Source organism: Lemur catta, chromosome X (assembly GCF_020740605.2).
Source record: "Lemur catta isolate mLemCat1 chromosome X, mLemCat1.pri, whole genome shotgun sequence".
NCBI lineage: Eukaryota > Metazoa > Chordata > Mammalia > Primates > Lemuridae > Lemur > Lemur catta.
The window spans coordinates 8535604-8678711 of NC_059155.1; the positions used below are offsets into that span (position 1 = coordinate 8535604).

Consider the following 143108-nt stretch of genomic DNA (forward strand, 5'->3'; position numbering starts at 1 on the left):
GGAAGGAGGAGGTTTAGGATTGCATTGAAATTATAGAACAGTTAGGAGGGAATTAATGTCTTCCTAACAATGAGTCTTCCAAGCCATAACCATGGTATATATTCCATTTACACCATGGTCATACTATCCTTCAACACTTCACTTAAACCTCTCCGAGCCTCAGGTTTCTCATTCATCTAATGGGGCAAAGAATCTCTAGTTGAGGACTAGTGAGAGGATACTTGGGATACCCCACTATCCTACATAAAGCAGCCATCCTCATGTGGGGCACATGGCAGGCACTCAGTATTGATGAGGCTCCCAGAGGTCTGTAGAGCTGTGGTCCCCAACCCCTGAGCCACAGCCCAGTACTGGTCCATGGCCAGTTAGGAAACAGGCTACGTATCACTGCCTGAGCTCCACACTACCTCCCCCCGACCCTTGGTCCGTGGAAAAATTGTCTTCCATGAAACCAGTCCCTGGTGCCAAAAAGGTTGGAGGCCACTGTTCTAGAGGACAGTACTATATCCTTGTGGTTGGTCTTTGTCTCCCCATCCTGACCTACTACCCCAATGGATGTATAAGAAATCAGATTGCCTTTTTTGAGTGACCAAGATGTGAAGATCTGTCATTCCTTCAGGGTGTTTCAGGTGAAGTCAGGACTTCGGGAGTGACTTACACAAGGATACACAGTCAGTAACGATGGTTCTGCCTCTGAGGACTCAGAGAGGCCTCCTGACTCCAGTATTCTGTCCAGACAGAAGTTAAATCCACAGTGTCTAGTGTTTCTGTGTCTCATATACCTTTGCTTTCCCAAATGTTCATCTAGAAGGTAAAATCAAGAAGCAGAAGAGCAACTGATGGCGCAGTGCATTTTTTCTCCTACTCTATAATCTATTGATCTTCTGATTTCACTAAAGCTCTCATATATAGTATATATAGTATAGTTCTTACTACATTTCCAAATGATACCTCTGATAGCTATGCAAGTTTTTTTGCAAAACTATGCCTTTTACAGGAGGTTGAGGTGAAGTTCAAAGGAGCTATTTCTTGAAGGCTTACCATATGCTGAGCACTCTATATATTAATAGCTGTTTTTGTTTTTTTTTTAGAATTCATAATAATCCTATGGTGCAGGTAATGTTACTCTAATTTTCTGAAAGAGAGAACTAAGGCTTATGGAGTTTTGAGAACTTCCCCAAATTCACACAACTAGTAAGTGGCAAAGCTGGTATTTTAGCTCTTGATCTCCACTGTACATAATGAGACTGGTTTTAGTGTACATTATGTGGTGACCATGTGATGTCATGCACATAAAGGAACTCAGTAACACCTATTGATGAGGATTTTAATGAAAATGAAATCTCTTTCCTTGGGTTTAGAGGCCTGGGTTGTGGCATTCACGTGAATTGAGTTAGAGCAAAAAGTCAATGTATCGAATAGGCCAGCTTTTCAGCATTAGGTTGAAATACATCTATTAAGAGCTCATTAAAACCTAGAAATGTAGAAGAGCATTCTTGACTCTTCTTCAGATTTCTGTTTTTGGACCAGTGCCACACTATTTTGATTATTTATTATTAGAAGCTCTCATATGTTAAAGAACTAGACTCCTTTATCATTATTTTTATTAATTTCTTGCCTGTCCTTGTCCATTTCATTTTGTCAAGGGACCTTTAAAGGAAAATCCACTGAAATTCCAAATTGGGGTGTGGGGATAGAATTCACACCTTTGTAAGACTGAATCATCCCATCCAGGAATCTGGCCTCCTAATTGTCTAAATATCCAACAGGTATATTTCTTATCAAATTATCTCAAAATACAAAATTTACTTTAGATCTTCAATAATTGCTAAAAATTGATTTGAAATTAATCAGGCTAAGGACCAAGGCCCTTTTTAACCTGGCTTATGGAGTGGTTTCTGCATCAGAGGTAATTTGTTTGTGATCTTGCCTACTTAAAGGACTATAATGAAACTGAAACAGAAAAAAGTGGTGGGATGATAGGATATATAATGTTTTGGAAAGATTTATCTATCAGAGGAGAGCAAGTCTTGAGGTAGTAAAACCAGAAAGGGACCTGTCACTATAGACCAGGAGAGAGGAGTTGATGGCGTAAAAGAAGGTAGCAAGAGAGGAGATGGAAGAAAAGTGGGAAGATTCAGAGATATTTAGAAGGGGAAGGTCAAGACTACTTGGTGACAGAGAGGAAGAGGGAATCAGGGATGATTTCCATATTTCTTGCTTGGGCAACTGTGTGGATTCTGAGGCCATCTATTAAGACAAGGGAAACAAGAGGGGGCGGTTTTGTGTGTGGAGAGGAGAGAGGAAGGATGGTAAAATCATTTCGGGACATATTTGAGGCCCTTGAATATCCAAGTGGATGTGTCTCATAGTTGATTCAAATGGATCTAAATCAAGTTAATATTGAAGTTTCAAATGAAAAATAAACATGCAAGAACATACCGGAAAAAGCTGAAAAAGAAAAACTGCTGAGGGGGGACTAGCTCTACCAGATATATGAAGTTACTATGAATCCTCTATAATTTAAACTGGTATATGAATAGCAAGTAAACCAATGAAATAGAAAGCCCAGAATGCTTCCCAAGTACATATAGAAATTTAGTGTTTAATAAAGTGGCATCTCAAATTACTGGAGCAAAGATGGACTTTTTAATAAGTGATGCTGGAACAACTGAGAGGCCAATTGAAAAAAGAAAAAAAACCCACACTTAGGCCGGGCGCGGTGGCTCACGCCTGTAATCCTAGCTCTGGGAGGCCGAGGCGGGTGGATCGCTCGAGGTCAGGAGTTCGAGACCAGCCTGAGCAAGAGTGAGACCCCGTCTCTACTAAAAATAGAAAGAAATTATCTGGCCAACTAAAAAATATATATACAAAAAAATTAGCCGGGCATGGTGGCTCATGCCTGTAGTCCCAGCTACTAGGGAGGCTGAGGCAGTAGGATCGCTTAAGCCCAGGAGTTTGAGGTTGCTGTGAGCTAGGCTGATGCCATGGCACTCACTCTAGCCCGGGCAACAAAGTGACACTCTGTCTCAAAAAAAAAAAAAAAAAAACCCACACTTCATACCATACACAAGTATACTCTCAAAATATAAACAAAAGCATGTGAGTACTACAAAAAAACATGGGTGAATTCTTTGACATGTACGAAAAGATTTCTTAACTATGAATCAAAATCTAGAGGTAATAAAAATGATAAATTTAACTACATTTTTAAATGCATTTAAATGCATAGCAGAAAAATGCTATAAAAAAAGACAAAGAGCAACTGATAAACTGAAAAAAATATTTGTAACATGCAACAGATAAAGGCCTAATAGAGTTAACATATAAAGAAAACTTGAAAATTAAGGAGAGGACCAAGGACCCACTAGAAAAACGTGAAAAAGACATGAACCAGCAATTTGCAAAGGTATTTAAATTGTCCTTAAACATAAGAGAAAGGCAAAATAAAACATCACTGAGGTACTAATCAACTATCATATTAGTGAAAATAACGATATGACATACTTTAAAGTATGTATGTTATGTTCAGCCCAGGCTGAGGGAGTGTAGAGAAGGTGGCCGGGCCTGCCAGGGAATGGTGGCTCACGTGTGGGAGGAGTGGTGGGGTAAGTGACAGGCAGAAGGCACACTTGGAGGTCCGGCCAGGGTAGGGGGACCCTCACCAGGGGCAAGATGCAAGTGCTGTCTGGACCTGCTTTCCACCCCATGCCCTCAGTCTCCCATGTCTCCTCTTTCCTCCACTCCTACCCACCCAGGACAGGAGAAAGAGGGGAAATCTCAACATGGAAAAACCCTACAGTAAAAATGAAGGGAAGCCGGAAAACGAGGGAAAGCCAGAAGATGAAGTAGAGCCTCAAGATGAAGGAAAGGGTATCGAGAAACAAAACACTCCTACACTGCTGGTAGAAAAGCAAAAATGGGCCTGAGACTCGGTTGAGGGAATACCCTGGACATGTAGATTTAGGAGTCATTGGTGTTTAGAGGGAAGTGAGATCACCCAGGAAAAGAGGACATGTGCAATGAGGAGAGAGGAGTCCCAGGACAACCCCAGGAGCACCAGCACTCAAGGTGCAGCTCAGCTTCCTGGCAGGCACCGGCACCTGGGCTTGAGTCAGGCAGAGCCGGTCTTGAAAGTGGGCTTTGGGGTTCAGGAGCTGAGCGCTCTTGGCAAAGTCGGGTACCCTCTCTGATCCGCTGCCACACCTGCCGATAATGGACATCTGAGGGATGCTATGAGACACACCAGGTAAAGCACCTGGGGTTAAAAAGCCACCCGATTCTCGACGACCCTCCTTTGCTACACACACACCCCAACCCTCCCAGCTTCTGGGCCCCTTGGGGATGGAGGATGGGGGGGTGGCGAGCTCGGGTGACGCGACGCTCACGTGACCTGCCGGGCGCCGACGTGGGCACCAGCCCCCGCGCCCGCCTGCCAGCCAGCCCGCCCGCTCGCCCTGCGGTCCGGTCCCGGCGCCCGCGCGGAACCAGCTCCCTGGGCTGCACGGGTGGTGGGCCAGCGGCAAGCGGGCTTCCGCGAGCCCGAGGAGGCGCAGGCCTGTCCCGGGTGCCCGCAGGTCAGTGTGAAGGCGGGCGCTGCCGGCGCACCCGGGGCAGGGGGTGGAGTGGCTGGCAGTAGGATCCAGGAGCAGCGGGGAGGGGGCGGGGAAGGGATCTGGGGGATTAGTGAGGAGGGGGACGCGGAGCGGGCGGGAGCGGGAGAACCCCGCAGCGGCCCCAACTAGCCTTCTCATCCCCCCTCTGAGCTCTCCATCCATTTTAGATCAGGAAATTGGGGGGTGGGGACGCCCCTGCAGTGCGACAGAGAAACGCAGACGTATTCTGGAAATAACCCCCTCTCACACTCTGCGCCTGTGAAGGCATATTGACCTCCACGAAAAGGGGGTGGGATGGGGCAGGTTGCCTCCAGGAGAGGGGGACACAGAGACCCAAACGCAGTTTGGAAAGCATCCTGGTCTGGCGCCCAAAGCCTGGAAAGAAATGGCGGCTGGGGTGCGGGGGAGGTAGGGGAGGAAAACGTTGGGTGAAAAGGGCCTGGATTCAGGAAAGGGACCCGAGTCCCTGTGAGCCCCCTGAGCGCGCAGCCCCTGCCCTGTCTCCTGTCTGTCTGCAGGTCTGCGAGTCTGTTGTTCCCAGCACTCTGCGAGGCCTGAGAAGGAGGAGCAACCTGTCCAGAAGCCCCGCAGGTCCGTGAAGGGGTGGGCTGCGGGGACAGGGACCCAGAAGGGTTGAGAGTGTGGAGGGCACAGTCTCGGCAGAACTTGGGGCCCCACTGCCCAGGCTGAGGGAGTGTAGAGAAGGTGGCCGGGCCTGCCAGGGAATGGTGGCTCACGTGTGGGAGGAGTGGTGGGGTAAGTGACAGGCAGAAGGCACACTTGGAGGTCCGGCCAGGGTAGGGGGACCCTCACCAGGGGCAAGATGCAAGTGCTGTCTGGACCTGCTTTCCACCCCATGCCCTCAGTCTCCCATGTCTCCTCTTTCCTCTACTCCTACCCACCCAGGACAGGAAAAGGGGAAATCTCAACATGGAAAAACCCTACAGTAAAAATGAAGGGAAACCGGAAAACGAGGGAAAGCCAGAAGATGAAGTAGAGCCTCAAGATGAAGGAAAGTCAGACAAGGAAGAAAAGCCGGACGTGGAAGGGAAGCCAAAATATGAGGGAAAGCTAGAGGATGAGGGAAAGCCACATGATGAGGGGCAACGGGAAGATGAGGGAAAGCAAGAAAAGCAGGGCAAGTCCGAAGGTGAGGGCAAGACAGAATCCCAGGCAAAGCCAGAAAGCCAGCCGCGGGCCGCGGAAAAGCGCCCAGCTGAGGATTATGTGCCCCGGAAAGCAAAGCGAAAAACGGACAGGTGGACGACGGACGATTTCCCCAGGAATTCTCAGGAGGACTTACAGGAAAGGCATCTGAGCAGTGAGGAGATGATGAGAGAATGTGGAGATATGTCAAGGGCCCAGGAGGAGCTAAGGAGAAAGCAGAAAATGGGTGGTTTTCATTGGATGCAGAGAGATGTACAGGATCCGTTTGCAGCAAGGGGCCAACGGGGCATCAGGGGAGTGAGGGGCGGAGGTAGGGCCCAGAGGGGCTTACATGATATTCCATACATTTAACGCCTTTGGCCTTCAATTCTGACTTCTCTGATGAGAATATTGCTGGCCCTGCTTTTCCTGGTAGATATTTGCCAGGCTCTGTGCTTTAACCTTAAGCTGATAATTTGCTTTAGATGTCACTCTCGTTACCAGCAGCCTTTTGATCCAATGACAGTGTTCTTTTGGTAGAGGATTTTCACCCATGTGCATGGAAGAGATGTACATTGTAAAATAACAATAAAAAAGTTTGCAGAACCGCATATACAGTATCAGCCCATTTTTATAAAAATGAAAATGTTTGCATAATGCATTTGTGCACAGAGAAAACTCTGAAAGTATGTACATTGAAAAGTAGGCAATGGTTATTCCTGCATGGTGGCCAAGGATAGGTCTCCCTTGTACTCAAAAATGAGTCCAATCACCAGAGGAACCATGGGTAGATACCTATATGCCAATCCTCTGCTGCTGTGCCCATCCCGATGTCTTCCCGAGGTGTAACCAGGTCAGTGGGCACTGCCGTCCCCTCTGGGTCCTCCATGCTATGTAGAGGCATCCTAGGGCTCCCCTGTGTGTGATTCTTTTTCTTTTCTTTGCTCATTCATCTATACTTTTTCCTAAAGGATATGGATTATAAAAAATAAATGAAAACAATACATAATAAGCAATTGAACTGTTCAGTAAGCTTATGAGGGCAATGAAGACACTAAAATTCCTATTAGAACATAAAATAATAAGTAAAATTTACATTACCTCTGGGATTAATAACTAGAGGAATCAACCTGGCAATTATAACAGATCCACTGCTGTACAGGTCAGTCCTGTCATCTGTGAAATGGGGTAAAATACTTGCCTCACAGGACAGTTTAGTGGATCAGATGAGTTGCTAAGCATGTGAGCTGTGTTGAGCTAGCTCCCTTGAAGTAGCAGGGCCCTGTTCCCTTTCAGACACTAAAAGGAGGGCTGAAGGTAGGTTTCACTTGTGCCCAGGCACAACTACAAACAGCTAAGAAGACGGTGCCACCCTTCTCTGGATACTACCATATCTGCTGGGCACTCCTGCTGTGCCCGGTACCTGTACTATCTACTGACAGCCACTGATATAATGGAATCCTCATAGTGACAAAGCTCTTCTGATTCCCTACAGTCCTGTGAGGGCCAAAGCCCCTATTTGACCCCTATATGAGTGCAGATTAAGTCCTCCTCCCAACTGCAGGTGGTACTACCCAAGGGCTGCTTGGGCCCCACTGTATTACACAGTTCTAAGCAAAGTAGTCATTAACATTTTTAGTTCATTTTATATTTGCTTATACTTTCCTTTCTCTGCTCAAGACTCAAGACGTTTTGGGTCCACTGGGGAATGTATCCTGAGACTAATCTACTGACCAGATAATGAATTGTGATTTAAACTGAATACCCCACCCTAGTACCCCAGGGAAACCATATCTAAATTTTCATACCTTTCTAAGAATGAATTTTCTCTAAAAAGTCTCCTGGCTGGCCTACTGTACAAAATCAAGGGACTTGTCCATACATAATCACAGAAGATTACACATCTGAGTTTCAGGCTGAGAAACATCCCTTCCCATTCCAAACCAATTCCAACTGAAAAAGGTAATAGTGCTCCAAAAAATATTAAAAACTCTCAATGTTAGGCATTTTTATTTAACTCAACAGTACGTTCCCTTACCAAAACAGACTTTTTTGTATTCATCCTGATAAATCCCTTGCATTGTACTTGACACATATACTTAAAAATTGCTTACTTAATTATGATTAAGAATCTCTGAGTTTTTGGCCTAGCGTATCCTTGGGCATTAATTTAACTTGTAGAAAATATAACTTGAAGTTCAAAAATAAATACAGGAGAAGGGATATGTTCAGCTATATGAAACCATTTTAACTTGATGTAATAATGATTTTTTTCAAAATGTCTTACTTAAAAGACCACCTAGGAAGCTTGTTGAGAATGTAGCATCCTGGTTCCTACCACAGACCCAGAATTTCTACGAATATGGCTCTAGAATCTGTAATTTCCACAAACTCCCCAGGTGATTCTGATGTATACCAAATTTTATACATTTCTCAATTACATTAAATATAAACCATAAAAAACTAGGATGAAATGTAAGAAAATGTTTATCTGAATTCAGTAGGCAGAAAGCATATAGGTATAAGCATCCAAAATACCATCGAAACTATGTACAAGATTTGTACACTGACAACTAAAAACATTAATGAGAGAAATTAAGACTTAAATAAATGGAAAGATACATTGTTCATGGATTAGAAGCCTCAATAGTGTTAATATGGTAATTTTCTCCAAAATTGATCCATAAATTCAATGCTGTCCCAATTGAAATCCCAGCAAACTGACATTCTAAAAGTTATATGGGAAAGCAAAGGACATAGGATAGCCAAAATAATTTTCAAAATGAAGAACACAGTTGGAAGGCCCACACTGCCTGATTTCAAAACTAACTATAAAACTATAGTAATCAAGACTGTGTATTATCAGCATGAGGATAGACATAGAGATCAATGAAATAAAGTAGTCCAGAAATAGGCTCACACATATATGGTCAATTCATTTTTTTAAAAAACTCCTAAAGTAATTCAATGGAGAAAGGACAGACTTTTCAACAAATGCTGCTGGAATAACTGGACATCCATATGCACAAAAAGTATCTTCACCTCATACCATATATAAAACATAAATTCAAAATAGTTCATAGATCAAAATGTAAAACTTAAAATTATAAAACTTCTTTTAAACTATAAGGGAAAAATTATGGAATAGTTTGCAGTTGCAGGGTAAAATATTATTGCTTATTAACTTTGTAGTGGTCTAAAGACTTTTGAAATTATTTTTCTGCTACTATTTATTTATAAGTTTCAGAGATTTCTCCTAGTAAGCAATAGGAAAAGACAAATGCTAATGATAAAACATTTAAATGTAGACAATAAATGTAAGATAGTGTTATAAAAATAAGGGGAAAAGGGTAATCTTGGGTTAGGCAAAAATTTCATAAGAGAACATAAAAAGCACTAATAAAAAATAGATAAATTGGACCACATTAATATTATTTTAAAATTTTTCTTCAGAAACCACTGTTAAGCAAATGATTTGAGGCTGCAGTGAGCTATGATTGCACCACTGCACTCCAGCCTGGGTGACAGAATGAGACCCCGTCTCTTAAAAAAAAATTTTTTAAATTTAAAAATAAAAAAAAGAAAAGACAAAATTCTTCCCAGAAGAAGATATTTGATAAAGTACCTGTCTCCAGAATATATAAAGAACACTTACAACTCAATAAGACAAATAATACAATTTTAAAATAGGCAAAAGATTTGAATGGACACTTCACCAAAGAAGAGATGCAGATAGCAAATGAGCACATGAAAAGATGCTCAACATCATTAATTATCATGGAAATGAAAAGAATACCACAACAAAATACCACTTTATACCTACTGGAGTGGCTAAACTTATAAAGAAAAAAAAAACTGTTATTACAAAGTCCTAGCAAGAATGTGGAGTAACTGGAACTCTCACTTTTGGTGGGAATGAAAACTGGGATGGCCAATTTGGAATTCAGCAGCATACGCTTTACCATATGACCCAGCAATCCAACTCCTAGGTATTTACCCAAAAGAAATGAAAATCTTAGTAGCTTTATTCATGATACCTCCAAATAAGAAACAATCCAAATGTCTCTCCTATGGTGAATGGATAAACAAACTGTGGTACTTCCATAAGATGGAATGCAAAAAGAAAAAAACTACTGGTACATGTAAAAACATGAATGACTCAAATTCATTATGTTAAATGAAAGAATCCAGACAAAATAGTATGATCTCATATATAAGACATTCTGAAAAAAGCATAGCTATAGGGATAGAAATCAGATTGATGCTCAAATGTAATTTTGGATTTTTTTTTTTTTTTTTTTTTTTTGAGACTGAGTCTTGTTGCCCCGGCTAGAGTACAGTGGCATCATCCTAGATCACTGCTACCTCAAACTCCTGGGCTCAATCGATCCTCCTGCCTCAGCCTCCCCAGTAGCTGGGACTACAGGCATGTGCCACCATGCCCGGCTAATTTTTTCTATTTTTGGTAGAGACAGATCTGGCTCCTGCTCAGACTGGTCTCGAACTCCTGACCTCAAGTGATCCTCCTGCCTTGGCCTCCCAGAGTGCTAGGATTACAGGTGTGAGCCACCGTGCCCAGCCAGATATTCTTCACTGTTGGAACTTTAAGCCTTATCCTTGGCCTCCTCTAGCCCTACCCCATCCCAAGGCTACCCTTTTATACATTCCATTTCTGCTTAGATCAGCTAGAGTTAGTTTCTGTGGCTTGCAACTAAGTTTCCTGAGTAATACATACAGTAACATGTGTTTTCCTTGTCTGAAAACATGCAATGCCTTGCATTCCTTCAGTCAAATTTTACCCAAAATTTATCAGAAATAAATTCAAAGTTCTCTTGCTGTGCTAGGTTTACAAAATGGTTCAGCTAGCTTTGTGCCCTTATTATTTTTTAATCTTTGCTCTATGACTTTATTTTGGGGACTATTCATGTCTACTGACTATTCTTCAGGACTGTGGCATCCTGATTTTTACTCAAAGGGCTCAAATCCTGATGGCATAGGGTCAGCATTGTTCAGAGCTTAGTTCTCTGGGCTTCTCTCTATCTGTATAGAAGTGTGATTATCTCAATTACCTTTTCAAGAAGGAACTTGTCCATTCAGAGCCCTGAGAAGGAAAAGTTTCAGGTCTAGGACCTAGGAGAGAGACGGCCCTCTGCTAATAAAGTTTTTATAGACTCTTGGGAAATGATCATTTGTCAGTGGGGGCTATTCTGAAGATGGAGTATGAGAGAGATCATGGTTATCCAGTCTGCACTGTTCAGGCACCAGTTCACAGAAGGTATCTGAATGGCTGCAAAGAAACAGGAATATAGGGTTCCCTCATGGCAGATGCCCTGACCAAGGTTCTGCCTGTTTTTACCCATTGGGAGGGTCTTGAGATCTAAAGGCTACCAGGCCACATTCTCCTCTAATAGCCAGTATGTGTTTATTCAGATAGTGAGTGTACTAACTGGGGGCAACCACTGCAGAGAAACTCTCCATAATTGGGGGAAAAAATGACCATCTCTGTAGATATCATCCAGCACCCTCTTCCCCTGCCATCCCAGTGTTTGCTCAATGGGCCTATGTACAAAGTGGCCATGGAAGCAGGAATAGAGCTATGCAAAAGCTGAACAACAATATTGACTTCCCTTACCAACCTGATCTGACTACTGTCACAGCTGAGTATGAAACCTGCCAACAGCAGAGGCCATTGTTGAGTTCTTAATATGGTATCATTTCCAGCGAGGAGGTGACTACATCACTTTGTGCCCTATAAATATATACAATTATAAATTGTCAATTTATAATAAAATTTTTAAAAATGATGAGAACTAATATACAAGTACAATGTAGCAAGCTACAGTATCAATATACAAAAATCAATTGAATTTCTTTACACTAGAAATTAAAAATCTGAAATGAACTTGAGAAAATGATTCTATTGACAATGGTATCAAAAACAAAAACATACTTAGGAATAAATTTAACAAAAGAAATGCTAGACTTGTAAACTGAAAACTGTACAATGTTGTTGAAAAAACTTAAAGACCTAAATAAACAGAAATAAATTCCATGTTCATGGATTGAAAGACTTAATATTGTTCAGGGTGCTGGGCGCAGTGCCTCACGCCTGTAATCCTAGCACTATGAGAGGCCGAGGCGGGAGGATCGCTTGAGGTCAGGAGTTTGAAACCAGCCTGAGCAAGACTGAGACCCCGTCTCCACTAAAAATCGAAAAAATTGGGAACTACTAAAAATAGAAAAAATTAGCCAGGCGTGGTGGTGTTCACCTGTAGTCCCAGTTACTTGGGAGGCTGAGGCAGGAGAATCATTTGAGCCCAGGAGTTTGAGGTTGCTGTGAGCTAGGCTGATGCCATGGTACTCTAGCCTGGGCAATAGAGCAAGACTCTGTCTCAAAAAAAAAAACAAAAGACTTAATATTGTTTAGATGGCAATATTCCCTAATTGATCTACAGATATAAGGCAATCCCTATCAAAATCCCACCTGGGGCCAGGCATGGTGGCTCACGCCTGTAATCCTAGCACTCTGGGAGGCCAAGGTGGGTGGATCGTTTGAGCTCAGGAGTTCTAGACCAGCCTGAGGAAGAGCGAGACCCTGTCTCTACTAAAAAATAGAAAGAAATTATATGGACAGATATAAATATATATAGAAAAAATTAGCCGGGCATGGTGGCTCATGCCTGTAGTCCCAGCTACTCGGGAGGCTGAGGCAGGAGGATTGCTTGAGCCCAGGAGTTTGAGGTTGCTGTGAGCTGTGATGATGCCACGGCACTCTAGCCTGGGCAACAGAGCGAGACTCTGTCTCAAAAACAACAATAACAACAACAAAAAAATCCCACCTGGCTTCTTTGCAGAAAATGACAAGGTAACTCTAAATTCAAGGAACCCAGAATATACAAAACAATCTCAAAAAAGAACAATGGAATTCTTACACTTCTCAATTTCAAAAGTTACCACAGAGCTACAGTAATCAAAACAGTGTGGAACTGTCATAAGGATAGATATATAAATCAATGGAATAGAATTGAGAATCCAGAAGTAAACTCTTACTTTGATACTGGATTTTCTTTTTTTTTTTGAGACAGAGTCTCGCTCTGTTGCCCAGGCTAGAGTGAGTGCCGTGGCGTCAGCCTAGCTCACAGCAACCTCAAACTCCTGGGATTAAGCAATCCTACTGCCTCAGCCTCCCAAGTAGCTGGGACTACAGACATGCGCCACCATACCCGGCTAATTTTTTTCTACATATATTTTTTAGTTGGCCAGATAATTTCTTTCTATTTTTAGTAAAGACAGGGTCTCGCTCTTGGCTCAGGCTGGTCTCGAACTCCTGACCTCGAGCGATCCACCCGCCTCGGCCTCCCAGAGTGCTAGGATTACAGGCGTGAGCCACCGCACGCGGCCTGGATTTTCAACAAGTCTGCCAAGACAATTCAAAGGGAAAAGAATAGTTGTTAAAGTAATGGTGATGAAACAATTGGATATCCACATGCCAAAGAATGAATTTAGACCATTATATCACATCATACACCAAAATGAACTCAACATAGATCATAAATATAAATGTAAGAGCTATAAAACTCTTAGAAGAAAACATAGGGATAAATATTCATGACCTTGGGTTAGGCAAATTTTCTTAGATATGACAACAAAACCATATATGACAAAAGATAAGATACATTCAACTTCATCAAAATGAAAACTTTTTGTGCTTCCAGTGATAACATTAAGAAATTAAAAAGACAACCCACTAGATGGGAGAAAATATCTGCAAATCACATCTGATAAGGTACTAATTTCCAGAATATATAAAAAACTCTTGGGCTGGGCGTGGTGGCTCACGCCTGTAATCCTACCTAGCACTCTGGGAGGCTGAGGCGGGTGTATCGTTTGAGTTCAGGAGTTCGAGACCAGCCTGAGCAAGAGCAAGACCCCTGTCTCTTCTAAAAATAGAAAGAAATTAGCTGGACAACTAAAAATATATACAGAAAAAATTAGCCGGGCATGGTGGCACATGCCTGTAGTCCCAGCTACTCGGGAGGCTGAGGCAGTAGGATGGCTTGAGCCCAGGAGTTTGAGGTTGCTGTAAGCTAGGCTGATGCCACAGCACTCTAGCCAGGGTGACAAAGAGTGAGACTCTGTCTCAAAAAAAAAAAAAAAACCTCTTACAACTTAACCATAAAGACAAATAACCCACTTTAAAAATGGGCAAATGATTTGAATAGATATTTCTCCCAAGAAGATAGACAAATGTCCAATATGTATATGAAAAGAGACTCAACATTATTAGTCATTAGGGAAATGCAAATCAGAATCACAATGCAATACCACTTCACACAAAAGATGGCTATATGAAAGAGATGGAAAGTAAGTTTTGGTGAGGATGGAGAGAAACTGGAACCCTTATACACTGCTGATAGAGTGCACCCACTTGGAAAACAGATTGGCAGTTCTTCAAAATGTTAAACATAGAATTGTCATATGACCCTGCAATTCTACTCCTAGGTATGTACGCAAGAGAAATGAAAACCTACAGCCACCTAAAACTTGTACACAAATGGTCATATCAGCATTGTTAATAATAGCAAAAAAATAGGAAAAAACGTCATCCATCAACTGGTGAATAAATAATACGTGGCATATCATACAACAGAATGTATTTAGCAAGAAAAAGAAGTACTGATACATAGTACAACATGGATGAACCTTGAAAATATTATGCTAAGTGAAAGTAGGCAGTCACAAAAGACCACATATTTTGTTATTCAATTTATAATAAATGGCCATATTGGCAAATCTATAGAGACAGAAAGTAGTCTAGTGGTTGTATGGGGCTAGCAGAAGGGCAAGAATGGAAAATGACTGGTAATGGGGACCAGGTTTTCTTTAGGGGTAATGAAAATGTTGTAAAATTGAATAGTAGTAATGGTTGCTCAACTCTGTTAAATATACTAAAAGCCTAGCCTGAGCAACAAAGTGAGACCCCGTCTCTACAAAAAATAGAAAAATTAGCCAGGTGGGGTAGCACACACCTGTAGTCCCAGCTACGAGGGAGGCTGAGACAGGAGGATCAATTGAGCCCAGGAGTTTGAGGTTGCTGTGAGCTATGACGACACCACTACACTCTAGCCTGGGTGACAGAGTAAGACCCTGTCTCCAAAAAAAAAAAAAAAAAAAAAAACCAGCATTTAATTGTACCTTTATATGGGTGAATTATATGGCATATAAATTATATCTCAATAATGCTGGTTCAAGAGAAATAATTTATTATCTACAATAAAATAACAATATATTATATGTCTTATAACAGGCAAAAGTAAAATATACAAGAATAGAAAAAAAGGTGGGAGGGGAAATGCACCATTGTAGGGTTCTTCCCTTATGCATGAAATCATATACAGTTGACCTTGAAATACACAGGTTTGAACTGCATGGGTCCACTAATACATGGGTTTTTTTCAACCAAATGCTCATGAAAAATACAATATTCCAGACAGGTGCGGTGATTCATGCCTGTAATTCCAGTGCTTTGGGAGGCCAAGGCGGGAGGATCACTTGAGGCTAGGAGTTTGAGACCAGGATGGGCAACATAATAAGACCTCGTCTCTATAAAAATTTTTTTAAAAAATTAGCCAGGCGAGGTTGCAGTCAGCTATTACCAAGCCACTACACTCCAGCCTGGGTGACAAAGCAAGACCTTGTCTCTAAAAAATAAAATATACAGTATTCTTGGGCTGTGAAATCAGCTTACAGAGAGGGCCAACTTTTCATACAAGCAGGTTCCATAGGGCAGACTCTGGGACTTGACTATATGAGGATTTTGGTGCACAGGGGTGTAGGGGATCCTGGAACCAATTTGTTGCATATACTGAAGGACAACTGTAACATTATTTGAAGGTAGATTGTGATAAACTAAGATACATATTGCATACACCAGAGCCATGGCTCAGAGATTTTGCCTAGGGGAAGAAAGAGAAGCAGGATGTAAAACAGAGAGCTCTAAATCTTTTCCCAAAGGAAATTGCAACAGAATGGTGAAGGCGAAGCTTAAAGGAGCTCTCAAAAACAGTAGAGGTTGTGGTGTGTGGTATAACAAAAGTACAGAATATAATATATGTTTGGGCTGTGTCACCAGTTCCTGGCACAGAGCTCCTAAAACCTTTGGAATTTCCTGAATGAGACGTCTTTTGTCATTCATAATGAGCCCCTTTGAACCACACCTGAGTTGAAGTGACTCAGGAGGGGCCCCTAGATAGCTTCAGGATGGAAACTGGTCACCAGAAAGATGAAACACATGATTAGAAAGTTGGAACTTTCAGCCTCACCTCTGACCTCCAGGGATTGAGGAGGGGCTGAAGACTGAGTTCAATCACCAATGGCCAATGATTTGGTCAATTATTCCTACGTACTAAGATAAAACCTCCATTATAACCCCTAAATGATGGAGGCTCAGGAGCCTCTGGGTTGGTGAATACATTGACATGCTGGGCAGATGGAGCACCCAGAAGAGGGATAGAAGCTCTGTGCCAAATACACCCCATACTTTACCCTATTCATGTCTTCCATTAAGCTGTTCCTGAGTTGTGTCCTTTATAATAAACTGGTAATAGTAAGTAAAGCACTTTCCTAAGTTTTGTGAGCCATTCTACTAAATTATCAAACTTGAGGAGGGGATCATAAAAACCCTCAAATTTGTACTAGACCAGGAAGAAGTGTGGGTAGCCTGGGCACCCCATTTGCAGCTGGCATCTGAAGCGGGAGCAGACTTGTGACACTGAACCCTCAACCTGTGGGGTCTGTGCTGAGGAGTTATCCTCAGAATTGAATTGAATTGTAGGACACCCAGTTGGTGTCAGAGTATCAGAGAACTGGTGGGTGTCAGAAAACACCAGACATTTGGTATCAAAAGTAGTGCCAGAAAACACTACAATTGAGTGGACAATTGAGAGGACATATGTAGATTCACTGGAGAAACTGACTAAACTGTAGGCCCACCAGTTGTCTGGAGACAACCTGGGAGAGAGTTGGGAGGAGACTTTCTAGGATCAGAACAAACCTAGTCTGAGGAACAATTTATGCCCTAGGGCATTGTTGAAAGCAATAGAGCAATCTGTAGGCAATTAGTGGAGCTTAACAGCTGGGTGTGGTCGGGGAACAGACAGTCAAAGAAAGCCCTGCCAAAACTACCCTCATTCCACAATGACTGTGGGCATACCCAAAGCTGTGCCTCCTGAGGAGCAACATAAGAGGCTTTGCACTGTGGATGTGGGCATAGATTTTACTAAAATAATCCAGCTAATCACTAAACAAATAAATAGGAAAATAACAATAAAAGCCCCAGATAGAGAAGGGGGAACCAGTTGCTATAATATATTATCTAAAATACCCTGTTTCCAACAACAACAACAACAAAAAAAATGAGATTTGCAAGAAACAGGAAAGTATAACCCATACAACAGAAAAAAGCAGACAACAGAAACTGCCTGTGATGGCTGGGCGCGGTGGCTCACACCTGTAATCCCAGCGCTTTGGGAAGCGGAGGCAGGAGGATCACTTCAGTTCAGGAGGTTGAGACCAGAAACTGCCTATGAGAGTGACCAGATGTCAGGTTGAACAAAGACTTCAACGTAGCCACTATAAATATGTTCACAGAACTACAGGAAACCATGATTAAAGAAGTAAAGGAAGATATGATGATGTTACATCAAATATAAAATATTAATAAAGATAGAAGTTATTTCAAAAACAAATTAAAATTCTCGAGCTGAAAAGTACAATAACTGTAATGAAAAAATTCAATGGTACATTTGAACTGGCAAAAGAATTAGTGAACTTGAAGAGAGATTGATAGAGATCATAAGAATCTGAACAACCAAGAAAAAAAAATAAGACCTCAGAAAAATGTGGGACATTGTCAACGGAAAAAAAAGTCAAACTCTGTCAAATAATTTTAAAGAGATTTATTCTGAGCCTGCTAAGGAAAACCCCCATCTATTACTTAGCACAGCAGCCACCTGAGACCCCCCACCCCTCACGGAAGACCCGCATCAGCATAATACTAACCTAACACCTGGCCCATCAACTAACCTATTACCTGGTATATCAGCATAACACTAAACCTATTAGGTGGCACATCAGCATAACACTAAACCTATTACCTGGTGCAGCAACCACGCTATTACCTGCTGCATCAACATAATACTAACCTATTACCTGACACATCAACTAACCTATTACCTGGCGGGCATTAGTCACCTGAGACCCCACCCCTTAAATCACCCCAACTTAATGAAAGTGGGAAAAATTGGGTAGACAGGGCTCAGAATTTGGTGGCAAGACCCCTCTGAGCCCGCTGGCGAATAAACCTTGATTCTCCCACTCTCTGTGTGCCACTCGCTGTAACACTTGCTGTAACAAGCCAAATTTGAGGATCATGACCCGGAGCCACGCCCAAGAGGCCTTGAGCAAGTGGACTCGCTGTGGGTGGGTTACAGTTTGGTTTTATACATTTCAGGGAGACAGGGGTTACAGGTAAAGTCATAAATCAATACGTGGGACTCATACATTATCTTGAAGCGGGGGCTTGCAGATTATAGGTGGATTTAAAGATTCTTTGGCTTGTAATTGGTTAAAGACATGAAGCTTTGTCTAAAGGCTTTGGAATGTTTTAACATAGTTGCTGTTTATCAGAGATAAGCCACTGGACATAGATTTGTTGTGTAAATTGAGGGCCTGCAGGTTTGTCTTGCATACCCTTAGGCTTGTTAATGGGTTACAAAGGATGTCCCCAAGAAGGGAGAGGGGCGTGATGAGGCATGTCTGTCCTCCCTCCTCCTGGCAGGCAATTTAGTTTTAGAATATTCCTTTGGCCATGAGGGGATCCATTCAGTCAGCCAGTGGGGGGTGAGCCTTAAAATTTTATTTTAGTTCACACCATTAAACATTATATCAGCTAAAGAAATGATTCCTAATGGTAACTCCAATTCAGAAGAATGAAGTGAAGAGATCTAAAAATGATATTTAAGAAGGTTAATATAATAAAAGCTATGAATATATATTCATTCTCCTTTCTCAGCTTCTTTAAAATACATAAATTTATACAAAGCATAACTATAACAATGTATTGTTGGGTTTGTCAGATGTATAGGTGTAACATATATAACAATAACATCACAAAAAGGGGGGGAAGGGAATAGAACTATATAGGAGTAACATTTCTATTGTGAACTAAAATAAAATCTTAAGGCTCACCCCCCACCACCACCACTGGCTGACTAAATGGACCCCCTCATGGCCAAAGGAATATCCTAAAACTAAATTGCCTGCCAGGAGGGGGGAGGTCAGACATGCCTCATCATGCCACCCTCCCTTCTTGGGGACATCCTTTGTAACCCATTAACAGGCCTAAGGGTATGCAAGACAAACCTGCAGGTCCTCAATTTACACAAAAAATATATGTTCCGTAGCTAGTCTCTGACAAACAGCTCCTTATGTTAAAACATTCCAAGCCTTTAGACAAAGCTTCATATCTTTAACCAATTACAAGCCAAAGAATATTTAAACCCACCTATAACCTATAAGCGGCCCCACCTTCGAGATGGCCCACCTTTTTGGGCCAAACCAACATATGCCTTCCACATATTGATTTATGACTTTACCTGTAACTCCTGTCTCCCTGAAATGTATAAAACCAAACTGTAACCCAGCCACAGCGAGTCCATTTGCTCAAGGCTTGAGTGTGGCTCCGGGTCATGGTCTTCAAATTTGGCTCAGAGTAAATCTCTCTAAAATTATTTTACAGAGTTTGGCTTTTTTTTCCGTTAACAAGATATCCCACTAAAATTTAGTATAAGTCTGAAGCTGATTCTGGTAAGTTAATATGTATATGGTAAACTCTAGAGCAACCACTAAGGAAATAACTCAGAAATAGAGTTTAAAAGTCATTAAAAAAAACTAAAATGCTACATTGGGAAATACTTAATGCAAAAGAAAGTAGTGAAGGAGGAACATACGAACAAAAAAGATGAGACATATAGAATACAAAAAGTAAACTGGCAGCTATAAATCCAACTGGATCAGTAATAACATTAATTGTGAATGGATTAAATTATCCAATAAAAGTCAGAGCTATGAAAATGGATGTAAAAAAAACACAAGATAGCCAGGTGTGCTGGCTCACACCTATAATCCTAGCACTCTCGGAGGCCGAGGCGGGAGGATCGCTCGAGGTCAGGAGTTCGAGACCAGCCTGAGCAAGAGCGAGACTCCCGTCTCTACTAAAAATAGAAAGAAATTAGCTGGACAACTAAAAATATATGGAAAATATTAGCTGGGCATGGTGGCGCATGCCTGTAGTCCCAGCTACTCGGGAGGCTGAGGCAGAAGGATTGCTTGAGCCCAGGAGTTTGAGGTTGCCGTGAGCTAGGCTGACACCATGGCACTCACTCTAGCCTGGGCAACAAAGCAAGACACTGTCTCAATAAAAAATAAAAAAACACAAGATCTAACCATATGCTATCTACAGCAGACAAACTTTAGATTCAAAGATACAAATAAATTTAAGGTAAAATGATGAAAAAAGATGTATCATGCAAACAGTAAACATAAGAAAGCTAAAGTGGCTATAGTAATATCAGATAAAATAGACTTTAAAACAAAAAATGTTAGTAGAGATAAAGAGGGACATTTTATAATGATGAAAGGGTTAATCTAGCAGGGAGATGGAACAATTATAAACATATATCCACTTAATAAAAGAACACCAAAATACCTGAAGCAAAAAATGAAAGAAATGAAGGGAGAAATAGACTACTCAATAATAACAGTTAGAGACTTTCAACTTTTTTAATAATGGATAGGAAAAAAAATAATGGACAGAACAACTAGGCAGATCAACAAGGAAATAGAAGACCTGAACAACACTATAAACTGTTATGGTTCAGAAAGCGAGAAAATGACCACTTGAAAGCCGAATTGAGCCAAATTAGGAGTCTTTATTAGCTGGCCAGCGACCACCCTCTGCACGCCAAAGGTGGCGGCACAGAGAGCAGCGTTCAACCGGAAAAGAGGAAGGGTTTTTATACTATTCTACATCAGGGGTCTTACGTGACTCTTAGTACACAAGGTGGAGTCAGTTTTGCAATAAATTCCATTACCAGGGGGCCTGCGACCAGCCCCTGACCAGCTGTTTTGATTACCATCTATAAGCAAGCGGGTTCACAGAAGCAGACAGCATCGGTTAAGTCAAGGGACATTCTTCCATGAGTTAAGCAAGCACAACAATGAGTCACAAGTTAATTACTTTGTTTTCCATTTTACAGGGTATATTTTCTTTCTGTACATAGGTCACACAGCCATGAGCCTTCTACAACCACAGCCAAAATGGCTGAACTATAGCTAACTGGCCAGCTATAGGCCCTGGACTTGCTGTATAGGCCGTTACATAAACCAAGTAGACCTAACAGACATATATAGAACATATCACCCAACAAAAGAATATACACTCTTCTCAAGTGTACACGGAACATACTCCAAAACAGACTATATGCTAGGCAATAAAACAAATCACAATAAATGTTAAAGATTAGAGATAATTCTATGTATTTCCCCTAGCATAGAATGAAACTAGAAAAGAACAGAAGAAAATTTTGGAAACCCACAATTATGTGGAGTTTATACAACATACTCCTAAATCACCAACAGATCAAAGATGAAATAAAGAGAAAGATTAGAAAATGTTAAGACTAATGAAAATGAAGACACAACATACCAAAACTTACAGGATACAGCCAAACCAATGTATACATGGCCATTTGTAGCTATAAATGCCTATATTAAAAAAGAATAGGCCGGGCGAGGTGGCTCACGCCTTTAATTCTAGCACTCTGGGAGGCCGAGGCAGGAGGATTGCTTCAGGTCAGGAGTTCAAGACCAGCCTGAGCAAGAGCGAGACCCCCGTCTCTACTAAAAATAGGAAGAAATTAGTCGGACAACTAAAAATATATAGAAAATATTAGCTGGGCATGGTGGCGCGTGCCTGTAGTCCTACCTACTCGGGAGGCTGAGGCAGAAGAATTGCTTGAGCCCAGGAGTTTGAGGTTGCTGTGAGCTAGGCTGACGCCATGGCACTGTAGCCCGGACAACAAAGTGAGACTCTGTCTCAAAAAATAAAAAAATAATACATAAATAAGAAAAAAAGAATAAAGATCTTAAATCAATGACCTAATTTCTACCTTAAGACATTGAAAAAGAAGAACCAACTAAAGCTAAAGCAACCTAAAAGAAGGAAACAATAAAGATGAAAGCAGAAATTAATGAAATAGAGAATAGAAAAACAATAGAGAAAATCAATAAAACCAAAAGCTAGTTCTTGGCATAAAACAAAATGGACAAATTTTAGATTGATTAGGCAGGGAAAAAGAGAGAAGGTTCAAACTAGTAGAGTCAGAAATGAAAGAGAGTACATTACTACTGACTTTACAGTGTGATCTGAGACCAAAATAGATGCTTCTTTATCAACTAAGGTGGACCCTAAGGTTAATGAAACTACAAGTTATCTACCGGCTGAGAGCCCAGGGCTTAGATGGCATGGCAACTTCCTAAATCCCTACAGCTACAAGAAAAATCACACACTCTTGCTGAACTCCCTAATAATAGGAGCTATCAGGCAAAATATCAGACCCTTCCTAACTGATTTACCACCCAGACCAATATAACTCTGGTTGGACAGAAGACCAGCCTTACAAACATTCTTTCCTGATAAACAATGGCGAAGCTGAAGCCAGTTCTGGCCAGCTTACAAGGACTGCACACAAACTACTTATAATGCCTTACAGTTTACATTTTGATGTAAAGAGACAAATTCTAACTCATTTTAATACCAAAACCCTGCCCCAAAGTGAACATGAGATATGTTACATATATGTTTACCCATATTACATGCTATATTGAGCATATAATACGTATAGACATATCAAATACGTATAGATTTTCCCCCAAACCTGCTGAATATGTATGACTCTATTGTGTAATATAGACCTTTTGAGGCACACAAGCCAATCCCCCTCTTTCTCTTTGGATAAAGAGCACCTTTGGGCCGGTGCGGTGGCTCATGCCTATAATCTTTGCACTCTGGGAGGCTGAAGCTGGGGGAATCGTTTCAGCTCAGGAGTTCAGACCAGCCTGAGCAAGAGTGAGACCCCATCTCTGCTAAAAAAATAGAAATAAATTAGCTGGACAACTAAAAATATATAGAAAAAAATTAGCCAGGCATGGTGGTGTATGCCTGTAGTCCCAGCTACTCGGGAGGCTGAGGCAGGAGGATCGCTTAAGCCCAGGAGTTTGAGGTTGCTGTGAGCTATGCTGACGCCACAGCACTCTAGCCAGGGCAACAGAGTGAGACTCTGTCTCAAAAAAAAAAAAAAAGAGCACTTTTGGTTCATACCAGAGACTGTCTCTCCCTGCTTTGCAAACTCATAGCACCAATAAAACTCTCCTTTCTACTATTTAGCCATCCTGGTAGTCTTTTGGATGACAACAAAAATAAAAGGATTATGAAGGAATACTATGAATAATTGTATGAAAATAAATTGTATAACTTAGATGAAATAAACAAATTCCTAGAAAGACACACTACCAAAATTGACTCCAGAATAAATAGAAAAATTTGAATATACCTATAAAAAATAAACAGAGGCTGGGCGCGGTGGCTCACGCCTGTAATCCTAGTACTCTGGGAGGCCGAGGTGGGTGGATCGCTTGAGGTCAGGAGTTCGAGACCAGCCTGAGCAAGAGCAAGACCCCGTCTCTACTAAAAATAGAAAGAAATTATCTGGCCAACTAAAAACATATATATAAAAAATTAGCTGGGCATAGTGGCGCATGCCTGTAGTCCCAGCTTCTCGGGAGGCTGAGGCAGAAGGATCGCTTAAGCCCAGGAGTTTGAGGTTGCTGTGAGCTAGGCTGACGCCACGGCACTCACTCTAGCCCGGGCAACAAAGTGAGACTCTGTCTCAAAAAATAAAAAAATAAAGAGAATGAATTAGTAATCAAAAAGCTACCAACTAGGAAAGATCCAGGCCAAGATGGCTTGATTGGTGAATTCTACCAAACATGTAAAGAAGAATTAACAACAATTCTTCACAAATTTTTCCAAAAAATAGGACAGAACATTCTCCCACTCATTCTATGAGGCCAGTATTACTCTGTTACCATAACCATACAAAGACATCACATGAAAACTACAGAGCAGTATCTCTCATGAATATGGATGCAAAAATCCTCACAAAATATTTAAAAAGCAAATCCAGCATCATATAAAAAGAATTATACACCACGACCAAGTGAGATTTATTCCAGGAATGCAAGATTGATTTAACATCCAAAAATCAATCAATGTAAAGGCACTACATCGGCTGGGCACGGTGGCTTACGCCTGTAATCCTAGCACTCTGGGAGCCTGAGGCAGGATCGCTTGAGCTTAGGAGTTTAGCTTGAGCAAGAGCGAAAACCCATCTCCACAAAAAATAGAAAAATTAGCCGGGCATGGTGGTACATGCCTGTAGTCTCAGCTACTCAGGAGGCTGAGGCAAGAGGATAGCTTAAGCCCAGGAGTTTGAGGTTGCAGTGAGCTATGATAACGACACCGTACTCTACCCAGGGCGACAGAGGGAGACTCTGTCTCAAAAAAACCCACCATATCAACAGAATAAAATACAAAAACCACATGATGATCTCAGAAGATACCAAAAAAGCATTCATTCAAGGTAAAAACAACCAATTCAGAATAGAAGGAAATTTCCTCAACTGACAAAAAGTACACATTGAAAGATGGTCTTGGCTGGGCGTGGTGGCTCAGGCCTGCATCCTAGCACTCTGGGAGGCCGAGGCGGGAGGATCGCTCGAGGTCAGGAGTTTGAGACCAGCCTGAGCAAGAGCGAGACCCCATCTCTACTAAAAATAGAAAGAAATTAACCAGACAACTAAAAATATATTGAAAAAAATTAGCCGGGCATGGTGGCGCATGCCTGTAGTCCCAGCTACTCGGGAGGCTGAGGCAGAAGGATCACTTGAGCCCAGGAGTTTGAGGTTGCTGTGAGCTAGGCTGATGCCATGGCACTCTAGCCCAGGCAACAGAGTGAGACTGTGTCTCAAAAAAAGAAAAAAGAAAGATGGTCTTACTAATAAACTATCAAACAGAAAGAGAAACAAATTCACAACACAACTATCCTTTGTTAACACAACTACCCTATGTTTAATTAAAGCACGTATGGCCTAACTTGTTATCTCTGAGTTCTTTCTCAGCCTTGAAAAAGTTCCTGAGCGGACAGTGGGAGTGGGAACTTCCCCTGCCTCCTCAAGAAGAGACAGTACCAGGTGTCTCCCGCTATCAAGAAGAAAGAAGAAACTAATTTCTGCTATCAATCTGCTGTGTGAGAAACAGAAAAAGCCAACACAGTACTTTCTCAGCTGTCTTTTGCTGATTGGGCTACAGTCATAATCCCCCTACCCCTCCTCAGTCTGCCCTAATAAAGAATCAAAGTCATCTGGCCTCAGGGCCAGTACCTCTCTTTAATTGTGGCTCTGTGCCCTCTCTCTTTGGAGAGAGAGTAAATAAAACTTTGCACTTCTATCTATCCTAAAATTTGCCTGAGAAATCTTTCTCACCTGCCTACGGACTTCACACCCTAACACATATGAAAAATACACCCTTAACAACATACTTATTGATGAAAGACTGGATGCTTTCCCCTTAAGATCAGGAACAAGACAAAGATGTCTGCTCTCTCCCCTTCTATTCAATGTTGTACTAGAGGTTCTGCCATGGAAATTAGGCAAGAATAAGAAAGAAAAGGCATCCTGATTGGAAGGCAAGAAGTAAAACTATCTCTTTCTTAGTCTGTTCAGGCTACTATAACAAAATATCATAAACTGGGTAGCTTATAAACAATAGAACTTTCTTACAATTCTGGAGGGTGGGAAGTTCAAGATCAAGGTACTGGCAGATTTGGTGTCTGGTGAGGGCTCAATCTCTGGTTCATAGATGGCACCTTCTAGCTGTGTCCTCACATGCTAGAAGGGGCAAACAAGCTCTCTTGGGCCACTTTATAAGGACACTAATCTCTTATAGTGCTCTTCCCTTCCAGAGCACTCAACAGACACCATATTTGCCAGCAATGAACAATTCAAATAATAATAAGTATTGGTGAGGATAAGGAGAAATGGAAACCCTCATATACTGCTGGTGGGAATGTAAAATAGCAGTTCCTAAAAATGTTAAACACAGAGTTACCATATGACCCAGAGAACAAACACACAAACATGTGTCCACACAAAAATTTGTACATTAATGCTTTTTTTTTTTTTTTTTTGAGACAGAGTCTTGCGTTGTTGCCCAGGCTAGAGTAAGTACCATGGCGTCAGCCTAGCTCACAGCAACCTCAAACTCCTGGGCTTAAGCGATCCTACTGCCTCAGCCTCCCGAGTAGCTGGGACTACAGGCGTGTGCCACCATGCCCAGCTAATTTTTTGTATATATATTTTTAGTTGGCAAGATAATTTCTTTCTATTTTTTTAGTAGAGACGGGAGGCGTGAGCCACTGTGCCCGGCCTGTACATTAATGTTTACAGCAGCATTATTCATAATAGCCAAAGATGAAAACGAATCCAGATGTCCATCTGTTGATGAACGGATAAACAAAATGTGGTATATCCAGAAGATGGAATCTTATTTGGACATAAAAAATGAAGTATTGATACATGCTACAACATGGATGGAACTTGAAAACATTATGCTAAGAAGCCAATCACAAAAGACCATATATTACATGATTCCATTTCCATGAAATGTAGAGAATAGGCAATTCCATAGAGACAGGAAGGAGACTGGTTGTCTAGGGTTTGAGAGGATAAGGAGTGGGAAGTCACAGTAAAAGGGTATAAGCTTTCTTTTTGAGGCTATGAAAATGTTCTAAAATTGACTATGGTGATGGTTACTCATCTGTGAATATACTAAAAGCCACTGAATTGTACATTTTCAATGCGTAAACTGTATGTTATGTAAATGATATCCTAATAAAGCTATTTTTAAAAAAAGAATGAAAAGGGGCAGTCATTACAGATCCTCCAAGCATTTAAAGGATAGTACAAGAATATCATGAACAACTCTATGCCAATAAACTTAATGACATAGATAAAATGGTCAAATTCCTTGAAAGACACAAATTATCAAGCTCATTCAAAAAATAACTAGAGAAGGCCAGGTGCAGTGGCTCACGTCTATAATCCTAGCACTCTGGGAGGCCGAGGCGGGCGGATTGCTCGAGGTCAGGAGTTCGAGACCAGCCTAAGCAAGAGCGAGATCCCGTCTCTACTAAAAATAGAAAGAAATTATCTGGACAACTAAAAATATATATATAAAAAATTAGCTGGGCATGGTGGCGCATGCCTGTAGTCCCAGCTACTGGAGAGGCTGAGGCAGGAGGATTGCTTGAGCCCAGGAGTCTGAGGTTGCTGTGAGCTAGGCTGACGCCACGGCACTCTAGCCCAGGCAACAGAGCCAGACTCTGTCTCAAAAAAAACAAAAATTAAAAAAAAAAAAAAAAAAAGATCACAGCCAAGAGAAGCCTAAGGAGACACAACAACTAAAAGTAATATAGTACTGTAGATGGGATCTTAGAATAGAAGAAGGACATTAAGTTAAAATCAAAGGAAATTTGAATAAAGTATAAACTTTAATGATCCTATATCAATATTGGCTTGTTAATTACGACAAACGCACTATACTAACGTAAGATGTTAATAATAGGAGAAAGAGGGTTTATGATATATGGGAACTCTCTGTATTATCTTCTCAAATTTTATGTAAATCTAAAACTATTCTTAAAAAAAACTCTATTTAAGAAACGAAGAAAAAACCATGACAAGTCAAAAGAAAGACCACAGAAGAAAAGCTTTATATTTTAGTACCTTAAATGGTACTTTTTTCTTGCTTTCTGAATAAGGAGATTTCCATTGTCATTTTACATTGGGCCCTACAAAGTATGCAGCCCGCCCTGCCTCTGTCACAACCTCCTTCCCAGGCCTCAGGCTGGGGTTCTTCTGGGTGTTTGTAAGAGTCCCTGAAAGGCCCAGAGTAAGCCCTAAGTGTGTTGGAACCCAGCAGGCAAGGCCAAAATAGAATGAGTTCTGTGCTCTGAGCTTGCCTGGGTTCTGGGAAAGGCAACAGCTGCCACCATTTGGAGGAGATCCCCACTCAGGCCTAATGGGCCTAATGGGCCTAAGCAAAGCCCTTCCTCAACGTGGTGGGCAGCATGGAATCGTAGAATCCTAGAGCTGGAAGGGACTTCATTCATGGTTCTACCACAGCACCTCCCTTCATCTTTTAGGGACAAAAAGGTCATAAACAGAGGCACAGAGAAGGGTGGGAGGCTCCCATGGCTGCAGAGCCCCCAGCAAGTGAGTGAGAGCATGAGTCCTGCCCAGCTCAAGCCTGGCACTGTCTCCCTTCAGCCCAGGTCTGCTCCTGCCTTCCCTGTCCCTGTGCATTTCCACCAGCCTGAGTAGCTACCCCACCTTTCCTCGCATATACGTGTGTGTGTGTGTGTGTGTGTGTGTGTGTGTGTGTGTGTCTATAGGCCCCAGTTAGGATGAGGCCAGAAGCAGAAAAGAGAAGGCTCTTGTCATTGCATTTTCCCCTTGGATATTTCCCCTGGGGCAAGGGTAGAAGAGGAGAGCATGAGAGCCACAGGCTGGACAGGGCCTGCTGCATGAGACTAGGTACTGCCATTAGTGCCATTAGGAAAGAATGCAGAGGCAGCAGCCCCAAGGGGAACCTCTGGACTGGAGAGGGCAGGACCCAAGTTCAGGCAGACAGGCCCGACAAAGTGAAACCAAGGGGACTCAGAGGCAGGGCGGGCTCTGTTCCTGCCACAGAAGTGCAGTCTCCCCAGCAACAGGAATCCCTGGACCAGAAACACTGGGCTTCCTCAGATCCCCCAGAGAAAGGCCACACTGCTGGAGACTGTTGTCATGGCAGCAGCTGCCAAGTGCTGACTGCCTTCCCCCTTTCCTGCCTGGTTGCTCTGTCTGCCTTCTGATACCTTCAGCGTGTGCTTCCTGAAAAGGTCTGTGCTGCCTACCGTGGCTGTGTATAAATGTGGCTGGAGCCTACTGCCCAGGAGCAGTTTTACCATGCGGTTAAAGGCACAGCCCCTTTGTGCCACAATGCCTAAGTTTTAAATCCCATCTCAGCTCTTTACTATCATCTGTGTTTTCATGGGAGCAATTTGTAACCTCGCAGAGATCAGTTATCTCACCTTTAAAATGGGTTCCTTAGAGTTAAACCCTCACTAGCAACAATGAACCAAGCAATGCCCTAATAAGACCCTAAATCACCAGTATCAAATCAAATTCATAGGAAGGATTGTTTCACAGCTCCAACTGCAACCCCAATCCTACACAAACAAGTAGCAGACCACCTTTCTTTGTAACAAATAGTTGTCACTATGGCAGAGCCACCTTTACCTTATTCTCTCTTGACAGTCCTTTCTCTCAAGGAAACCCCAAATCAACTACTGCTGAGCAGACTTAGAGTCCATATGGAAATCCTGTCTTCATTCTTCCTTTCCTGCTTCTATTTCCTCACACCTCCCTATCTGCCCCTCACATTTACCATATTCTCATCAAAGATTAATTATACTGGTTTTGGAGCTTTCAGGGACAATGGTGTCTTCTATCAGTGGCACTAGAAAGCAAGCAATCCTACTGTGAAAAGCTGCACTGAGAGATGGGAGGGGAACTGGGTTGGCAGGGCATACTCCTGGCTGCCACATACAACAGGAGAAGGAATTTTTTTCACTTGGACTCAGAATCCTTGGACTCTAGATCCTCCCTAGATCTTTCCTGAGCTTGCTGACTTTATCATCCTATTTAGTACTAATGGCATGCTTTAACTGAATATTTTATAGCTAATATACTGAATGCAGAATCTGGATTCAAAGAATGAGGGAGTGAATCTAACAAGACAACATTTAACCTGGAAAAATAGAAGCTTCTGTACTTGAGTTAAAATTAAAATGATTTATAGAAGTGTATTAACAGCTGGATATATGAAATAGATTTTGGGGGTCTCAGTTGACTGTAACTTAAACTGGATTCAATTGTGTGATATGGCATTCACAAAGTCTACTATGATCTTAGGATCCACCTATAGATGTATAATGCCTTTTCTAGAATGAAGCAGGTAATAAGATCATGCCATTCTACGTTGGGCAGAATATTCATTATTTTCATAGACATTTACAAATTCAGGAACATGTAGAATGGTGACTGACTTTCAAAAAATATGTCACAGCAGAAATAGCTGAAATAAGTGGGGAGGTTAAACCTTAAAAAAAGTTTTGGTGAGAACATAATTGTTTAAGGATTATGTGAGATAGCACATTGAAAACAGCTCAATGCCTGGCAAAAAGTGCTCAATTAATATTAATATCAAAAGAATGTTAAATAGTATTATTGTTAGCACTATGTCATACTATTATTACTATTCTTATATAGTTAATGTTTATAGAGCACTTTCTTTTTTTTTTTTTTGAGACAGAGTCTCGCTCTGTTGCTCTGCTAGAGTGAGTGCCGTGGCGTCAGCCTAGCTCACAGCAACCTCAAACTCCTGGGCTCAAGCGATCCTCCTGCCTCAGCCTCCCGAGTAGCTGGGATTACAGGCATGCACCACCATGCCCGGCTAATTTTTTCTATATATATTTTTAGTTGTCCAGATAATTTATTTGTGTTTTTAGTAGAGACGGGGTCTCGCTCAGGCTGGTCTCGAACTCCTGACCTCAAGCGATCCACCCGCCTCGGCCTCCCAGAGGGCTAGGATTACAGGCATGAGCCACCGCGCCCGGCCTAGAGCACTTTCTTTTTTCTTTTTTTTTTGAGACAGAGTCTCACTCTGTTGCCCGGGCTAGAGTGCCGTAGCGTCAGCCTAGCTCACAGCAACCTCAAACTCCTGGGCTCAAGAGATCCTCCTGCCTCAGCCTCCCAAGTAGCTAGGACTACAGGCATGCACCACCATGCCCGCCTAATTTTATATATATATATATATATTTTTTAGTTGTCTAGCTCATTTCTTTCTATTTTTTTAGTAGAGACAAAGTCTCGCTCTTCCTCAGTTATAGAGCACTTTCTGTGTGCTAGGCACTATTCCAAGTTCTTTACATATGTTGACTCATTTATTCCTCTCACCAATCCTATAAGGTAAGTAATACTATTGTCTCCAATTTTGTAGATGAAGAAGGTGAGTCACAGAAAGATTAAGCAGATTGCCTATTGTGTCTCACAGATGGGAAGAAGAAAGAACCAGAACAGACACCCTGGCAGTTTCAAGCTGTCAGGGTAAGGTGCTTTTGTTATGTTATACTTGTTCTGTACCACTGCAAAGGGCAGAGCCAGAACCAATGTGTGTAACTCAACAGAAACAAAAATAAATAAATTAATTTAAAAACTCTGAATGATTAGAGCTATCTGAAATTTCAATGGGATATCCTATAAGGTAGTGAGTTCTCCATTACAGGATGTAAGAAGAATAAAGACAGAAATGAAGAAATGAATGAAATGGGACTCCTCTAAGAATAGAAACTACGCAAATGAGAAATCAACTCTTGATGAAAAAATATATTGGAAAGTTATACAGTTATGGAAAAGATATAAGGACAAATTAATAATTGTCTAGCTGCTATCTCAACACAAAGTAAATTAGATGTTGGAGAAAAGCAACAAAAAGTTCTTAAAACAGGAAATCAGGAAATTTCACATATGAATTTCTGTTGGGAAATTTACTAAATAGCCCAGGTTTTAAAAAAAAACAAAAACAATTCCAGGATTCTCATAGATCTGATTGGCCACTTAACCTGAAAATGTAAAACAGAGAGAGGAGAAGTGTAAGGCTGGTGGCGGGCACCCCTCCCCTCCATAATGGAAAAAGAAGAAGCCCAGGAGACCTGCCAAGGACAATGCCTGCAAGGCCCAGCTAAGTTAAAGGACGACCACACCTGGATGGTTACCCCGATAAGAGTCTCGGTTCCTAGAGTCCACACATACCATCGGCCCCTTCTATCTCTCAATACCCGCCCTAAAACTGCAAGGGACAATTCCTTGTTCTCCCCACCATAAATCTTCCTGCCAAAGAAACCCCTGCCCCCATCCCTAAAAACATATATAAACCTACTCAGACTTCTGGGCGAGGCAACTTCCCGGGTCTCTCTCTCTTGGGGCCCGTGAACCTCACCCGGGAGCGCCCCAATAAAGCCTCGTTGCTTTACCCCTTTCAACTCTGCTCCTCTTTCTTTCTCTGGCGCCAGTCTATCCAAAAACCTTACAAGAAGTAGTCTAGTCTCTGGAGGAAAGGGCATCTGCATAAGAAAGTAGCATCCAGGCTGATGTGAGCAGGTGAGATGCAGCCAGGAGGTTGAAGATCCTAAAGCATTATTAGATAAAAAAAAAAAAAAATATGTACTTGGCCAGGCGCAGTGGCTCACACCGAGGCGGGAGGATTGCTTGACCTCAGGAGTTGGAGACCAGCCTGAGCAAGACTGAGACCTGTCTCTACTAAAAATAGAAAAAATTACCCAGGCATGGTGGCCGGGCCAGTAGTCCCAGCTACTCAGGAGGCTGAGGCAGGAGGATCGATTGAGCCCAGGAGTTTGAGGTTGCAGTGAGCTATGATCACACCACTGCACTCTACTGGGTGACAGAGCAAGGCTCTGTCTCAAAAAACAATAAAAAAAAAAAAAGTACTTGCAGTTGAATATGTTAGTGTGATTTTAATCCTGCTACTCAGTATGTAGTCAACAGAATTATTCCATAATTTAATATTGAATGTCTTCTCTGCTGCATCTATCTTTTGGGGTCCAGCAGTCCCAGAACTCAAATATTTGTTGATTTAATGAATTAATAATAAACTTTTCTCAACCAGAAGCACTAAGAGGTAGCTGGTTAAAGATTTAGAATCTCAGTAAAATCTATTTCTTCTATTATAATTATTGAATAATTTACATATGTATATAAACTATTCAGTGTATATACATTTTATATATATTCATATATGGAAAGAAAATAATGCCAGACTCCCCATGAAGAACTCTCCCATTTCAGATAATAAGTTTTCTAGATTATTTGTATTTTTTTAATCCAGTCAAATTTAGCAGTGGGGGGCTGAATACCAACTTTAGTAACACTAACATTAATACGTTCTGATAACCCACTACCATTGAACCAGCCTAGATTATTTGTATTTAAAGAAAAAATGTGTTTTGAGTTATGAAAACCAAAGTATTTGGGTTTTTTAGATATACATACTTTACAAACTTAACTCTTTCTAGAGGTCTAGAACTGAATGATTACCAATTTAGACTAGAGCTTTCTCTCCCTTTGTCCCCCCAGGCTAGAGTGCAGTGGCGTCATCATAGCTCACTGTAATCCCAAACTCCTGGGCTCAAGCGACCCTCCTGCCTCAGCTTCCCAAGTAGCTGAGACTACAGGCCCGTGCCACCACAGCTAGGCTAGCAAGACTAGAGCTTCTATTTGTGATACAGGTCTGGGGACTCAAAAAAACCAAAATAGTGATGTCAAGGAAAGACTGTCTCCCATAAAAGTGGTAAGAGATGAAAACATGCTGATAAAGCCTAAATGGACAAGATAGTTATGGATGTGGATTAAAACTCAGAGTGTTGGGATATGAGGATATGATACTGATTCATGAAGGTGAAACAGTCAAAGGTCAGTGCAGGATCTGAACTGCAGAGGAAATAAGGGGCCTTCATAGCTGAGGAGGGGGGAAAAGGGGGTGGGTGGTACTAGGGGAAGTGGCAGAGGGGAAGAGGCAGTAACACCTAGACTAGATGCTGAGTGGCTCTGGCAACCAGGAAAAGGCAAACATAAACAAAGAGAGGTGAGTGACAATGCCTGGTGTGTTTGGGGTCAGGAGATACTGGCAGGCTGTTGCAGCACGGCCTCCGGTCAAAGTGGTAACTGGGGAGCTGAGCTCGGCAGTGACGCGCGGCCCTCACGTGATCAGGAGCCTATGTCTGCCCAAGTCCCTCTCGTCCTGATCCTTTTTGCCTGCCTAGACACCGTCTCCCTGTTACCCTTTGGTCGAGAGGGAAAGCAGAAGGAAGTAAGTTCCCTCCATCCTCTTAAATCGTGAGTGTCAGCGCTGCCCAGTAACCCCTGGGATCGGATCGGGATGGAAGAGTCCAGGCCATTCCCTATGCTCCAGCCCCGCCCCCACGCCCACATTTCGGTGCAGAAAATGGTGCTCTTGAGGGCAGGGTGGGGAGGTGAGTGGGGCCCCCCTGGTAGGGAGGTACGGACACTTGGAAACAGTTTCTAAGTAATGCTTCGCTTCCGCTTTCCACCTGAAAAGAAATGACGAGCTTTGCGGGGTGGAGAGGTGGGGGCACGAAGGGCGAGGCTTGAGGTCTGAGGAGGGAGGAAAACCCAAAGAGGGCAGGCGTTGAGGCAGCGGCTGGTGTCCAGAAAGGAGGAGGGTGTCAGTCAGTCCGTCCCTCCGCCCCACTCCCCGCCCCCTACCCTGTCTTGCGTCTGTCTGCAGGTCTGCAGGTCACAGCGGGGCACCTCGAGGAGAGGACGACTAGGAGCACACGGCCCGGAGAAGTCCAGGTCGGGGAAGGGGTGGGCAGTGGACCGGGACTGGGGTGCGAGGGAGGACCCCACCGCCCCGCCCCTACCGCTGCGGGCGAGGCCTGCGGCAAGGCCTGCTGGGAAAATGGTGGGTTCTCGGGAAGGAGGGGGCGGCCGAGAAACGGCGGCGGCGGCGGCCGAGAGCCGGAGAGCCTCTCGGCAAGCGCAGGTTTGAGGACCTGGAACGCGAATCGGGAAAAGGCAGGTATTGGAACCCAGGGCCCGGGTGTTGGTCCAGCCGCTTAGTATTCTGACTGTACTCTGCCCTTCTTGTCTCCTAAGAATAACTGCGCTTGAGGAGGAAAATTCCCGACATGGAAAAATCGTGCAAAGAAAATGAAGAACAGCCACAGAGCGCGCCAAAGACCGATGAGGAGCGGCCTCCGGAGGAGCACTCGCCCGGAAAGCAGTCTCCCGAGGAGCAGTCTTCAGAAGAGCAGTCCTCGGAGGAGGAGTTCTTCCCGGAGGAGCTCCTGCCTGAGCTCCTGCCGGAGATGCTCCTTTCCGAGGAGCGCCCTCCGCAGGAGCGCCTTTCCAGGAAGGACCTGTTTGAGCAGCGCCCTCCCATGGAGCAGCCTCCCTGTGGGGTCGGGAAACATAAGCTAGAAGAAGGAAGCTTTAAGGAGAGGCTGGCTCGTTCCCGCCCACAATTTAGAGGGGACATACATGGCAGAAATTTAAGCAATGAGGAGATGATACAGGCAGCAGATGAGCTTGAGGAGATGAAAAGAGTAAGAAACAAATTGATGATAATGCATTGGAAGGCAAAACGGAGCCGTCCTTACCCTATTTAATTTGTTCGGCCTTTAATTCTGTTTTGCCTCCTAATATGGTATTGCCACCTGAACTTTCTGTTTGCGTTTGCATATATGCGTTTTCCCATCTTCTTAACTTTAACTTTTTGTATGGCCTTATTTTAGGTGTTTGGCTCGTAACTGGCATAAAATTGGGGTTTTTTTCCCCCTAAAGTCTGCAAGTCTCCCTCTTTCAATTATGCGTCCCACCCATTTGCATGGAAAGATGTACATTATATGTTATGAAGTGAAAAAAAAGCAATTTTCAAAGGGTATATATAGTATCCCGTTTTGTAAAACAAATACACATATATTTATATATTAATATGCAAAGAAAAAACAAAGTATATACTTAAAAGGCTTAACAGTGGCTATCTGTGTAACAGGGGATTTAAAAAAATTGTTGCTTTATCTGAATTTCTCATTTTTTCAAGACGAACACACTTGTGTTGTAAAAAAACCAATATAATGAAAAGATGTGAAGCAATTTTGAAAAAAACTGTCAATCAGCTTATTATAAAGACAATGTGGCACTTAATAAATACTTATCAGAACTTTAAAAAAAAGTGAATCCTGTGTTTCTTCTCTATCTCTTAGGCAGAAATATAAACCCAGTATTTATTATATTCATTTAAGGGTCCTTTTATCCCATTTAAATAGGAATAATACTGGCTTTACAATGCCGCTGTGGAACCAAATGAGAAAAAGATTATGTGAGCTGTGTCTGGTTTTATTTCCCACCTGCACATGCTGGACCCCAAGCCCTATAGCTTCCCTGCAAACACAGGAGATAGTACCCAAAGGAGGTCTCACTTGTGCACACAATTCCTGTGAGATTCCAGGTGAGTGTCACATTCTATTCCTGTCCTGCTATACCCTCAGATACTGCTATATCTGCAAGGCGCAGCTGCCCCTTCTCCTGGGTCGTGCTCCTTCCACTGGCCCCCGTTGCTGCCAAGGTGCTGGAGTTCTCAAGGGGCAAAGCCTCACTGATTGCCCTAGAGTCCATAGGTCAAACCTAAACTGTTACCTCCTCCAGATATATGGAGAATGCCCCCTTTCCGGCTTTTACGTTACCCTTAGCCAGATGGATACCATCCCAGTGCTGCTCAGACCTCAATGTCTTAAAAGAATGCTTAGCAATATAGTTCTTTCCAATTTTTCCCTTAAAGTGTCCCTTTTCTCCTCTGGACTCAAACATGAGTCCACTGGGACCTGGGATAGGAGACAAATTTGTGATCCAGACACCATGCTGTGTACACAGAATTGGAACCTCCCTCCCAAATATTCAACGATAACTATGATTTTAGTTGCCTAACTTGCCTGAGGGTGAGTTCTCTCTCAGGGGATTCTGGCAGGCTTGGCTTACCGGTTCAGCTGACTTGTTCAACTTGCATAAATTAAAAAGGAAAATAAAGCTTAGGCTCAAACTAGGACATTCCCCTTCTATACCACTCCATATTAGCAAGAAACATGCAAAAGTACTTTGTATGACATTAAAGTACTATATATGTACATGAATGTTGAGCCTAAGAAATAATGATTTATAGAAATGCCCCATATATTTTTTAATATTCATTAAATTCAGAAGTCTTGCAAGGCTTTGCCCTAAAGGAAAATGTAAACGAGTTCGCATATCAAAAGCTGCCTCAGCCGGCACAGTGGCTCACGCCTGTAATCCTAGCACTCTGGGAGACCGAGGCAGGTGGATTATTTGAGCTCAGGAGTTCGAGACCAGCCTAAGCAAGAGCGAGACCCCCGTCTCTACTAAAAATAGAAAGAAATTATCTGGCCAACTAAAATATATATATAGAAAAAATAGCCGGGCATGGTGGCGCATGCCTGTAGTCCCAGCTACTCGGGAGGCTGAGGCAGGAGGATCCCTTAAGCCGAGGAGTCTGAGGTTGCTGTGAGCTAGGCTGACGCCACAGCACTCATTCCAGCCTGGGCAACAAAGCGAGACTCTATCTCAAAAAAAAAAAAAAAGAAGTTTGCCCTAAGAAGATTTTATAACTCATTGTTCACCTAGGATCTGTTAGTTGAAGGATCTGTAGTAGCCTTTTAGAAGACTTTGACCCTAAACCAAACTACCTATTATTATGTAAATCACGTTACCCTTGGCAACCGAAAACCTGTACCTGTGCTATAAGTATCCGGGTAAAACTTCAGTCTTGGTTGCATTTCCGTGGAAAGAGTTGTAACCTTCCCGCACACTGCTATGTCTATCTTCATAAATCTTTACTTTATAAACTATATCTTTGGCTCTGTGTATTATTTTTATTTCTGTTTCCTACTATTTTCTCATCTTTTGCGATGACCCCTGTCTGAAGGACCCAAACTTTTGCGGGGAGCATAGCTAACTCCCCACACATGAATATATATCAGATATGATTTCTCTATTAAATTACCTTTATACATCCTAAGATTTTGTTTTATTGATCCTGTTAATACTAGAAATACAGATAGTGGTTAATGAATATTAAAAATTATGACCCAATCAGCCTGAGCAAGAGCAGGATCCCATCTCTACAAAAAATAGAAAAATTAGCTGGGTGTGGTGGCTCATGCCTGTATTCCCAACTACTTGGGAGGCTGAGGCAGAAGGATCACTTGAGCCCAGGAGTTTGAGGTTGCTGTGAGTTATCATGACGCCACTGCACTCTAGCCTGGACAATACAGTGAGACCCTGTCTCCAAAAAAAACACTTAGGACTCAATTATGAACTCAGAGTTTCTGTTTGATTGACTATGTAAACTTCAGTAAGTGTGTTTAGTTCTCTAGAACTATGATTTGCTATTCCAAAAGGAATACACTGGGGGAGAGATTGTTTCCTCCAATTGAACATTAAAATTATTTAAATATTTTATATATCAGTGTTTCTCTTATAAAAAATGCAGAAACCTGGGCTTTACCCCAGACCCACTAAATCTGCTTTTCTGTAAATTAGCACACTAAATTTGGAGAGCCACTGGTATATACAGTATAATCCCGATTTTAGTAAAAATAAACTATGATGTAAATAGAAAAAAACACAAATAATTGTATCACAAGTTAAAGAGTAAAAGTTTTATCCAAGCATATTTTTAGTAAGAAACTAAAGACAACCTCACCAATTCTATAACATAAAATTTGGAAGATTTCTTGCAGCAAAGCAAGACCATACAAAAAATAAAAAGCTAAGAGATGATTTAATAAGATGTATTTTCTATGACTGACATTATGTAGCACCTTGCATTCCTTTCTAACAATATGAATAAAATGTGTCAGAAATAAGTTCCAAGTTCTTCTTTATCATCTCAAAAAATGGTTGAGCCAGCCCTGTGCCCTTGACTTTCTTTTGTTTTTATGTTATCATTGTTTGATGCCCTTGGAGAAATGTTCATGTCTCCAGACCATTCAAGGTTATGGCAGCCTGATGGGTGCTGGTCAGACTAGAATTCTGGCTGGAGTGAGATAAGGTTGCAGGCTCACTGCACCAGTTGTGGAAGACAGGAGAAATCCATGACCCTGGCCCTCAGAGGGGTGACACTAAGGCACGATGTGGAAGGACTCACCCAAGCCACACTCCTCTCTAGGGTGGGTCTGACTGGTTTTCTGCTCCAGCCTGCAGCAGGCATCAGCTCCTCCTAGGGTGATGGCCAGGCTGTCCTGAGCAGACATACCTGGAGGAGATCTTGGCCTTTCCCTCCTTTTCCCTTTCTCTTTTGGGAATGTTTTGTAGGGAAAGAGATAAAGCTCCAAAGCTTCCTAACTGGAGCATTGATTGGGATAGTCTTTGAGCAAGCAGATGTTTGAACAGATCTGACCTGTTCAACCTCCATAACTTGGGTTGAAGCAGAAGGGGCTGACCCTTCTCTCAGAGTCTAGTGAAGTACCCTCCCAAATAACTGGAGGCAAAAAATGGGGTTCGACAGCACACAAAACCTCACCCGCCCCTCTTCACTCACCTTGTTCAGACTCCCAGAAGGGCCTTGGATGTGCCCTGGCCTGTTTTGGTGGTTCTGTGACGACTTCAGCTCTATGTCTGCGTAGTGCAGTGCATCTGATGTCTGAGTCAGCCCAGGCCCAGAAGTACAAGAGACCTTAGGTAAAGGGAGCTTGCAAAGACATGTGGTTATGTAACTCAGGAGAAAAAGGGTGTTACCTCCTGTCTGAACAGCCCCATGCACTGCAAGCCCAGGTCATGCCTTGGGGGCCAGGACAGTCAAGCTGTGAGTTGGTATAAAGACACTTTTTAAGGCATTGATGATAAAGGGTCAGCAGCATCCAGAGCCTGGTTCTCTGGGCCCCTGCTATGTGTCCCCCCACAATTCATATGCTGGAAACTTAATCCCCTATGCAACAGTGTTGGAAGGTGGGGGGCCTAATGGGAAATTTTTAGGTCATGAGGGCTCTGCCTTCATGAACAGATTAATGCTGTTATAAAAAGGGCTTTTGGGAGTGTGTTCTTTCTCTTCTATTCTTCTGCCATGTTAGAACACAGAGTTCCTCTCTCTTGCCCTTCTGCCTTCTACCATGTGAAAATGCGGTAAGAAGGTCCACACCAGATGCTGGCACCTTGACCTTGGACTTCACAGTGACCAGAACTGTGAGAAAATAAATCCCTGTTCTTTATAAATTATCCGGTCGTGGGTATTCTGTTACAACAGCACAAAACAGACTAAAGTAGTTCCTCACCACCTCCCTGCTTACACAGAAGGCTGGTATCTCAATCACATTGAGAGTTGGACTTGCCTGGCCAACTCCTGAGTAGAAAGCATTGAGGATCCAGGACCCTGGAAAGAGAACCCTCTCCTAACCAGGATGCCCCTGCTCTTAGAAGACAGTGCATAAGAGTGGGAACCCCTCTGATGAGGCACTGGGGTCCAAGATTCTTGCAAAAATGAGGAGAGACTCCTCCCTCCCTCATTCAGAAATACTAATCTAAACAAACGGAATTAATTTTACAAATGAGGGATGAGATTACACAGATAAATAAGAGGCAGATCCTGCATTCTAACTCAGATTTGTTTGCATCAAATTCTGTGTTCTCCTCACGGTACCACACTGCCTCCAGTTAGATGGTAGCTTTCCAGGGCTTAGGGAACCATTGATTTAGACTTGCTGAGTATGGTATCCTTGTTGGTTTGTGGATTTGGGTGGTTTTTCACATTTTTTTTATCTCTCTCCAGGTATAAATGTCCAGTGGGAAGTTAGATATTAGTGTCTGGAGTTTATAAAGAGATTGGAATGGAAATATGGATTCTGGCTTGTAGTACCTGGCACATACCAAGCACCCTATGAATATTTGTTGAATTGCATGAATGAAGAATCCAATTGTATATCCTTCTGTCCTTTCTTATGAATATGTATTTTTCAAACAGAAGTGGGATTTGATTGAATGCACTGGTTTACAACCTGTGTGTAAAAAATGCACATTTTCTTTAAACCTACCCTTTTTTTATTTTTATTTTTTTTTTTGAGACAGAGTCTTGTTCTGTTGCCTGGGCTAGGGTGTCGTGGCTTCAACCTAGCTCATAGCAACCTCAAACTCCTGGGCTCAAGCAATCCTCCTGCCTCAGCCTCCCGAGTAGCTGGGACTACAGGCATGTGCCACCATGTCCGGTCCATACAATTTCTTTCTATTTTTAGTAGAGACGGGGGGTCTTCCTCTTGCTCAGGCTGGTCTCGAACTCCTGAGCTCAAACAATCCTCCAGCCTCAGCCTCCCAGAATGCTAGGATTACAGGCATGAGCCACCACGCCAGGCCCAAACCTACTCTTTACCAATATAATACCTGTTTGGGGGAATGTTTAGAAATAGAGGTAAGTGCCACCTGGTGACCAGAGCCAGAATTGCAGGTTGAACTTAACGAAGGAGGGGAGGGAAACTATGGGGAGGATAGTGGAGAAACTTGATATTTGGGAGGGGAATGCCTCAACCTTGGCTCTTGCTGGACTGACACAAGTATCACGTGACACGAGTATCTTCTCTGGGGCTGAGATGGCACAAGAAGGAAGATATAGGTAGTTTTCCCTTGTCTCAATTCAAAATAAGTGTGTTTAAACTGAATGGTCTTATTTTTATTTATTTTATTTTATTTTTTATTTTTTGAGACAGAGTCTCACTCTGTTGCCCGGGCTAGAGTGCCGTGGCATCATCCTAGCTCACAGCAACCTCAGACTCCTGGGCTCAAGCGATCCTCCTGCCTCAGCCTCCCGAGTAGCTGGGACTACAGGCATGCGCCACTATGCCCGGCTAATTTTTTCTATATATTTTTAGCTGTCCATATAATTTCTTTCTATTTTTAGTAGAGACGGGGTCTCAGGCTGGTCTCGAACTCCTGAGCTCAAATGATCTGCCTGCCTCGGCCTCCCAGAGTGCTAGGATTACAGGTGTGAGCCACCGTGCCCAGCCAACTGAATGGTCTTATACTATTAATATTTTCGCTTTTTCTCTGATTGCCAAAGTTATATGTTTCTACTAGAAAATATCTGGAAATGCAAAAAAGTATAAAAAGAAGATATAATCACTTATACTTCCTCTACCCGCAGAAATTGAGATGCATATACTTGTATTGTGTGTGTAAATCTCCTTTTTATGCATTAAATTTACTTTGTTATATAGTATATATGTATATTATATTACATATATATTATACATTCAAATGCCTTTATGTATTCATTTATATATTTGTAGTTATAGAGCATATATTTCCTTTATTTTTATTTACATATATGCCATGACATTTATCTGTATGAGTATTCCATCAACCATGCTCCTTGATAGTGATGGCAATGATGGAAATAAAATTGTTCTCTTTAGTCTTAGAGACCTGTGTCTGAGGGGCCACATGAATGGACAGGTCCCCCCAAAAGTATAAGGTGAAGGAAAGAGCACCAGCTTTGTTTGGAGTTGAGGAAAGAAATTCAAAATGATCAAGCACCTTTGAGCCAGGTACTTCATATTTGAATTTTCTTTAATCCTTACAACTCTTTGAGGAAAGTGTTATTTATTATAGATAAGGAAGTTGAAGCCCAGAAAGTTTAGGTGACTTACACAGGGTCACACAGCCAATAAGTGGAAGAACCTGGATTTGAACTCAAACTTTTCTGAGCCAGGTATGGTGGCTCACACCTATAATCCTAGCACTTTGGAAGGCTGAGCCAGGAAGATCATTTGAGGCCTGGAGTTTGAGACCAACCTGAGCAACATAGTGAGACCCCATCTCTGCAAAAATTAAAAAATTAGTTGAGCATGGTGGCACACTCAGGAGGCTGAGGCAGGAGGATCTCCTGAGCCCAGGAGTTGGAGGCTGCAGTGAGCTATGATGGCACCACTTCACTCTAGCCCAGGCAACAGAGCTAGACCCTGTCTCAAAAAAAAAAAAAAAATTTTGTCTGACTCTTAACCATTATGCTTTGCTTGCTCCTAAAATTTCACACTTTCTCTCTTATTGCCAAGTATAGTAGCATTCATCTTTTAAATGTCAGAAAAGTTGTGAACACTCCCCCACTCCCGTGGCCCACGCTTGTAGAGTTTGAATTTTTTTGCTACAAGCATGCTTCTGCAATCAGAAAATTTAGTAAAGAATTATCTCTTGGCCAGGTACCCTGGCTCATGCCTGTAATCCTAACACCCTGGGAAGCCTAGGCAGGAGGATTTCTTGAGCTCAGGAGTTTGAGACCAGCCTGAGCAAGAGCAAGACCCCATCTCTACAAGAAATAGAAAAATTAGCCAGATTTGAGCCTGTAGTCCCAGCTACTTGGGAGGCTGAGGCAGGAGGATTGCTTGAGCCCAGGAGTTTGAGGCTGCAGTGAGCTATGATCACACCACTGCATTCTACACAGGGCAACAGAGCAAGACACTGTCTAAAAAAAAAAAAAAAAATTATCTCTTGCAAAATCTTTAAAGTAAAATATATATCTCTCTCAAAGAATATTACATGGCACATGAGAAACTGGAATGAAATATTTAAAACATACATTACACATTTAGAGATAATTTCTTTTAAAAAGCTACTTACCCAATAGAAAATGAGCAAAGTACATGGAGAAATAATTAACATGAGAAGAAACACAAATTATATATATATATACATATACATACACGTATATATGGTACATATTATATAAAACATTCATAGAAGGCATTGTGTATACATATACATATATAAATATAAATATTTATTTTCATAGGATCTAAATGATACTACATAAATGGCATCATATCCTACAGTACATTCAATAAAATGTTCTTTTTTTTCCCTCAAGAGTATGTCCTGGAAATCTACCCATGTAGTTACCTAGAGGTCTAGGTCATATGTAGCTGTTGCATATATTGTATACTCTGAACATACTGCATTTTATTCCCTGCTGATAGAGAGTTAGGTGGTCTTTAGTGCTTTGCTATTATAAACATGCAGCAATGGCCTTTCCTGTACATGCCTCCTTGTGCATATGTGCAAATATTTCCTTAGGATTTGTGACTAGAAGTGTAATTGTTGGATCATAAGGTGCATTTGGGGTACATTGCCAAACTGTTTTCTGTCATGACATTTGTCATCTGTATTTTTGCTAGACTTTGACTGGTCTGGTTCAGTCAAGCACTTGAGGCCAAGCCTCCAAGCCTCTGCTGATGCTATTATTCTGTTTAGACTACCCTCCCCTTCTCTGCTCAGCAAAATCCTATCTAATCTTTAAAACTCAACTAAAGTATCACTCAATTTGAGAGGATGTCCCTGACAGTCACCAAAGCAAGGTGAGTTAGGTGTTCTTTCCTGGTGCTCCTAAAGTACTAGGTGACTTAGACTTTATTAACATATGCTAAAACTATGCTTAGGCATCTATCTTCCTAAGATAATCTATAAGTCAATGAACTCCTCAAGGACATTTGTGTCTTATTCATCACCATATACAAGACAGAGGGCAGAACAAGCACTCATTAAATATAAGCTTGTTGAACTAAATATCCAAGATTGTGACTCTTATCTCCCCTATTCCAGCCTCTGTCACCTGAACCTTCAGACTGGGGTTCTTCTGGGCCCTTCAAAGAGTCCCTGAAATGAAGAATAAGCTGTAAGTGTGTTGGAACCCAGCAGGGAAGGCCAAAATAGAATGAGTTCTGTGCTCTGAGCTTGCCTGGGTTCTGGGAAAGGCAACAGCTGCCACCATTTGGAGGAGATCCCCACTCAGGCCTAATGGGCCTAATGGGCCTAAGCAAAGCCCTTCCTCAACGTGGTGGGCAGCATGGAATCGTAGAATCCTAGAGCTGGAAGGGACTTCATTCATGGTTCTACCACAGCACCTCCCTTCATCTTTTAGGGACAAAAAGGTCATAAACAGAGGCACAGAGAAGGGTGGGAGGCTCCCATGGCTGCAGAGCCCCCAGCAAGTGAGTGAGAGCATGAGTCCTGCCCAGCTCAAGCCTGGCACTGTCTCCCTTCAGCCCAGGTCTGCTCCTGCCTTCCCTGTCCCTGTGCATTTCCACCAGCCTGAGTAGCTACCCCACCTTTCCTCAGAGCCCCTTCCTTGTTTCTCTGGGCATATACGTGTGTGTGTGTGTGTGTGTGTGTGTGTGTGTGTGTCTCTTTAGGCTCCAGTTAGGATGAGGCCAGAAGCAGAAAAGAGAAGGCCCTTGTCATTGCATTTTCCCCTTGGATATTTCCCCTGGGGCAAGGGTAGAAGAGGAGAGCATGAGAGCCACAGGCTGGACAGGGCCTGCTGCATGAGACTAGGTACTGCCATTAGTGCCATTAGGAAAGAATGCAGAGGCAGCAGCCCCAAGGGGAACCTCTGGACTGGAGAGGGCAGGACCCAAGTTCAGGCAGACAGGCCCGACAAAGTGAAACCAAGGGGACTCAGAGGCAGGGAGGGCTCTGTTCCTGCCACAGAAGTGCAGTCTCCCCAGCAACAGGAATCCCTGGACCAGAAACACTGGGCTTCCTCAGATCCCCCAGAGAAAGGCCACACTGCTGGAGACTGTTGTCATGGCAGCAGCTGCCAAGTGCTGACTGCCTTCCCCCTTTCCTGCCTGGTTGCCCTGTCTGCCTTCTGATACCTTCAGCGTGTGCTTCCTGAAAAGGTCTGTGCTGCCTACCGTGGCTGTGTATAAATGTGGCTGGAGCCTACTGCCCAGGAGCAGTTTTACCATGCGGTTAAAGGCACAGCCCCTTGCCAAAGGAAAGATTGGATTATCTTTTTATTTTTCTCTAGGGAAAATGTTATTACAAATATGTCATATGAAGAGAGGATCAAAGAGTTTATAGCCAAAAATTATAGGGAAAATGTCACTATAGAGGTGTGACAGGCAGTTCCTAACATTAGGAAAATGTTATTTTTCTGGAAATTGGGATGTTTCTGTATATGCCAGCTGTTCAAATTTTGTAATTTATTGTGATTTCTCATTATAAATATTAACTTTTGTATGTAGTTGCCTGCATTGCCCATACTTATGTTGTTAGTTTGCTTTTTTTTTTTTTTTCTGAGATGGAGTCTTACTATGTTGCCCAGTCAGGTCTCGAATTCCTGGGCTCAAGAGGTCCTCCCACCCAGCCTTCCAAGTACCTGGGATTACAGGCACAAACCACTTTTTAATATCCTCTTTCTTTTTTTCTTTTCTTTTTTTTTTTTTTCTTTTTCTTTTCTTTGAGACAGAGTCTTACTCTGTCACCCAGGTAGAGTGCAATGGCATGATCATAGCTCACTGCAACCTCAAACTCCTGGGCTCAAGAGAGCCTCCTGCCTCAGCTGAGTAGCTGGGACTACTGACATTTGCCACCACTCCTGGCTAATTTTTCTATTTTTCATAGAGAGGGGGGTCTCGCTCTTGTTCTCAAACTCCTGACCTCAAACAATCCTCCTGCCTTGGCCTCCCAGAGTGCTAGGATTACAGGCATGAGCCACTGTGCTTGTCCTTACTATCCTTTTTCTTAAAAAGGGTCCCCCAAATTGTAAATTTCAGGCCCGATAACCTAGATATGTCCCTGAGGTGGTAAGGAGTAGGAGCTTTTTGGTTGTGATTGGAAAGGGTTCGTGGGGATGTGGACGTGCGTGGTAAAGAACAGGAAAACACAGCAATTGTGGAGGTTGAGTTATTAAAATTTTTGAAGACCAGAACATTGTGACCAGCTTTTAAAATCTGAAAATCCAAGGTGTCCATGGTACTGTGGGATTATGTGACCTCAGTGGCTGACTTCATGGAAGAGCCTCACACACACAAGGGCCCCTCACAAGGGAGCCTCCAGTTGCTCTGTACATTTCAAACATCCAAAATAGTGGCTGTCTAGAGGACCTATATTTGTATTATCACTGAGCAGAGTAAACAGGTGGCTGGGTTATTTGTTTACCCACAAGCACACTCCCATCCACCTCCTGCTTCCCAAATGAAAGTAGATAGTTCTTTTCTATTTTCTAATGATAAACAGGATGTAGGCTGATAGCAATAATAGGAATGATAATAATAATAACCCTAAGGAATAAAACATACAAACATTGAAAAGAACTAGTAAAAATTTCTCACTCTCACTCCCAGCCTTATTTCCTGAGCCTCATGTCAGTGTCTGGACAGGACCACAAGGGAAATGGTAGACCTTAGGGTTTGGGAGGAGGGGAGGCGGAGAGTCTAGGGAACAGGAGAGAAAAAAAGGAGACAGGGTCGATTAACCCCAAGCTGATCCTCCCTGGTAATCTGAGAAGGCCAAATGGAAATTCCAGGGAGATGATACACTTTCAGTGTCTCTGGCAAAGACCTAAAGAGTAACAGTATCAAGAGGGGTGAGGGGAGAGGCAACCCAGCTCCTACTGGAATGCCGTTGGGAGGATTAAGTGGGGACCTGAGCTCACTGTTAACACGGGCCCCGCTGGACAAAGGGCTGACGTGAATTTAAGTACTGTGTGGTCTGAGTCCTCTTTCAGGCCTGAACACTATCTCCCTGTTGCCTTAGAGGCAGACAGGCTCGCTTCTGGCCACTAGACAGAAAAGGAGGAGACTGCTGTCTGCTCCGGATCTGAGGAGGTTTGAATGAGCAGAGGCTATCCGAAGGCGAGGGCGAAGACAACAGTGGGTCCAGAACTGCATTGCCTAGTTTCCTTTCCTGTCCTCGCTCCATTTTAGGGGGTGGGGAAGGCTTGGGAGAGGAGTCCAGGAAAGGAGACGGCGCGTTTGGATACCAGGTCCCTACTGCATTAAAAGCAAGCTGCCTTCTGGGCCAGGGACAAAGAAGGAGGAAAACGTCCTGGCTACCCCCAAGTCTGTGTGAGGGTGGGAACCACCTGCAAACCTCTGGAATGGAAAAGCGTGGGTGAACGGACGCCGCGGCGGGTCCTGTACCGCGGTGCGCACAGCCACGCCCCCTGTCCATTTTGATTCAGAAAATGGTGGGCAGTGGGGAATGCCGGCGAAGTGGGCAGGAACCTCGCATGGGTACCAGCTTCCTATCGCGGAGGATGTGGGAGTGTTGAGCGAAAGATGGAGAAAGAGAGCTAAGCACCTCGGATCCCTGCAGGTGGGTGTGAGAGCGGTGCGGCCGGGCGCGCCGACACCGCAGCGGATCGTTCCGAGACTGCGCTCCCCACACTCCTGCCCCGCCTCCCCGTTCCTTTTGAAAAAAAAAAAAAAACCTCAGTGTCCTAACACAACAAAGGTTTATTTCTAGCTCACAATAAATGCCCAACATGTGTTGGTGAAGGTCAGGGGTGAAGGGGCTCTGCTCCCCACAGTCTCTCAGGACCTCAGGCTGACAGAGGCTCCATAACCTGGAACACTGATCACGGTGGCAGGGGGAGAGCCATAGAAATCTCCCGCCCCGCTACAGGTTAGTCTAGAATAACATGTTACTGCTGCTCACAGCTCATTGGCCAAAACTAATCATGTGGCCTCACCTCATAGCAAGGGGCTGGGTTGGGGGGTAGGGGACTAGAAAGTACAGTTTTCTGTGTAGAGTAATAAACAGTAAACTATAAAGTGAGAAGAAGAAACTGTAAGAAAATATTCATAAGAATTCAAGGAGAGAATGCCTTTCTAAAGCACTAAAACAAAACAAAAAGTTAAAAGTCCTAAAGAAAAAGTGACAAGTGTAAAAGAAGACAATTAAGCTTCTATAAAGCAAAGCAAGAATGAATGTGCCCTTTGCTTTTTTTTTTTTTTTTGACACAGAGTCTTGCTCTGTTGCCCGGGCTAGAGTGCCGTGGCCTCAGGCTAGCTCACAGCAACCTCAAACTCTTGGCCTCAGGCGATCCTCCTGCCTCAGCCTCCCGAGTAGCTGGGACTACAGGCACCCGCCACCATGCCCAGCTAATTTTTTATGTATATATGTTTAGTTATCAAGCTAATTTCTTTCTATTTTTAGTAGAGACGGGGTCTTGCTCTTGCTCAGGCTGGTCTCGAACTCCTGACCTCGAGCGCTCCACCTGCCTCGGCCTCCCAGAGTGCTAGGATTACAGGTGTGAGCTACCGCGCCCGGCCGCCCTTTGCTTTCTGTTTGCTTTCTGTGATGCCACTTTGGGAGCTCTTCATGTCTCCAGACCATTCTTCAAATTTATGGCAGCCTGATGGGTGCTCGTTAGACTGCAATTCCAGCTGGAGCTAGATAAGGTTCCAGGCTCACTGCACCAGTTGTGGAAGACAGGAGAAATCCATGACCCTGGCCCTCAGAGGGGTGACACTCAGGCAGGATGTGGAAGGACTCACCCAAGCCACACTCCTCTCTAGGCTAGTTCTGATTGGTTTCCTGCTCCAGCCTGCACCAGGCACCAGGCTCTCCTAGGCTGATGGCTGGGCTGTACTGGGCAGACATACCTGGAGGAGGACTTTGCTTTTCTCTCCTTTTCCCTTTTTCTGTTGGGGCATGTTTTGTAGGGAAGGAGATAAAGCCCTAAGGTTTCCTAACTGGAAACATTGGTTGGGATGGTCTTGGAGCAAGCAGATGTCTGAATGGGTTTGACCAGGTAACTTGGGGTTGAAGCAGAAGGGGCTGACCCTTCTCTCAGAGTCCAGAGAAATAACCCCCAAAACAACTGGGGCAAAAATGGGGTTAGATAGCACACAAAACCTCACCCATCCCTCTTCCACTCACCTTCAGACTCCCAGAAGGGCCTTGGATGTGCCCTGGCCTGTTTTGGTGGTTCTGTGACGACTTCAGCTCTGTGTCTGCGTAGTGCAGTGCATCTGATGTCTGAGTCAGCCTAGGCCCAGAAGTACAAGAGACCTTAGGTAAAGGGAGCTTGCAAAGACATGTGGTTATGTAACTCAGGAGAAAAGAGGTGTCACCTCCTGCCTGAACACCCCCATGCACTGTAGGCCCAGCTCACACTTTGGGGGCCAGGACAGTCAAGCTGGTGTAAAGATGCTTTTTAAGGCATTGATGGTGAAGGGTTGGCAGCATCCAGAGCCCAGTTCTCTAGTTCCATCACCACCTCCATGCCCACACAGAAGGCTGGTATCTCAATCACATCAAGAGTCGGACTTGCTTGGCCAACTCCAGGGCAGAAAGCACTGAGGGTCCAGGACCCTAGAGAGAGAACTCTCTGCTAACCAGGATCCTTCTGCTCTTAGGAGACAGTGCATAAGAGTGGGAGCCCCTCTGGTGAGGCAGTGTAGAAGGGATCAGGCTCAGGTTCCTTGCAAAATGTTCAGGCCCCAGTCAGCAGAAAGTGTGTGGATGACTTCAAGGAAACAGTCACTGAATCTACCCTTACATTCACGATTCATGCTAAGGCCACAGTTTCCCAAGACTGCTCCCACACCTTGACTCAGCACAGCTAGGCCACCAGAGCCAGGCATTTCTGCTTGATGGAAGACTCCTTTAATCTTTGCTTGTATTCCCCATTGGCCTGGTCCAGACTTTTTCATTAATGCACTGAAGTCTGAGGCTCTTTCTGCCTAATCCTCCTTTCTTTCCTCTCCTTTCACAGATGCAAGATGTGCATCACAGTCTGAAGGCTCTCCCTATCTTCTCTTGCTCTTTCCCCCTTTATCTATCACAGGTGTTTCCCCAGTAAAAATTTCTTTGCATCTAATCTTGTCTTGGCATCAGCTTCTAGGAGGGCCTGCATTGATATAGGGTCAGGTTGCTTTCACAGATGAGATCTCAAGTTTCACATTTCTCAATAGCAGAACTATTTTTCAGAGAAGCAGGTATAGTAGCTAAGATAGTTAAGAGTAGTTACAACTAGGCCGGGCGCGGTGGCTCACGCCTGTAATCCTAGCACTCTGGGAGGCCGAGGCGGGTGGATCGCTCGAGGTCAGGAGTTCGAGACCAGCCTGAGCAAGAGCGAGACCTCATCTCTACTAAAAATAGAAAGAAATTATCTGGCCAACTAAATATATATATATATATATATATATATATATATATATATATATATATATATATATATATATAGAAAAAATTAGCTGGGCATGGTGGCACATGCCTGTAGTCCCAGCTACTCGGGAGGCTGAGGCAGTAGGATCACTTAAGCCCAGGAGTTTGAGGTTGCTGTGAGCTAGGCTGACGCCATGGCACTGACTCTAGCCCAGGCAACAAAGCGAGACTCTGTCTCAAAAAAAAAAAAGAGTAGTTACAACTGGGCTCACATCCCAGGTCTGCCACCCTTAGCTGTGTGTCCTTGGCCTCTTTGTCCCTTATTGTAAAATGGAGATAATCATATTATTTCCTCTCAGTGTTGTTGTGAGGTTTACATAAATTATTATATAGACCACTTAGTGTCAACACATGGTAAGTAATAAATATTGCCGTTGGCCAGATGAGGTGGCTAATGCCTATAATCCTAGCACTCTGGGAGGCCGAGGCAGGAGAATTGCTTGAGCTCAGGAATTTGAGATAAGCCTGAGAAAGGGTGAGACCCCCATCTCTACTAAAAATAGAAAAATTAGTTGGGCATCATGGCACATGCCTGTAGTCCCAGCTACTCGGGAGGCTGAGGCAGGAGGATCACTTGAGCCCAGGAGTTTGAGGCTGCAATGAGCTATGATGATGCCACTGCACTCTAGCCTGGGCGACAGAGTGAGACTCTGTCTCTAAATAAATAAATTATTAGCTGTTTTTCCCATCTTTGATAGATGAAGTCAAAGGAAGGGAAAAGATCTTACCAGGTCCAGCAGCTATTCATGAGTTTGGTGCTGGAACTCTCATTCTAAAGTTCTGGAGCTCTAAGTACATATGCTTTATTGATTTTTAACGTAGAAGCTAAATTAAGGTTCAGGAAAACATATGAAACAGTTAAATAGCTTGATGATTGTTGTCCCCTACTTTCAACTCCACTGGGTGGGTAACTCCTAAAATGAAAATGGTATGATAGTAGTGTATCTTTTCCTATATGTATCCATCAGACAACTCATTCTGGAATGCAGAAATGGTACTGAAGATCATGCCTGTGTTTCCCCTTCTTGTTATTACATTTGCAAATGTTCTTTATGGTAGAGTATGTCAAAGGCATAACTTTCAAAGAAGAAGCAGAGTAGGAAGGGTTAAACTAACTTTTGTTTGAGTATCTACTAAGGACCAGATGCAGTATTTGGTGTTTTAGGTTGGTGCTCTCTTTCGTTCCCATACCACCCTGTGAGGTAGGTAACAGTGTTTCCCTTAAACATAAAAAGAAACAGAACTCAGAGGACAAGTACACATTCCAAGGCCCTAAATCTAGGAAGTTGCAAAGCTTGGATTCTAACCAAGGTTTGTCACACTCCAAAGCCCATATTCTCCCCCACCCTCCCTTTTAAATTTTTGACTGAGGGACTGGTTGGTTTAAATTTGCACGACAGGATGTTAAATTGGAAGTTTCCTCTTAGGCATCTAGATACAATGGATATGATATTAAAGCCAGGGTTTCAAAGGAAATAACCAAGGAGCTCTAAAACCCACAAGTAAGATTAAAAGAGTCAGGAGAGGAGCTAGGGAGAAATTTTTGTGAGGATTTCTTTGGAATGGGCTTCCAAGATGAAAGAGTTGGGGTGCTTCTCCCTTCACTCCATGGGTTCAACTGGACCCCTTGAAGCTTGAGATGTGTCTCCTGGAGTTTGGAGGTACAGTGGAATGTGATCTGCCTCCAGCATGAGAAATCTTATTGGCTAGAGAATGTGGCTGTGGTGATTGTGGGAACGAAGGAGTGGTGACTATATTGTGATCTGTCTGCATTTTCCAATATGTTGGGGGCAAAAGATATGTGGGTGTTTCCCATGTACCACAGGTGGGCCATGAAGGAGCATGAACAGTTTGGGGGAGCTGTAGATTCCAGCAGAGAAATTGTATGGAAGGGACAGCTGGAAAACCCAGAGCTGAAGGGGAAACAGCAATAGAATATTTCATTTTTGATAGAGGAATTGCAGTAGAGGAGCCTCTCATGAGAAAGAGTCAGTTTTACACAGCTAGATCCAGAGAGTGACGCCAACTTACTATGCAATCAATCGAGAAATTTTTGCTCCTTTCCCCCTTACACCCTCCCTTTACTTCAATCCCAGACAGGCCTGAAGTCAAAATTAGCAAGCTGGGGAAGGAGGACAGGCAAAGAAAAGGAACACGGCACATCCCTTCCCTCAAAGGTAGGAGGTCACCTCAAGTTGGTGCCAGCTGAGCAGGGTGGTTTAACTCAAAGTCAGGTTCAGAGGCCCTTGATTATTTGGGACTGGGTGTTCTAATCACTGATTTGAGGCTCAATTTGATTTAAACTGACTGTAGGGTTCTTTTGAGTGAGCAGCAAAGCCATGGAGCCTGGGAACAACTTAATTTTAAAAGTATAGTATTAGACATAAGTCAAGTTGCATTTTGATTGTATCTCACCAGTAGGTCTTGTTCAATATATTGACTACATTTGCTTGGAATGGGGTTTGTGATGTGCCATACTCCTATGGTTGAATGCTACCACAGCTTTCTTTTGCTTAGCATTTGCCTGGTATATTTTTTTCCATCCCTTCATTTTGAATTTTTCTGGGTAATTTTGAGTGCACCTTGGAGAAAAAGCATGTAACTGGAGTCTGTGCCTTGTAAAAAATCCAATCTGAGGTTTAATCCATGTATATTTATTATTGATATATTGTAGATATAGTTCTACCTTCTTGGTGTTTTTTATTTACCATGTACTTTTGTTGCATCTTCCCCTCTTTTTCTTTCCTGCCTTCTGTTGGACCAATGGAGTTTTCTCTCAAATTTTGGAATTTACACATTGCCGTGGTTTGAATGTGTCCCCCAAAGTTCATGTGCTGGAAACTTAATCCCCAATGCAACAACGTTGAGGTAGGACCTTTAAGAGGTGATTAGGTCATGAGGACTCTGCCCTTATAAATGGATGAATGCCATTATTGTGGGAGTAGATTAGTTAACTCAGTAGGTTCCTGAAAAAAGGATGAGTTTGGCTCCCCCCACCCCCCCATGTCCTCCTTCCCTCCTGCCATGCTCTTTTGCCCTTCTGCCTTCTGTCTTGGCATGAGGCAGCAGGAAGGCCCTCACCAGTTGCTAGCACCTTGATATTGGACATCCTAGCCTCCATAACCATGAGAAATAAATCTCTATTGTTTATAAATTACCCAGTCTGTGGTATTCTGTTATACAGCACCACAAAATGGACTAAGACACATGTTCCACTTTTAATCTTTTAGTGCTTAAGATTTTTCCAAATTGTTTATCTAACTTTATATTTTTTAAACAAAATTTAGAATAGCTCCAACGTCTATGCTCTTTCTTATACAGACTTTTACATTTTAGAAAAATATATATATATACTTCTGATTGGTATTTATATAAGCAAGCAAACTATTAACCATTGCTATTATTATAGTTCACAGTCAATGATGTACTTCTAAATATATCATCTCATTTGATTCTAGGAAAAGCTCACCTAAGTATTACCTCCATAATGAATTAATGAACTAGAAAGGAAAAAATGAAGAAAGAAAGACACTGGAAGAGAAAAGAAGAGAGCTCTTCAATTTTTAATGGTATCTTTAAAGACCTTTAAGAGTCTGGGTACCTCAGGCTGAGAACTATAGATCTTAGGAATATATTGTTTACCGTTTCCTTTTGGGAAAGGAGAGAGAATTATCGTTTTTCAATATTTATTCTGTGCCAAAAATTTGTCTTAGGCAAGACAAGCCTTATATTTAATGACTACCTTCTTACCTTTTTAACTGTTTTGTGAGTGTAATGCAACTTATTTCATAACATGCTTCTGTACCAATCCACCTACATTCTCCTGAATGGAAAAGAAGCTTATTTATGGTGATGATGATGACATAGATGACAATAATAAATAACAATTATAGCAGCTGTTTATTATGAACCCACCATCTTAGCTAGGCACCGAATGTGATGGGGGTAAATATGCTCTCAAAACTACCTTTCAATTTTAGAAGGGAAGCCATCTAGCCAGATAAAAGTACATCATCTATGTATTTAAAAAAAGAGAAACTTGCTAAATCATCAGAGATTCATATAAGAATTTTGGTCCACTTACTATAACTGCTTCCTTTTTAAAATCAATAGGATAGTACAGTTTAGGGCCTAATAAAGTACTTTAGGTTTTTCCTGAATATTCCTAGGATTTTTAAAAAAATGAAACAATAAGAAGAAATCAGCCAAAATAAAAGAAACTACCTATGAATTTAACTGGGAAATATTGTCAGTCATTGAAATATTAACATATATATTATATTCTTAGATGACCATGACATTTTCTTCTCCCATTTCCAGCAGACATCAAAGAGAGGGAGGTTTGTGGCAAAGCTGGAAGCAGAAGCTGCTTGAAACCAGTGTCTTTTCCTATATTTTGAAAAGATTATGTTCATTGAGGAAATCAAGCCAGATGTCCCTGGATGGGAATGGAGGGCATTTGAGGGCAGCAAGAGAAAAGAGGTCAGGGTTTATAGGTCCTTTCAGTAATAGAGACATGAGAATTTCTGCACATCAGGACTCAAGGAAGACTCTGTGATGGGCCTAAGGAAGCTGGGAACCTAGTCTTGCCAAAGATTCCCCTACTCAGAGGGTTGAATGGAAGCAGCAGGGACAAGAGCCCATGCCAGTTCAGTAAATGAACATCTCATCCCTAACCAGTATGGACAGACAGTGATGACAGTGAGGATCTCCTCAGGTTTTGGTGCTAGATAAGACCATAGGATGTTTGTACACCTAATGGAGATAGGGGATCCCCAGTAATAACTGATATGGATTTCCCACCAGCAATGCTAGGGTTGGATATCACATTTATATTCATTTAAAGGCAATTTGAAAATATGATATTGCTTATACACTCAAGCATGTGAACTAAGATCCATATTTGTTTAGTAGGCCTCCTATTCAAAGTTTCAATAACAAATCCTAATCTTCTTTTGGAGTGTTTCATGAGTATCATGAGCTATTTTGCAACTGTCCTCTTAATTGGATAGGAGTCCTTAACTTATCTAGTTGGCTAGGCCCTAGATCCCACACAGGATACAAGGATGAGGGGGTCCTATGCCTGCCCATCTGGTCACCTATCAATCACTAATGCAAAACTTGAATCATTTAAGCCATGTGACACCAGAAATGTGCTTACGTAAATGAAGTATTCATTAAAAGATAAAGTCCAAGAAGTACTGTCTTCATTGAATACACACTTATTGAGCAACGTCTATGTGCTAAGCACCAGAGTTAGAAATCTGATAATTAGATTCAGTAATCAATAGGATGCATGGGATTATCAAAATCCCTTTCTTCTTTACACTGGCCCTGCCAGTCTCCCTGTCTACTCCTTAACCGACACAGACCAGAAATTGAGGAAGAATAATTGACACATGGTAATGTCTAGCCATCACACTATGGTGTGACGGTCACAATGCAACCAGCCTAGAACCTAGCCTTATTTCTATTACTCTGACAGACACACTGACTAGACACCTAACAGCATGTTCAGGTAAATAACTTACTAGCACCCATTCCAAGGAGGCAGATGACAATAGTGGTAGGAAGTATTTCCTTATTTTAAGTATTTATGTCTAGGGGAAATGGAACTATTTTATGTTTACCTGCAATTTGCAACTTTTTCAAAAATTAGTCTATTTGTACCTTTGGCCCATTTCCCTAGTCTCTTATAACTTATTAAAAAACCTTTACATTTTAAGGACATTAACTATTTGTCTTTTACATGTTATACAGTTATATATGTTATGATTACCCTATCCTTCTGTGTTGCATGCCTTTCTTCATGTTGCTTTATTATAAAGTTATTTTAAATATTTATGCATTCAAATCTATCTAACTTTTCCTGTAGGCATCCTGCCAATTATCTAATATTTAGAAAGGTCTTCTCTGGGACAAAATTATAAAACTCTCCTTCAAGTAAATAATATATGGCTTCATTTATCAAATATAAATCTTTAATCCATTTGGAATGTACTTTGGAATAAAGTGTAGTGCAAAAAAAATCCAACACTCCCCCTAAATATTTGACTATCCCATTTTTTGACTACCTATTCTTTTACTATTAATTCAAATGTTTCCTCTAACGTATGTAATAAATTAAGTACATATACACATACACAGATATTTCCATCCAGTTCTTCTGGTGTATTTTGGTATCCCAAATAAACTTTTAAAGAGTACCTTTATAACAAACTTTACTATGTGGCAACGCCTCCTTAATTTTCTTTTTCAGAATTTTCCTATTTTCACATTTTAAGTCACTTAAAAATAAACTGGTTTTATTAGGCTTGAGTTTCTTTTGTATATCAGTTTGGGGATAAATATACTTAGAGAACCATACATATAATCTGATCCCAATTTATAAAAAAAAAAGTTGTGTGATCTTTATTCCAAATATATATACACGTGTCATTCCAAGAATATATGGCAAAGGATTAACTATGGTTATTTCAGGTATGTGTGTGCTAGATATATCCCATTTGTTTCCCCCTTGCACCCCCCATCAACTTTCCTCCCTGATTTGTCCCCCAGGCTTACCAATATAGACTACATCAAAGGTTTTCGTTGCCCTCTGGCTTCCAGTTTGGCCAAAGGGAAATACCCAGTAGGAAACAGAAGGGAAGAAAGTGAGGTCAGGTATTCATTCCCCCTCATTCCATCTTCTCTCTTTTCAGGGTCTTGCGGTGAGCTGACTGCATCCTAAAGATCACAGCTGCTGTCAGGTGGCCATTTCCCAAGAGCTGTATACCAATTCCAGTAACCCTCCCTCCCCTTCCCCACTTCCCACCCCTTTTACTCATTGAACAGGGGTAGTAACACCAAGTTATGGCCTGAATTGTGCCCCTCCCCCAAATTCATATATTGAAGTCGTAACCCTCAGTACCTCAGAATGTGACCGTATTTGGAAATAGAGTCTTTAAGTTAAAATGAGGTCATTGGTATGGGTCCTAATCCAATGATTGGTGTCCTTATAAGAAGAAATCAGGACACAGACAGGTACGGAGGAAAAGACCATGTGAAAACATAGGAGGGAGATGGCCATGTACAAGCCAAAGAGAGAGGCCTTTGGAAACCAACTCTGCCAACACCTTGATCTGACTTCTACCCTCCCGAACTGTAAGAAAATAAATTTGTTGTTTAAGCCACCCAGTCTGTGGTACTTTGTTATGGCAGCCCAAGCTGACTAACACACACCATGACCCTACCCCTCTGCTGACAACCTGGGAAAACATTCTTTAATTAAACTTCTCAAATCATCCATTTTGAGTCTCATTTATTTCTTGCTGAGACCCTGACAGATCCAATAGGATTATGTAATTCTTATTTCCATATTTGTCCTTACTATATTTTCCAAAATTTCTATACTTTTTTTTTTTGCTAAAGACACAGAAAACACTGTCATGAAAAATAACTTGGTTTAACTGGGAAATTCCCATGTAGGATGGAGTTATAAGCATTGGCATTCAACATCATCCCTCCCCCCCATGGATCCCCCTACTCCAAGATTCCCAATGTTACCTCCAAGGGATTATAAAAACAGAGAGAACATGACATCTGCTGGACCTAGGGATGTCTTCCATCCTTGGCCAAAAATGTACAAGTATTTTTGATAGATGTAATACCTAAGGTGGCTACCCATGCTTCCTCTGTTGGGAAAGAGAAAAGCTATGCATAAGTGTAAGGGATTGTTATAGTACCCACTAAAGGCCCTACTATACCAGCCAAACTCACAGGGCCCCGGAACATCAGAAGTAAAACTGGCTCTTACAAGCAGCACTAGAAAGCAATTCACCATGAGAAGCTGCACTGAGAGGGGAGAGGAGTGGAACCGGCCTGGCAGGGCATACTCCTGGCTGCCACACACAACAAGAAAAGAAATTGTTTCACTTGGAATCAGAACTCTTCTATACCACGTAGATCTTTCCCGAGTTTGCCGAGTTTGTCAGCCTCAATAACATGAAAGGCACATTACAAATTATTTGCTTTGAAATTTAGAAACAAATTTTATTTAAGATCTGAAATACAATTCCTAAAATATCAACTTTTCGAGAAAACCGTGGCTACACAATAATGCATTGCCTCTATCATGTTAGAACGTGCATTAGACTCAAATACAAAAACCATGAAACAAATCACCATCCTTCAACAATTTGAGCAAAGATAGAATGCCTAAGGAACAACATAGATGGACTTGCAGAGGATGGGCTGTTTTACTTCAAGCACCATAAAAAAAAAAAAGAGCACAAATGCATGGGTTTTCGGGTATATACATTAAGTTGAACCTTTGGCACTAGGAATCAGGGCGTTTTGTCACGTAGCATTAACACATATTAGAAAATTGTGTAGTGTCAAAGGGATAGAACCACCAGCATTCAAGCAATGTTGTCAACTAGGCAATAAAATGTTCTACTGAATGTTTTTTCTTTGTCTAATTACTGCATACACTGGTAGCAACTTTGAAATGAGAAAAGGAGCGTCACTCCTTTTATTTTCTGTCTAAAACAGAACAGAAAACAAACTGAAACATAAGCCCTGTTATACATTAACAATTTTAAAGAACATCAATTATACAAGAAAAGGACTAAGAACAAAAAGTGTTTACAGATACCAGACAGGTAACAGTGAGTGGTCAGTAGACCCTCACAGGGCTTTGCGGTGGTACTCAGCAGAAGCCACTTTGTAATCACTGGCAGTAAACAGAGACGCAGAATTCTTTGCCAGATATTTTAGGAAATCATGCAAATAACCCAACAATAATGCAAGGCTCTTCTCATCAAGGGGCGTATAGGCCAACATTGCTCCGATTCTTACGAATAATCTCAGTAGGTGTGGCGCTCCATAAACCTGGGACATCGGCGCATCAGGGTGAGCCAAGAGGATTTCAGCATACTGGGGCCTCTCAAACTTGTACAGCAGCTGGGTGCCTAACATCACGTTGAAATATTCTTTTATTCCTGCCACAACTTCGTTAACTGCATATTCCTTGTTATCGACATTGCCCTGTGACTTCTTACAATTTGCGTACTCTTCCAGAATAGCATCTACATTTTTCTTAGCAGGGAGTTGGAACAGCTGCTTCTGCCTGGTAACTAAGTCCCAGTCCTCAACAAGCCATGGTTTTAATTCTTCCGGAATCTTCACTTTAACTTCCATTCTATTCTTAAATGCCTCTTCACTTTCAACAGTGGGGTCTGCCCGGGCCCTTTTCTTCCGAGGGGGCTGAGGTGCTTCGCTGGTACTGCCACCATCTCCGTTTCCAGGAGTCTTCTGTTTGTTCTTTCTTGTCTTCCTCACGGATCCTGAAGGGGGGTTCTCTGCAGAGCGACCCCCCCATCTTCCTGGAAGAGCTGGCTCAAGACTTTTCTGCTGCGGACCAGCTGTCTTCTTTCCTGAGGATGCCCCTCTCATCTTACTTCTCTGCATGTTGCTTCTAGTTGGTTTTTTGAAGTTGTCTTCTTCTGCAGATTGTTGTCCACGAGTTTGAGAACCCTGCTTTCTGGAACTCATTCAACCCTGTTTTTATTCCAACCACTGTAATATATAAAGTATTTTACTTGGTTGTTTTTTATGGTGACCTTAAACTATGCCTCATAAAGTCCCATCAGAACACAACACACTCTAAATCTCTTGGAATTTAGATTTCAAATCCTATTTCAGGACCCTTTATAAGTGATTTTTTGCCTCCTTCCCCTCTCTGATCCTCACTACCACCCACTACTCTCACCCCACACAACCACTTATCAAACCTGCCCATAAATTAGTTTTTTGATGTCACTCAAAAGATAGGAATGTAATTTTAGAGAAAGGAATTAAATGGGGAAGAAACCATAAAAGGGAGTGCAGTTGAAATTCAAGACTCATGAGCAGGAGTGACAAAATGACACAGGGAAGATTAATTTAGTTGACTAGGGGCAAAATGAGTAATAGTAAAGGTTCTTGTGTAAGTCCAGATAGGCCTGACCTAGGGTGATGACAGTTAAAGACAAAGTGAAGAATACAGAACTTATATTGAAGAACACAGTAACTGGAGGAGACCAAGGAGTCAAAGTGGACTCTGCAATTTCAAGCTTGGGTAATTAATTAATTAATAAAAGCACTGATTTTTAAGGGTTAGTTTGGAATCTGCAATGAAATGATAGAACATAGGTAATTCATCCATTCATTAATCTATTTGGTTAGTCATTATACATCATTGCATATCTACTTCAGGACAGGTAATATGTTAGGTACTAGGGATTCAAATATCTAAAGTGACAATTATAAAACAGCAAGGTTAATATGATAACAGTTACAGACACCGAATATTTTGGGAACACATAAGAACTGGTACATAACACCATGGTGATTGCTTGCTGGAGGAGGTGAAAAACTGATGAGGGAGGAGTCAGTGATGACTCTCAGGTTTTGAGGATGGGTGATTAGGTCATTAGTATTATCACCAAATGAGACTGCATCTACAGTAGGAGGAAATGGATTAGAGGGGAAAGAAGTTCAGTACTGAACCCATTGCATGTGAGGTGAGCAGTTAAACATAGGACTTGAAAGCTCAGGTGAGAGGTCAGAGTCAGAAATGGAGGTCTGAGAGTAACCATCAAATAGCTGGCAGTGGATGCTATGAGAGCCAACACAATCATTTGGGGAGAACAGAGGAAAAATTTCAAGTATAGAATTCTGGAAAACCTAAGGAAGAAAAATATTTAAAGGGTGAGCAGAGAGAGTGTACAAATGAAACAAGATGTTAAAGAGTAGCCATAGGAGAATAAGGAGAATGTTATTTTGGAAGCCAAAGTAGTTGAGACATTCAAGAAGGGTAAGACATAATCTACAATGTAAAATGCAGCAGGGAGGCCTAGTAAGATAAAGATGCATATAGTCTTCTATTATTTTTATGCTGTGACAGACGAAACAATTCCTTTGACTTACATAATCTTCCTTCTTTCCCTTCTAAGAACTCCTAGTGATTTCCCAGATGGAATCTTATTAGATCTTCTGGGATGGTCTGGAGGATGAAGTGGGAGACACAACCTAGAAAGAAAAGCAAGTATCTGCAATGAAGATGAACTTTTGTGAAATCATCTAAGAAAAAATAATTTATAAACATGCAGTTTACAATTGTGATATCAGAGAAAATACATGAGTCCTGTTGTTAAATCTCTACTTCAGTAAGGCTCCACCATTTACAAGTTGTGAGACCTCTAGGAAGACATGTAAGCTCTCTTAGCCTCTTTTTCTCATCAATGGAATGTGGCAAATTATCCATAGTCTTCACGGGCTCTTGTTAAGAATTTCATAAATGTAACGTACCTGAACGGCTAGCATGGTACCTTGCAGGAATACCTACACATGTGAACATGAATATAAAGACGTTCATTGCAGTGGTGTTTGTAGTACTGAAAAACCAGAAACACCTACACATTCCTCAATAGGGAAATAATGTATATTATGTATGCACACTACAGAAGAACATTCAAATGAATTAAACACAGATCCATGTACTGACATGGGAAGATGTTCCATATATATCGGTAGGTAAATAGGCAGGTTGCATAATACTATAGGATCCCAAAGGGACAGATAGCACAAGTAGAGAAATAAGCATCAGTCTCAGATGGTTCTTTTGATGTGTGATCTCATTTCTGTGTGTCTTTTACACAAGTGTGTATCAATGTGTAGGGAAATGTCTAGAGGGATAAATAACAGCCTGTTAACCTCTGAGAAAGGGATGATGGTGAACCAGCCATAACCAGGTTTCTCCGGTAACTACAACTTTCACCCACAGAAAAGGCACATCAGCCAATCCCTAGCTCTTAAGACTATGTGGGCAGGTGTCAGGAAAGCCCTGAGGGAGAAATCAGAGATATGAAATGTTTAAAAACTAGAGACCTGATTCAGGAAGCCTGACTTAGGAAGAAAAGCCTGGGTGCTAGTACTTTCACTAAGCAAACATCCTCTAACTGAAAGGGCACAAAGCTCTGAGCAGAAATTAAAGGGCACAGTCAGTCTTCAGAGAGCATCAAAATCTCTGAATATGCAGACTGACTCTTTGGGAATCAGAAAGCTTCTGGCTGAGAGGGATACACACACACATCCTGTGAAGGACTGGCGTCCACAGTGGCCAGCATGTCATAGCATTATCATAAGCAATCATGCTTACAAAATGTTTCTTTAAAAAAAATGCATTTATTGTGACCAGGACATAACAGGACACAATATATCTAGGGATATCACGGAATTTAGTTAATACAGGTTGAGTATCCCTTATCCGAAATGCCTGGGACTGTAAGAGTTTCAGATTTCAGAATATTCGCATATACATAATGAATTATCTTGGCAATGCAACCCTAGTCTAAACATGAAACTCACTTGTTTCATACACACCTTACACACATACCATGAAGGTAATTTTATACAATATTTTTAATAATTTTTATGCACCTGTCACATGAGGTCAGATGTGGAATTTTTTCCACTTATGGTATCATGTCATGGGCACTCAAAAAATTTTAAATTTTGGTGCACTTTGGATTATGGATGCTTAACCTGTATCAGTAAAATCCAGAAAGCTCATCTTGGGGCTCATAGAGTACAGAAGTTCCATAAAACAAAGGGACTCGTTAAAAGTACAAACTAAACAATATAATATGGCCCAAAGCCAACCAGACTGTGTAAAACACTTAAGTAGTGTCAGGAGGGACAAAACTATTTTGGAAACCACACTGGTCATAAGCAATTCCTTAGTGAGGAACTTGAGAATGATAGCTGAACATGCTATACATCACTGGCATTGACTGTATATATTCATGCATAAGGAAACTACAAAAAAAGAATTCTACCTCGTTTTCATTACAGTGGGTGTTTAGTCATTCTCTACAAAATCTTCTATCATTCATGAGACATTTATTCTATAAAACCATTTATTACTACAGAAAAAAAAATCCCTGCACCATTAATTAAGGCCTGGGTGCCCAGACTGAATTAAGCCAGGGAAGCAGTCTTTCTAAAACAGCCTCAGCGAATTTTATTTTCATCTGGGTGTCCCACACATCCAGCAAGCACCCACTACTATGAGGCGTCAGACATCAAAAGAAAGGGAATATCCTTTCTTTTGACATCTGCCTCCTACTTGTAATACAAGTTGTGGATAGCTTTACTACTGTCATTGTGCTTCTGACCTTCCTTCCCAGAGGCATAACACTGCTCTATGGATCGGTGACATGTGTTATGCACACTCTTCATTTAAAAAATTGGTATTACATATATATAATTTTTGAGCTGTTTAAACTTTGAATCTGCCAATTTCTATCTTGAGTTTCAGGCTGTTATTAATATTGTTTACTTAGTATACCTACTCTTCCTCCCTTTCTCTCCCTCATCTAAATAACAGGAAAGTCAAGTCCCACCTCCTCTTTAAATGTTCTCCAAGAACCTAGCTCACATGTCTCTCCCATCTCTAATACCACATGAAACTGACATTAGTACTCTGGAGCTTAGGATTTAGTTATTTAAATGTTTCATGTGTTAGTTTTGCTTTTGGAACTACATAATTCACATCAATTTGCCACGGGGCTTGTGCTATACCTGTCTTTTGTCTTTCACAGCAGTACTTAGGTCCCTAGCGGGTATACAACAGTGAATCAAAGGGAGGGAGTGTAATTCAACACATGGAGAAAACAGGGGCACAAAATAGGGACAATAGTCACCAACTGTTTTCTCACCTGTTCCCTACAAGTCAGCTCTAGGGTAAACCAGAAATTGGGAAAACACATTTGCACGTTTGTCTCAATCTTCTATCCTTAATTTTATAATAGTTAACTTAATCTCTGTATAAATAATACATTTCAACAGAAGTGAGTTCACACTGGTTACCAAATCTTAGATCTTTCCTTTCTAAAAAAAATTTACTATTACAACTAATCATTATCGCATGTCAAGGTTATAATATACATCCATTTTGAGTTGTATTATAGATATCCCATCAAATGGGCATACCTTAATTACCCACTCTGTGGAAACATCTGGTGTGCTCCTCCCAATTTACTCTTTAATAACCAATCAAAACATTTTGTGTAAACATTTTTTGCCCTCATTTCCTATCATTGCTAAGACTCCCAGAAGCACATTTAGTGGGTCAAGCAGCCTAACACTTTTAAGGCTCTTAGTATGTTGCCAAATTACCCCCACACATGCGTTATACCAATTTCCAATCTCACAAGCAGCATGTAAAAACGTCCATCATGCCTCATGCTCTGGCCAGCACTGGGATACTCATTTTGAAATATCTGAAAATTTGGTAAGAAACATGTAAAAATGTCCATCATGCCTCATGCTCTGGCCAGCACTGGGATACTCATTTTGAAATATCTGAAAATTTGGTAAGAAACATGGGTTTTAGGTGTGGTTTGTATTTCTTTGTTAGTGATGTTTTAACATTTCAAAAATGCGTTCACTGGCCATTTATATTTCAGCTCTTGTCCTTTGCCCATTAACTTTGAGTTGGTTCTTAGTGATTTCATTTTGGGGCAAATATTTCCCCTAGGGTATTACTGTAGTGTTAAGATTTAAAATGTTTTATATGATTAGTTATATAACTTTTCCTTCCATTTTTAAGTTTAAAAATTAAGAATAGACATTTTATATTTTAATTCCTTAATCCACCTGGAATTTGTTATGAACTGACAATCTATATTCTTTCCCAAGTAATTAAATTTTGTGGTACCATTTCCTTTGTATACTTATAAAAACCAAACTATATAAAGATGCGAGCATTATTCCCTTACCACCTCCCCCCACCCAATTCCAAGAGTATCCTCTGAAGGAGTGTGTATACCTCCAAATCTTTTTATGTACTTATTCACACAAATTAAAAAACATAACTTTAAAACTCAACATGTATGCTATATAAATATATGTATGTGAATATATAACATGCATTTACTTAATCTGTTTTGACAAAGGTGAGATGCACATTGCTCTGTACCTTGCTTTTCTCACTTACCATGGGCATCTTTTCATGTCAGTACATCCACCTCTTTTAAGTATCCACATGACATTCTACAATCTGTTGTGTACCATAATCTATTCATTACTGAAGAGTCCATCCTTTCCCTACTGATTTGAAATGCTGTTATAATATTGTAAATTCCCAGAGGTATATGGGTCTTTCACAATACTCTCTTCCTAAGGATTTTTGATTACTTCATTTTTAAAGGTATCACTGTCTCCTGGCCATCTGTTCTGTCACAGTGTCTGACTGTTGGACGTCATCTGATTGTTCTGCTACCAGTGCTGTTTGATGCAATATTATTTGGAAGCAGCAAAACACTGGATTCAACCTAAAAGGCTATTTGTAGTGATTTGGCAAAATGAAATGTGGTATATATCCATAACATGGAATATTATGCTAGTTAAAGGAATGCCACTGTGAAAGGAATTAGAACTCTATGACTGGACATGAAGATGTCTAAGACAATTTGTTGAATAAAAATAAGCCAGTTGCAAAACAATTTCTATAGTGTGATACCATATTTGCATAAAGAAAAACACAAAATATTTTATATATATCCATATACATTTTTTAGACAGGTACATAATTTAGCAATCTAGAAGGAAATAGAGCAAACTGGTCAGAATAGTTAACTCTAAGGAGAGTAAAAGAATTGGAAGCAGTGAGAAAAGGAAATTGAGCTTACTCTTTCTTTTTACAAGGAGATTGTATTCACATAACAATTATGTGATTAAAAATTTATAACAAAATACATATATTTAAAATTCACACTGACTTTCTGATCTATTCTTATCCATAGATTTCACATAGGGCTTGCATTTTCAGTTAATCATCACTGTATATCATATACTTTGTGGGCATACCATTCAGACTGGGTCTCGCCCCCCCACCCCCCGGTTCTACCCATCCTCAGAGGCCCAGGTCAAGGTCCTTTTCCTTCTTGAGGCTTTCTGTTTCAGGTTATACTGGCCTTTCCTTTCTCTGAGCTCCTATTGGTCCAACAGTCCACCTCCCTACCTTTAGCTGGTAATCATTCTCTAAATGGCCCCATGTAAAGGGGTTTTGTGTTTACCCATCTAATGCATCTCTTCCACCAGGGTAGTACCCTCCTCTGAAACCTAGCTTTCAGAAGGGAGAAAAATAAGAAGGAAAATATATTGATTCTTGAGAAAATGTAGCTGTCAAGAGGCTGAAAAACCTTCATTTATTTCCTCGTGCAAGCAATAGGCCATTTGGGAATCAGACTCCAAATACTAACATCTTTTGTGGGTTTGTCACAAATAAGTATGAATAACATCTCCTACAGTTTGTTAGAATAAATCTTTAAATGCATATACACCATGTCAGTTACATCAATATCAATTTTCTCTTCTGGATCTTAAAACATTTCCTTTATTTTTAACCGGTTTTTTTTTTTTTTTAAGTCTGAGACAAAGAAGGAATGATATAAAAGCTGTTAACAGACTGAATATGGTCTGATCTGTTAGCTAAAATTATAGCTCCTGGAAATTCCCTCATAAATAAACAGGATCAATATATTTAAAACCTTTCTAGATTGTTAGGACAAGCCAGAAGTCATAATTTCAGAATTCAGTTCTAGTGGTAACTGCTGCTTCTGGAAAATGAGAGAAACCAACAGTATTAATTTTTTTTTTTACAATTCCAAAAAGGGATTATCCAATGCTTTTAAAAGCATATGTATGTGTAAAACAGGATGCATCGGTACTAAGAGCCATAATTATTATTAAAGCAAGCACTTATACGTGCTAGGCACTGTCCTGGTACTTTTCATGTAACCCCCTCAACAATCCTATGAAGTAGGAACTATTCTTATCATTTCTGTTTTATGTATGATGAAACTTAGGTATAAAATGAGTAAGTATCTCGCCCAAGACCACACAGTTAAGTGGCAGAGCCAGGATTTAAATTTAGGAAGTCAGTATTTGCTCTAAACCACTAAACTATGCCGCACATGGGATGTTCCAAAAAAAACCCAAAAAACAAAAAAACAACCAAACAAACCACAAAAAAACCAATATAATATATGGATCTGTGTAACTCCTACAGGGGATCAATTGTATCTTTCTTAAAGGGATGTAAGATTACACAGCCCTCTGTTGCTTATGCACTTTGTATACTGAAAGCACCAATGAATTTAGCTCCAATCTTCCCTTCTCAGAATTTAGAGCACTTATTAATCTTCAAAATATTCCTGGACAGTTAGGTTATGTGGTGTTATCTTGTTTGAGAACTGAGGCCAGCAGAAGGGAAGCACTTACCCAAGATTCTGTAATCAGGGATGGTTCTGCAATCAGGATCAGATCTCCTGATCCTTACTGTACAGCAAACGTAGCTTTTCTGATGGTGACCTAGAAGGTCAAACAAAAGGACAGGGAAGGACGTAAAACAAAAAGATATGAGATGTTTTTCTTCTCCATTAGTCAATACAATCTTATCACACATAAAGGACACCAAAGCTGATAAATAATGTAAGTGTGTTTCTTTTTCCTTTCTTATGGCTATTATTTTCAAATTGATTGTACATTTGTATAATTTTGACAAATTAATTTGTGGGTTTTTAAAAAACTTATTAAGGATAATTTCAAATGAATAAAAATGTGAAGGAAATATTATAGGCCTACACGGATCCATCACCCAGCTTCAACAATTACCAACTGAAGGCCATCTTGTTTCATCTATAACCCCACCCACTGCTCCCCCCCCCCGAGTTTTATTTTAAGCTCATGGAATAGCAGAATTCTGTATTTTATTATGGAAAATTTCAAACATATATCAAGAAAAACAAATTAATATAAAGAACCCCATTAGCCTATCACTCAGCTTAAACGATTATTAATTTAGGGCCAATTTCGTTTCATCTACACCCCTCCCCATTTCCCCCTACCGCTGAGATTATTTTGAAGCAAATCTTAGTCATCAACGTATTTTGAAGCCAATCCCAGATATATTATTTAATCCGTATTTGCATATGTCTCTACAAAAATAAACAATTTAAAAACAAAACCACAATCCCGCTATAACGCCTAAAAAAATTCACATCAATTCCTAAAAAAGCATCAAATATCGGATACGTGTTCAAATTTTCCCGATGCATCTTAATCAGATTTTTACAATTGGTGTGTTCGATTCAGGATCCAAACAAGGCCTACTCATCGCATGTGGTTTTTCTCTAGCTCGCTCTCGTTCTCCATCTCCTTTTCAACGCCCCCCCCTTTTAACTTTTCAATATGGGAAAATTCCAATCTCTATTTTGAGGCAATACCCAGATACCAAATTATTTCATCGCCAAAAATTGATTTAGCTCTTTTATATTCTATTTCTTCTAGGGAAGAAGCTGATGGGCAGAAAAGGCACTATAACGAGCGAAATCACGTAATTTACAATTTTTCTTTTTCTGTTACGCGGATATTTATTTCTGTAACAATAGCTAATATCTTTCGGAGCCAGGCTTCCTATTACGTGCCTTGTACGCACTATTATACATTATACGTCTCTAAGGTAGATACTATTATCAGCATTTTACAAACATGGAAACCGAGACACAGAAAGAACAGAAGCCTTGCCCAAGCAGGGCGTTGGCGAGCAAGAATTTAAATGCAGCTCTGTCCGATTGTAAAGCCACTAGCTAATCCTATCTATACGCGACGAAAAAAGGAAATCATCGACCCTTTCTCCCCACCCCCACCCCGAAACCTGAAACGAGAATCCAGTTCTTCCCAGCAGCCGACGTGTGATCACTGCCGTTCCTCCAACCGCCATAGTAAAGCCAGGTTTCTCTGGCAACTGATATCCATAGGCAGACACGTCACCGTGGGGGAGGGTGTATGCCCTTCAGCCAATCACGATCGCCTCGTCTAAGTTTTAGAATGTTCCATGCCCAAATGATTGGACGACCGCTCCCACGTCAGCAATGACACTTAGCCGCAGTAAAGGCGGGTGCTAGCAACCTGCTTCTTCACGGTTAAGGCCTAAAACAAGCCAATCACCTTTCTCCTTTAGTGCGGATTTCAGCCAATGACGTCCGTCCTCTTAGGTCCTCAGCCCGCCCTCCAAAAGCGCGACAGCGGTTGGGTCATAAGTCTATAGGGCAGAATGTTCACGTGGCCTATTTTCACGACCCAGAGTTCCCCTGACCAGAGGTTCCCCCCCACCCCAAAAGGGAGGCATTATGGGTTTGTCTCCCACCCAACCCCCACTGGGAGAGGAAGTGTATACGTGGCCTGCGGAAATAGGATAGGCGGAAATGAGCTAAGGTTCCCGCGAGTGGGGATGCGCTAGGTCAAATCTAGGGCCACGCCCCCGGGGCTGTTGCGCAACTCTTAGAGCAGGGGAAAAAAGAAGGCGCAGTGGGGATTTTAATGGGCGTGCGAGTGGGGGCGGTGAGTGCCACGGGCCCACGGCATTAGAACCAGGGTGCAAGCGCGCGAGCAAGCTCGCGTGGCCTAGGGGTTGGGGCGTGAGCGCGCACCAGCCCTCGTGGCGCCGGAGGTGGTGGGTGTGCGCAGGCGTGCGCCCCTGGCGTTAGGACTGGTGCGAGAGAGCGCGCTCCGGCGGGCACGCGCGCGATGCTAGGGGGGGGGTGGGCTGCTCTAATCAGGTTCTCTACTTCTACATTACATTTAAAAACTATTCTAATGAAAAGGAAAATAAATAATTAGGCAAGGCGACCATTAACGCAAAGGGGCATTGGTAGAAATATGTTGGTCTTCCCGACTGATTAATTTTAGACCCTAAATATACACTTTCTTCCTACGCTCTGTGCCAAAATCCTGTTCTAATCCACAGCCCTCCGATGGTTAAGAGCCTAACCCTCCCATCCCCACATTACCAGCACCAAGGGGCGGCTTCTTTCAAGTTACCCAGCATCCGCCCTCCGTTTCTTCCCGACCCCCCCCCCCAAGTTGCGTGCAATTTTCCTGTCACAAATATCATTTTCTGGCGAGACTATCTGTATATGACAGCCTTCCTCTCCGCTAGGAACTCTGAATTTCTATGGAGGCTGAGGCTCACTTACCTTCTTCTCCTGATCTCCGAGCACAGTGCCCTTCTGCAGGCAAATGCGCACTCAGTTAGTTTTCCAGAAAGTTCTCTGGGTGAGGTTTATACCTCTGGAGTCTGCCACTAGATGCCGCCAAATCCCAGCAAAGGATTGGCTGTTGGGTCCCTGGGATTATGGGATTTTTGTTCCCCTTCCCCCCATTCTGATTTGCTGAACTCTGTAAACAAGCTATAGGGATCATGTATATGTTTCATTCTTAAGGAAAAGTACAATCAACTTATGTAAAGGCGGGGGGCAGGGGACTGTGTCCCAATATCCAAATATTTTTGCTCATTTCGTTCCTTCTTATTGAAAGAAAAATTTCTCCTCTCCATCCCTCTCCTATTGTCCTTGCCTTTTTCAGTCAAAGAGTTAATGAATGATCCCAGGCACTGATGCTGATGAAGATGTTTTGTCAGTCAGTAAAGATAGAAGAGAACTCAGAGGTAAAACTTGGACCCTCTTGAAAACTGATCTTCCTTTCATCTTGAAATTTTTATCAGATATGTGTTTGCACCCTATTTTCTGTACTACTGCTAAACTTTATTGTATCTTTGGAGTCAGAGACCTAACTGTAAACCTTATTCCACCACTTCCTAGCCCTGTGATCCTGGGAAAATGATTTATGTTCTGTGATCCTCAGTACTTTGTATATTTTCTATATTTTAGATGCAGTGTTATATCCTTCACATATTCTTTTATTCTTCACAAAATCCTTATTAGATGGGCACTACTATTAATAAATCAAATGACAAAAGTCACACCTCTTTAGTTATCAATCGTAGGTACTTGTATACACACACGCGCACACACACACACACACACACACACACACACACACACACACGGGAGGGATTTTTAGAGCAGTGGTTCTCAAAGCGTGTTTCCTGAGCAGACCAGAAGCATGAGCATCACCTGAAAAGTTGTCAGAAATTCAGATTCTCAGGTCTCACCTCAAACCTTTTGAATCAGAAGTTCTCTTGGTGGAGTTTGGCAATCTGTATTATTACAAATTTTTCCAGTGATTCCAGTGCACACTGAAGTTTGAGAAACGCTGCTTTGGAGGGCAGAAACAGTGCTTATTTTTGTACACACCACTAGAGGGTGCTACAGAATGCAAAGCAAAATAATACTGTACAGTATCTGTTTTCAGACACCCTGTATATAATCAGTCCCTTTTTACAGATTAAAAACTGATGTGTAGAGGTGTCAAATTATTTTTCTAGTGCACACAACAAGTATGGGAACCAGAATTTGAACATTATCGTCCTTGAGCCCAAGCCTTGAACAGTACTCTATTCAACTGTAGTAGCTTGTCTTTCTGGGCCTCAGATACCTTGTTCCCTGCTTTGGTGAATATTGACTTAAATGTCAAGAAGCAGACAGGAAAGCAAACCAAATAGATGGAAATATTTTGATAATTTTCATACCCTCTATCATCTCCATTCTATAATAGGAGATCACATAAGGGCTCATGAGCGTTTCCCTTCTTGCTTTTTAATTTACCAAATGTTCTCACTACTCTGCAGTTATCCTTTTTTAGTTTATGTCTCAATGTCTTTTATCTGTGATGGAGGAATCAGGATGGCGAGGAAACAAGGTTGTTGAAAACCTATTATGTGTCACATACTCTATAAAGCTCTATACCCATTAATCTCAACAATAGGCCTATAAATTAGGTGATGGTTATCATCATTTTGTAGATGATAAAAGTGAGTTATAGAGTATGTAATTATTTTTCTTTGGTCATATAACTTGTAAGTTGTGGAGCCTGGATAATTCCTTGTGCATCTGACCCTATTATGCTACTAAGCTTTCTCTTCTCGGCTTTAAATCTGGTTTAGTTACTTACTCATTAAGTGACTTTTAACAAGTTCTTTAACTTTTCTAAGCCTCAATATCACCAAATATTAAGTGAACAAATATTTCTACTTCATAATCTTAGATCTGCACTATCCAGTATAGCAGCCACTAGTCACATGTGGCTATTTAAATTTAAATTAAATAAAATTAAAAATTCAGTTCCTCAGTTGCACTAGCCCCATTTTGAGGGCTCAGTAGCTAGTTATGGTTAGTGGCTACCATATTAGACAGCACAGATGCAGAACAGTTCCATCATCTCAGAAATTTATAGTGGACAGTACTGATTTAGAGGACACAATGTATGTAAAAGGGCCTAGCATAGTACATGTCTCATGGCAGGTGCCCAAGAAAAGTGATTTTCTCTGCTCTTTCAGCATCAGAGCTAGGGGGTGTTCTGTTTTATTGACAGGGTCAGGAGAGGGGAGTAACTTATCCAAGGTACTATAACAAGAGATATGTCTAGCACTGGAACCCACTGACTCTTGCTCCAGCATTCTGTCTAGTAGACCCATCCTTATGCTTTACCGAGTGGGATTTCAAGGCCAAGGGTGTGAATAGTGTCAATTAACTTTGGAGTCAGCAGAAAAAGGCATAGGAACTGAATGCCACCTGTGTGCCAGGCAGCACTGTGCCCAGCTCTTTATATCTGTTATCTTAGTGAATCCTCACTGAAGCCCAGAGAAGTTAAACACTCACCCCAAGTTGCTCAGCAAGTAAATGGCAAAGCAAGGATTCACACTTCTGACTTTAAAGCCCAGGCTTTTCCCATTATGCCATGATACCTCCTCAAATGTGAATACTCCCGTCACCTCCGCTTACTAGTGAGATAAGGCCTCAGCAGATTCCTGATTCATAGTGGGTCTTCAAAAAATGTGAATTACTCTTGTTTTGGATTTGTAGCTGAACCACTGTCTTCACAATCTGTTTGAACTGGAAGAGAAAGATAGCTTAGGTCAATGTTTGGCTCCAAGGCTCAAGGCCAGAGACTATTTATGGTCCCAGCCTTCACAGGACATGCAATGGTTCCAAGAACCCAGTGTTGATTTTCAAGGCCACCATTAGCTCATACGATGCCTTTGTGCTAATTAGAAACATGTGCCACCTGGGGGCAGACAAATTGCAGAGACGTGTCCATTCCAGTGGAACAATGAGAAAAATGCTTTTCTTTCTCTGGGATGTTGCAACTTCACCATGGCAGTTGAAGAATGAATTTCAGTCCGGACTCATGCCCTCTTAGTTGGGCACCCTTGTGCAGGGTGCAGGGTGCAACCTACTCAACATTATCTGCTGGCCTTACTTGTCTTAATCCTGTGGCTAAGGCAGCCTTCCTAGGTGTGGAGGGTAGTGGTCAATCTGTTCTAGAAGGTGCAGGGAGACATCAGTGTCCTCCCGTGGCTTCTGGGTATAGGTGAAATTGGTCTATTCTGAGGTTAATTTGATATTTTAAAGATTTGGTTCTGACTAGCTTATTGGATGTTTTTTTTGTTTTTTGTTTTTTGTTTTTTGAGACAGAGTCTCGCTATGTTGCCCGGCTAGAGTGAGTGCCGTGGCGTCAGCCTAGCTCACAGCAACCTCAAACTCCTGGGCTTAAGCGATCCTATTGCCTCAGCCTCCCGAGTAGCTGGGACTACAGGCATGCGCCACCATGCCCGGCTAATTTTTTCTATATATATTTTTAGTTGGCCAGATAATTTCTTTCTATTTTTAGTAGAGACGGGGTCTCGCTCTTGCTCCGGCTGGTCTCGAACTCCTGACCTTGAGCGATCCACCCGCCTCGGTCTCCCAGAGTGCTAGGATTACAGGCGTGAGCCACCGTGCCTGGCCTGGATGTTTTTTAAAAGAATAGTTCATACCAGCCTGAGCAACAGCGAGACCCCGTCTCTACTAAAAATAGAAAGAAATTATCTGGCCAACTAAAAATATATATAGAAAAAATTAGCCGGGCATGGTGGCACATGTCTGTAGTCCCAGCTACTCGGGAGGCTGAGGCAGGAGGATTGCTTGAGCCCAGGAGTTTGAGGTTGCTGTGAGCTAGGCTGACGCCACGGCACTCACTCTAGCCCGGGCAACAGAGCGAGACTCTGTCTCAAAAATAAATAAATAAATAAATAAAAGAATAGTTCGTTAATGTAAAAGTTAAAAACAAAACCTAATATTTCAAGGTTAAGCAAAATGGTATTTAACTAGGATGTTTTTCTATCTATTTGTACCTGCCTCATTCCATAGGAATTTCATAAAAGCAGTCCAGTAATGTAGTCTGGATCAATCTGGTTTGCTAGCCTGTGGCACAGGGCAGAAGATGGAAATAGTCATGGGAAAGTTTTATCCTTTTAGGAGTATCTATTCTTTTCTAGTTCTTCCCTCCTCCTGTAATCACTCCCCCACCCCAACTGACCCATCCATTTGACAGAAAAGGATTACTTCCAATGAATGAAAACACTGAGAACCTGAACCTAATCAGGGATGTCCTTGGGTGACCTTGGGTTGCCAGACTTGAGTTGCACATTAATCACTTGTTTTTCCCTTCCTAGTTAATAGGTTACCATGCAATTTACCAAATTCGTGGTTTCTGAACCACAGACTTTACTTGGAATGATCGTGTAAAGTCATTCGTGTTACACATCAACCAACAGAGATAAGGACTGATTTCTACCAGTGTACACTGACCCCTATAAGCCAGGCTATTGCTTCAGGAGGCTGCCTTGAGCTGTTTTTCCAGAGTTGAGTTTGCTTATGCTTATAACCTCCGCCTACAGTCCCCATTTCACTGGCAATGATAAAAGCTATGCTTTTTAAAAACATCAGCTGTCATATTATTAAAAGAGGACAAGCCAGTAGTACTTAAAGTGCTGCATCTAAATTGCTGAAGCTTAACGCTGGGTACATGGAGGTTCATTATACTGTTTTTCCTACTTTTGTGTATTTTTGAAGGTTTCCATAATAAGACATTTTTTTAAAGACAAAAAAAAATGTTTTAAAGTACTGCATCAGTCCTGGGGAAGAGAACATATGTGGGTTTCTCTTTAGAAGGGTATTTATTACCCCAGGAGTTGGGTGGGCACACCCTTTAGTAGGGACGTACCTTGTAAAAATCTGAGGAGGAGGTATTTTAGATTGAAAAAGTCTCTTTGCCAGAAATTCTGACAAGGTCTCCTAGAAGGGGTATCTCCTCCTGCCTGCAGTCTCCCTCTACCAAACTCCACAAGATACCTTGCTGTAATGAGCCACTTAGTGAAAGAAATGTATCATATCCCTTGGGCATTTGAGAGTCAGAGGAGCTTGAAAGCCACAGAAACAGGCTTCAGCTAATTGGTGGAAACTGTTAGCCATCAGGCGGAGAAACACAGGCAAAGGGAATCTGGGGTAAAGAGACAGAACTAGGCGTGTAATGGGGTTGCGTTGTCACCCCAGGTGAGTGCTGGAGAGGGCAAAGCTGCTAAGGATGGTAACCAGGGAGCAGAATATGTGGCAGAGGCTTAGGACCTTAAGGGTATTCTTGGAAGGCTCTAGGGCCCATCTGATTTGCAGTTTTCAAAACAGTGAGAAAGCGCCCTGAAGCAAAGATCACACACACACATGCACACACTTTCAAGGACCTGGAACCTGACTGCTCAGCTTGGAAAGGCAGGTTCTACAAGGTACACATTGAAAACTGTTGCTTTTTTTGGTTGTGGTTTTTACTGTTTAACTAAGAAAATCAAGGTCTTTGTACACTGCTGGGAGTGAGCAGATATGGTTGGAGAGGTGGGGCAATGTATAGGATGTGGGGATTTCAGAGGGCATGTTTTTTCAAGGTCTTGAGGTTGAGATAAAATGATTTTGAAACAGGGGACAGAGAGGGGAGCAAGGACAGCTAAAAGGTACATAGCTGAGATTCACCCAGTTGCTCCCAGGCCAGAGTTGTGGGTGGGACATCAGTGAGACCCAGACGGGTACAGCCAGCTTTCAATAGAGCTGGTCTCTGAAACTTGGCTGAGAGGACAGAGGAAGATTGATGTTTGCTCCAGAGTGGGGCTGTCAGCTGTGCTCACCGCCTCACCATGCTCCCAGCTGTAAACAAAAGTCCTGGCCCTTCATGGCACTGCAGAGCAGTCCAGGCTGGCGTAAGTCTCTGAGGACAGCTAGACCATTTTCTCATCCTGGCTGACAACCAGAAGACAGAAGAAACAATAGAAGGTGGTTGTGGGGGCAGGATTGCAAGGGGGTGAGAAGCAGTGACCAGTGGGAAGAGCTGTCAATTTCAGATCTTAGGCCTTTGGATACAAGCACTTAGTAGAAATCGTATAGGGAAAGCAGACCCCTTTGTCAGCTTCACAGATAATAGTGAATTACTAAAGGAGGCCTGCAGGGACTCTAGTACCTCATTCATTCATTCATTCATTCATTCTTTCAATGAGTACCTTATGTGCCCATCACTGGGCTAGGTCCCCTGCCTGGGTGATGCCAAAGTAATAGAAGACATCTTGTAAATTTAAGGAGCTTACAAGGAGTTTGGAAATATATGTAAAATTAAGTAACAATACTAAATAGTATGTGTTTAAATGTTAAGTGACAAACAGACTAGGAGTTTGGAAGCAAGAGTAGTCATACACGTTGTGATCGGAGAAAATGGGATTTGAGAAGGCTATAGAAGGATTTGCATAGGAATAAAAAGTAGCAGGCATTCCAGGCTAGGACCAAATCAGTAAAAATGAGGCCTGCTTTGGCTAAAGAAGGTTAGTGTGCCGGAGCCTCTCTTCACTCCTCACCCTCTCGTGCTCCTCCGTGGCTAACCCAGCCTTCAAGACAGACTCATTTTAAATGTCACTTCTTCAGGGAGGACTTTGCTGATCTCCAGGACCAGGTTAAGTACTCTTGCTTTATGTTCCCATAGCACACATTACTTCCCCCTTTCTGAGACACCACCATTTTCACCTGATGACCTACTCTTGTCTCCCTACAATTTGTTCTTCACACTGCAGTGAGATTTTTTTTGTAAAATGCAAATCTGTTACATCACTTCCCTTTTTAAAACTCTCCTACCCCTAACACCTTCCTTCTCCTTTGCCTCCCTGGTCTTTCCTGCTTCTTTCCCTCTTACTTTTCCTTCTGGTCACATCTTAAAAGTCTCTGTCTAAGTTTGTCTCCCTCTGAGGGCAGGAGCTCTGTTTCCTCTTCACCATGTATCCTCTCTATTTAGCACAGTGTCTATTGTGGTAGGTACTCTAAAAAAATTTGTGAATGAATCCAAGGGAGATGAGATAATATTGGTAGGTGAAAGCCAGCCTGAAGGGTTGATCTTACACCTATGTGCAAAAGGAAATGTTCTCTCTCTCTGTGTTCCTCCCACTACTCCCTCCTCCAAAAACACAAGAAAACTTACTCATTGATCCTTTTAACCAGAGAGATTTGGCAGTATGGCCAAATGCACTTACTTCCACACATGCACTTGTTCATTGTACTGGCATTTGTTGCTCACCTCCATTGTTCTAAGCACTGTGCTCATACCTACAGAGGAAGGAGGCTTTCTTCATACCTTGATGGAGCTCACAAATTGAGTGAACCCCTTACACTGATCACTCACTGGGTAGCTTCAAATTTCTGGTGAAGGGCTTTGCCCTACCTAGGGCCAATGAAGGAGACTTTTCAAGGCACTAGAGCCAGCAAAGGACCTCAATCTCAGGAGTAGGCTCTCTGTAAAACTGGGGACTCAGTGAGACTCCAAGAATGGTTACTGATGCCAATTTACACTAGACTTTTACCCTTTCATAAGAAAGCTAAATGGTAGGGTAGCGAATGTTTGGGAGGGTGTTCAGGCAGTAGCCATTCTTTAACCTTATTAGGCTGGGATTAGTAAGGCACACAGGCCACCAAGACTCACCTCTTGAGTGTCCTGAGTCAAGCAGGATGGAGGAACTCAAGGAATGGCAGGAAAAGAAATGGGATTTTCCAATAAAAACAGAGGTTCTGCCCTGTACCTTGAGGGGGGCCGAAACAAGAATGTAGCTCCAAGAAACTTTCCCAAGACAATCAAAGCACACCTGCCCTCACCCTAGGTAGCCATTAATGGTAGGGGATGGGCTTTTAAATCTTAGATTTGGATCTCAGGTGCTTGGGAGGACAGCAAATGAAGATGTCAGAGAGGCAATACACACTCATCCCCTTCACACCCTCACCTCTGCCTCAAGGAAGGCTAAAGGGAAGAAATGGATACTATTTTGTAGCTGCAGTCCTAACTGGGTAACTCTTGGCTGAAGAATAACATCACACAAGGTATCTATAACACTTTAAAGATATTAATATATTTTAGGTTTGACCCTTTCTCCCTCCCTTGAATCCTTTATCCTGGACATGAATCTGCTACCATAATATTAGGGAGAGAGACTACATAAGTAGCAGATAGACACAAATGAGATTAATTTCCATGATTCATTGCTCTTCTCTGTTAGGTGGCCTTGGGTGAAGAAGGTTCACACACCTGGAATGTGAAATCTAAATGCGATGGGACAGGAAGGTTTAACTCCAAAATCCATGAAGTACATTTCATAGAAGAATAATGGTATATTAACAAGAAACCACATTATCTCCTTCCTTTAAGGACCAACCCAAAGCTCAGGCCAATCAAATGATGATAACAGGTTTTGTTTCTACTAGGAAAAGGCTAAAAGAAGTCTAAGGGATTCAAAAAGAAACCCTGGTGAAAGAAATTCTAAATTTCTAGAATTTGGAGCTTGGTTTGACCATTTCACACCTGTAACATTATCCTAACTGTTGCCAAGATTTGTGCTATCCCCTTTCTATGGGGACTATGGACATCATATTAATAATGTGGATATCAATCAACAGATGAGCAAGGCAGAGGTTAGGGGCTGAATGGTCATCACAGGAACAGTCTCCTCTGATGTAGATTACCTTTGGCCGTGAATTTGTTGCAGTCTACAAGTTAGAGCTGTCCCAGAAGTGAGCCTCTAAAGCAAATAAACGATGACACACTCTATTTTATTCTATCTTCTCACAGCTTCGACTAAGTTGAGAAAAAAGGGAGGTTTACACCTAGGGCCTGGGCTTTGCCCAGTCAAGCCCTCAGTATCCCCATGTTGTCTGATAGGCAGACCAGACTAAATGATGTGGGATGGCCCTTCCAGCTCTGTTGTGCCAGGTTCTAGAATTCTAAGACATGGTAACCTATTGACCCAGTTGTCTTATGGGAAATCCTATGAGTCATTAGTTTTCTAAAAGAGCCAACTGTTTGTTTCCCGGCATGAAAATGGTGGTGAGAGTTAAATACAGTCAAGATAGCAAATGTGTTGCTTGACCAGTGGTCCCAAGCATTCTTGCCCTTCTGATGGTCAGGGCTGTCTTTACAACAGTGATCCTCATTGCCTGAAGTTGTTAGGGATTAGCTTTAAACTGAGAACTGATAAGACAGAGGTCCTGAACCAAGCACTGTCAGCAAGTGTAAGGGGAGATAGTGGGACAAGTATTAAGGACTTCTGTAGGTTGATAACTTGAAGAGGGGCTAAGAGTCAGAAAGATGTGCATTTGTTAGATTCCTTTGTCATGACTGCCCTTTATTTCAGCCTATTCTCAAAAAACAAGGTCTTCCTATACCATTAGCCAAATATTAATAATACAAATGTAACACCCCTTGACCTATAAAATGCCTTACATTAATAGTTGTAGATGATGCAGTTTTGTTTTTAATTTTTTTTGAGACAGAGTCTTGCTATATTGCCCTGGCTAGGGTGCAGTGGCTCTGAAAGATCCAGTGTATAGTAACTATGTGGCCTTGAGTAAATCACTGAACCTTTCTGTGCTTTGGTTTTCACATCTGTTAAATGAAGGCAATAACTACCTAATTCACGGGGTTTTTGTGGGAATTAAATGAGATAATGCAGGTAAAATGCTTAACTCACTGCTTGGCACATAGTAAATGTTCAATAAAAATTGGCTCTGACATGAACAGACTACATCAACATAGTCTCTCTTCTACACCTGGGCTCAGGTGATCCTCCTGCCTCAGCTTGCTGGGTAGCTGGGACGACAGGTGTGAGCAACAATGCCCGGCTAAGTTTTCTGTATTTTGTAGAGACGGGGTCTCACTCTTGCTCAGGCTGGTCTTGAACTCCTGTGTTTTTCAAATTTTTTAAAGCAGCAGTAAACTCTCTTCTCATCCTCCCTCCCCACCCCAAATAAAATATTATGTTGGGCCGGATATGGTGGCTCACACTTATAATCCCAGTGCTTTGGGAAACTGAGGCAGAAGGATTGATTGAGGCCAGGAGTTCAAGACCAGTCTGGGCAACAAAGTGAGACCCTGTTTCTAGCAAAAAAAAAAAATATGGTGAAGCATATATATATAAACTGAAAGTGGAGTTACTCTGACTGAAAGGTTTGTATATGTGTGTGGGGTGGAGGGTGTGTGTGGCAGCTTGTTAAATCCCTTGCCCAATAGATAAGGCATTGTACTGTACTGAGAAATAGGAAACCTGCATTTTGGTTTTGTTGTGAGACTTGGGTAAGTCCCTTAACCTCTCTGAGCCTCATTTCCTCACCTTTTGCATGGATACATGGTTATTTTACCTCAGAGGTTTGCTTTGAGGATGAAATGACACTTAAGTGCTTTGAAAAGGAAAAAAAATACAAGGATGCTTATTACCTTGATAGTATGGTTCTTCAAGACACAACCCTTGCCAAGAAAGTGTAGTTGGTGAGAACTTGCACTACGATTGGGTGGTTAAAAAGTTTTTTTTGAACTACAGTGCTCATTACTTAAAAAAATATTATCTAGCATTTTATCATTTCATGCTGTGAGCTTGGCATGGGGAAGACAAAGATAAATACATTATAATCCTTGACCTCAAACTCATGTTTATGTGTGAGGGAAATAGACAAAATCTTAAAGGTACAAATATAGACCTATGTAGAAGCATTATCAGAGAAACTGAATCTGTCTGGATATTGGGGTGACAGGTTTGAGAATGCTTCACAGAAAATATGATGTCTGGTTAGAGTCTTGACAGATGAGTAGAAGTCCCTCAGGTGGTCAAGGGAAGGCATTTAAAGGCTAGGGAACAACATGTGCAAAGGCACAGAGCATTAGACAGGATGAGTTGCTGGGTTCAGGAATCTGTGGGTGGATCACATGGCCAAATCCAGGGTGCATTTAGGGGAGTGAGGGGAGTGATGAGAGAAGAGGCTGGGGCACTGGCACAGGCTGTTTCCTGAAACAATAGGGAGCTACTGAAGGATTCAAAGCAAGGGAGTGCCATAAATAGACTGTTTTAGAAAGGTCAGGGCCAGGTGCGGTGGCTCACGCCTGTAATCCTAGCACTGTGGGAGGCCGAGGTGGGTGGATTGTTTGAGCTCAGGAGTTCGAGACCAGCCTGAGCAACAGCGAGACCTCCGTCTCTACTAAAAATAGAAAGAAATTAGCTGGACAACTAAAAATATATATATATATATATATAAACTTAGCCGGGCATGGTGACGCATGCCTGTAATCCCAGCTACTCGGGAGGCTGAGGCAGGAGGATCGCTTGAGCCCAGGAGTTTGAGGTTGCTGTGAGCCAGGCTGACGCCACGGCACTCACTCTAGCCCGGGCAACAGAGAGAGACTCTGTCTCAAAAAAAAAAAGAAAAAAGAAAAGTTAAAAAAAAAAAACCAATTTGGTCAAAAATGACAATTTGGCTGGGCGTGGTGGCTCACGCTTGTAATCCTAGCACTTGGGAGGCTGAGGCGGGTGGATCGTTTGAGCTCAGGAGTTCGAGACCAGCCTGAGCAAGAGCGAGACACCGTCTCTACTAAAAATAGAAAGAAATTATATGGACAACTAAATATATATAGAAAAAATTAGCCAGGCATGGTGGCGCATGCCTGTAGTCCCAGCTACTCGGGAGGCTGAGACAGGAGGATCGCTTGAGCCCAGGAGTTTGAGGTTGCTGTGAGTTAGGCTGACGCCATGGCACTCACTCTAGCCCAGGCAACAGAGCGAGACTCTGTCTCAAAAAAAAAATTAATAAAAAAATTAATAGAAAGGTCAAATTGGCAATAGCGTGGAGGACAGGAAACCATACTGGAGTCACAGATTGAACCAAGATGAGGTCAGGGAGGATAGAGAAGTAGGAAGAGATTTCAGAATTATTTGAAAGGTCGACTCAATAGGACTTGGTGATTGATTTTATCTGAGGGCTGTGGAAGGTGTTGTCAAGGATGACTCCCAGGTTTCTGGTTTAGGTGACTCATCAAGATTGAGAAGATGAGTGGATGGGGTGTCAGAGAAAGTTAGGAGATTATGAGTTGTTTGGCTCTTGAGGTACTCATGGGATGGAGATGGAAACATGGGAATCATCAGCATATGGATTATCACAGCCATGGAACTAGCCGAGAACTGCCAAGCAGTAGGTATGCGATGAGAAGCGGAAGCCAGGGATGAAATCTTGGAGAATAAGAACACCAAGAAGCAATGTCCAGAGGGGCAAGAGAAATTAAGAGAATGACAGCCATGGGAGAAGAGAATTTCAAAGAAGGTGTGACAACTCTGACAAAGGTTCCAGAGAGGTCATGAAAGTTTAGGACGTTAAAGTGTTGACTTGATAGAGCAATTAAGAAGATAATGTGAGGAGCATGGCAAAAACACTTGAGGGGTGGGTAGGGAGAAGAAGGCAGATTACAGTGTGTTAGGGAGTAAATGGTAGAGGTGATTATGGGGAAATGACTAATAAGAACATTTCTTTTAAGAAACATGGTGGTGCATGGAAGGAGGGCAACAGGTCAATAGAGAGACATTCAACGTCAAATGGAGGGTAGTTTTTATTTTTATTTTGGATGGGAGAGACTCTCTTCTTCCTTCTTTTCTTCTTGTCCTCCTCCTCCTCCTCTTCCGCCTTACTCTTCTTCCCTCTCCTTCCTTTTCTTCCCTTCCCTCCTCCTATTTCTTCCTCTCTCTCTCTGAAAAAGCTGAGGCTCAAAGAGATTGAGTCATTTTCCATGTTTACATAGTTTGTAAGTATGTTTTATGCCAGCAGGAAGAACTCAGTACAAGTTGAGAAACTTAAAATATAAAAGAGAGGTGATTTTAGCTAGATCTTTTTTGTGAGTATAGGCTCAGCAAGATGAGACCCACAAGATGGAAATTCAAACTTCCAAACAGGCCCATGTGTTAGAAATTGGACAGGTGTAGAAGAGAGACTATGTTGATGTAGTCTGTTCATGTCAGAGCCAATTTTTATTGAACACTTACTATGTGCCAAGCACTGAGTTAAGCATTTTACCTGCATTATCTCATTTAATTCCCACAAAACCCCATGAATTAGGTACTGTTATTGCCTTCATTTAACAGATGTGAAAACCAAAGCACAGAAAGTTTCAGTGATTTACTCAAGGCCACATAGTTACTACACACTGGATCTTTCAGAGCCTTCACATGTCTGTTTAGAGGGGAAAACTGAGGCTGAGGGAGGTGAAGTCATTTTTCCAAGAGTCCATATCTAGTAAGTGCTGGAATTGTAGTTCAAACCCAGGCTCTGTCTGGTACCAAAGCCACCACACTGTTTTAATCACTACATTGTCATGAATGGAAGCTATTAAAATAGAGAATGTGTGTATATTTTTCTAGATCCAGCTCTGTAAGGCAAAATGTTCCCTGAATTTAGATGATGGTAAGAATTTGCCCTTATTCCAGGGAATTGATAGTGAGAGCATGTACTTCCTCGGTAATGCACCACACAGTATAATGCAACCAGGGTATTTGTAGAAAACCTCATGGTGAAAGCAGAGACTGAGAAAAACAGAGCTACTCAGGCAGGGTGACAATAGCTGAGTTCTCATGTGACTTCTTCAGGTGGCTCCATGACATCAGACTTACTTCATCATCCTTCCATGAAGAGAATGCTCTGTGATGGAGACAGCCCCTGGCTCAGATGCCCTTCTTTCTCCTTTTCTAAGATTTGCTAACAAGCTGTTTTGATGCCACCAGTCCAAATTTGTAGATTGTAAACGTTATCCCAGTTGTGGAGTGTGATGTAGCAAAGGGCATGAGACTGGGAAGAGCAGCTAAATTGCTACCCCTTTGGAGATAACTGGCCCTCCTGTGGGAACAATGTTTGGAGCAGGCAGAAACAGATGGCTGTACTGCCAAAATCCCCACTACTGTACTCACTTGTCACTGCCAGGGACAAATGATATCTGGTGATTGGCTTTTGAAAGATAGCTTGATACTAGTCTTCATATTTGGAGCATTATTAATGTTTAATCAGAACATTATCATTCTCAATCCATTGATGCAATTTACAAGGTTTTACTGTCTTCTTAACTTTGGTTCTGTTACATATAAAGACCAGCTAGCACGTGTGTGTGTGTGTGTGTGAACTCTATCTGATTTCATAAGATCTCTTCCAGGTCTATTTTTCTGTGATCAATAAGTTAACATTGGGGGGGAGGACAGCAAAAAAAAATAAGTTAACAGAAAGAGAATGAGCAGAAATGTGGTATACAATAAACCAAGTGGGAAGTCATGCTACCATTCTACATGCACATACTGAGTGTTGTTAGGTACCAGGAGCTGTGTGGACTAAAAAGATGCAGTTCTTGCCCTCAAAGAGCTTATTCTACATTTCTTTCATTGAGCAAATGATAATACTACCTGGATTCCTAATCCCTTGGTGGTTCTCATGCTTGGTTAGATTTGTCTTTCATCGACAGAGCAACCTAGGAAGGTCTTTAACCGTAACATAATGAAATCATATTTAAATTTTGATAGCCAGAAATGATGAGATAATAATAATAATAACTATAGCATTGATAGTAGCAAATGTTGGAGAGTAAATAGTAAAAGAGTGGAGAGAGACAAGTGGGGGCACATAGAAAGATTCTAAGGCGGTGTATGTTCTGGACAAAGTTGAGATATTTGTATGGCTCAGTTAAAAGAGAAAATAACTTCAAGAGTCAACATTTCAGCTAGAAGATTGCCCATTATTTGGTAATAGGTGAGGAAAAATACTTATGGGAGAAAGTTAAAGGAATAAATTTGATTCACTATCTTTGTTCCACATAGAAAGCTCTTTTTGCTTTGCCCGTGAATTCTGGGAGAGCAAGAGGCCCTGCTAGTGGACCGAGGAAAAAGAGGAAGGCAGACCACTGGCGTTCCAGAGAGCAGAGCAAACTGAAGGGAAGATAGAGGCACTGATAGCCTTAACAACAACTGAATAAATAAAGCCCTTTCTCTGGAAAAATATATGTATAAAATATTTAGCTGGCATTAAATATTAACGATGAATTAATGAAAACACCCGAAACACTTTATTTATGTAGGAACTTTTTCCCTTCCTTTTAAAAAAATGCTGTTTTAAGTCTCAAAATCACTTCAGATGTGATCCAGGCAGAAAGTAGTGTGGTCTCTGGAGGGTACTACAAGAATGATGATAAACGTAAGTGACCTCCAAGTGAGCCTCTTATATCACCTCCTGCCAATTCACTGTGGTAAGAAGGGTCCAAGCTCAAGAATTCCATACTTGAATGGATTGCTAGGTGTTAGATGCACCCAGCAGGACCCAGCATTTCCCCAAGCCCTTTACATAAGTGGGAAGGGTAAGGAAAATGAAAGCTATTTGCACCTGATTCTGACACCAATGCATCTCCGTTCTCTGCTTGGGGGCTCCTATGGGGAGAGATAGTACCTTCCACCTGGCATTGACTCTGAGTAGCTTTGTGAGTTCCTTTGGGCTATTATGTCGGTTGGTACTTTGGCTTCTTTGGCTCCCAGCACCAGCTGATGCCCTGATCTGAGTCCCAGTTGGGCAGGCTCTATTGCTCAGTGCTATAGCTGTCTCCAGGGCATTGTTCTTGAGACTTCCAACAGGGCAGATTTGTGCAGTTGGCCCATCTGGACAAGATCTATAACAAGTAGAGCTCTGTGCAATAAGCTCATCTCCATAGTCCACCCCCCGCTACCCCCGCCTTCGGGCTGCAGCAGCCTGACACCCCAGCCCCGCCATGGAGAGTATCAAAGAGATACTCTCTGCTCCTTTCAAAAGGGTATTGCTTGTGGTCTCTCATTGATTGGCACTACCTGGGCAGAAATGGGAAAACAGGGGCTCTCTGCCCTTCTCAATTCAATCTCCTCCCTTAAGCCTATTCTTTAGTTTTAGATCTTCTTAGCACCAGAGTGATAATATTGTCAATAAAAATAATTTCTGGCCCAGCTACCCTAATCAGCCCAGAATGCTCTCCTCAAAACCAAGAGACAGACAAGAGCAGTATCTCAGTGGACAGAAAAGAGCAGATAAACTCAATAGAAAAAAAGGAGAAAGAAACCCGAGCTCTTGGTTTGAATATAGGATTGGCTTTGAACATTGATTGGATTTATTGACTTTCAATTTGGAACACCATGTGGAGAGAGGAAGGGAGAAAGGGAGGGAGGAAGAGAAAGAGGCAGAGGGAGAGAGACAGAGAGATTGGACTTAATGTGGTTAATCATTCTAGCTCCAGAGAAAAGGAAAAGATGTCTAAGAGATCATTTGATCACCTCTTTCTTCTAGCTATTAGCCCAACACTTTAATCTCTCCTGTTTCAGTTCCTCACAGTTGGGTCACTGCAAAGGACTCAGTGTGTCAGACACATGCATCCTCATGTCCTAATGGTATGTCAGGCCTAAAATGGGCTTTTCCACACCAACCCTCTCTATTCTGACATTTCTGATAGCTTCAACTGACTGCTACACCTCTTAACTGCCCCTCACTGTGGAAGGAGAAGGGAAACAAGACAAGGGTGAAGAAACGACTCTGATTCACGGCTCTCTAACTTCTACAACTGCTACCCTGAGGTTGGTCAAGTCAGTGTTTGTCTGGGATAGGGGTCATCTATATGCCTACTTCCTCCCCAGGAACCTCGAAGCCCACTCTATCCTGAACAAGGTTGCATGACACCATTATTTGCTCAGGAAAAGGAGGTGAAGGAGCAAGTTGGAAATGAAGGATCTGGAAAAATAAAGAAACTCTGGAGAAAAAAAAGAAACAAATGAAAGCCCAGGCAACAAACAACTCTGAGGATAGTTTCTGTATTCTACTCTTCCTGGGTCCTACTACCTTGGATCTCCCTTTTCTTGAAAGTTTTCTAGAATCATCAAGTAAGTTTCTTTTTTTTTTTTTTTTTTTTTTTTTTTGAGACAGAGTGTCACTCTGTTGCCCTAGAGTGAGTGCCGTGGCATCAGCCTAACTCACAGCAACCTCAAACTCCTGGGCTTAAGCGATCCTACTGCCTCAGCCTCCCGAGTTGCTGGGAACTACAGGCATGCGCCACCATGCCCGGCTAATTTTTTTTCTATATATATATTTTTAGCTGTCCATATAGTTTCTTTCTATTTTTTAGTAGAGACGGGGTCTCGTTCTTGCTCAGGCTGGTCTCGAACTCCTGAGCTCACACAATCCGCCCGCCTCGGCCTCCCAAGTGCTAGGATTACAGGCTTGAGCCACCGCGCCCGGCCTCATCAAGTAAGTTTCTTAAAGAATAACCTTTTCTCTCTTTTTATACTCCCCAGCAGTCCAACAGACCTTGACACCACGCTAGTTAGTTAGGAATAGAATACATATTTCTGAGACCAGGAAGTTTAGGTGGATCTAGAAGGGTGGTCTTTCTGAGAGTCCAATGTTTCTGTCCCAATTCTGACAGTGTGGGGCTTCCCAGGAGACTTGAACTCCTCTCTGTTGGGTCACACAGCAATGCTCTAGGCCAGTGCAGCCCATGGCTGCTTCAACCCTGTCCAGAGGTGGGGAACCTGTGACTTTGCCTTCCTCTCACTGCAAGGAAACCTGCCTGGGTCACATAGGGCAGCACTTGCAGATAGAAAAGACTCCCTATTTGAGCCTACAGTAGGAGGGACAGAAAGGGCAGAGCAATGGCCAGGCTCTGGGTGGGAGTGGTGCAGATTAAGATGACAAATGCCAGAATCTAGTAGCAGTGGTTTGAATAGTCTCCACTGGAGTATTGGAAAACAGAGAGGCTCCAGCAAGGGCAGAAAGTCATCCTGGCCCCAGGAACATGGCCAAACCTCAGTCTCATGAGAAATGGGAGAGTATGGAGAAAATCTAGACTAGGGTAGACAAGCCGTCTTTGTAAGTACAGCCACCATTGGCACCATGCAGTATAGGCCCACGTAGCTTTGGGACTGGTAGTTGAAGTTCTGAGTTGGGAGATCAGGAAGGAAATGTTCAAGCCCCTGATGGAGTCTAAAGGAGGAGGAAAGCCACCCAGGAGGAAGCAGGAAGCCAGCAGCTGGACTCTATAGCCTCCACCCTATTCACAGTGCCTGGTGGATATCTTCTGACCGCAGCACTTTATAGACAACCCAGTAGAAGATATTGAAGATGAGGAAAGTGAAAGGGAAGACAGCCCGGGAGATGGTGTCAATTCTCTTGGCTCGGTCCACGTAGAGTTTCCTCATGGTTTCTCCCTCCCTTAGAAGAGGGGCTGGAGGTTGGGGGCTATAAATTCCAGAACCTTCCATTGGACCCCCATCCCTTGCCTGCAGGCAGTGGCCCAGGCCGTAGCCACGGAAATAGAAGCGACTTTCTCGGATAATATCTTCCTCCTGAAGGAAGAAAAGGCAGAATTTGAGGTCAAAGCTCTAAGGCAGAGGGACAGAGACCAGGCCACACATTAATATCTCATAGGTGATGCTATGCAGACAAGGTGGGTGGGCACACAGGCCCACTGTATGCTTTTTATGGCTACACAACTACTCATGAGATAGATGTATGCTAAGCAGCTATATGCGGTATGTATGGCATATGTTATGATTCCGTTTGCAGATAGGCCCCAAGCTGCCTTTGTAAAATGCGTAACATCACTCAGAGCCATCTAAAACCTAGTGAAGTGCCAGCCACTGTGAGAGGGACATTTTATTTTTATTTATTTATTTATTTATTTTGAGACAGAGTCTCGCTTTGTTGCCCAGGCTAGAATGAGTGCAGTGGCATCAGCCTAGCTCACAGCAACCCTCAGACTCCTCGGCTTAAGCGATCCTCCTGCCTCAGCCTCCCAAGTAGCTGGGACTACAGGCATGCGCCACCATGCCCAGCTAATTTTTTTTTTCTATATATATTTTTTAGCTGTCCATATAATTTCTTTCTATTTTTAGTAGAGATGGGGTCTCGCTCTTGCTCAGGCTGGTCTCGAACTCCTGACCTCGAGCAATCCACCCGCCTCAGCCTCCTAGAGTGCTAGGATTACAGGCGTGAGCCACTGCGCCTGGCCTGAGAGGGACATTTTAATGTCAAGTTATCTCTGACTGGTAATAAACAGAACAACAAAACCATTAGCCAGTGAAGCTGAGATATTTAAACTTAGTGCACTTGACTTTAATGACTTTCAAAAGCTTGGAATTAGTTCTTCTATATAGTATCTTTTTAAAAAGTTATCTCAACTTAAAGCTGAAAATTCCAAAAGTTTAAAATAACCTCATGGGTTGTCTAAATTAGGGTAGGGCTGCCCACTCTATTGCAGCTATGTGTGCTTCTCTGTAAATTTGAAATAGGGGTCGGTACATCCAGGGTAACATTTATTACCCAATGCATATTCCATTCATAGACAATGCATGCCTTTTGATAAACACATTAACACAGAAGATGTCAACTTTTTTTTTTTTGAGACAGAGTCTCACTCTGTTGCCCAGGCTAGAGTGCCATGGCATCAGCCTAGCTCACAGCAACCTCAAACTCCTGGGCTCGAGCAATCCTCCTGCCTCAGCCTCCCGAGTAGCTGGGACTACAGGCATGCGCCACCATGCCTGGCTAACTTTTTTCTATATACTTTTAGTTGTGCGGTTAATTTCTTTCTATTTTTTAGTAGAGATGGGGTCTTGCTCTTGCTCAGACTCGTCTCGAACTTCTGACCTCGAGTGATCCTCCCACCTCGGCCTCCCAGAGTGCTAGGATTACAGGCGTGAGGCCGTGCCCAGCCAAGGTAAACTTTATATAAGCACTAAGTAATGGGGCAGAATGCAGAAAGGCCATTTATCCAATAATCAGCTGACAACCTTAAGTAGCTATGACACAGCTGGGAGCCAGGAAGTAAGGACAGAAAGAGAGAGATAAAAGATAGAGATGGAAACAGAGAGGGAAATAGAGGTAGAGAGAGAGAGGGAGAGAGAGAGTGAGTCAAAGCCCCTGAGTGTTCAATAGTGAGAGCTTTACTTATATATGAGACCCTCAGGCTCCCACTCATAGCCTATTTACTCTTATTTTACATATGACCCAAACAAACCTAATTTTATTTACTTCTAAAGGACAGAGTTGAGAAACACTTCCTTTAAAGATGGTTATTATTTTAAAAAGCATTGATAGTTTTGGAGTAAAAGCTTCAGCTGTCTAAGAAATCACCTGAAGTGCAGTGGCCCCTTCTAGGATGATGCCAGGTACCATCTCAGTTTGCCCAGGACTGAGGGGGCTCCTGAGACTCTCACTGCTAAAACTGGGGGAGTCCAAGGCAAATCAGGAAAAGTTGGTCACCCTACAGCTACCTGAGACATTTACTATAAGTTATAAGAACAAGATATGTATATATTGTATGGGTATAACATATATATATATAATGTGGAGAAAGTAGGTTTTAAACACTCTGTGCAGTTAGAGGAACATCATACGGTCTTTATAATGGGACCTCTGCAGCCATGATAACACATCGAAAAGTGGCTTCACAGATGAGACATTGGTGTGCTGGGTCCCAGTAACCCTTGATTATGACATCACCAGAAGCTGTCCTGTCATTACACAGGCAGGCCAGTTACTGGATGTCGGGCGCAGGCATGCTCAGGCCGGAGATTCGCCAACAGATCCCATCTTTTTGCTGTGCTGCCTGTGGACTCATAGTATAAACTTGGGAAACGGCATCGGGCTTGGTCACTGCCATCTCCCCAGTGCCTAGCACCGCGCCTGGAAACTAACAGGCACTCAGTAGATACCTGCCGAATGAATAAAGGGACTGATAAACCACATGCTTCAGAATATAGGGAAAGGAATGGCTTTTTGCTCTTGTGAAGCCAGTATGCTATCAGGGTCTCAAACTTAAGATCCAACTCAGAAGAGAATCTTACTGTTACAAAGTACTTGGCAGGAAAAACACTTCTCCTTGCCCCACCCTGCACAGTGGCCTGATGCCCTTTAGCCTATAGAAAAGCAGTGGTACTTTCAGCACAGGAAAGAATGTCTCTAAATCTGCCCGCCAGAGAGCTTTCCTGCCCAACCCTTGATTCTGTCAAGAGTCTTTGTGGAGAGAGTTGTACCTGTGTGGGCCAGAAGCAGTTCACTGCTGTGGTCACACTTTGGGTTGTTGTAGTGGGGCAGCATTAGCTGTCTGCTCAAAGTTATTTCCATAGCCTTATTCACCAGAGGGCTTGGCTCACCTCGCGTGTATTCTCTAATCCATTTTCACACTATTCTATCAGCAGAGGTTGTGGCGGACCCATTTTAGAGATGAAGAACCAGAGACAAACAAAATATCTCACAAGGAATTGAGAAATGAGGGGGGTAAGTAAAAGGATTTTCTCCCTTGCTGTCCAGTTCAGGGTCCCTCAGGCCACCCTGTTCCCCACTGTTCACCCTGATCCCCTCAGCAGCCCAGCTAGAGGACATAAGCACGGAATGTTTGCCAAAAATCTCTGAAGGAGAAAGTTGGATCCAACTGCTACTCCTGTTTCTATAAATTCAATTATTTTCCCTTTTCTCCAAATCACAGTAAATCTAGAGGTAATTTTTGGGAAATATTTAATATTTTTCAGGCTGGAAAAAAGCCATTTTGCATGGGAGAGAAAATATGGCTAACAGAGTAAGCTGCTCTAGGCTCTTTTTGGTTTTAACATATTGTACCTCTTGTAGTTGAGGAATAGAAGATGGGTGGCCTGAAATCCAAGGGTAGGTGGTCCTGCATTTGAATATTATCTATTTAGGCCAAATTCTGAGGGGTATCTGTGTGGGCTGGGGAGGGATAATGGAACCTTAAATGCCACTTTGTGGCTTCTATGGCTGTTGAAATAGAGCTTTTTTGTGTGCCTGTTTATAAGGGAGAAGGGCTGAGAAGCTGGAGAGAGTAGATATTCCAAAAGCAAGCTGGGGAGAGAAGGCACAGTGTAGGAGGTAAGGTGTGGAGATGGGAAAGAGTGATATCCATTAAAGTGAGAGAGGCTGGAAGAAAAGAGATTGGAGAATGGCAAATGGAAGAGGGTGCTAAAGGATGCAGAGAGGTGACCAGGGTTCTGGGACCAAGCCTCTGAGAGGATTGGGCAGTATTTTGAAATTTCTTCCAGTTCTCAAGTTATTCTATTGATCATGGCAGGGCTTTCACTCGTTCAGTTTGAGAGGGAGCCCTTGCCAATCAGCCTGCAAAAGTTGGTAGCCTGGGTTATGCCGTTGCTGTGGCCAGAGCCTGGTGCTAAGGCCTGCTAAGGTGATGAAAAAGAGAGCTTCCCCCTTCCCTTGGGAGGCTTATGGACTAGCTGGGAAGACAAAGTAGGAGTAGACTGAAAAAATTAAACCGCTTTAGACAGTGACATGGAAGGAGACCACCGTGCCATGGAGATGGGTGGTTGAGGAGAGATTAGAGAAGAAAAGGATTAAGCCTGGAGCTGGGTCAACAGCTGGCTGAGTCCTAGAACATTCCTAATTTGCTCTTGGCTAAGGGTTCTCCGAAAATCTTACAGATTCCCCTCCCTCCTCCGACAGGGCTCCTCTCAGACAGAGGACTTCTGCTTCTCTACCTGGAACAGGAAGGCCCAGAGAGAGGTTCTAGAAATGAATTAACTCTCTGTCAACTTTTTCAGCCTACTTAGTGCCTCGAGGATTCCTGCTATAGGCAATGGGATGGCAATGGCTTTAGAAGACTTGAAAAAGGGACATGATTAATGGCACAGGTTTGATTTTCAGGTTTTATTCACATTTATAATGAGCCTCAGCCCACTTTCAGGCAGGCTTCAGGGTCCTCAGCAGGGAGGGCCCAGGCTGCTGTCATAACTCTGTAATAATTGAGCCCTGGCTATGACACGCTCCATTATGAGCTCACGAGCAATGTATATATGAGCAGGAGGGGACAGGCTGTGGGCAGTTGGGAGTTGGAGGGGCGCAGGGAAGGAGGTGGGACTAGTGTCAACCTGGAGTAGCTCTACAGTAACTCTGGCAGCCTTTTGTTGCTGGGACATCCACACAGGCAATTTAGCCAGCAAAAGGACTCTGGATTTGTTGGCAGCCTGCTCTTCGTTTCCAAGGTAGGCATTGAGAAGGCATCAAGATAGAAACCCCTATAAAGATAGGAGTTTGGTACCTGTAGGCAGATCTGACACAGCCAAAGAGGGGATGGGGACAGTTAGCTTAGAAAATGGAGCATCATCTTTTCTTGCCCTTCTGCCAGTTCTCTCTATTTTTTTTCTAACCTGCCATATGGGACAGGAAAGGCTTTTAGGTCTCATAAAGAATGAGTCCTACTCAAGGAGATGCAGTTGTGGATCAATCCACTAGAGGGCATGTCTCCCAGGGGCCAATGGAAGGACTAAAGTGAGGCAAGAATTGATAAATTCAGACAAACCCCTAAATGAGACAGGAGCCCTGCCCTCAGCAGAAAGGGACCTTAGTGAGCCACATGAAACCACGGAGGTGATTTGTGAGATATTTTTAGTGCGGACATATGGTAGGGGTGCCCCGGAGCAGTTGAGGTGGGAGGTGGAGTGTTAGGAAAAGTCCTTGTGCTGGTGTGGCCCAGACAGCCTAGAGCCAGGATTTTAACAGTGGGTTAAGATCATTGTTTCCTATGCACCCAGAGGTCATTATGTGTTTGTCCCTTTGGTTTTAGAGTGCTGAGATTAGGCAGCAAACATGGAGTCAGAGCTCAAGATAAACCAGAACTCTGTCTGGTGATTAAGCAACCAATAGGTAGCTCAGCAAAAGCTTTCAGCTTTGCTCATAATTGGACACCTGCTTCTGTGAGGGTGGCACAGGCACCTCGGTTGTCATGACAACTTACCTAGCACCTATTGTCTGGGCAGTTGGGGGATAAACTGCCTCTGTTGTCATGACGACAAGATTCCTCTTATGTTTCCCCAGGTGATCACTGTACTGTAGAAGAAATGCGGTTAACAGACAAGAGTGAGGGAGAACAACAGCTCAAACCCAACAACTCTGATGCGCCCAATGAAGATCAAAGAGAAGAAGTCCAACAGCAAGAAGAGGCAAGTATTGGTTTTTCAATTCCAGCTTAGTTATGGGGACCCTCTTGTATTGCTCACCTAAAAAGGCACCAATGCCTGCCTGACTCTTGAATTCTTAACCACCAATTAGTGTATGACAACCTGGGGTAAGGGCAGAGCTAGGAGTAACCATCACTACTTCCCAAAGCAATCTCACATTGGCTAACTTGATAAGGTTCTAATGCTAGCTAACATTTTCAGTGCTTATTCTGTGCTGGGCACTGTGCCCATGCTGTTAATCAATCACTACTATATGGTTCACAGGGATTAATGTCCCATTGGACAGATAAGGAAACAGAATTAAAGAGGTTCAAGTCTTAGCTTAACTGTGACCAGCCTGGGAATAGAATCCAGGGCTCACGATTGCCTGCCTAGTCCTTGAACTGCTAGGTTGGGTCTTGGTTTATGGGGGGAGTAGTAGGGAGGAAGGAGTCCAAAGAAGAAAGGCAGTGGGCCCCTCCCTAGTTTTACTTACCATGCGTTGGCGCCTCTGCCTTCTTCGAAGTCTTATGAATTCCTTATGCTGACGAGAGACAAAATTGACTGCAGCGTACTCCAGTAGGGCAGCGAACACAAAGAGCAGGCACACAGCCATCCAGATGTCAATTGCCTTCACGTACGACACCTACAACATCCACCAATGGAAGAGTCAACCTTCTCGGAGTCCTTCCATGGCCTATGCAGTGGATTTCCAGCCCGTATCAACTGCCTGATGTTCTTCAGTTTTATCCTGAATTTCTTCTGGTTTTTAAAGAGTCTTTCCACGATACATCCCACTGTCTGAAGATCCATGTCAAAGAGATCGTGCTACCTATCCTCCTCCACCTCTCTGCGCTCTCCTCCTTCTACTTCTACCTGCCTGTCCTTCCCCTACTTCTCTTCCTCTATTTCTTTACTCGTTTTGTGATTCTGCTTCTGATTATTCTTTTCATTCTTATCTTCTCTTAATTCCTTTCCTTCAATAAACAGCAATGAACATGAACACTGTGTTTGTTTGCCCTCTGTTATCTCCTGGGATCCTCACAGCCACGGTGCTAATTGGTCAGGGTCCATGATTCCCAGGTGACACACGTGAAGATGCTTAAGGCCCAGAGAGAGTCTTAGCCAAGATTACCCAGTGAGAAGGTAGCACTAAGACTTGAGGGTCCTGGGCTTTCGATTCAGGGGCATTGCCAAAGCTTATAGTTTGACAGACTAGGAGCTCCTTCCTTTCCCTCTTCCACCCCTGTTCTTCCCTTGACCCTGTGGTTTTTCCTGCTGTTCTTTGCAAGAGGCATGGCTGAAGAATTGAGCTTAGGAGTGAGCTGACTCCTTTCTCAGCCTGGAAAGGAGAACAGGGCAGGGATTCCAAGGGCGCACCACCTACCCCCTGTAAGGATGCTTTGCAAATTGCAAGGCGCTGTTCGCACCCACCTAACCGGCGCCTAGTGCTCTCCTCTCACTACCTGCCTTGGCAGCCTCTAAGCACTTTTTTTTTTTTTATCTCACTTCCCTTGTAAAGGTTGAACACTGCCCTCTCCTGGAACAGGGTTGCAGCTAGGTGGGGCCAGGAAGGGGGACAGCGCTTGAGTTTAAAAGACCTTTTCACCTCCTCAGCCAGATTGCCTCCCTACATAGTTTTGAGCTGCTGAGCTCACCCCATAGCACTCCCCAGCAGGAGGATTTAAGACAGGCCACTTATTTCATTAGCCTCTGCTATGTTGGGCAATGAAGTTGCTGCAGCCTTCAGGTAAGGAGCAGGCTTCACTGGTTAAACCCTCGACCTCAGTGGTTTTTAACTGGAGACAACTCTGCCCACCCCAGGGGCATTTGGCAATGTTTAGAGACATTTTTGGTGGCACAATTTTGGACTGGTGGTGGCTACTGGCATCTAATGGATAGAGGCCAGGTATGCTGCCAAATATCCTACAGTGTACAGCCCCTTGCCTGACCCCTAATACACACACACACACACACACACACACACACACACACAACAAAACAAAAAACAAAGAATTATATGGCCCTAAATGACAACAGGACTAAGGGTGAGAAAACCACTTTACTTCTTTTAGGGCAATGTCATTGAGATGGTGGCTGTGGATTACTAGGCCACCCTGATTAAGCATCCTTTGGTGTCTCCACTTTGCCACTTAGTAAGAAGGCATCCTATTTCATTCACCATCCCTTAGTCCCATTGTGCCCCAGGGATGTCAAATACTTCCTATGAAAATCAATAATGAGTTAATGACAAGGGAGGGCCATGAAGGTGCTTTGGGCCATCAAAAGAAAGGACACCCTAAGCACCAGGAAGAAAGTCTTGTTAATGATGAGCATGTCAATAATAATAGGTCTTTAAAAATCTCAGGAATCTATTCACTCACTATTCTAGGTCATCTGAAAAACTGCAAGTTTCCTAAATGGTCTCCCTGCATCTACTCTTGCCACCTCCAATCTGTTCTCCCAACAGCAGCCAGAGTTTTGGTTTCAAAATGTAAATCTGATCATATCACTCCCCTGCTTACAACCTTTCAGTAGTTCTCCATTACCCTTATGATACGGTCTATGCTCCCATTACCATAACATCTGGCTTCTGCCTACCTCTTCAGGCTCATCGCACCCATTGCAATCTATGATTCTGCCATGGTGAACTATTTCAGTTGTTTCCCAAGGAGCCAATCTTCCTCCCCCTTTCTTTACCTGGATAACTTTTACTTATCCTTCAGTTTTCAGTTTAGATGCCACATCCTCTGGGAAGCCTTCCCTGATCATGTCAGTTGTGTTGGCTGTCCTGCTATATGTGCCCAGGTTATCTACACCTTCTTAGCATCCATCACACACTTAACCATTCCCTTCACTAGCTCTTCAATGGCAGGGACTGTTTCTATCTCATTCACTGTTCTATCTCCAATGCCTATCTGAGTTCCTGGCACATAATACATTTTTGAATGAATGGTTGGGTGGATGGTTTAGCAATTTGTTTGTCTCTGCTGGCTTCTGCTTCTCTCTTTGCCTTCCTCACCAAGAGCTACCTACCTGCCCCAAGAGTTGTAAGCCATTTAGATTACAGGATCTACTCCTTCCTCCCTCCCTTCCTTCCCTGCTGAAAAAAAAAATAAAGGATCTAGAGAAAATTGGGTCTTTCCTCCCTGCTGCAACTTTAGGTCTAGTCTGCCAGTCTCTGATAAAAGCTTCCATTTAGCCCTTCCATTCTTCTCTGAGCCACCTGCAGTTAAGGAGATCAAAGGCCTGGCAAAATGATGGTGATCAGTGCCTTCCGGTGGCCTCATAAGGACAAAGAAGGAATGGTTTCCTGGGAACATGGGGAATGCCACCCTAGCTGAGTTCCCTTACAAAGTAAGTCTCTGCCACTCTCATCCTGAACACTAAAGTTGTATTGGGGTGGGGGGGTTGGTGTGGCTTTCAGAAGCCCCTGGCCTGGCTCCATCTCTTTCCTTGGGGCTCCCACCAAACCTAGTGTTGCACAAACTCAGGAGTGAGCAGATGCTCCCTGGTTTACGGAGTTCCTTGCTCTGTGGGGCTGGCTAATGAGGCTATTTAGTTTGGGGTACATGCCTGGATATTTTGCTTACTGGCCAATGAGGCCATGAAAAAGATCATTAAAATCTGACAAGAAGGCACCAAATTCTGCAAACAAACAACTATCCAATAAAGTCCACTTTTTCCAAATGAGGAAACTAAGTGATTCCTGGGAGCAGATGGATGCTGTTCACTCACAGGAGGGGGCCAGAAAAGGAAATTCTCTTGGCAAGAATAAGGCATAAATTGCAGTACATCCCTGAGTTAAAGGAGAATCTCCTTGCGTGGCAGAGGCAATAAACTAGGGCAGGGTTCTTGGGTCTGAACTACTTTTCTGCCTCTGGTCTCCATACAAGGCCACTACCAAAACACAGCCACCATAGCCCAGCCTGGCCTTGCTCCCCTTGCCTAAGTCCAGCTTGCCTCTCAGAGCCTCATCAATATCCCTGTCCATCTAGGAAATACATTTATGGAAAGTGATCCCTGACAACTTTTCCTGGGACACGTGATCCTGATCTGAGCTTTGACACTGTTTATCCCTATTGGGGTCTGGACTGCCTCAAAGGTTTCCTGGCAACTCAAGAATAATTGTGGATAACACCAGCTGCTTTCATCCCAGATCCACCACTCAATCTCAATTTTTTCAACCCTGACACCTAATATTAATAATTATAACAATACTTAACATTTATTGAGCAGTTACTATGTGCCAAACATTGTCCTGTGTGTTGATACATTATTTATTTTTCACAATAACCCTCTGGAAGAGGTAATATTCTTATTCTCATGTTACAAACAAGGAGATTGAGAGGTTAAGAAATTTGCCTAAGGTCACGCTAATGATGAGCCTGGTACTCAAACCCAAATCTGCCTGACTCTAATCTCCGAATCTCAACCACTACTCCATATAGCTAATTTACAAAGTTACCAGGATAACCCAGATTACCGCCTATTTAAGTTCCCAGTAAAAAGCTTTATTAGAAACAAGCACTAAGAGATGGGAGATCACAGGGCCTGGTTCCCAACAAATTGGTACAAGAGGGAATATATTCAGTATATGATCCATAAGGAATTGTGTTGCTTTCATTTCCCGTCATTTCTCCATGACAAAATATAGTGCCTAGTACATAGTACATGCTCAATAAATATTTATTGAATGAATAAATGGCCTTGCTCTCTGATGTACTCAGAGCCTTGTTGACTATAAGGACTTTGCGGTGACCTCTAAATTCCCTGCATGATGATATAAAGCATGGAAAACCTTTGTGCAGTCTCATCAGCACAAATATTTCTGCATAATCAAAACATCACCAGGCCCCAGATGACCAGAGTCCACTAACTCTAATTGCTATTTGCTACCTCAAAATGCTCTCGTCCCAAAAGAATGGTCACTGTCTCTAGAGCTCTTAGTAATTGTACCTGATTTCTGAAACAGCAAGAGGACAGAAATTGGTTCAAAATCCTGATACATCTTTGGTTATTTCTTGTAGGGTATAACCTTGAGAAGGTCATTTTACCTTTCTGTACCATGAGGGAATAGGACTTTCTACTTGCTAAGGGTCTTTTGGTCTTGGACATGCTAGTGTTTCCTGAGGGAAGTCAAAGTAGGTAAGGTGCTGTTTCTACTCATTCTCTAGCCAGATAGCATCGCTAACTCCAGCCTCCACATTGTTACCAATGTCATTAGCAGTATGTTCTGGGGGAAGAGAGAATGCAGGACACCAGCTCTTTCTCAGTGGCTTTTCTCAACCTTAAATCCAAGGTAAATAGTGAGCAGGAGGGCACATGGGATGAATGGGAAATGGAGAGCCTTATAGCAAACAAGTTCTCTTGTATGTCTCTTCACCTTAGGCAAAGAGGCCCGGGAGCCAGAGCTCTGGGTGGTCATGGTGAGCACGGTGGTGATACCCAGGCCCACACGGGCAGGAGCAGCATCCATGTTGATCCAGAAGGAGACCCAGGACAGGATGACGATGAGTAGGCTGGGGATGTACATCTGAATCAGATAGTAGCCCATCTGCCGTTCCAGGTGAAACTTTACCTCGATGCAGGTGAATTTCCCTGCAAGAAAAGAGGTGATGTATCAGGGTCCAGGTCCCCAGCCTGTGGCTGAGCCTGAGGAAACTAGGGTAAGACTAGGGTACCGGATCTCTGCTGGCCAGCCTCTGGGTACCTCAGCTGGGCCAATAAAGGAGACTTTCAAAATAGCCCCAGTTAGTGCCAGATGTATGTACTAAGGGAACTCTCAGAGCGGCCATCGAAGACTTGGCCTCTTGCTCCTAGCACTTTCACCTGATAGCACAGCAAGCGGATAAAGAGCAGGAGGGCTCCAGAGTCAGACTCCCTGGATTTGAATCCCGAACCTTTCACTTATTAGCTGTGTGACCTTGGGCAAAACACCCAAGCTTCTTGAGCTTCAGTTTCCTTGCCTGTAAAACAGTAATAACAATACCAACTCCATCACTGGGTTATTGGAAAAATTAAATGAGACCATGTATTTGAGGTATTGGGCACATAGGTAGCTGTTACTATTGTTATCTTTATTAACAAAGCAATTAGCTTAGACTCCATTCAGATCTCAGCAGCCCGGCCTGCACTTGCTAGTACCCCAGAACAGAGGCTCTCTAGCAACAACAATTCACTGGGATAAACACTGCCCGTGTCTTAAGCAAGTGAGAAGAGCCGGATAGCAAACATCTGGAAACAATGCCCAACAGAGACCAGCTCTGAACAGCAGGCAGCAGGTTTCCATAGAGCATCAGGCAGCAGTAATCTATTCCACCAGCAAAAAGTACATTGGCCTCAAGGCACATGGACCGATGCTTCGCCTCCCCTGCCAGCCTTCTTCACTTTATCCTGCTTCCCATGGCCCCGGGGCTAAGAAAACATTAGGTCAGAGCTTCTTTCAGAAGCAGAGGCTCAGGATGACCCAAACAAAAAGGAGAGGATGGATATGTTACTTTGTTCTGGTTTAGGCTTAGTCTTATCAGGCCTACCTGACTCCTCAAGGCCAGTGATTTCAGCAATGACTGATTAAGGCTTTGACATGTTGTAGGGTGCTGTGACCACCTACTGTTCCTGAGTCCACCTCACCCCACCCCACCCCGGCTTCTTGCCACGACATGCCTTTACTAAGTACTTGCATTTTCTTTCCCGTCCCACCTTCCCTTCTTTTTTTCTTTGTGTAACAGCAGTTTTGTTTTGTTTTGTTTTTATTTTTTGAGACAGGGTCTTGCTCTGTCTCCTGGGCTAGAGTGCTGTGGCATGTCATCATAGTGCACTATAACCTCAAACCCTTGGATTCAAGCCATCCTCCTGCCTTAGCCTCCTGAATGGCTGGGACTACAGGTGCACCAACCACACCCAGTTAATTTTTCTATTTTTTTGTAGACAGGGGGTCTTGCTCTTGCTCAAGCTGGTCTCAAACTCCTGGCCTCAAGCTCTCCTCCCACCTTGGCCTCCCAAAATGCTAGAATTACAGGTGTGAGCCACCAGCACCCGGCCAGCAGTTTTGCTTTTAATTACAAAATTAACACTAGTTTAGTATAGAAAATTGAGAAGTAGAGAAGGAATAATAATATTCATAAGATTACATTTATGATCCTTCTGCTAAGGAACCTGACTTTATATACTTTATCTCATTTAATCCTGTAGCAACTCTTTGGGGTAAGTAAAATTATCTCTCATATCACAGATAGGGATACTGAGACATGAAGAAATTGAGTTATGTTTCTCAAGGGCACTCAACTAGTAAATAGTAATATCCAAACTCAGCTCTATCTGCCCCCAAAGTTTTTGCTCTTATCCATTGTATCCACATATCTTTAGAAACATTTAGTTCTATTTCCTTGCAGGATTTTTAAGTGCATGTTTTTGGTTTGATTTTTCACTATAATGTAATCATTTTGTGTATATAATTCTGAATCTTACCTTCTTTCACTCATACTTTCCCACATTCATATAAGCACCTTGTAAGCATCCTTTTTAACGTCTGCATACTATTCCACCAGGCAGATGCACTATGTAATTTACTTAACCTCTGCCCTATTGGTGGATATTTAGAACAGTTTTAAGTTTTTTCTAGTATAAACAGTGACCCAGGAGCCCTCTTGGGGTGTAAAGTCAATGTGATATTTTGGAATATTTCTGTATAATACATTCTAACGTGTGGGATTCTTCCATAATTAAGTAGCAAAAAAAATTTGAGCTTCTAGACTCAGGTTTCTCAAAGTATGTTTCCTGGACCACCTGCGTCAGAATCCTCAGGATACCTATTAAAATGCAGATTTCTGGGCATTATTCCAAGTGTATGTAATCGGAATCTCCAAGAGATAGAGCCCAGGAATCAACATTTTAACAGACTCCCCTGGGGAATATAATGCACACCAAAGTTTGGAAACCATTGACCTACATACAGATTACCAGCTTTTTTCCCAAAAAGGTTATACCAATTTCCACTCCCACCTGCATTTTCTAAATTAAATGGCCTTTTTCTCTCCCCACTCCCCACACCCTCATATATATGCACACACATACTCATGGGGCAGCACCCAAAGCATGTTGGTGAACCATGGGAGGGACCCAGGACCTTTTCCTCTTTAGCCTGTTGCCTCTATCTCAGGGTCAGAGCTCCTGGCAGCCAAATTGCCAGGGGAAATGAGGAGCTGCAGCGGGCAGATGCTCAGACTGAAAGGCAGCCCTTCTCCACTTTTTGGCTCACGTTTCACACCTGGGAAAATATGGCAGCTCGTGAGACCAGGGCAGTGGTGGCGGCAGTGGGAGGTGTGCACGATAAGCTGGCCGCTGCCCTCAGGCCTGTTCCCTCCTGGTTCAGCACAGCCGCTGACCACTGTCACACGTGCATGCCCCACCTTCCACACACAGTTGGCCCTGGGAAAAGTGGGAAACTTCTACCACTCTCTGTAACAGGCCCATTTGCTCTGCAGCATGTGATAGGGACAAGAACATGGACTGTGGAGTTAAACAGATCTGGATTTGAGTTCCAAACCTGCCATTTACTAGCTATGTCACTTGGACAATTGATTTAACCTCTTAGAACCTCGGTTTTCCTTTTCTGAAAAAATGGTGTTGATAATCACTACCACAACGAGATACGGTATATGAAGCACCTGGAACCACATCTCGCATAGATTGGGCCTTCAGTAGAGGCTGGCTGCCTTGTCCCCTTGCTTCGCATCTGAAGGTTCTCCTGTGGCTCACAGCCAGTAAAGATCCTGGTTTTTACCTGTGTTGTAGTGCTTGGTACAATAGCCTAGATCCTTCTCATCCCGCAAGATAAACTGGGGCAGAGTCAGCCCCTCAGCCACTTGGACAGCAGGAGCATCTTCCAGCCACTCAAACACGAGGTCATTCATGGTGTAGCCAACTGAAAGTGACAGAGATGGCAGAGGGCTGCAGAGTGTGGGTGTTGGGTGGGGGTAGGGATAGGGTTAGAACTGGTAGGAGAGAACAGTCGAGGAGTCAGGCCTGGGGTTTAGGAGCTTCACGCTCATCTTGGAAAGGGAAACTTTTCTGAAGGGGGTACTTGGTCATTGTCTCATGGGCCCATCCTAAGTTGGTAAATCAGAAAGATTCCAGACTCCTCTCCTACTTAGTTCTCAAGCTCGAGGAAGGCCCAAACAGAAACTATTCTGGCAGACCTAGAAAGCAGGTCAAGAGGGTTGGAAAGATGTCAAGGAACCCAGCTGGGAGCCTCCTGCCATATCTCAAACCCAGGGGAGTAAGCATGTGTACCAACCACATGTCTTGATCTGAGCCAGCCTCAGAGTCAGGGCTTCTGCCACCTCACCTCAGGGAGGAAAGAGCTATTTATATCCTGCCAGTCATGCATGGGACAATGTGCATACCACAGACTCCTAGCCAGGGCCTTGAATTGGGACAGATTGAGAGCTAATATCTGAACATGTCAAGTTGTTCACAGATAGCTAGCAGTTCCTGAAAGCTCATGCCACATATACGATTATATTCACACATGTCGGGTAGGGATGGGAGCAGAAACACCAAGGCTCACAGACATCCAGTGTAGGGCTTTCACCCAGAGTACCTGTGTGACTTTGGGTAAGTCACTTCCCCGTCTATAAAATTGTGATAATAGTAGCTACTCTACCCACTTTTCAGAGTTATGAAGGGATAATGAGAGGCTGGATGTGAAAGTGGTTTATAAACTCTAAAGAGCTGACCACAGCTGAAAACAGCCTTACAAGCCTTCTTCTCTAAACACTGAGTGGGTGTCTCCTGATCTCACAGTCTCCCCTCACCCAGGAGATGGGGAAAGAGTGGAAATAGGTGATGGTCCAGCCTTGTCATCCTTTGGCTCCTTTGCACTTTGGGCAGTCCCTACAGGCTGGCACCCCTGCCATAGAGGAGCCCTTGGCTGACCTCTCCAATGTAGTCACTGTCCTCTGCCTAGAACTGTCCTCTCCTACTTCTCTACATAGGTTATTTGTGTTCATGGAGAATCAGGGTTTAAAGAGTGCCCCCACCTTTCACCCACTGGCATTTTTATAGGCATCTGCAATGTCTTGACTCAGGGGAGTAAAGGTAGAATGACTTCAGGCACTGTGAGATGGACCATATTTTTGGCAGAGAAGGTGCCTCTCAAATCGCCCCCCACAACCAGCATGAGCACATTTGTATGTAAGGCTGGCATCTTCCCATTCCCCAGCCCTGTGGAACAGCCAGACCAGCAAATAGTGTGGGAATGGAAAAACACACTGGGCTAGGGGTTAGAGATCCCTGGCTCCTAGTATCATCTGTGCCAAGAACTGACTGGGTGTGCTTAGGCCAGTCCCTCCCCACTCTGGATGGTCCTTTTCCTGGGTGGAATCCTGTGGGATGGGGTTAACTAGCTTTTACTCCAGGCCTTCCTCTGTGACTCTCTAGAGACACTTACAGCTCTCCAACTGCATCGTGCAGGTCTGGATGTCCATGGGGAAGTTCTTCAGGTCCATCGGGCAGGACAAAATTAGGGTCAACCTGGTGGGGACAGAAAGAAAGAAGTGACATCGGTTTACTGGGGCCCAGCCCAGCACAGGAGAACTCTCCTCCCACCCCTCAGCCTCCATCTGCCTTCTTTCTCTTGATGCAAACTCCTGGCTGTTCACCAGGTGCACCTGATGCTGTAGAGCACATTCCCATTCTTGAAGATGCGCAGTAACTTGTTGTCCGTGGTCACCTCATGGAAGTTGGCCCCTTTTTCGTTGGCAAAGAACAGATCTGGCTTCCAGATGGAGTCTAGCATGGAGGGATCGAGGTCCAGAGAGTCGTCAGGATACTCTCGATAAGCCAGGCGTGGGTCATTCCACTGCTGCCGCAAGAAGACATTCACCCGGTAGTCCTGGGAGGGTGCAGAGAGGCATCCTATCAGAGGCAGTGCTATTCCCAGGGCCCCAGCCAGCCTGCATGGGCAGGAAAGCCATGTGGAGGAAATGCTGGGAGTGCATCTCCAGGGCAGTGGGCATTTTCCACTGGAGAAGGAGCCTGCCTTGGGCTGATATGGCAAAGATGGGTAGGGAAAAAGCCTTCATTTAAGCACTTACTATGTGCCAGGCTCTCTGCTAAGTGCTTTCTTTATATGCATCATCTCATTTAAATCTCACACCAACCTTGTGAGGACAGTGTTGTCATGATCTCCATTTTACAGATGGGGACACTGAGGCAAAGTGAGATTTAAGTAATCTGCCTAAGGTCACACAGCTATGAGATGGTAGAGTCTGGATTTGAACCCAGGTTTGTCTGATTCCAAAGCCAGTGCTCTACACCAAGCTACTTCACATGTTTCGCCATCTGCTGCTTAGGCTCGTCTGTCTTTAGCCATGGAAATCCGGGGCTAGGGAAAAATGTCCTCCCAGTGACCAGCTTCAGACATCCCATGGCTTTAGCCGTGAGCACGAAACAGGGAGAGGACAGAAGAGGGAGGAAATGCTTACTATCTGGTGGGCTTCTCCCACTGACCTTAGAGTGGAAGCAGGGAACAGGGAGACCCCTTACCATGGTGGTCTCAGTGACGGAGCCGAAACTGTTGATGAAGATGTTGCAGGTCACGTTCACGGGTGGGCCTAAGGGTAGCAAAGCACAGCCTGTTGGCAGGGCATTCCAGGAGACTGGTAGCAGATCCCAGAACTCCCTCCCTTAGCTTCAGGCCGGGCCACTGCTGGGAGAAGGTAATGCCAGCTACACAGGCCCATGAGCCAAGGGGAGGAGAGGCCCTATCTCAGCTGTAAGAACTCACGCCGGACTTCCAGCCTCCTTTCCTTGTGGCAAGTGACAGAGTCTGGCTGGGTGGTGTGCTGCCAAAAGTGGTGGGGACGGAGGGACTTTTGTAGGATGAAGGTTTCTTACCTTTAAAATTGGGCCGAATCCTGGCATCATATCCGGATGTTCGCCCCATAAGCTTGTCTAAGAAGTCAGAGGGGGACATGGGCTGGGACCCTTTGGTCCCAGATTTGACTTCCTCTTTTGCCAAAGCCACCCTGGATAGGAGAGGTAAAGAAGTCTGAGGCCAGTCGTATTCTGCATTTATCGCAGACTCTCTCATTCCCCATCCCCACCCACCTCTGACTGATGTCCCCATGAGGCAGGAGGATAGGAGAGGATGGGTCTCTGGGTGCCATTTGCAAAATGAAAAGAACAAAAACAGCCACAAGTCAACATGGCAGCTCACCAGTTAGTACTAGAAAAGTGCTTTCACATAGATTAGATCTTTTTACCCTCACAGTTCTCAGTGAGATGGCAGTGAAGACTATAATTTCTATTTTACAGATGAGAAAACTGAGGCTTCAAAAGGAAAAGTGACTTGTCCAAAGTCACAGAGCTACTGAGTGACAGGCTCAGGACCCAAACTTCGGGCTGAAGCGTCATCCAGTGTTCTTTTCCTGAAGGTGCTTTGAGAGCACCCAAAGAAGAGTGATGTCTCACTGGAAATGATCCGGCAAGGATGGAAAGGGCTCAAGGACAACTTGCATCCCTGTGAGTTGGTCTCAGTTGCTTGGGCTTCATGCTGGGCTGCTCAGGATCTAGAACCCAGCTTCTGAAAGAGGGAGTCTTGGCTTCTGGTGCATGCTCCAGCAGGAAGCTCTGTTTTGAGCTATATTTTAATTCAGGGCTATGGCTGCTGCAGGCAAGGGAACTAGTTTTGGCAAATACGGTGGAAAAGCGGGGCTCTAGGAGCATGGGAAAGCCTCCCTGTAGAGTGGACATGCTGAGGTCAACTTCCATCTTTTTCCTCCTAGCAGCCTGATTTTGAGGAAGGAGCCAGTGTGCTTTAGCCTAGCTTGGAAGCCAGCCCCCTTCTCCTCTGACAAGTTTGCCTCTAAGAGCAGCAAAGCCTCTTCCACATGCCTGATTACCAGCTAACAGACTAGGGACCCGGAGCTCAGCAAAGCCTTGGTGGCAGGGGTGGAGCTCAGGCTGCACTCCTGGCTGGGCCAGGTGCCTCCTGCCCCATCCTGCCATCATCACTGGCCCAGGGCACTGCCACTGCTACTGCTACACTGTGGGGCTGGGCGGCAGTATGGCTGCTCTCCTGCCGGGTCCTAGTAACTATCCTTTGAGCCAGCGGGCCCCTCTTTCCCAGTAAATGCAAGCACCAGCCAGTGAACAACAGAATAATAAAAATAGCTAAGGCACATACTAAATGCTTTGCACACCTTGTCTAATCTGGTTCTCACAGAGTCCTCTCAGATAAGTGTTGTGATTATTTCCATTATATAAATGAGGAGATTAAGGATCAGAGAGGTGAAGTGACTTCTTCATGACTGTGTAGCTAGTGAGTGGTAAAGCCAAGATTCAAACCCAGAGCTACTGGCTTCAAAATTAGGTCTATCTATCACAATACCATGATGCAGACAGCCCAGGGTGGGCAGCCAAGGAGCCAGAGTGGGGGAAGGTCAGTGGCAGCCCCACCGGAACTTCCTAGAGTCCTGTCTCCTTGAATCCCCCTAGAAAGAGGGAGCTCTTACCCTGAAGACAGAGGCCTCCCTAGCCCCTAGCAGGGGCTGCCAGAGCAGGTGGCCTAAGCAGACTCTGAAAATCCGAGGAGGCTGGTGGTGGTGCTGGAGCAAGCAGAAGTCTGTGGCTTCACCACAGGATGTCCACGCTAGCCAGGTGCTGCTGCTGCTGCTGCTGGCCACCTGCCCCCTGCATGCTGGGAGGCCACATGGCCCTGCACATGGAGCAACCAGACCCTCCCTACCATCCTCAGCCCCACTCTCAGGTCACCTCTCCTGCCAGTCCCAGCCCTAGGACCCTGGCATAAGCTGTGGACTCTGCTGTCTTGGGCCCCAACCCCTGTTACAGCCCCTTTTTCTGGGGCCACCTTGTCTGAAGACCTAAGAGCAGAGTCGCTGTGTGCCGCCACTCCTTCCTCTCTTTCATTCCTGGAAAGTCCCACACATTGGCAGGACCTAGGAAGCTCCAGAGCTGACAATCTTTTTCATGCAAGGCTCTCGGGTAGGGTAGGGGGAGAGCTCTGATTCTGCTGCTGGGCACCTGAGCGACCTTAGACTAGTTGCTGCTCCTCTCTGGGCCTCAGTTTCCATATGTGCAATGAAAGACCTGGACTCCATATCTCTAAGGGCCCATCTTGCTCTAACTGCCTCCACTCTTTAAGCTCTAGTGGGAATGCTGCCACTGGAGCTCGGGCTTTGAGGCAACTTCCTTTCCGTGAGGGCCAGTAAGGCCCAGCCGGGTGCCCCCTTCAGCCTGCATCCTCCTATCAACTCCAGCTGAGCTGCCATTCCGCTTTGAGCTGCTTTTCACCCTTCAGAAGTTCCCTGCCCCACTCTGCCGGCTTACCTGCCTTCCTGCCAACCCAATGTGTCTGCAAGCAGTGGGGCAGCAGGCTCCTCAGAGGCAAGCATCCCTGAGTGCTCCTTGGACTAAGAAGAAGAGGAAGAGGATGCTGTGGTGGCACTCACCCCCTCCTCCTTGGGAGGCACTCCTCTTATGACCAGGTCAGCCCAAGCAACAGCCATCTTTCCTGCTCAGCTCACCCTGCCAACCTAGACTGGCTCCTGGTCTAATGAGAAAGGGGCAATTGGTGGGGGGTCAGTTACAGAAAGCCCCAAGTATGTCTTGCTTGCAAGTCCAGGAAATTACTACTTAGTGCCCCTGAAGAGACAGTGAGCAGCCAGCCATGTGTACACAGGCAGGGTGACCGCAGAGGTCCAAGGTTTGGCCAGTCCAGCTCCATCCTGAGGTGGTCTTGGGGTAAACCCCTGCTACTTGAAGCCTCTTGGGCATGCAGCTGATAGATGTTGCTGTCCTTTTTAGGGATCTGAATGGTGTGTGGCCCAGCTGGTAGGGAGACAGGCTGGGTGGCAGGACAGACAGCGTCCACTCTGGGGCTCAGCTACTTAGCCCCTACCTGGGCCCAGGAAACTCCTACCCATGCACAAGCCTCCCCACGGGCACTGGCACCGGGGACTTTACATCTCTAATGAAAAGTGAGGGTGTATCCTCCCGTAGAGCCCTCCAGACTGGGGGCCTTGTGCAAACTTAGAGGAAACTGTGCCAGACACCCTGGCTGCCCCTCGGCCGGCGTTTGCATGCACCTCCTCACCCCCGCTCAGCTCACCTGAGGAGGACGTGCCCTGGCAGTGTCCAGAGGAGAAGGAAGGAGAGGGTTGCAGGAACAAGAGCTGTCATTTCGCGGGGATCTTGGAGCCCTTTGTCAGCCTGGCTGCCAGTGTGAGAGGGGATATCCCTGCAGGAACACCAGAAGTACAGAGCCTGTCTCCAACTGGGGCAGCTCGCAAGGAGCCGGTGCAGCTGGGCTAAGAGTTGTGCTCTCTCTTTTCTTCTGCCTCTTCTCTGCCCTGCCTTTATCAGTCAGGAGCCAGAACTATTCCCCTGGAAATGATCCTGACACAGATAACCCTACCGGCTCCTGCTTGGGATTGCCTTGGGCTCCGGAGGGCCTCAGCCTGCCAGCTGGGAGCTAGAAAAGGTTCTCTTTGGGCAGCACTCTCCAAACCCTGGAGAGTCTTGAAGGGGAGGGAGGAGGGAGACCAGTAGGAAGATGTTTCCCTCCCTCCAACCACCCCCCTCCATGCACCCTCCGAAAGCAGCAATTTAAAGGCACAGTCGGCAGCAGCTGGAGGGGTTCAGAGCGTGTATCTGTGTGCCGGGGAGGAGCTTGGGCTGCTGCTGCTGCTTGGGGAGGGCCAGAGGTGTTCCGTCCAGTCTCTAACTCTCTGGCTGGAGGAGGGGACTTAGGTGGCCCTGCTACCCCCTCTCTCCCAACAGCTTTCCTCTTAGCCTGGAGCCAAGCTCGGGCCCAATAGGAAACTCCTAATGATTTTTATAAGGGGGAAAAGACCTGAGAAGGTTTAGGTGGAGCTACGGGTATTCTCAAGCCGAGGGCTTCAGGTCCGAGAGGAGGCGGAGGGCTAGGGCAGCTTTCCCCCTACTGTGGACAGAGGTGCAGAGAATGGAAGACACAAAGGAACTTCGGAGCCCTTCTCATGTCTAGTCTGCCTGCGAGACAGTCTGTCCTTCCTGGTAGTTGCACATCCTTTGTCCTGCCTGCTTCCCTCCCTCAGGTCCTCCCGGGTGAGCCTGGGGCTCTCTGTAGCTCTCAGAATCCCTCCTCCCCACACCCTGTCCCCAGCCTGGCCCTGGGGAGGGATAGTGGTGCAGAGCAGGCTCTGCAGGCTTCAGAGGAATCGCAGCAGGGGCAAGGGCAGTGACCTAGCAGCCCTCAGGCCAGGATGGAGAGAGGCAGAGGGTGGGTGTCCTGCTCCCTCACCTTCTGCACATTTGCTTACAGCACCCAGAGCTTCAGCAGCTCTGTTTTCTCCTGCCCGACCCTTCCCCAGGCCCTTCCCCAAACGTTCCCAGGCGGCATCTCTACAGCTCCGGGACCTCCCCCACTGCCAGTGCCTCTCCTGCTCTCCCTCCTTTTCTCCAATCTCCTCCTCTCTTCTTCCCTCTCCCTGAAGTTTTGCCTTCATCTATCCTCTCTCCACCTCACGCTCCAATCTCCTGTTTCCCTGTTTCTTCTCTGTCTCACCTTCTGTGTCTGTCTCCTCTCTTCTTTCCCCCTCACTTTCTCTCCATCTCTGTTTCCTCTCCATCTCTCCTTTATCTTCACTGTCACTTTCTCCTCCAAAACGACAGCAGTGAGAAGCCAAGGGTCTTCGCTTCTCCTTCAGGGGGAACTCTCCCACCTGCTCTGCGGAGTTCTGATTGCGTGTGTGCTGGGAGGGGGGTGTCTGAGCCGCCTTCCCCGGGTCAATCCCGCAGCTGACTGCAGCCTCCCCAACCCTGCCAGAGAGGGGTCAGAAGCTCTTTTATGGGCCCCACTGGCTATGCAGATGGATTAACAAGGCAACCATGAGTGGAACCTTTGCTGCAGCTCCCTTTTGGCTGTGTTATTAAGGAAGAGGAATTTTCAAATCACAAATGAAAGGGAAAGAAGAGAATTATAAAGAATACACATTAAATATTGATTGGAGAGCTGGGCTTTTGGAGTTGGGACTGAAAACATTACAAGCCTCCAATAATTCCTATATGGTCAGTAAATGCAGAATACCAATTATCCTAGAACATCTTTAGCCGCCCTCTCGCCTGCTCACACCAGCTCTGTGTTTCCCTTAAGTGTCACAATCCCCACTCCTGTCGAGGCAGAGTTCAGGGCTGGGGAGCTGGTGGGAGGATGGGAGGGACGGGGGTGCTTGGCTCCTGTGTGTAACTCACTCCCTCTGGCAAACCTGATCATGTCACTTCCCTGGCTTCAGCAGTTCAACAGTCCCCCATTGCTCGCAGGCTGCAGCCTGAGGCCCTGCATGATGTGGTTGCTCTGCTCGTCTGTCCCATTGTTGCATGTAGAGCTGCCTGTTCTCTTTCTCCAGCTTTCCCTTCACCCAAAGTACTCTTCCCGCCATTCTTACCCCTCTGGACTGAGTTTTGTTGTCACTCTGTCCAAGGAGACTTCAGGAACTGTCCCCATCCCCCTCAGGGTTAGGTGGTCTGAGTTAGGTGGTTCTCCAGTGTGTTCCCACAGGACCCTCACCTTGCCCTTCGCAGCACTCTGTTGCACTCTGTCACAGTTGCTGGCTTACTTGCCTCTCTCCCCTACTATATCATGAACTCCCCGAGAGCAGAGACACATCATCCGCCAATTTCCCAGCATACTAGAGGCAATTAGTGAACATTTGTTAAAAGATGCATCCCGGGCACCCAGGGACACGTCCTCAAGCTCAGTGCCTCTGCATCTTTCCCTGTCAAACAAGAATGATGAGTTTGACACACAGAGAGAGGCCAGCAGGAGGTAATGGTAATAAGGAGTAATGAGAAGGCAGTTTTTATTCCCTTGCCCCTCATGCCTGTGGTCTCATACTCAGTGACTGGAATTCTTGGCTACTGGAAGGCATAGGCCCCTGGGGACTGGTCCATTGTCCTGGGCCTCACCTCTTGTGTGCGCCATGGTGTCCCTGGGTGCTGAGATCATAGCAGGGCCAGCTTCCTGGGAGGAAACATCCCCTCTTGTGAGGCTGCAGCAATGACCAAATGTCGGGCTGACATGGTAAGGAGATACAGCTTTCCTAGGGTGCTGGAAGCAGACTTTTTGGGTAAAGAAGGGAGGAAAGGAGGCAAAGAACTGGGTAAGCTGCTGTTCGGAGTTGACAAGCAGCAGGAGAGATGCCCGTTGGAAGAGTTCCCTGCACCAACAGGAAGCCACACTCTTTGAAGGTGACCTCAGCATCTTTTTGTGGGAAGGGTACAAAGTCATGTCCAGACTTGCCGCAAAACCTTTTTCTCTTGTCATTACCAAATTACGAATCTCCATGCTCCAAAATGCATTGCACCTCTTTCCTGTTTTGTAATTGGCTGCCGTACTCGCCAGAGAACTGTCTTTATTGCAGTGCTCAGGCTGTATAGAAGCTACAATAGGCAAAATGTTTCCCAGGATGAAAGATATTATTTTGTCATGAAAAAACTACCAAGCTACTAAAAATGGATTAAGCACATTTTCATAAATGTTTCATTCCAGGGAAGAGTCTGTCACATTTCAGCCCTATGCAGGGAAAATTGCAAAGGGGCCCTCCTGACAAACAGGCTTCTCTGAGGAGCAGCATGTCTGTGTTGGGATGCCGTGTTGGGTGTTTGGTAAATTCAGTGACTTTTAGGGCTGCATTTTGGGGGTCAAAGTTGGAGAATAATTTGGCATACCTTCCTGGACCCGACTCCAATTACACAGATCATATGGCCCCCATATTGTCCATCTCACTTATTGAAGTAGAAAGTGGCTGAGGGGTACCTTGAAAGGCAGGCTGTGTTCCCCAATCTGAGGAAACTCTCAGAGCTTTAGCTACTTTTCAGAAGCATTGGGGTAAGAAGTTGGAGGGGGGTTAAAAGAAAAGACAGATGCCTTTTAAAAAATCTGCTGACTAAGACCAGGGCATTTCAGTTGGATCTCTAAGGAGCAAGGCTGCATCATTTTGCTGCATATGAATTTTTCTTTTCAGGGTTATTTTCAACTTCCAAGGATGTGACAGTTTACTTGAAAGCGGGGGCTCAACTTCCGGTGCTTAGGAACATTGTCAGCAGAGACAGGAAGCCCTTTTGCCCTCCAGACTTAAGGATATAGTGCAGTGTGCATGCAGGCAGGAGTGGTGGTGGGATTTTCACAGCCTAGACTCAGGTGGAGTAAACAAAATGGCAGATGTGTTAGACATGTTCAATGGTCTCCGGACTTTTGCAGAATGATTGGATTAAGTGTGATGCTTCAAAGATTTGGCTTTCTTCTTTTTGCGGAATATTTTAAGTATGGATTTTGCAGAAAAAATCTGGGGTATTTGAACTTGAGGGAGGCCCATGGAGAGGTGAACTGAGCTCCCCCCAGTCCTCAAAGACAAACCAGGTATCAGCACCAGGATAGCACCAGTGAACAATAGCCCTGCCACTGTTTCTGGGCTCTGTTCAGTGTCAGGGAACAATGGAGCAGTGAAACTCCAGCTAGGAAAGGTGTAGTGACTAGCACCCAGGTGTGCATCATTCCCACATGTTGGACCCTCAGAATCATCACTCATCCCATCAGCCATCTGATAGTAATTCACTAGCTGTGCAGAAGAGTTTCATTAAGGTTTCCAGAGTTCGCACTGACTTTCCTTGTCTCTTGTCTCTTGTAACTCTGCAACATTCTTGTTTGGGGATGATAGAACCATGTCACGCCTCTCCTCAAAGGTAAATTGGTTTTTGCTTGTGATCATGCTCATGAATATCTTATTTGACTCATTTGGAGATTGTGATAATCCACGCTATGTGAGGCACGAAGCCCTTATGGAACATAAAAGCAACAGAACTTGGAAAAATGAATAAATATTTACTGTGTGGACTGGATCACCTTCCCACTAATTCATGTATGCATTCAACAAATATTTATTGAATGTAAATCATATGTCAGATATTCTAGGTGCTGGAGATACAACAGTGAACAAGGCAGATGAAGTCCATGCCCTCATGTCGCTTACATTCTAGTGGGTCACTAGTGTAATTCCTTCCCAAAGAAGGCTTCTGCATGGGTCATCAGCAGTGCCCCAGGGCCCAAGTGCCTCCCACAGCATTTCAGTGGGGCATTTATTACATGGCCTAGAAAATAGACTATATTTCAGCAGGCAGTAATAAGCTTCATTTCCATTCATGCCAGAATCTGTCTGCTAGTCACATCACACAGGTCATTACCTGCTAGACACCCTCCCAAGAAGCTTATCCTCCAATAATCCAAACCTACAGAACATGCATGCCCAAGTGCCATGATTATCTCTGGTGGTGCATACGTATTTGTCTGCAACTGCTAATAAGCATCTTCCTCACTAGGAGAGTTAGGTGGGATTAACAGCACTCTTAGCTGTGGTGCTTCTCTGAGTGGCCTCCAATTATTTAGACCCTTTCCTTCCTCCCTCTCTTCCTCCCTCCCTCCCTGCCTCTCTCCCTCCCTTCCTTCCTTCCTCTCTCCCTCTCTCCCGTCTGTCTTTTCTTTGCATCTTTTTTCAGTCTTTCTGTCCTCTTGTCTTCTGTTTGTCTTTTCTGGTTTTACCATGAATAAATTCAATGCTGTAATAGGATACAACACTAAAGTAAGGAAAAGTTTGGTGGGTGAGTACATAGAATTACACAGAAATCTGAATTTCTATTAATGCCACCAATCATATTGACATAGTTAAGTTAGAAAATTTTATATGCCAAAAATTATAAATTTAACATTACACATGATGTACTAGCTTAACCTTGCTCTCCTGTAGCTCACCGTCTGAGTATACACATGTGTGCATGCAGACACACACACACGCAGAACTGTCCTTGATAATTTGAAGATGATGCCTCTGCTGCTAGGAATTATCATTCAAGAGTGTGTGGCCAAAGAATTTGGTGTGTAATGAATAGGCCTTTTCATCCTGAGTGCAGGTGGATCTTGTTCTTTGATTTGTGGCTGTGGTTTCTACATATACTGTACTAATGAAGCTCTTCTAGCCGCAGTCACTTACCCAGAATAATTGGAATCCCTAGGTAAGGTGCCAAATTGAATCACTTCTCTTTGTACAAGGGGTGAGGGGGGGGGAGGGATTCATTTTGCGAAGTTATGCTGCATATAGCCCAAAGCGACAGATTCTAATCAATGACAGGCACTCCTAAAGAGTCACCAGAGATGCTAATCAAACAGACAACTCCAAACCTCAGCAGGCTCACACACCACTTTTTGCTGCCACCCACTCCTACACTGTCAGCAACATCATCGTCAGACACTGAGAGAGTGTTGCTTTGAGAACTCTGACTTCTCTTTCCTGCCCATTGTCAGTTTCTTTCTGTAACCTTCACATTGTCTTTCTACCATGCATTAAGTCCCACGTGTTCTATAATCCCCTCACTTTCCACAGCAGTGTGCCCACTGCTGAGTCAAAGGCAGGTGCTGTTTCACAACTGCAGACCCAGTACAATCAGCCTCAATTATGGTCCAGTTTCAGGAGAGACAAATAGGATGCTGAGGACTTGACATTTTCAGGCGAGCGGTGGCGTAGAGCCAGGAAGTCTGCTCAGTTGCATCACCTTAAGCAAAAGCACTTGGGGGACCAAATTGTTCTCCGTGTACAGAACCAGGTAGAAGAAATGGTAGAATGAAGTCAAAGAGGACCATTTAGAAGGTGCACTGAGTAAGGATGAACATTTTAGCACTTGAGAGATGCACCAGGAGGAAACTGGAAGTGAAGGAAGGAGAGCTCAGCTCATCCTGAGCTACTGGAGGGAAAGAATTTGAAGTGGCTCTTTTTTGATGGCTCAGATTCTGGCAAAAAGTTTGCTGAGATTCCAACCAAGATCAAGCAGCAGCCAGCAGCAGTCAGAAGATTCCCAGAGAAAGCTAAACTCAAGAGAAAAGCCTCAGACCAGAGACCAAATCCTGGAGAAGCTGTTAATCAGGCCAGGGCCTGGGGAGTCTTAGCTCTTGTTAATTGAATTGATTAAATCCTGGTGTAGAACTGAGTACACCATAGACTCTAATGACCCCAAAGGGGTCCCCCCATTTCTTTGCCCCAAGAGGACTCTCTTGTTCCTGTGGAGACTGAAAAGGAGTTCTAGTTACTATGAGAGAAGTTTCTGGCATTCAAGGGTGTCCAAATGGTTAGAGATATGGGAGATCCTGTGTTCCAAGTTGGTGGGATACATAACAATTATTAGATACATTTCAGTGTCTTTAACTCCTAGTTTTTTTCTTTTTTATTTCAGCATATTATGGGGGTACAAATGTTTAGGTTATGTATATTGCCCTTGCCCCACCTGAGTTTGAATCTGATCTGCTATTATTGGTCCCTCCCAGATCCACTTTACAGATGGTCAAATGAAGACTCACAAAACTGTGCATCTGTCTTCTCTCCCTCACATCTTGTGCTTTCACTCTCACCCCACCTCCACTTTCCCAAACACAACTATATCATGTTTACAAGTTGGTGAGAATAAAGCCAACCCATAAGATAGATTGGAGCAGAAATGATACAAGATTTCTTTTTATAGTGACCACGAAATATTTAGGCGTTTGTCTCACATCCAATTCCATATTCAGTCTCTGGCCTCTCCCTGCTCTGCATCTACTCAGACCTCTACTCACCAGCACACTCAGGCTTTCATCTTCCAGAGATGAACTGAAGTCTCCTGATACCCAGTGAGGGTCAAGGTCAGGCTCTTCATCTGAAAAATGGGACAATAGGAAGTACAAAATGATTGACTCATCATGGGACTTAATTCCGCTATGTAGATGCCCCTGGTCTCAGGAGGTGAGTGCAGAGTGGAGAAAGGAGAAGCACCCAGCTTACCTAAAAATCAAAGGCCACCCCAGAGGCTTTTATAGGAAGAAAATGCAATTTCTCCTGCCTGCATTCTACAGAGCTTGGCCATGGAATAGGGCTTTTCCCCCCAAATTAAACAAGTTGTTCAGGAGACAAAACCAGGTAGGCCTATCCCCAAATTGGCTGCCCTAGTCAAGTGAGAACAAAATGGCTCCTTAAAATATGAAGGGACAGTGGGTAGTCAGGATCAATACCTCTTCCCAAATCAAACCTTGCTGTGGTTAGTGGTGAAATTGTCTCCATCTTGGTGAGGGGATCCTTTCAGCCACTGGACAAATCATGGGCAAAATGAACACAGCAGATATTTTTATTTTTCTAAACAGCTTGACTCTTCTTTGCTTCACTGCCTCCTGCCCCATCCATCCTCTTCAACCCTGCTCTGAAGTTTGGCCTAGCTCTACCATGAGGAGAGATGGCAACAGCCTTGACTGTCTTCTTAAGTGATTTAGAAGTGGCTTATACTTGGTAACTGAAACATGTTGAATCAACGAGGAATGGGGAGAAAAACAATCCCCCATAGCTCTCAAAATCTCATGCAAAACCATCATTGTATAATGTTATAAATGGCTAGATATTAGAGATCCAATTCAAGCCCCATGAGGTTTTTGTTTTTTGTTTGAACTGAAGGCCACAGAAGGGACCAGAAGAATGAAACAACAGGCTCATCGTGGTCCAGTGATTTGGTGCAGCGCTTGGAATAGATCTCAGAAACTTTGGCTTGCAAGCCAGCTGCTATCACATTGCTGCCTTCTGTCAAAAGCTCAACGTGGTCCTTTGCTTTGTGCTCTGGGACATTTCTCCTTTGCCCCTCTCCACGAGGCACTCATGTGCACGCCTACACTCTGTGCTGCACCTTGCAGCCATGAGCTCTTCCTGGCAGAGCATAGGCCCAGGTAATCTGGCCTTCCCAAATTGCTACTTTACAGTAAAGGTTCAGCACTAAGGCCAAGGGAGTCCCATTATATTAAGCCACAAGTCAGCTAATTACGGACACACAAGCTGCTTCTTCCACTGTTCACCCAGTAACTCGCCCTCCTCCAAAAAACAGAGCTGAAGAGAGAAAGAACAGAAGAGGATAAGAGAGGAGAGCACAAGAGAGAGAAACAGAAATGGCTAGATTTCCTTTAAACTGTTTGCATTCTCCTCCGGTACCCATACCATTTCTTTAATCTCCATTCTGTGGGACCACCCTTCCTTGTAACCCTGGGCATTCAATTGTCTTAATATAATAATGATAATGTTAATAATAATGTTGCCTTGGCAGCATCTTTCTTAATCTAGAGACCTTGTCTGCACAGAAGATTGGTTTTGGAACTAAATGCTTGCTTTGCAGAGGGTTGGGTCTCTTCTTTGGCCATAAGAAGTAAACGATCTGGAAAGAGGGAGCTGCTCACTCAAAGAGGAAAGTAGGTATATGCTGTGGGCATCCTTGGGTTCCCCTATTTTGAGTGAGTCAATCCTGAGAGAGTTGGTGGAGGGCCCAGCACCCCCAGACCCATCCCATCTCTGGGAAAGTTCAGCACCACCTCTCTGTGTTTCAGGTGGAACTTTCCCATGCAGAAGTGATTTTACCTGAACAAAGTTGAACCCTCTGTGTCAGGCACTACATTAGGTACTTTCATAGCCATGATTTTCATCAATTTGTAAGCATCATTATCCACAAAAACAAGCTCAGAGATGGCAAGTAGAAGGCTGGGCATGGTGGCTCACGCCTGTAATCCTAGCTCTCTGGGAGGCCAAGACAGGAGGATCACTTGAGGTCAGGAGTTTGAGACCAGCCTGAGCAAGAGTGAGGCCCTGTCTCTACTGAAAATAGAAAAAATTAGCCGGGTGTGGTGGCATGCACCTGTAGTCCCAGCTACTCAGGAGGCTGAAGCAGAAGGATCTCTTGAGCCCAGGAGATTGAGGTTGCTGTGAGCTAGGCTGACGCCACAGCACTCTAGCTTGGGCAACAGAGCGAATCTCCGTCTCATTAAAAAAAAAGGGGCGGAGGAGCGGGTGGCAAGTGGAGACACAGGCCTCAAAGACAGGGCTCCCGGCACCAGACAGTCTCTCCACAACAACACAGGTGCCTATGGATAGGCTGAACAGAGCTTGGCTCATGGGAATCACTCGCTAAATGTGTGTTGGATGAATGAACCAATGGGGGAACGCATGAACTAAGTATCTGGAAAGGAGGCTCACAGCAAGAACTCCTTCACTTCCTCACTCCCCTTTTGGCACCACTGCTTCCGGGGACCTAAGCAGAAGGACATGTGGTTTTGTTTGTCCAAGACCTTTTTATTGACCAGATACCCTCCAAATAATGCCGATGAAAGGGTTTGCCTCGATCCCATTCCCATTCAGTGACTCAGACCAGGATGTTCCTCCTAAAACCTCTTCTGAAAGTAGTCATGAAAGGGGCAGGCTTTGCTGTTGGACTCCCTGGGTTTAAATCCTTGCTCTGCCACTTACTAGCTCAGGGACCTTTTGCAAGTATCTTAACCAATCTACCTCTGTTTCCCCACCTGTGAAATGAGATAATAAATAATACCTATGCCATCAGGGTTGTCATGAAGATTAAATGTGTTAATAGACATAAAACTCTAGAGGAGGGACAGGCATATGGGCAGCACTCAGTAAACAATAACAATTATTATTCTCCACCCTGAAGCCCTTCTCTCCCTTCATTTGTTCTGTGGGTTGAAATGGTTTTACTGAATTGCATCCACCAGCTCAGGGGGGCAGGGAGGATATCTGGACAGAGGATGTGGGCTTTAGAGGGAGGTGCCAGAGAGAGCTCACCCAGAGCAAAGGCCAACCTTACTAGGTCATTAGAACTGCAACTGATAAAACATCCTGGAAGAAGGCTTAGCTCTGGGAGAAGAGAGATGATTAGAAATATTGCTCAGGGGAAGTAGGGACAGGAAATTGTGGGGACAGATAGAAAAAATAGAGGAGCTAGAAAGGAAAGGAAGGATAGCGAGATGGCGGGGTGGGGAGCGGTGGGCCGGGAGGGGGGAAGGTTTGGGAGAGATGGGGAGGGGCTAGGAGAGTCCTGGAGAAACTAAATTGCTACTGGAACATTAAGCTCAAATGAGGGGAAATAAAATTAACATCTCTATTGAAAAGAAAAACAAGGAAGTAAGAAATATCCCTGTTTGGGGAAATCTTGTGTAGAAAGGAGCAGGTGCTGGGGGCCTTTGGAAGCTGGTTGCCATGGCGATGCTATATGTCTTCTTTTCTATTACCCTGTGAATCTGTCAGCTGTTGATTTCTTTCTGCTCTAGTTTCTAAGACCAGGGTTTAGCCCTTGCTGGAGCTTTGATGTTTCCATCCCCAGCATTTTGGTTATGCTGTGGGACCCCTGGCTTGCTGTCATGGCTCCTTTTTGATGCCATACCTGTCCATGAAGAAGAAGGATGGAGAGAGTGCGTGCGGGGGAGTTGGAGGGAGAAACCATCTGTGCACCTCTTGCCAGATGGACGAGAAGGCAAATTTAGCAGGTAGGGAGCACCTTGGTCATGGGGAGATTGGACAGAATTTTAGTAACTCCTCCCTTTTTGGGGGGAAGCCAAGTGGGGGCTTCTCTAGGAAACTAGAGTGACCAATTGTCCTGGTTTGCCCAGGACTGAGGGGTTTCCTAGGACATGGAACTGTCAGTGCTAAAACTGTGAGATTACCAAATCAGGATGGTTGGTCACTCTAAGAAAAAACCCACTTTGAAATTCCAAGCTGAAGGGGAGCCCGCATTGCTCAGGGCCTGACATTAGAAAAATGACATGCAGAGACCAGAGATACCTTTTGAAAGTCACTGCTTAACACAGGCTCCTAAATATGGGCAGTGATTTACTAGCTGCAGTTTTTGCCACCAACCCATCTCCCCCAAGCCATGTATAGTATGGAAAGAGATTTTCCAAGTTTGAATAGCAATAGAACCACTTAGGAGCCTTGTTGAAATGCAAATCCTTGGGCCCCACCCTGACCGGCTTACTCAAAGTCTATAGCGGTCCTGCGGCCCAAGCATCTGCACCTGGCGACTCTGATGCTCCTGGTCTGAGGGCTGGGCATTGAAAAGGCATTCCCAGGCAGCAAAGATGAATAATTCAGTGAAGAAGCCTAGGGAATGTTATTCTTTCAGAGAAGAGTCCCCTGAGGGTGGGAGAGGCAGGGCAGGCCTGCTTCTGACTAGGGTAGGAACGGGTGCTGGGCTGCAGGCAGGAGAGGGAGGCGAGGAGGAGGAGGAGGAGGAGGTGGAAGGCCCCACAGGAATCACTACCTGAATTCTGAGATATCCTTGTGAAATCCTCTTTGCCACTTAGGAGTTAAGCCTACTTAGGCTGAGCCAAAATCCCCAGTAATCTGGTTTTTTGCCCTATAATGCAATGATGATCTCTTCATGATCAATGCCTACTTCCCAAGAGATGTTGCGATCTCTGGCATGGTGGACTTTCAAAATGATTAAGGGTTCTCAGAGGGGAAAGGTGACAGATGGAGGGAAGGAGTGACATGCATTCCTAGTCGTCATTCAGTGCCGGGAGAAAATACCAAACTCACAGAAGCAACTTGCCACCTTTCGCTGCATCCCAGCACATATCCCTGTCCTGTTGGGGGGTGGCAGGAGTAGGGGGCAATTCTTAGACAGCACCCTTGAAGAGAAGACATGAAAAGGTTTTCATGCAAGATTATTTGTTTCTAATTCTTACAAAGCATGAAGGATACAAGGTTTCTTCTCAATTGGCCATTTGGGACATGGTATTGGCATATGATACCAAGCAATGTTTCCAACACTTTATGTGCCAAGGGGACCCAGTGGCTTATGCTCTGGTGTTCTAGAATGAGAAAAGAGTGGATTTTAGCCCCTGCTCTGCTACTTCTTGGCTGTGTGACCTCAGGCAATTTGCATAACCTCCCTGAGCCTCAGTGTCCTTATCTATAAAGTGAGTAACAGTAGCAGAACACTCTTCATGATTGCTGTGAAGACTACAGGAGATAAAAAGTGGTTTTAAACAGTAAAAGTTTGTACTTGTATAAGGGATATTTACAAGTAGAAATATGCACTTAGCAACCTCTCTCAACTTAGCACACTCTACCCTCAGCCCCTTTGGACAAACTGATTTGCTAGGGTTGGGAACAAAGTATGTGGCCAAGTAATGAACTGTTTCTGTGCAAAGCTAACTGGCATGTCAGAAAGCCAAATAGTGACATTAGTCTCAATGGCACTTCCCTATCACCAGAGGTAGAGGGAGGCAGGCTTTGGAGTCCACGGGATCTGGGCTTGGTACCAGGCTCTGCCATTTCTTAACTATTTGAATTTGGGAAAATTTATTAACATCCTTGAGCCTCATTGTTATCTGTGAAAGAGAATTAATAGTAGTTTCTACCCCCCGAGGTTCATTGTAAATTTTACATTAGAATGTGCATATGAAGTAGTTAACGTAGGCCCTGGCATGTAGTAGTTGTTCAATAAATGGAAGCTTTAGATGCTACTCTTTTAAGTGAGCAACAAACTCTGAGATTGTGAACAGAGTAGGCTTTGTTAAGAAAATTTGCACTGAATACCTACTGTGTGCCAAGAAGCACTGGAGACTTAGTGGTTAGCAAAACCACCTGCCCTCATGGAGTTTAGTCTAATGACTTTCAATAAATGGTGAAAGAATGAGTGAAAGCAAGACTATTCCCGGGCTGAGAAATTAATATTTTTAAGTAATTAAAGTCTTGGGGTTTGAGGCTGAAGGGAAGATGATTATTTTTTCAGATTCTGGGACTCAGCTACTCATTAATGGAATGGGGAAGAGTGTATGTGCAGATGGTATCAGGCACAGGGGGACATGCAAAGGAAGGAAGGTAGAGTTTTAAGGAGAAAGGAGTGTCTGTTCCCCATTGCAATAGGGGAAACCAAACCCACTAAGAAAACAAAATGAACAAGTATCCCTTCACTAGCTATGGACATAAGCAAAACTCCCAGGGGCCTCCTAAGCCCTTCCTCCCCAAATTATCACCTCCTTTTTCCTTATCAAAGCACGAATTTAAGAAAGGATCTAAGAATTCCTTCATACCTCTGTGATATAGGACCAATGTGACCTGTCTGGGTACTAGTCTGACGTCTGATTTCGAAGTCAAGGCCCAGCTCATTATGTAGGTCGGTGAATCTGGCTCCAGCCTCATGCCCAGCTCCAGCCTCAGTTTCTTTGGAAAGATAGTTACCAAGGCAGTAGCCAGTGGGAGTCACACAGTCTCTGATATGACTTTAAGGGCTGCCCGTCTTGGCAGAGGGCTGTCCTTCCATGGAGGTCAGCGCTCTGCAGTGGTTAAACAGAACCAAACGAAGGCTGTGGCAACGGTGCCTCTGGGAGGCTTGGTGAGGCAGAGTTGGAGGTCAGAGAAGCTGAGTTGCCAGGAAGCTTTCCCAAGGAGTGCTCCTCCTGTTTCTTTGGAGAGTTATGCTCTCGCCAATGACCAGCAAAAGTGGGAACCCTGCTGACTTTTACTTTCCATCTCCTTGTCTTGTTTTTGGCCAAAGGAGCAAATCACTTTGTGCTGACTGGTACCCACACACACTAAAGCTTCCCTCAGCCTGCAGAGTCCTGCCTGAGGGGAATGGGGAAGAGAATGGGCAGGGTTGGCCTTCACCGAGACTGTTGAGGGTTAATACAAATTGGCAGTAGTGGCCCTCACCACCTTCCCAGGAGAGTTCCTGAGATGCTGGCTAATGGAAACCTGCCATTCCTCACCTCAGTGTTCCCTTTCCTCTGCCTGCTGCTTCCCTCCTTCAACTTCCTCAGCTCCCCAGGACCAGTTTAATTTGCCCAGTATTGAGATCATCCCAGGCAAAGCAGCCAGCCTCCACTCTTTGCTAACAACTGGATTGAGGCCTGAGGAGGCCTGGAGGTTTATGGTTGCCATAGTGAGGAGTAGGCCCTGAGAGGATTAAGAAGCTGGGAGCTGAAGTTTTTTTGTTTGTTGGTTTTGATGAGTTTTGTTTGCTTTTCTTCCCCCACACTCCCTTCCTCCCTCTTCCCCTCCTGGAGTCTCAAACCACTAAAGCAGAAGGAGATTACTAGAAGCAAAATCAGCTCCTCATGCAAGCTACACTAAAAACAGGCTGCCCTGCTGAGGATAATTGGTGTGTGCTTTGCAAGGCAAACTCCTGGGAGGACAAAGTTTGGAACCCAGTTACACCTACCTTTGTGGCCTGTTGCAGTATCCTGAGGCTGAGGGGAACTGCTGGAGGAGGAAGGGGTGCTGAAGCTCTCTGAAGCCTCCAGTTTTCCCCTTCTGGCCACAGACTATGAAAGGCGTAGGCAAACTGAAAGTCAGAAGTTTAGGCTGAGGGCGGCCTCTAGGAAAAGGGAGGCAGCTCAGTCCTGTCTTGTGTCTCCCATACTCTGTGGTCCTTTTTGACTGGAGTCCAGGCACCCCGTCCACAAAATCTCCCTCAATCAGCTGCCTCCCTTCCCATTGGTGACCAAAGTAGACCATATTTGTAGAGAAGATGTGAGCTCCAGAAAGGCTGTGAGGTTATTATACTTATTGTTGTTGTTAGTATTACTATTACTGTTATTATTTTATAAGTAGTTCCCTTCAACTTAATCCATGGCTTTGAGAAGGGAGATAGATGATTGAGGAAGATTTTATAGGCTTGGTACCTGGACTGCAGCCGGAAATGAACTTGCTTCCTTCTCAATTGGTACCCTGGGGCTGAGGAGCAATAAGAAGGGACAAGGGCATCGGAAGGAAACCCTGAGTGCACCAGCAAGGCCAGATTACAGCAAATGAAGTCTCAGTGTCTCTTATCCCCCATTTCATTCTGTGGCAACTGCATAAAGCTAGCTTGATTGGTTGATCATCCCAGAGTACAGATATGTAATGATGTCCCTGTACCCTGAGTCCAACTCTTTTATCCACCCCAGCCCAGGAATAGGTACCCTGCTCCCTTCTTAACCCTCCAAACTTGTATTCTCACCTTCCAAGGTCTTTATTTACCCTCACCTCAGTGTTGCTTTGTGTATACTCTCAAAAGGATTCTTGTGTCCATGTTTTATTTTCCCAGCCTGATGGCGTGTTCCCTGAAGGCAGGTTCTGCATCATAAACTCCACTAGAATCCCTCTTCACGGCTCCAAACATCATAAGAGCTTGACGAATGTATCTTGACTTACTGCTCATGAACCGAGAGCCGCAGAAAAGGTCCATGCTATATATAACAGGCATAATACAGTGATATGTGGAAAAATAATAGTAAATGTTTATCTCATGCCATATATAAAATAAGTATAAACTCTAGAGGTATCGGACACTTAAACATGAAAGGCCAAACTATACAACTGTTGTAGAAAATGTAGGAGAATATCTTTGCAGCACTGGGTAGAAAGGTCTTCTTAAACAAGGCATGGAGAGCATAAACCATAAAGAGAAGAGTGGATACATCTGATTACCATCCCTTGAAAGTAAAGGTTTCTGTTCTACAGAGGACACAATGGGCGCATTGAACAGAGACATGATAAATTTGGAGAAAATAGTTGTGATGTATATGAGCAAAAAATATAAAAATCCAAAACATATAGGACAAAAAAGAGACAGGAAACCTGATAGAGAAAACAGCAAATGTACAAGTAGGAACTTACAGACACGGAAGCCCAAATAAGTAGGTAATAATCATCTGAAGAAATGTTCAACCTCATTATAATCAGGGAAAAGACAAATTTAAGTAGCAGCAAGATACTATTTTATACACATCTGACTGGCAAATCATTTCAAAAGAGTAAGCTAATAACAAATGTTGGTAACGATCTAGGGAAACAGGAATCCTTACATACCGTTAGGGATTATGTAATGGATGCAGTCATGTTGGAGAGGAATTTGGAAGTATTTAGAGAATTTGAATTTGTACATACCCTATGACAGAGCAGTTCTACTTCTGGGTTTATATCTCCCAAGAACTACTCTCACAGGTACACAGAGTGGCTTGCATGAAAAAGTTTGTTACAGTATTGTAATAGAGAGAAATTGAAACAACCTAAGTGTCCATCAACAGGGGAATGAATAAAGTGTGAAATATGCAAAATGGATTATGCAGTAATTAAAATGAACACATTAGATCCATAGATATCAACATAATTAGCTCTCAGTAATTGTGATATTACATGAAACAAAGAAGCAGAAGATTACAGAATAATACAATTTATGTAAATCAAACGCACAAGTGGGTGTCCATCAGGAAAGGAGATGGGATTAGGAAGGGTGATAAAGAGGGAAAGAAATAAAGTAAAATGAATAAAAATAGAAATAAAATGAAACAAAGTGGGCCATGCATGAACTGATGATCGTGTGACTCTAACTGAATTCTAATCAATGCAATTTTTTGCACCTGAGGCACACCCTCTACTCTGGGGGAAAAGAAAGCAGAAAATAGAAAGAGAGAAATGGGATAGGATAATGTATAGGAAAGTGCCCAAGGCACTCTGTGGCAACCAATATTTGTTCAGCAAATGTAAGCTTCCTTTTTCCTGCTTTAACCTCTTTCTTGAGGGGGAAGTGGCAGTAAGCAGGGAGTACTAAGAGCCCAGAAGCCAAACACTTTAGTCCATTTTGTGCTGCTATAACAAAATACCACAGACTGGGTAATTTATAAAGAACAGAAATTTCTCACATTTCTGGAGTCTGGAAGTCCAAGATCAAGCATTGGTAAGGTTCAGTCTCTGGTTCCAATATGGCACCTTGTTGCTGCATCCTAAACACTGTGTCTTCACATGGCAACAGGTGGAAGGGCAAGAGAGAGTGACCCCACTTCCACAAGCCCTTTTTATAGCAGCATTAATCCATTCATGAGGGTGGAACCTCCCAAACCCTCTCAAAAGGCCCCACATCCCAACATTGTTGCTTTGGGGATTAAGTTTGCAACATATGAATTTTGGGGGACATGTTGAGACCATACCACCTGGGCATTTGGATCTGTCCCTGGATGTCAAGTGCTCTACCTGCAGGAGGTGCCCCTGCTGGAGGGCACCAAAAGTGAAATAAAAGCACCAGGTTAGAGACCAACGAGGAACCTCCACATCCTAAATGTCTCTCACTGGGATGTGAGCTCCCTTTGCTCCTCTTGTTCCCAAGGTCACCTTCCTTGTGCTGAGAACTTGACTCAAGGAGCCCAATCATTAGGGCTGCCAGTTTGGTAGTCCTGGATCCAGTGAGACTAGCCTCCTCATTGGCTCAAGAGTAGGGAAAACTTTACCTCTTCTCCTGACAAAGCAGAGCCAACACTACCTTTGCCCAGAGATTCCCCTGGCTGCTCTGAGAAATGAGCAACATAGCTCAGGAACCCAAGGGCCAAGACACTTGACAGCTGGTTTAAGGAAACTGCCCTCCTTGTAGAGGGCCACAGGATACGAGCACAAAGCCAGGAATATTGTTTGGTTGAGAACAGCCCAAATACTAAACTGAAGGGTGCCTAGCAGCGAAGTGCTCAAAAAGCCTGCCCTTGATTTTTGCTGGAGGCCGATTAGTTTAGCCCAGCCTGGCTCAGCCTAAAGAGGGCCAGTTCTAGAGATAGTAACCTCTAGGGACCTGCAGCGAAAGTGAAGTAAGAGAAGCAATGGGCAAAACCTTGCTCCCAAGGGCATGGCTTAAGGAAGAGCAATCTGTGAAACCCGAGTCGTGACAATGGAGGCAACCAGACAGGAATGCAAGTCTCCAGTCTCACTCTGACCTACTTTATAGCTGGGGGATAACATTCTCTTGTAGTGGTCCCAAGACAGAACCAGGACAGTTTTCTACAAACCAGGAAAACAGTATAAATGGGAAACGAACAGAGAAGTATATGTGGGGGCTTAAAGGGAAAGGGCTTCTGGAAAGAGCAATTACTTAGCATTTTCTTTGCATTTTTTCTGAGCCAAGCTCTTGCTGGCTAGGATTCTTGACTTGGCATTGACCTTGGTTTTAGTAGTACTGAGAGAGATGGAGTTCTGGTCCTCCTAGGCCACAAAGCTTGGCTGTCTGGCTGGGGGAAAAGGGACTGGACCATGTGCTGAGCACTTGTATTTGTGTACACTTATCTCCTCACCTTCCTTTCATTTTTGCCTCCATCTGCTCCCCCACCCCCAAGCTGTGGGGCCCTCAGTCCTCCTGGCTCATTCCTCTACATCTGTTGTCTGTCTGTCCCTTTGCCTCCAAGGTCAGGCAATTGGGATTTGCTGATGTATTATTTTTTAAAATTTGTATCTAAAGATTTTGCAGGCTGCCTTCTCAGGAACACAAATGGCAGGGGGCATGCCTATCTGCTCTGGATACAGCCATTCTTTTTTCCAACATCCTTGGCGGAATGAGGGAGGGAGGAGGGGCTAGGGCCAGGTGATAAGAGAACACTGCTAGTTACGTGTTCCAAAGCTCACTTCCCAGCTTTTGTCATCAACCACCCCTCCTCTTCCTCCCACTGGACACCTTCTGAAGAGAGAGACACTGAGGCTGGGGAGAGTGCAGAGAGAAAGGAAGAATCACGGAGTTATGGAGCACTTACTATGTGCCTCCAACCATGCCAGGAATCCTACATACATTGCTTCACTTAGTGCTCACAACAGCCCGGTGAGGTCAGTACTATTATCATGCCCCAGTTTATATCTGAGAATACAAGTGCCGAGACCCAAAGAGGATAGGGTCTCACAGACAGTGATCTGTGGAGCTGAGCCCTTACCCACTGAGCTGCCCTGTCAGGAGAACTAGGTTATCCTCTTGGCCATGTCACCAACATGCTCTATTTTTTTGTTTTTTTATATGAAGGGGTGGGGGGTTGTGAGGAGGGGTGCTCAGTTGCCTTTTTTTGTTGTTGTTGTTGAGACAGAGTCTCACTCCATTGCCCTGGGTAGAGAGAGTGCAGTGGCATCATCATAGCTCACTGCAACCTTCAACCTCTGGGCTCAAGGGATCCTCCTGCCTCAGCCTCCCGAGTAGCTGGGACTACAGGTGTGCTGAAACACCCTGCTGGGTTTTTTTTTTTTCCTTTCTTTTTGGTAGAGACGGGGTCTCACTCTTGCTCAGGATGGTGTCAAACTCCTGACCTCGAGCAATCCACCTGCCTCGGCCTCCCAGAGTGCTAGGATTACAGGTGTGGGCCACCGCGCCCGGCCACCAATATGCACTATTAATGCAAAAATCTACCTGGGCCTCAGATTCCTCTGGTATAAAATAGGAATGAGGGCCCTTGACCTGCTCCACTCCTGAGATTGCTGTGAAGATCAAATTGGTGAGGGAATAGGAAATAATAAAGAACCATTTCCCCTGGTAGGAGGGTGGGGAATAGAATGAGGCTGGGTCTGTCAGTTGGGCTGCCTAGTTCCAGTCGTGGTTGTGTCCTTCCCTGGTTCTGTGACTTTGGATGAATTACTTCAGGTTTCTGGGCTTCAATTGTTAACTAAAGGTGGCAGCCTCAAAAGGCCCCTGCAGTTCTATGAGGCTGTCATCATCTCCCCTCTGAGTCTTAAGCCGTCTGCCTGCTGCTGGAGGGAAACGGTCCCACTTAGCTTTCTTCCTTCACTATGCTAGCGTTGACTGGCTCTTAAATGGTTTGGAGTGAATAAGGACCCAGAGGCCAAATGGTCCCCATGTCTCCTACTGTCCCATCACCCTCTACCTTCAAAGTGTTGGTCCCAGGTATTGCCCTCATCGTACCTCGTTGTCATTAAAGGGGGGAGAAACTGTGCCTTGGTCTGGTCTCCTTACAGCCCAGCACAGCTGTACTCCCACTGCACACCTCTAAAAAACACTGAGTGACATTGGCTTCATTTGGTGTCCCCTGATGCTGCTCTTGGGGACTACAAGAAGGGCCTGGTCCAAGCTCACAGTAACAGAGGCTTGACTGTCATTTGCAGTCCAAAAAGACTGCACTCCCAGTCTTATCTTTGAATGCACGAAGCACCGACCTACTGGGTACTGTGCTGGGAACTAGGAAGGGAACACTGAGGTAGATGAGAAGCTCACAGGGTGAGACACATGTGTGTCCTGGCCTAGCACATGCAGCCCTTTGTGTACTTTACAGGGACATTCAGAAATTCAGCTCATCAGATTCTTAAAACTTCTAGATGCGCAGGGCAGTATCATCTTCATTTTTTAGATGAGTGAACTGAGCCACCTAAATACATGTGAGACTATGTGTCTATAAAAGTAAGATAGAAATAAAAATACAAGAGTAGGTACCAATTGCAGAGATGTCTGATGATGTGAGGTGGGCAGGTTCGCACCAGACAGGATGATTGAGACTTTGGGAGAGAAGCATTATGGGAAGGCTTTGTTTTCATGTTTAGCCAGCTTATTCTCAGGGAACTGAGGGGTCACCAGGACTGTACTTCTATGCAGAGGAGTCAAAGCATAAGGAATGACAGACTGCACTCTATTCTCAGATAGCCCATTGACTGAGAGGAGGAGGGGGTTTGCAGGACAAGCAGAGTCAAGAGGGAACAGGGATTCCTCTGCATATCCCTATTGAGCCTGCCTTAGGAATGTTCCAAAATGGAGACTTAGGGCTTGATCAAGAGTCCAGGAGGCTGCCCACAAAGCTTGGATCACAGAGTCTGGAATGAGCCATCCCTGCAGAGCAGCAGAGGGGCCTCTTAGCATCTGCCCTCGATGGAGTCTCTCTTAAGCCCCAGGAGTTGTGCAGGTCGCCCAGCCCCCAAAGCTCTGGCTTCTTTCAAAAGCAGAGCTGGAGGGCATATTTGCCAAGCTCCTTCGCTAACAAGCAATCTCTTCTCTGGCAGCCCTGCTCTGCCCTTCTGCTAGAATAATTGAGCACAGAAGTATGTGTATGTGAGTGTGTGCATATTTATGCATGTGGGGGAGGTAGGCATAGCAGCTTTATCGCCAGGGGAGAGAAGGGGATTCTCTCTTTCCGATTACCTTACTAGCTACTTTCTTCTCTACCCTTCTCTCCTTTCCTTTCCCAGCCCTCCTCAGATTCCTGGAGGGGCTCCCTGCTCTGTGCCCCAAGGCCACACTATCTCAGGGCCCTACTACAGCAAAAACACTAGGATTTTCTGAGGTAGATGAAGCCCCCAGGCATCAGGAACCAGACTAAAGAGACAGACTAAATCAGGAGGTGGAGGGCAGGAGAGGGGGCTCATCTACACCTGGTGTGGGTAGTGGTTAAGAGCCCAGGATCTGATGAGATTGTCTAGGCTCATTGTTGTTCCGTATTCTACCAGCTACGTGACCTCTCTGTGCCTCAGTTGCCTTGCCTATAAAATGGGCATAATAGTAATACCTTCCTTATAAGGATATCTCACAGATTCGATGTATAATTATCTGTAAAGTGGTTAGAACGGGGTTGGACATATACCAAGCACTCAATAACTACTAGCTATAATTAGTTTTAGTCTGCTTTCTAGTGGATGGGCTCAGAGGATTTGTTCCCACCTCCCAAGCTGCCAAAGGCTGCTATTAGATGCCTGCCTTGATAGGGGCCATGGAACCGTCTAAAGATTTTTCTCCATGATCTTTGGCTCAGCCTCAGCCCAGTGTGATCAGCCCTAAAGTCTTGGAGACCTCTAGGAAGTGTCGTCTGTGCTGTGATTCCCTGGGGGGTTTAGGCCCAGTGGCCTTCTCCACACAGAGGACACAATGATCTAGATCTGGAGGAGAGGTAGATGCCTTAGTAGAAAAAAACCACAAACTGTTTCTCCTCTGCTCTCACAACAATCAACACAGAAGACTTTAGCGACCAAATCTGTATGGCAATTTCCCCCGTATACCATGCAAGCGATAAATTCTGCAGCAGACACCAGTTGGATGTCCTCTAGTTCAATTCCGACACTAGCTCAGAACCCACAGGGTTCAGTGCCCAAGACTGCCCCGCACTTCCAATGCCAATCACAACCCCCGGTTATTTTGTCCATGCTTCTTACTGACCAGCTATGAATCAGAGATCCCCCAACCCCTCCTCAGGCTCACAGAACTCAGGGAAACATGTCTACCAGTTCACTACAAGGGCTATTTTAAAGGATACAAACAAACAGAGGATGAAGTGATACAGGGAGCGAGGTCTGGAAGGGTCCTAGCACATACAGCCCTTTGTGTACTTTACAAGGGCATCAGAACTTCATCTCATCAGATTCTTAAAACTTCTAGATGGGCAGGGCAGAAGTGCAGGAGCTTCTATCCCCGTGGAGTTGGGGTGCACCAGCCTCTGAGCACATGGATGTGCAATCCCCCACGTGTTTGTCCCCAAGCTCTCTGAATTCTGTTGTTTTTTAATTTTTTTAATGGAGGCTTCATTATGTAGGCATGATTGATTAAACCATTGGCCATTTTGGATGATCAATTTAGCCTTCAGCCTCTTTCCCCTCCCCCTGTGGAGTGAGGCTGAAAATTCAAACCCTCTAATCCTGCCTTGGCTTTTCCGGTGACCAGCCCCAAGGCCCTCCTGAATCTACCTGAGGGCTGCCAGCCTTCAGGCAACTCATTGCTCACTAGCATACAAAAAGACATCACTTTGCAGATTCTAAGCATTTTAGGAATTATATAGACAAGAACAGGAAGAAATGCCCAAGGAGGGTCTGGGAGGCTGTGGTGGCCAGCCGGGGCTATGGGATGGCCTTCCATGCCCCAGCAAGAGCATGGTCCCCACCAATGTAGCCTCCTCAAGAGGTTACCTCAGGAGGCTCATCAGCCCAAGGCCTAAGGGAATAAAAACATTTCAAATCTATGAAAACTCCAATGTAGAGGGAAGGAAAAAAAAAAACAGTTGTGAGATCCAGGCAAATTTTTGGAGAAGCAGAGAATTAAAAATAGCTGAGCTTTTAATCTTTTTTTCTTTTGGTGTGGCAGAGGGGGGAGGTGGAGATTGAGTAGGGCTGGAGCTGGACAGGATGCAAGAAACAGTTGTTCTGCCTGCTCCAGGAAGAGGTGGGTGTGTGTGAATTCAATTTTCTGGGTCACTGTCCAGAGTGGTCACACATTGCCACAGATCAAGGATCCCCTTGCCACCAGAATTCTCTTTGCAGTGAGCACCCCGCCCCTGCCCCCTGCCTGCAACTGTTGCAACTTCTGGTCTTCCCAGGGCCTGGGCATGCATTTTCTCAAGTTTCAGTGGCATCACGTTGGCTGACTCGTGAAGAACACCCATTTGGTTCCTGTGCATTGAAGGTGGCATTCGACCGGACACTGGGAGTTGAGGCGGAGAGCATAGCCCCAGCCCATCTCAGCCATGGGAGTCAGCTCAGAGGATTCCAGAGGCGGTTGGAACTGTGGGCTTGAATCTAGAATTAGGACATTCCTCACCTCTCAAAGCCTTCTAAAGAGGCAGGTCCTCAGGGGAGAGTAGCTTCACTTGGGGCTTTGGCATTTGTCTGGGCTAGGATGAGGACGGAGCATGGACAAGTTCCTGAGGGTGAGGTAAGGGAAGGTGCTGCCAAGAAGACACTGGCCAGGAGGAAGCCAGGATGGTAGCGATCCAAAGAGCCTGCCAAGTCAAGCCAGCCCTTAGGCTTAGGCTACTGGGACGTGGGAAGGAATTAAAGAATAAAGGTAACAGCAGCATCTATCCTATGTGAGGAGGGTTGAGTGAGCATCAATACATGTGAAGCTCTTAGGACAGAGCTCAGCACCCAGTAAGTGCTTGATAAACTGCGTTAAGCTGCAAACCATCATCTCCATCTCTTAGAGACCACAAAGCACATTGGCATAGTAGAGGCTCTGAGAAATCTCAAAATAGAGACACTTTTTTCACAAAACTTTGTTTAACCCCGCCTTTCCCAAACATATTTGCCTGCAGAACACTTTTTTACATTGTACCTTTCACCATCCTGTGGAACTGCAATTCTCTGAAACTCACTTTAGGAAACTCCACTGTCCTTCCAATGAGGGACTGCAATAAAATTTTGCAGTGCTTTAAAAATGTTTCCATTTGCATGTTAATTGATACTTTCTTTCCTATTTATTATTTCTTATTTGGAGGGGAAATGGAGGGAGGTTCTTTTTCAAAGTGCAGACTGTATCAGCTGGGCTGCTGGGGAGAGGGAAAAAGGCATTGTGTTCTTGGGGGGGGCGTCGGGGATTTCTAGGAGGGTGAACCAAACTAGGCTGGTGACTGTTGTGGCTGTGGGAGAAATAAGATAGAAGTCCAGATGGACCAAGTCAGCCCTCCACTCTAACTTTCCAGATCAAAGCTTGAAGGATCAAATCTCGAGAACAGCAACGATCCTACTCTCCTCCTATATCTATGAGTGGAGATGAGAAGATGTTCTCTGATCATTTAAGAAAGGCCAGTCTCGAACAAAGCACTTGTCAACCCAAATAAATGACTGAGGCAAAAATCTCAACCAGTGGAGGTTTATTAAGCCAAGATTTTGAGGACACCCCCAGGAAAAAACACAAACCGCAGACAAACTGTGGCAGTTTTGTCCGAAGGGGAGGTTGAAACCTTCAGCATTTCAAAGGCATACAGAGAGAAAGATAAAAGCGGGAAGGAGGGAGGGCTGCTGAGGTAGTGACTACATTTTTGTGAGGCTCCAAAAATCTACATTTTACATAAAATAAGGGAGTGAAAGAAGCATCAGTTATGTAGATGTTCCTGGGCAGGTGGAAGAATGTCTGATTCTGTGTTGTCTCCAGTTCTGCTACCTGTAAGATAAACTTGTAATTCATTATTAGTGTGGAATCGGATAAGCTTTAGTTTTAAGAGCCAGACATAGGTACAATTTGCATGTCCTGGCTTATGGGAGGTTAGCAAGGAATTTTCTTAATGAATGATCTGTGGGGCCAGTTCTTACAAGTGCCTGAGGCTTTGATTTTCTTTTTAGACACTGTACTAGGCTAAGGCCTTGTGTGGAGAGGAGAGGTGCTTGGTCCTTATGGCCCTTACATGTGGGCTCTATCTAGCACACGCTCCTGCCCCTACCAGCCACAGCGCCCTTGGGGGAAGGTCCTGAATATGGTCTTGGGCAGTCCATAGGAATCACTGACCCAGCTGATTCTCAGGGAAGAGCCACTGTACCTGAGATAATCTGGCTCCTGGCAGCCCCTTCTCAAGACTTCATACCCTCCTCCTTGGTCTCATCTTGCTGGCTTCCTCTGTCGCCTGCCTGGCCCAGGGAAGGAGCTCCTTTCATGGTACCCTAAAGCAGGGGTGGCTGGGAGCAGCTTCAGTTCTATTCTTACTGCTGTAAAGTGCCACCTGCTTACCAAGCCACCCTGAAGGAAAGTGTAGTCCAAATGAAGTGCCCTTAAGTGATTGCAGCCTCCGGGCAAGCTCGCCTGTTCCCCTAACGCAGGTTTCGGATCCAGATCTCTGTCTCTAAGCCCCTGCTGCATAAAAGTGGCTGAAACTTTGCTCCTCTCTTCACTCCCTTTCTCCCTCCTCCCCACCCCTGGAGACGTTCTTGCCTGGGCATTATCCTAGAGCTGACATGCCCAGGTCAATGAATGCTCACACTTCTTCATCTAAGGGCCCTCATGGCTGTGCTTCATGTCCGCATCAGGCAGCACATCCTCCCCCTTCCTCAAGAGTGTTTCCTTTAGCGTCTCAACACTTGGGCCCAGATGGGAGGAAGAGAAGAGAAGGCAGCAGGCAGTCTCAGTGGGGGAGGCTAAGGTAAGCTCCCCAGAACAGAGGCTATATCTTGTACCCCTTCTGAACCCCCTCCTCCAACCCTTGTCCCCAGCACAAGGTGGGGAGGAGGCTGACTGCAGTAAGGATTCATTCCACCCTTGCTGTTGCTCGCTGTCAGCACTAACAGTCAGAAACTCTGCAGTGACAGCTCAGGCCCCTCCCTTTACGCTCCCTGGAAACTCCTGCGCTGAGCTAGCAACAGCCTCACCAAGGCCTGCTGTGCTCCTCAGCTTTATTAGGGCCATCCTGGAAGGGGCCTGCAGAAGGAGGTTTGCCTGGTTTTGTTCTGTGTAGATATGGTTGGGGGTGATTCTAGCAACCAGGTGCAGCCCCCGAAAAAAATCACATAACATGTCAAGGTACATCACGTCCCACCCAACCCACAATCCACACACACAATTTAATGAGCAACCATTGCGTGCCGGGTTAATGAGAATATTCAAAGTGGCCAAGGATAATCATGAAGAGGACGCCATACCCATATGTCAACCAACAGTAAGACATAACCTGTTGGAAGTTGGAGTTTTCTTTAGATGAATTGCCAGGAACCTAATAAAATCTCCCTTTAAGCACTCTTTTAAGGGCAGCGTGGCATACTGCAAAGAGCAAGTCCTACTTCTTGTGTGGTTTCTCGGCTTACTGGCTGGATAGTCTTGGGAAAGTTAAATTCTGAGCCTCATTTTCATTATCTGTAAAATGGGGGTGATAATTTCTTCCCTGTGGGATAAAAGTGAGGTAATATATGTGTTACTTGTTGCAGCAAGGGAGAATGCACACCATGGGGAATCAGGGGGCGCCTTGGAAAGAGGGTGTTAGGAATAATTTATTATAGAATTTGGAATTGTCTTAAGTGATTTGGAAGAAGGTCTAAGGCAGTGGGGCTTTATTCTTGTTTGAATGCTGTCAGGAAGCAGGGTAATTCTATAATTGGGTATGTCAATAAAAGTAATCTATAAGAAGGGAAGATTAGAGCAAAGATAAAGATGTAATTAAGGAAACAGCAGTCACTCATATTGGCCAGAATAGGGGGAAGTTTGGTCATGTCTATGGTTTAGACACTGTTCATGTTTTTTCTGTATTCAGATCTGATTACACAGTGGTCTCATTTTGTTTTGATCCGTCATGGTCATGGAGTGGCCTTGTCTGATGTTGATGTTCTATGAAATTGTTTAGCAGGAGAACAGCAAGGCCCAACTGATAAGACCAGACCAGGTCCTAGCTGTCGGGGGCTGCTTGTTTCTTTCCTTAGTGCCTCTCTTATAGCCAAGGGCAGACGAAGTCAGGCTGCAGGACATTAATCAATGATAGCCAGATTGTCACCATTGCCAAGATTTTGCTGATCAGAAAGTTGTTCAGAGAATGCAGTCTGTGTTAGCACTAGAATTAGTCTATTTTGCTCATTATGTTGCAGGATGAATTGTTGAATCCTCTAATAAGACAATGGATGTGCAATAGCATTTGAAACTCTGGACAGGACACATCAGCTAACTGTAATACTAACAATTATCAGAAACAAAATGATTATTAGTCTGGGAAACAAATGCCTTTATTTTTCAGGCGTTTTACTTATCTTGTAGTCTATAGGTGTAGCGAGAAGTATTTGCTATGGCATAAAATTCCCCTGGACTAGGGAAGAGGAAATCAAGGGTAATGTGATTGTCCATAATCACCCCAGATACTGAATTTAGAATGCTTTATTAGACTTTCAGAGTAAATGTTATGTTATTTAGGACTTTTGCCAGGGTCAGAAACAAGTTTTGAATAGTTTTTGCCAGTTGTATTATTTCTAACGTGGGAATTGTTGCTCTCATAGTATGCATGAAGAGGCGATCTGGGAGTTCTCCAAAGTAGTTTCATTTTGGAGGTAATTGGGCAATTTTGGGGTAATTTTAAAAATTATTTTTAGAGAAACATGATCCTCTGGAGGAGTGGTAGCTTTAAATATCTGAAAGTCTCTAAAAATTATCCTAAACACACAGGACAAGTTAGGCTGTGATGTTGATGCCTGATGTCTGTATTGGGAGGAAAAGTAGCATTTATGACAAGAGGAATGATTCCATGTTGTGTTCCTCAAAGGTAAGAGATTTTTTGAGTAAACAGTTCTTGCAAAGTGGGCTGGTGTCTCTGAAGGTCTGTGCAGGGTATGGAGAATTCCCTAATGGAAGTAAGCAACTGTAGGTTGCTCCTTCTTCAAGCCAGCCAAGAAGCATGACTGGCTTTAGAGTGTTGCAGAAACAGACAATGTGCAGGGGAACGCAGGGATGTTTCCTAGGAGGTTAGGCAACTCATTGAAAAGTGGTGAGCAGTTTTTGTCAAAAGAAGTTTGCACAGCATGGGGAACCACTAAGTTTAGTGGAGATCTAGAACTAAGCTAATTGAAGTTTTTACATGTTTTGCTCTTGCTGTTACAGCTCTTAGACAAAATAACTATGCCTTAGCTACTGGATCTAATGAAAGCCTGAAATAAGCAATATACCTCTGACCATTCCCATGAAATTAAGTCAGGAATCTTAGCACCTATCCAGAAACTTTATGAACCAAAAAAAGGAAAAAGGGGTTATGAACGTAAAATCCTGGGAAAATGTTTTGGTAGACAGGTATTGTATCAGTCTTTGTGCTTAAATATGAGTATGCTCCTTTTAACTTTCAATCACTGAAATACATTTACATATTTTACTATCAGAAAGAGAAACTATATTTTTAATTTGTCAGGCTATTTTAATAGTAAGTTTGGTGGACAAAGTTCTCATAAGTTTCACTTACTTAAAAGCTGGAGCGTGGCCGAGTAGGGTGGCTCACACCTGTAATCCTAGCACTCTGGGAGGTTGAGGCTGAGCTCAGGAGTTCAACACCAGCCTGAGCAAGAGTGAGACCCTCCTCTCTACTAAAAATAGAAAAAATCAGCGGGGCGTCATGGTGCACGCCTGTAGTTCCAGCTACTGGGGAGATTGAGGCAGGAGGATCCCTTGAGCCCAGGAGTTCGAGGTTGCAGTGAGCTACGATGACTGATGACGCCACCGCACTGGCCACAGAGCTTGTCTCGGTCTCAAAAAAAAAAGTTGGAGAGCAACACACCTTCCTTTTATACCAAAGGCTGTGTCTGCCTGGGAAAATAAAAAAATGTTGGAGAAATTTAGATAGACCTAATTATTTGTATTGCTTGTTTTTTTATAGGGTGAAAGGGCAAGTCTTCGTGTCACCTAATGGTCATTTTAGGAAACCCAAATATAGTGTAGGCATAAAAGATATTTTAATAGTTTTATTACTCTGCATCTAGGAAAGCAAAATTAGAATAGTTGCTAGAAGGGACAAGGTTTAAGTCATAAATATCTAAAGCAAGAAATATTTATAGTCAACATTGTAAAATCATTCAGCAATAAGCAATAGCTGTTAGAAAATTAGCTTTTTGTTTACAAATGAAGACTCTTGAAAAATGATTTCAAAATGTTGAAAAGCCCTGAGAGTTAACAGAATAATTTGGTGACAAAAAGAAAGCTCTACTAGTCTGGGCATAAAATAACTTAGTCATTCTATATAAAAAGACTCAAATTCTAATTTTACTCTTTTAACACATTCATGTAACAATTTGTAGTAATGGATTTATTAATATACCTTTATATGTGTGTACTTATGCATACACAGATATATAAATGCAAAAATAGGTTATAACTTAAAGCTTTCAACTATCTTTAAATATAATTAACTTAGTATGTTAATTAAAATAATATATATTATATTAATCATATAAATAAACTGTAACAACTTTCTGAATACGGAAACTGAAAATAATACCCATTATCTTATGTACATATTTCTATTTCTCTGTAATTATTGTACCTAGTATAACTAACCATTTTTATTAATTCTTATCTTTAATCAAAATAACCAACTTTTCTTTCTCCAGACACAAGAGAAAACTAAAGAATAGAAAATAAAGAATTGTTTAGCTCTTTTTCTCCGTGAACAATTATTTAATACCATTTTAACAGTTTTAAGAGGCAAACTATATATAAAATGTTATCCAAAAGCTTTTGTATATTTTGTTGGTTGATTGCCATTTAAAATAAGTATAGGTTGGTCCTAGTGCAGTGGTGTTTACAACTAATTGATCACAACCAGTTACAGATACCTTTCTTCCTTCTCCACTCCCACTGCTTCACTTGACCAGCCTTTAAAAAAATAAAATAAAATAAAATAAAATAAATATAAACCTGTGTATCCATTTTTTTTCTCTTTTTGGAACTGTCAAGACATCCAATGATTATTTATAATTCACTTAGGTCTAAGATCTTAAAGTTAGCTGAGAATTTGGAAATTACAATTTAGCTAACACACTAATCCTTATGATTTATAGCATTATAAGAGTTTCACAAAATTGAACCCTTTGAAAGATATTCATTGTTATGATTGTATTTAGTGGAATACAATTTTATACATAATTTTAATTTTAAACAAGTTACAGAAACAGTAGTAACTTATTTAATTCATAAATCCAAGGTAGGAAATTTAACAAGTTTGAATTATAAGAAATTTAACCCTGATCTTGAGCAAACCAAAATAGTGTGCTAAAGACTAAATCACAACAAAATTCTTCTTTATCTTGACACTAAAGCCTCTTCTTTTCTTACAGCTATAGTAACAAGGCTATTTTGTAAATGTACTTTTCAGTGTGCAGAAAAAGTAACAGTTTAAGAACTTTTAGAATTTTCTTTTAGATAAATTCGACTTTATCTGGACTAGATGTTCCTAGAGTGTATGCAAAACAACAAAATGATTTTTTGATCAGTTAATCTTTAATGTTTCACAAGAGAAGGAAAAAGGATGTCAAACTGAAAAAAAATCTCACAAAACAAAAGACGGAGTCAGCTATAGTCAAATATGCAATTATCACCATGAAAGGCTAGTTGTGTTTCCTCTGTGAGGAGAAAGAAGGTTAATATGTAGAAATACCGATTTTGAGATATATACACTTAATAGAGAGTAGCATATAGCTGACATAACATGGGCCCTTGATAATTTCATCAAGCTGTATAATTAAGAAGCCAGCCAGTATTCACTAATCCTCAAAATATGGAAACTGAGGAGGTGATATCTCCTATGTTAAACAAAATGATCTATCTTAGACAAGACAATCTCCTTATGAGGGTTTCTTTTGCTTTTTGTTCTAAAGTACCTCTTTTGTTCATGTCCAAAGCTCCTCAAAGTGGCTACTGCAATTTTAAATTGTCCCTGGTGAAATTGTGCCAATCAGAGGGGTAAGCGTACAAGTTAGCACTGCAGTGAGAAAACATGAAGGAAGCAGGTGTTTAGCCTGGAAGAGGTGTATTTTTAGACTGAGAAAACCTCATGAGAACTCAAAGGTCTGTAAAGATGGTGGTGGTAGACTTTATATTAATATCTCCAGAGTTTGGCCAAAGGCCAACCAGCAGTGATTGGGGCCAGATAAAACCCCCTGATTCTGAGTAGAGGAAACTAAAGAAAGTAAGTCTCAGAGACACAAAGACAATACTGAGAAGTCTTTATAAAGTTTTGAAATGATGACCTGAGGCAAAGTTTGTCCAACAGACATCCGTCTGAGAAGACCTTCTGAACTCCTCAGTTCACAGGGACAAGTTCATTGAACCTATGCCTGTCTTTTTGCTATAGACTTTTCCTCTTATCAACAAACAACATCAAAGACATTAGACAGACATTAGGAGTGCCTGATAGAAGGCTAGAAAACACTTTCACCAAGGAGCAATACAAATCTGATCAAATAAACCACAAATATCCCAAGGCACCTCACTCCTAGAAAAACAAAATAAACCCAAAGCTGAAGGGCTTTGGTGAAATATCCGAGCTCAATTAACCATGAACTTAGCTCCTAGATATGGGCAGGCTGGCACCTCAAACAGGTAGATAGAAAGAATCTCCTATGTGATCACTATTACTAACTGGAAGATCTGGGTCCAAGGCAGTGTGAGCTTCTGCTGAATATAGGTAAGCCTCCATTTCTGTCAATGCCCTCCGGCCAAACACCACCATGAGCACATCTGTGGTTGCAGGAGTTGGTCTTAATGCTCATTTGAGGGAAAATGCACAAACTGGGGAACAGTGGGGTGTCTGCCTTTGCTGCAATGATCAATAAATCCAACTTGATTCACCCCAAGTGTGTTCCTGGTGGTTTTTGGCTGAAGGGCATTGACAGCACATGAAGCCCAAGAGCTCTGCATTCTGGCTTCTGCCACTTACTAGCTGCGTGACCTTGGGCAAGTCACCTGAGTTCTCTGACACTCAGCTCATCTGTAAATTGGACACAGCAACAGTATCCACTTCTTTGGACTGCTTTAAGACATAGAAGTAAAATTTATTTAAGAAACAATAGTGTGGTAGCTAGGTTGTGTCTGAAGTGCCTCCTAGACCAAACTACTAAGGAATCCAGTGGCCTAGTGAATCTCGGGGGTCTGTGATTCTGTTGTACACAGAAGCTCTGCTCTGCTGGCTCTGGAGCTGGCTCGAGGGAAAGGTTTGTAGGGGGCAGGAGATAGGCCCTTTTCCTCAGTCAGGGAACTCTCTACCTGAGACCAATTTCTCCAGCTCCCATCCCTGGTTTATTTGTTCTCTAATTGCCTGCAGTACGTAAGTTAGCACTCTCTGATATATTCTGTTTGCAGCAACACCCTTGGGTAGTGGGAGGAACACTAGACTCAGATTTAGAAGAACTGGGTTTCAATCCTAGCTCTTTCAGTCCTGGCAGTGGGCTTTGGAAGTCTCAGTTTACTCACATATGAAATGGGTATAACAATCCTTCTTCATGTGTTGTGGGATTAACAGTGATTATGTTTGTACAAGAGGAACGGGGTGATAAAATGATTATTTAATTACTGGACATTAAGATTTCTCTTAGGAAAGGAACAGCCTTCTT

General features: G+C 43.7%; 5 protein-coding genes and 1 long non-coding RNA gene across 17 annotated transcripts; 3 read left to right on the top strand and 3 right to left on the bottom strand.

Moving 5' to 3' along the window:
• Positions 1-3277: 3277 nt before the first annotated feature.
• On the top strand, positions 3278-6373 carry TCEAL3 (transcription elongation factor A like 3). Of its 2 annotated transcripts, none has more exons than XM_045537589.1 (3): positions 3278-4249; positions 5135-5207; positions 5523-6373. In XM_045537589.1, the coding sequence occupies exon 3, from the start codon at positions 5547-5549 to the stop codon at positions 6132-6134; it is 588 nt and encodes a 195-aa protein (XP_045393545.1). In that variant the 5' UTR covers positions 3278-4249; positions 5135-5207; positions 5523-5546; the 3' UTR covers positions 6135-6373. The 2 variants fall into 2 exon arrangements, with proteins under 2 accessions (XP_045393545.1, XP_045393544.1); XM_045537588.1 differs by lacking the exon at positions 3278-4249 and adding an exon at positions 4266-4577.
• Positions 6374-6375: 2 nt separating this feature from the next.
• LOC123628009 lies at positions 6376-34550 on the bottom strand. Its single transcript, XR_006731567.1, has 2 exons — positions 34347-34550; positions 6376-6727 (listed from the first exon to the last, which is right to left on the bottom strand). It is a non-coding gene; the product is annotated as an uncharacterized LOC123628009 (long non-coding RNA).
• TCEAL1 (transcription elongation factor A like 1) lies at positions 33799-35816 on the top strand. 5 transcript variants are annotated; one of them, XM_045537590.1, is made up of 3 exons: positions 33799-33930; positions 34369-34436; positions 34740-35816. In XM_045537590.1, the coding sequence occupies exon 3, from the start codon at positions 34772-34774 to the stop codon at positions 35249-35251; it is 480 nt and encodes a 159-aa protein (XP_045393546.1). In that variant the 5' UTR covers positions 33799-33930; positions 34369-34436; positions 34740-34771; the 3' UTR covers positions 35252-35816. The 5 variants fall into 5 exon arrangements, with proteins under 5 accessions (XP_045393546.1, XP_045393548.1, XP_045393550.1 ...); XM_045537592.1 differs by having other exon boundaries at positions 33809-33956; positions 34740-35800; XM_045537594.1 differs by lacking the exon at positions 33799-33930 and adding an exon at positions 34024-34093 and having other exon boundaries at positions 34740-35800.
• A 22783-nt stretch (positions 35817-58599) lies between these two features.
• Positions 58600-70829, bottom strand: MORF4L2 (mortality factor 4 like 2). Of its 3 annotated transcripts, XM_045538292.1 has the most exons (5): positions 70661-70714; positions 69633-69726; positions 67905-67994; positions 61545-61646; positions 58600-60152 (listed from the first exon to the last, which is right to left on the bottom strand). In XM_045538292.1, the coding sequence occupies exon 5, from the start codon at positions 60126-60128 to the stop codon at positions 59262-59264; it is 867 nt and encodes a 288-aa protein (XP_045394248.1). In that variant the 5' UTR covers positions 60129-60152; positions 61545-61646; positions 67905-67994; positions 69633-69726; positions 70661-70714; the 3' UTR covers positions 58600-59261. The 3 variants fall into 3 exon arrangements, with proteins under 3 accessions (XP_045394248.1, XP_045394247.1, XP_045394246.1); XM_045538291.1 differs by lacking the exon at positions 69633-69726 and having other exon boundaries at positions 70661-70829; XM_045538290.1 differs by lacking the exons at positions 69633-69726; positions 70661-70714 and adding an exon at positions 69340-69569.
• TMEM31 (transmembrane protein 31) lies at positions 69900-95734 on the top strand. Of its 5 annotated transcripts, none has more exons than XM_045538294.1 (5): positions 90451-90485; positions 91966-92047; positions 93337-93426; positions 94610-94734; positions 95302-95734. In XM_045538294.1, the coding sequence occupies exons 3-5, from the start codon at positions 93411-93413 to the stop codon at positions 95698-95700; spliced, it is 540 nt and encodes a 179-aa protein (XP_045394250.1). In that variant the 5' UTR covers positions 90451-90485; positions 91966-92047; positions 93337-93410; the 3' UTR covers positions 95701-95734. The 5 variants fall into 5 exon arrangements, with proteins under 5 accessions (XP_045394249.1, XP_045394250.1, XP_045394251.1 ...); XM_045538295.1 differs by having other exon boundaries at positions 90453-90485; positions 91969-92047; XM_045538293.1 differs by lacking the exons at positions 90451-90485; positions 91966-92047; positions 93337-93426 and adding exons at positions 69900-70025; positions 71049-71130.
• Positions 95735-100022: 4288 nt separating this feature from the next.
• Positions 100023-109938, bottom strand: LOC123628532 (glycine receptor subunit alpha-4-like). The gene is given in 8 exon segments (XM_045538289.1): positions 100023-100063; positions 100066-100332; positions 103517-103657; positions 105185-105267; positions 105405-105628; positions 106282-106349; positions 106633-106763; positions 109868-109938. Coding segments are annotated over 8 exon segments (1026 nt in total).
• Between the last annotated feature and the right edge of the window lie 33170 nt (positions 109939-143108).

Excerpts from the sequence above, each read along its gene's own strand:
- TCEAL3 (XM_045537589.1), top strand. The coding sequence starts at position 5,547 with ATGGAAAAACCCTACAGTAAAAATGAAGGGAAACCGGAAAACGAGGGA.
- TCEAL1 (XM_045537590.1), top strand. The coding sequence starts at position 34,772 with ATGGAAAAATCGTGCAAAGAAAATGAAGAACAGCCACAGAGCGCGCCA.
- TMEM31 (XM_045538293.1), top strand. The coding sequence starts at position 71,064 with ATGATCCCAGGCACTGATGCTGATGAAGATGTTTTGTCAGTCAGTAAA. Across the intron at positions 71,131-94,609 it reads AGATAGAAGAGAACTCAGAG|GTGATCACTGTACTGTAGAA; the intron begins GTAAAACTTGGA and ends ATGTTTCCCCAG. Across the intron at positions 94,735-95,301 it reads AAGTCCAACAGCAAGAAGAG|CGTACTCCAGTAGGGCAGCG; the intron begins GCAAGTATTGGT and ends AATTGACTGCAG.
- MORF4L2 (XM_045538291.1), bottom strand. The coding sequence starts at position 60,128 with ATGAGTTCCAGAAAGCAGGGTTCTCAAACTCGTGGACAACAATCTGCA.